Source organism: Rhineura floridana, chromosome 2 (genome assembly GCF_030035675.1).
Source record: "Rhineura floridana isolate rRhiFlo1 chromosome 2, rRhiFlo1.hap2, whole genome shotgun sequence".
NCBI classification, from domain to species: domain Eukaryota; kingdom Metazoa; phylum Chordata; class Lepidosauria; order Squamata; family Rhineuridae; genus Rhineura; species Rhineura floridana.
Genome location: NC_084481.1, coordinates 11,605,932 through 11,708,654, shown reverse-complemented (window position 1 = coordinate 11,708,654; position 102,723 = coordinate 11,605,932). Strand labels below are relative to the sequence as shown.

Sequence of the window (102,723 nt, the reverse complement as noted above, 5' to 3'; positions counted from 1 at the left end):
CAGAACTCCAGTGGCCAGAGTGGTTTAACAGTAAGCTGCTCTGATTGAAGCTCTGTGAGGGGAACAGGACGTCTCCTAGCAGCTATTAGCACCCTTCACTAACTACACTTCCAAGGATTCTTTGGGAGAAGCCATGACTGTCCAAAGTGAAATAGCGGTCTGGTGTGGATGTGGCCAGGGACAGCTTTGGTTTAAATTTAAATACATGTGCCTGCTGTAGAATGCAAAGGTGGGGGAAATGCTGACAAACAATGATACTGTTCACAATGTTTTCCTTTTGGAAAGGAAAGGGGCTTTCCCTCTGCCCAGTGCCCACCCACCCAATCTCCTCCCTTCCGCTCCTCCTCCCTCCTATCCCTTCCCTTTTGCCCCTCTCTCCCCATTCCCTTCCAGTCCCTTCCCCCTCCTTCCCCTCCCTTCCTCCTTCCCTCTCCTGTCTGCTCCCCCTCCTCCTCCTCCATGGTCAGTTTTACCTCTTCTAAGCATGATTGCACAGGAATAAATCCATTTGAACTCAATAAACATACAAATGATCAGACCTACCTTTCCCCTCCCCCTCTCTCCTCTCCTTCCCCTCTCCTCTCCCTTCCTCCTCTCTTCTTCCTCCCCTCCCTCTTTTTTCTTCCTCCCCGCCCACTCCAGCCCTCCCCCCCCTCCTCCTCTCTCCCCCATGGTACGTTTCACATATCCTAAGCATAATCGCACAGGATTAAATCCCACTGAAGTCAATAAGCATGCAAATAATCAAAACTGCTCTCCCCTCCCCCTCCCCCTCCCGCCTGCTCCCATCTCCCTCCTCCCCTCTGCCCTTCTTCCTCCTCTCCCTCTTCATCCCATGCCCTTCTTCCTCCTCCCCTCCCCATTCCCCCGTGGTCAGTTTCACCTATCCTAAGCTTGATTGCAGGGGAGTAAATCCCATTGATCTCAATAAGCATGCAAATGACCAATCCATTCTCAACAAACATGCACAGGATCCCATTTCTTACCTCCCAGATTAAAAAGTGGAGAAATTCACTAATAGGCAAAAGACCCTTGCGGTTTAAGAACATACCTATAGCCCACAGATATTTCTATCAAACTTTAAAAAGCAGAGAAATTGGGCAGCTATAGTGAATGCACCAGGGGAGCAGGAGACCTGACCTCCTCTCTGAGATATTGCACTACCCTACAAATTTGTAAAAATGCAAACACAATTTGGTTTGGTCTTTCACAGTCCAATCCACTTCCTGTATAGATTGGAAGAATTTGGTAACATGAGTTTGTTGCCTATTCATGAATAAGTCTTATATTTGAAGTGTGAAACCAGATATTTCATCCACTTGGGACTCATAATTCAAAAAGACATAATAACAATGGATACAGTTACCTTTGCTGATTAAAAATATTTTTACAGTGTAAAACTGTTGTGTCATCTGATGATGTGTGGCATCTTTTCAAATCTGCTTTAGTTTCTGGCTTCCATTAACAATAACAGAATAACAGTAAAATGTTTGCTTCAGTCAAAATATAAATTGCCTGACTCGTTAAGTGTTTCAGGTAAAGGCCAAGAAAAATAGATTCTATAGGATTGTATAACAGAATGCCTGGAACATCAGTCATTCCCTGAAATGATGCAAATGTAATTTTATAAAGTGTAAAGTAAAAGAATCATTTTGTGAAAGGATAAAAATTGTTTGTCATTTCACAAAATAAGTTCACAAAAGTTTCACCTGAACATCACCACATGGTAATAATACCAGGTCTAAAGTGATCAAGTTTGTAATTATTTTTAGTCATGACTAGCTTTAATTTTAAAGGTTATGTTTCCAGATACAAACAGCCATGTTGTTAGTGAATGGCATATAATCAGTATCAATCAAATATGGTGGCCTGCATTTTCCAGAAGCATCATAACCATGCAATTTCCTGGTTAAAATCAGTCCTGCACCTGAGACAGTACTCCTTTTGTCCCCAGCTCAGTCTCAGTCCTAGAACTTGCATCCTCCATTGAAACCTACAATAACATTCATCAATCTCTTCTCTTGTCCCTTGCGCCTCCGGCCTCTCACAATGAACCCTTTTGACCCTCCCGTTTTGAGCCCCTGCCTCAGCTTCCTTCATCCCTCAATGCTGTTCTAATCAGAGCCATGTTGTAGTTTGGACAATATAGGCTCCCCTCTTCTGGGTTTGAAACCAACTTTGTGCCATTTCCAAATTTTGGAGACATCAAATTTGCCATAGCTACACTGTCACTTGCTCTGGTGAGCATAAAGTGTCCAAAGGAGACTCACATCTCCAGTTACTTGGGAACACACTGTGGGAAACCGTGATTAGCTGCAGCTCCCAGAGTCCAGTGAACTAAGTATTCTCCATTACTATTCTAGACTGTAGTATTTGGGGGGGGGGAAATGCAGATGGGAACTAAAATATTTTATTATATTTATTTTCGTTCTGCAGCTCCTGAACTTACAGCTGATGATTTGTCTTAAGCAGATGCTAACTAAAACAATAGAGAATTAAGTTCAGAATCCATTGCTGCTTACCCAGCAATAGATTTGGTGGAGTGAAATGTCAATTTTTCTTTCTGTATGTATTAAAGTATGCAACTATGTAAAAACTGAAACAAGTTTGTCTTCTCTTTGTACTAAACACATGTGGTACAGGCACGGCCAACCTAACTCATTTTTGCTGGAATATTTGGATTTAGCTCCATTTCAGTAAAGTGACTCCATCTTAAAGGCCATTTTGCGGACTCAGAAACATGACACTTGAAATTTGTAGAGTGTAAAATTTTAAAAAACTGATTTTGGCAATACTGTCCTCTGCCTTTTCACTACACCTGGTAGAGGAGCAAGTTGAACCCTTTGGTGCAACCTGAAATCTGTTTTGTGCCCAGAACTGTCTCATCTGTTTAAGTCTGCATAACATCTATATTCTATCTTTAGGCTGCAGACTTTGGGGCTTTTCCATCACCCCTAGCTTTCCTCCCCCAATCCCCCCTTCTCCTTGGGTTTTGCTTAACAACCAGACTGAAGAAGATGTTGTTCTGGAGAACTCAAAATGTTGCTCCTTGCTTTTGTGAAATTTTAGTTGGTCCTAATAAAGACACAATATCACTATGGCTGTTTGATTTTGTAAAAAATAATATAATAACCCAGCTACCTACCATTTTTGAAATGAGGAAATGTTTCAGCAATGTTGTAATCAAAAGAAAACAGAGTGTTGCAAGTTAAGTTTTCTTGGAATGGAGTTGTTTTGGAGATGATTTGAATGGGGGGTATGAATGGGAATGAGAATGGGGTCTCTCTCTCTCTGAGATTGTTAACACCATGCCATCAATCTGGGATCAGTCTCCTATCACTTGAGAATAATTGTGTATGAAGTTCCATTGAAATAGTCACAAAAGTGCTGTCCTGAATCACGAGCTTATATATCTACAAGAGTAGCACAATTTATTGCTGTAATATACAAATGTTTTGGTATCTTTGGCTTGATCCTCCTGAGACATAGACTGCAACAGCTAAAGGAATTAGCTTGGTGAACATCATTGAACCCCCTGAACTCCTATGGACGTCATTCAGCAGCACTTAGTGATATTTCTTTCGTAAGTATAGCTTTGAGGTATAAATTGTGGCCTGCCATTTAGTGTTCTTTTGGTGGTCTTTGGATCCTGCACAAAAGATGCCTCCCCTTTTGCTCCCATAATTCCATTTTGAGAAGACTCTCAGACACAGGCTTGAAGAAAGTATCTCCTCAGCACCAGTGCTTCAGGTCAGAGTTCAAATGAGGAAGTCGTTCCATTGAATTATACGCATACATCAGATACTATGCAGTGCTGCCTAAGGACCACTTTGGTATTGTGTGCTAGTACCAGTTTTAAAACAATTATGCATTTATTGGCCATGGCTCCCAAGTGCTTAGATAATCCGTGTACATGTAGTGATGTATGAAGCATCTTCAAATGTAACTGTATATACCACATATTAGGGACTTAGTAAGGATTCCGAATGAATTTGACAGTGCGCTCCCTTTTTGGGCCAGCACTGATTTCATGCGGTGGGCTGCAGTTGTAATCGGCATGGATTTTTTGCAGCAGGCCACAGCTGTAATCACAGATTTAAAAAAAAAAAAATCCTGGTTTTATGTAATTATCTTTGTAATTAGTTAATGCATTTGTAACAGTGTGTAGGTGTGATAAAAAGGAAAAAATAAACCACATGGAACACTGAACATTTACATTAAAAATTATGCAATTTTTTCCACAACCAAAAAAAACAACAACCAGCGGATCAAATTGGCAAGTGCCAACAGAAGCAGGAACAAAAAAGGGCAGATTGGGATCGAACGATGGACTAGCGGATCGGAACAGTGCAGTGAACCCCATATCATGTTTCTCATGATATATATATGGGGGGGGTTGAGTTTTTTTAAGATGAAGGTCAATTTCCATGTGATTTGTTTCAGTCATTGACTCCTGATTCCTATATCTGCATATAATTAATTGATAGTACTTGATTTTTATTTCATTTTATTTGCTTCGAGTGGAAAGCAACTGAATACTAGGCCAATATATTTGCCTCCATTGGACTCCTGGAATATTGCTAGGCTGTGGAATTATCCAATACCTAGTCCAACCCCTTAAATAATTTTACCATTTCGTCTTCTACTTCACCGCTGGTCTATTCACCTCATCCTTATGAACTGTTTTCTCAGCAGAATGTAAAAAGAAAGGGGGGGTTGTCACTGGAAGAGGCTATGTGTTTCTCTTTACAACCATGGCAGTTGTTCCCCTGGGCTGGAATGCAGGAAGAGACTGAATCCTAGGGGATTAATTCGGTAACTCTAATTAATTTCTTTGCAGAAAACTGGCCATCAGACTTGGCAGGTTTTTGATTCTGCCTCAGGGTTCATCCAGACGACTGTATAATGTGTGACATGATCACTTTGTGTATTCATTAATTTTTGGTCGTCCATATGACGTCACGCGCTTTCGTGCATTTTTGCGAGGTTAAATCTGCTTTTACATTACCGCAAAAAATGTGATTTGCTTTTTAAAATCGGGAATCATTCGCTGTGCCTTCAGGCGCTCGGATGCAATACTGCAGACTTTAGAGCTGTGGGTGTTTGATGGGCGGTTCTTGGGCGTTTCCCCATACCCCTTCCCTCATTCCCAGCCAATCATGTATTTCCACTTTTGCGCATGTGCGCGACTGTCCGGGGAAAGCCCGGGAAAACTGAATCAATCAGAGCAATGGTGTGGTGGGGGGGCTCTGCAACGTCTACTGTGCAGATGCAAAAAAGTGCATTTGCGCAGAAACCGCTCGGGGTGAGATCTGCAATTGTGGTTGTTTGTAAACCCCTCTTTTCCTGGCTGGTCTCACTCAAGTGCAGCTGGTTGGTGCAGGGAGCTCGCTTTGCTCTTTCCTCCTCGCTCGGAGACAGACAGACATGCACAGGCACACACGGGGGAAAAGCGAGAGCCTGGTGCTTTGCAAAGGGCCACAGGAAGGAAAGGGAGAAGGAGGAGGGGTGAAGGCAACAGAGCATCAAGTTTTGCCCGAAGTGTTTGGGAAGCTACTGGGAAGCCTCTCTCGCTGGCTCTTCTCTGACGCTGCCGCCGCCGCCTATGCGGAGAGCGAGAGGCAGGCAGAGCAAGCGAGAGAATGGGGAGGAGCTGGGAGCCGCCACCGAGTGCTGCACTCTAGAAAACCTCAGCATTTACCCTCTGCCGTTGATGGCAAGTGGGAGAGCGGCAACCAGCCTTCCTAGACATGACACGTTGTTACTTGCTGTTCTGGACAAATAAGTGGATTTGCCAGCTGTGTGTATATCCAGAAACGTTAATGTGCGTAAAGGCAGAAAAGCATACAGTTGGTTTTGCATAATATTGCAAATATAAGCAAAAAATCCACAGGAATTATTGGCATATAAGTGGTTTGCATGTTTCTTTTATCTGAGGGAACACTGCAAAGCCTGTGCTGGTCGCTTCAGCGCAAATTGACACAGCAGCGCGCAGGGCTGTTTGCCCACATTCCCTGCCCGAGCCAAGAGCGGCCACCTGCCGGGGGAGGGGGCTATTTGCTTCCCTTGGGGGCAGCATTCCTGCTGCTGAGCTGCATAACGGTCCAGGGCTGAACCCTGCAGTGAATGAGTCCAGGGGTAACGGGAGGATTCGCTGGGCGATTACAAGCGCTGATCCCTTGCACTGCCCACAATCCCCCTGGACGGTCAGGGGCACCTGGAGACACCCCCCGCCAGCCCTGCTCCAGAGTGGCGAGCAGCAAGGAACTCCATTACAGCCACTACCACCAAACCATCAGGAAACCCAAACTTTTGCGCTCTTATGTTCAAGCTGTCATATGTGAAAAGGCAAAACCACATGCATTCGGTTTTACAATATATCGCAAATACAGCAATACAGCAATATTGTACTGGAGCTTAGTTGAGGGGTGGTGGGGATGGGGAGTAAATATAGAGAGAGACACACAGAGTGCTCAAAGGAGGCTCTTGAAGGACAGCCTGCAAAAGGCTCAAATCAACTATCAGTTGAAATGCAGTAGCCCGCGTGCCCCCTTCCTTCCTTCCAGCCTCGCTCGCTCGCTCGCTCTCTTTTTCGCTTGCACAAGAGCCATAAACTCTGAGAACTCACAGCCACTACTACCAAACCATCAGTAAATTCAAACTTTCGCGTTCTTACGTTCAAGCGCGTTAGTGTGCTTCGGTGCAAAGGGGGAGAGGAGCATACGTCATATTTGACGGACCAATTGGCTGATAGGGGGTGGTTTTACAGGCGGGGCTAGGAAAAAGCAAAAAGGATGTACGGATCTTCCTGCTGCATGTGCAGGCGTGAAAAAAGCGGGTTTTTTACATCGGGAAAGAGCGAACAAACAGGTGAGTGGGGACTGTCAGATGACACAGCGAATATGGAAAACATGGATTATCCGGGTCAGTTTGGACAAGCCCTCACTGTTGGCTGCATACATCTCAAACCATCATTACAAAGTTTGTACCTGGTATGTTGTGATGCACAGTAATATATAATATTCTGTTTAATTTTTAATATGATGAAATGCCTAAAGCTGTGTTAACGGTCCATCAGACTCCAAAGACACCAAAAGTTGTTTTATAGATCTTTTCTAAGACTACCTAATTGTTCTGAAGCTTGATTTGGTTTTGCTTATTTGAAACTCTTGAGATCACTAATCTTGGAGAGTTGTGAAAGTGTGTTTTAAGTCCCTACGATAATCTCTCTTATGTTTAAAAGGGGGAGTTCATGAATTTGAAGCAAGCACAGTAGCTCATTGCCATCTAATGTTTTTCTTCCTGTGTTGATAACAATTGCTTCCCTCTTGCTTGTCTGTCTCCCTCTCCATAGTAGCATCAGGTTTCTCAGCAACCCGGAGATGCTTGAATCTCACATTCTAGAGGCAGAGGGCAAACCTGTATGAAATGGCCTTCGGAGACAAAGATCAAAGAAGTTGTTTGTTTTTAATTATTCAGAATATTTATTATTAATTGATTGCACTTGGGTTTGTTGCTGGTAGGCGAGGGGAGAACAGCCGAGAACGGCATTTCTCTGTAAAGCAGTGAAAACCCTCAATTATTTCAAGGACGTACACTTTTTCCTTGGGATGTCGGTTGACAATGAAGGTAGACTGTTCTGATGGCCTCAAGGCTCCTGCAGACCTTCGGTGGCTAGAGAGGTAAGGCCTTCCCTTAAGGGAGAAGTAGTGTATGCAGTTGCAGCAGAATGCCAGTGAAAGAACACAGACGCACACACAGAGAGAGAGAATTTCCTGGGTGCAGCCACCGCAGAACTGCCTCCTTCCTTGATTCTCCACTTGAATAATAACTTGAGACACCTGTAAACTGTGCTGCAATTGAGAGAGATCTGGAAAAGGGGAGGTGGGTTAAAATGCACGAGAAGCAATGCTGAAGAACTTCACTTTAAACTCAAGTCTCTAATATAAAGTTGTATGTTGTAAGCCATCTTGCAAATACTTTACTGACACATCAGATATAAATATTGTATGTAAACAAAATGAAATAAAGGATACTGTTGTATCCTTATCACAAGGTGTGCACATTTTGCTTCATTAAGAACTATTGATTATAAGGCTGACCGGTATATACATTGTTTGTCTATATAGTTGTTTTGATTACCATTTTTTCTTTTTGTCGGCATTGATATTTTAAAGGCCCATCTGCAAGCATTTTGAACATGAATCAGTTTACTAGTATGGCTGACTATATAGTTCCATGTATTTTTCAATTCTGTGTATGCTTAAAATTAAATTACTTCTAATTTTGCCATGTAGACATTACATCTTAGCTATATCTTAGTATCATTAGACCTATCTTAACTAAGGATGGAAAGATCTATCAGTTTCCGTTTTCTCAGCTGCTCCTTTTTCCAGTCAGACATTCAGTTCTCTGCATTTCTGCAGCAATTTGCAATTAAAAAACAATCCTCATGAAAACATTTTAAGCATTTTGGTGTTAATACCTCCTAATAAACACATTTTTGTATGAAGTTTGGATTAACGTACACATTTTTGCAAGCAATTTCTTCTAATGTAATGCATTTTTGTACGTTATGTTCACAAAAACCTTCATTTGAATGCACACTTTCCCCTAATGTGTGCATTTGTCTGCCCATTGGTTGGATAGAGAACTGCATCACAAAATTCGGGTAAGTGCACATTTTGAAGGATGGCTGGGTTTGATAGATTCAGCTTTAAATTTCTCTCCCATCCCTAAATTTTTATTTCAAGGACGTACACTTTTTCCTTGGGATGTCGGTTGACAATGAAGGTAGACTGTTCTGATGGTCTCAAGGCTCCTGCAGACCTTCGGTGGCTAGAGAGGTAAGGCCTTCCCTTAAGGGAGAAGTAGTGTATGCAGTTGCAGCAGAATGCCAGTGAAAGAACACAGACGCACACACACAGAGAGAGAATTTCCTGGGTGCAGCCACCGCAGAACTGCCTCCTTCCTTGATTCTCCACTTGAATAATAACTTGAGACACCTGTAAACTGTGCTGCAATTGAGAGAGATCTGGAAAAGGGGAGGTGGGTTAAAATGCACGAGAAGCAATGCTGAAGAACTTCACTTTAAACTCAAGTCTCTAATATAAAGTTGTATGTTGTAAGCCATCTTGCAAATACTTTACTGACACATCAGATATAAATATTGTATGTAAACAAAATGAAATAAAGGATACTGTTGTATCCTTATCACAAGGTGTGCACATTTTGCTTCATTAAGAACTATTGATTATAAGGCTGACCGGTATATACATTGTTTGTCTATATAGTTGTTTTGATTACCATTTTTTCTTTTTGTCGGCATTGATATTTTAAAGGCCCATCTGCAAGCATTTTGAACATGAATCAGTTTACTAGTATGGCTGACTATATAGTTCCATGTATTTTTGTTGCGACAGTTCTCTGTTTTGCTGCTCTGTCTTTCAGGACATGAATTCAAGATCCTGTTCCAGCTAGGGGACTCTGCTCCTACCCTAGGCTGAGTTTATTTTATTTATTTATTTAAAATATTTCTATCCCGCCCTTCTGCCTTACAATAGGGCACTCTGGGCGGCTACAATAAAATCGCACACATATATAATAAACTACACAATAAAACATTAAAAATTACAATAAATTAAAATGTGTAAAATACTATTAAAATACATAAAATGCATTATGCACATAAATACATAAAATGCATATTTATTTATTTATATATTTATTTGATTTACATCCCTTGCTGCTGCTTGAAAGCTACAACTTTATATATCGTAGTTTGTTTATTTACAGGGAATCCACAGTTGTTTTCCTGCCTCCAATTTGAATAAGATGGATTTAGATCAACAAGGTAAATATTAGATGGTGCCAAGTGATCCTCAAAAAAATTCTTGGTTATTTCATCCATTGGCCTCTTACTGAAAATGAAATTGGGTCTTTGTCTGTGTTAAGAGTTTTTGGTAGATATATATATTACAGTGGAGTGCAGAAATAATTGGCCTGTTAAGACTGATAACTGAAAGAATCAATCAATCAATCAATCACTTTATTACAGTCAAAAACCAGATACAATAAAATATTAACAACAATTTCAAAAGATTAATTCGCGAAGAGGTATAAAAGTTTTTTAAAAATTTAAAAATTAAAAGGCACACATTTAACAATCAGGGATACATATTTTTCTCCAACGGATTGCAGCAACTGTGTATTTGGCAACTACAAGAGTAACTTGGGGAGAACAATCCCCAAGTAAATAATCCACATAAAATCTTTCTGATCTACCGGGTAATGACTTTAAAATGGGCACGATTAGTTGTTGTCTTAAGTCTTGATAAAAGGAGCAACGAAGAAGCACATGCTCGCTAGTTTCTATCTCGTCGTATCCACAAGGACATAGCCTTTTTAAGTAAGGTATTTTATTATACCTGCCCTCAAGGAGAGCAGAGGGGAGTATATTTAGTCTAATTAATGTAAAAGCTCTCCTATAATTGGGTAAGTCCAAAGCCGATAAATAAGACATTAAAGTGCAAAATTTAGGGTTATGTCTTTGATTCCTAATTTGCATTAAATGCTCTTGAAAATCAATATCACTAAGACGCTTTTTAATCGTTGCGCTAGCCAAATTAAAACCCATCTGTAAAATATTGGGAAGGGAAAATCTCAAATTAGATATTTTAGCGAGGACAGTTTTAACCCAAGGGGAACCAAAAGAATCCAATAAGACTTGCGGGGCCAGACCAATTGGATTGAATAGCAATTTGAGCCAGAACAATAGTTTCATTTTCCAAACAAGGGATTCAATGGATTGTAAACCAACTTCCAACCTCAGTATAAAACTAGGCACATATGTAGGTACACCAAGAATAGCTCTGAGAAATGAGTTTTGGATAGATTCTAAAACTACAATGTTCTCACTTGTAGTTATTTGTGAGCCATAAAGTAATTGAGGGACAACTTTTGCTACAAATATTTTTATAATGGGTGGAACAAGTTGTCCACCCTTATTATAAAAGAATGATAATAGAGCCTTAGTTGTACGCTTGGCATTTAGCATAGAGTATTTAAGATGCAATTGCAATGAGCCTGTTGATTGAAGAACAATTCCTAAATATCTGAAGTATTTAACTTGGTCTATACAATAGTTATTAATTCTCCATACGTGATTTATTTTTCTCCTTGTGAAAATTAGGACTTTCGTTTTCTCATAGTTTATAATAAGTTCTTCTTTCAAGCAAAAAGAAGCAAAAGCCCTCAAAAGTCTTTTCAAACCAATCGGAGATTGGGATAACAATACTATGTCATCTGCATATAAGAGGCAGAATCTCGGTGAGCCCACTAAATTCGGAGGATGAGAGGCAATAAAAGCAAGGTTTTCCACCACTGCATTAATATAAATATTAAACAGTAGGGGTGCCAATATACATCCCTGCTTTACCCTTTAAAGGTAGGAATTGGATTTGTTAGGTGCTCCTTGTTATTACAACAAATTTGTAGGTACGTATCATCATAAAGACCCTGTATTAATATCAATAGGTGCCTATCTATGTCCAGGTCTAATAGTTTGGACCATAATCTTGTTCTCGATATCAGGTCAAATGCCGATTTAAGGTCGATAAAAGCAGCAAACAAGGCTCCTCTTTTTTTACAAGCATACTTAATTACCAAATGTTGCAAAACGAGGGCGTGATCAAGAGTTGAACGCCTGTTCCGGGGCTAAAATTTCATTTTGATTTATCCAATATGATAATTTTTTATACAGATAACTTGAGTATAATTTACTTGTTATATTAAGTAAGCTTATAGGCCTATAATTTGCCAGATCTAAAGTAGAGCCTTTCTTATAAATGGGTACAATAATTGCAGTTCCCCAACCCTCAGGAATTTGTAATGTAGAGTTTATTGTGCTAAACAATACTGCTAGGATTGGGGCCCACCACTCAGCGTTGGCCTTAAAGACTTCCGGAGGTATACTGTCCGGACCAGGGGCCTTATTTGGCTTCAGATCTTCTATAAGTTCCATCACTTCGACAATTGTAACAGGCGGCCAAAGAGGAATTTCAGATGGTAATTGCAATGGTTGTGAGAATCCAGAACTAGTCGCTTGGAACAGATTACCATAGTAATCTTCCCATACAGTTGGGGCGATAGTACACTCAAACTTGAAAGATGATTTAGGCCATTGAAGGGCTAATTGCCACCAAAAAATAGCCGAATTTTTTAATTTGGAAGCTTGCAAGAGGCTTTGCCAGGATTGTTTTAAGGCTAGGCGTTTTTTCTTTTTTATTAAAGATTTAAATTGCCTTCTAGTTTCACAAAAATTGACCAAATTTTGCTGAGTTCTAGAATTCTTATAAATTAGATGTTTGGCATTTAGTTGTCTTTTATATGTCAGGCATTGTTGATCAAACCAGGGCTTCGACTTAGGGAATCTGCCGCTCATTTTGAACGTGGATTTAACAACAAGCAATTCACGAACTTTGGTCAACAAAAGGTTAAAGCAGTTATAAACCTCCAAAGTTTGAGGTGTAGACATTAATTGAGTTTTTATGGTTAGTAATTCTGTAGAAGTTAGTCTATTCAAAAACTTTTCCTCCAATTCAGGTAGCCACTTTATCCGTGCTGGGTGTATTATTACATCATCTATATCAAAGGCTTGTTGATCTAAGAGTAAAGGCCCCTGATTCAAAGCAAGCGTTAGAATAAGTGGGTAATGGTCACTTTCGGGTTGAGGCATGACCTTAAAACTATCAACCAGAGGGAACAGTTCTTGAGAGACAAATATCATATCTATTAGAGATGCTCCTCTAGTTGATAGATAGGTCGTTTCACCTACTGAGTCGCCTCGCGCACGTCCATTTAGAAGCACTAAGTTCTGTTTTGATGTTAATTGCATTAAACAAAGTCCAGCATAATTTATACCCTTATCTATAGATTGTCTGGAAGGAATAGACATAGGGCCATCAAATATTGGAACCTCCGATTTAAATTTAGCAAACAATGCATGGTCGGATATACCCATCCTAGCATTAAAATCACCAGCTAAAATTAGCATGGCTTGAGGATGGGATTTTATTAAATCATTTAAATAGGCTTCTAATTTTTTGAGTTTTTTATCGACAGAGCTTTTATCTTGACTAGGTGGAATATAGGCATTAATAAGAAGCAAAGAAATATGTGGAAACTTTAATATTACGGCCAATGCTAAATCAGGCAGGGGTTTTAAATGAATAAACTTGGCCTTGATTTTGGTTGTAACAAATACACAAATACCCCCTTTATGTCTCCCCCCTTTTTTACTTGGGGCAGCATCCAATATGGCTGTTGAGTAACCATCGAGGTGCAAGAGATCAGCCATCCATGTTTCTTGGACTAAAATAACATCATGTTGTGAAATAGTACTCAAGAACGTCGGGAGTTGGACTTTATTAATCCACCCAGCAATGTTCCAAGATATAATTTTTAAATTGTGGGTGGACTTCCCCTCACTTAGTCAATTTAACATTCTAGGAGCGGGGTCCTTTTCTCCATTGTTAACAGTAGTTAATTGAGCATTATTTGGAGAAACATGGCACTCGGTGGGACTTAATCTTTTTAGTGCCAGCATAAGATTTTCAAGGCTATTCATAATATCAAGTTTAGCCTCTAGTGGTAAGGTAGAATAGGATTCCAGAAGTATTAATTCTTCTGAGGTAAAATTTTCATATACAATTGGCGGATCATTTGCGTCCCTCTGTATCTGGGCACCGCTCAAGACCAAGACAGATTGTCTAGATGGTGATGTAGAAGGACCATATGTTTCCAACGTCTGGTTTGGCTCCATATACAGTGTAACAGGGGGATGTGTTAATATACCTTCCTCAGGTCTATTTGGCTGTAGCACTACTGGGGATCCTTCCTTTTCATTATTAACAGTACATAGATTTTGCATTACAGATAAGTTTTGCATTACAAGCGACACATTTGAATTACTATGGTTAAATGCAATAATGCTCTGAGGTTTAACCAAATTATCATAAACCCGAGAAATGCCTAGATTATTTTTTAAAAATAAATCTTTCTTATCATAGAAACGTTTAGCCTTATCTACCCCATGGAAAGTTATCATGGCTCTGGCATTAGAATAATTATAAAAAAGATATTCAATATTTACAACTTCTTTCTTACATATAACACCGGGGGATATTTCGTTGACGATCTTTATAAGATGATGTGTCCTTTCTTCCTGTGTTAAATATCCTTTCATTTTGGGGTAGTTTATTAGAGCCAACTTTTTGGTGTTTAATACTAGTTTCCAATTTCTGACATTTAGCATGGGAGGTGAAGAGTTTATATTGTTTATATTCTTGGTAGATTTTTCCAGTTGTAATACAGCCACGTCACACAACGGAGATTTTAGCTCTTCAATTTGAGCTTCTGGAGTTAATGGAATTATTGGATCTTGAATGGTCTCAGCTGAATTTGGATGGTTAAGTTCTTGTCCAATAAGAAGTTTACACTTTGTCTTCTTTTTCTTTTTCTTTTTCTTCTTGGTCTTTTTCTTAATAGACGTCTTAGGATTATCTAATAACTTGAATAACTTTTTAAAGTTCATATGGCATCTACGGTGGGATCCACTCACTTTGATGTTTTTGCTCTTTTTAATGCATTGAGCTGATGGTTTACTAGGCTTCTTATTATTAATCGTTGAAGGGCGAATTATCAGCAGTGAGGTTTGGCAAGCCTTTGAGGTTGTCTCTGTTGTCACAGACTCAGCAACAGGATGAAATTCTTTGGTTGCAATGAGTTTAGTCAGTGTTGTGAGCAGCATATTCGATTCAGCCACAAATGAAGAAATTTGAATTAATGAATTGGACATTTCCTGACACCAGCTTTCGTTCATCATTGCTGTTCATGTATTAGATGACACAGCGGCTTTTGCCACATTTTGGTGCAAGAGGAATAACGGTGAACTATATCGGGTTGCCTCAGATGAGTCAAAAGATTCAAGTGGTGGCATAGAACTGGCTGTGCTTATTGCTGAGATATTAAACTCTAGCATAGATTGTAGTAGATCTCTTCCCTCCGTAGCCTCTTCGGCTTCTTGGGCTAAACTTAATGAATCAAATTCTTCATTGATTAGCAACCAGGAAGGATAGTTATTTCGCGTCCCATTGTTAGTTAGTTTATCACATTGCTGGCTACCTTTTATCTCTGATTTGTTGTTAGACTCATTGCCAAACTCATTTGGATGGTAATACTGTGTTATTTTAGCTTGCTTTCCTCTTTTGGTAAGCGGCAGTTCTTCCATTTTCAGTGGGATACCTAAGTCTTTGTAGCTTTGTCTTGTTAGAACCATATTAATAGCCGTTTCCTTTTCCTTTTGATACACAGAAATCTAAAGCAGCTTAATAGCTTAATTTTTAAGTTTATCTGTATGTTACAAGCTACAAGAGAATAAGCTGCATATCATCTCTTAGTTTACATTCCAGGCTGATTTCTGGGCAGCTGTATAACAAACAATCCGCTCTCAATTTGCAACAAGTTCGTGGGATTTACATTCCAGCTCTGGTAATGCTCTACTGTATTTTCATCAAAGATAGCAGAATGAGAAAGCTGTTGGACTTACTTGTCTTCTGAAAAGAGTTATTAGGGCTTCTATTAATAGCAACAGAGTGCCAATTACAGCGTCCTTATTGTCTCACGGCCATTTTCCTCGAGGGGAGGCCTGAAAGAATAAAGAAACTTAAAGTTTATTACTATCAAGAGGTAAAGTCATATATGCTGAAGCTGCCATGTGGCATGTACTCAGGGAGCCATTACTAACTAACTGAGAACAAGAACAAGAAGAGAAGGGAGGAAAAGGAAGAGCAAAGCCTGGAAAAACAAAAAAAACCACTTATGAGGAGGAATCAGCAGAGGGAAAAATAGATTGCCTTTCTGTCTATTGCCCCACACTGATTCAGGTCACTTGTAACGCACATTGGTGCTTTACTTGCAACAGTCTGCATGACTGGTTTTAGATTAAGGCAGAGGGGCTATCATGCTTTAGGTCACACCTAAAAAGTGCCATCATGTACATACTGCCTCCAGCCTTAGGATATGCATTCCCTGTGGCATACATACATGCTTCCCAAATAAGTATGCATATTCTCTATAATATGTACACAATCATGCATTCTCTTCTGTCTCTCACAGAGTTTACACACACACACACACTTCCATGCATATACGTTTCTATGCAGTTGTGAATACAACTTGACACATAAAGATGCGCACATGCAACATGCACCACACCAACATCCGCACAGTCATTCACAAAGGGCATAACCTTTCGGATATCATGCAACTAAATTATACGACAACAACTACAACAACAACAATAATCCCACTTCAACAGGAGCACTTTTCATCTGTGGCCAGCTCAGAAGTTCAACCCACTAAGTGGTTGTTATTGTAAGTTAGTTATTAATTTGTTTAAAACATTTTTATACCACTTCATTATATTTCAGGGTAGTCAGTGTGGTGTAGTGGTTAAGGTGTTGGACTATGACCTGGGAGACCAGGGTTTGAATCCCCACACAGCCACGAAGCTCACTGGGTGATCTTGGGCCAGTCACTGCCTCTCAGTCTCAGAGGAAGGCAATGGTAAACTCCCTCTGAATACCGCTTACCATGAAAACCCTGTTCATAGGGTCGCCATAAGTCGGGATCGACTTGAAGGCAGTCCATTTTTTCATTTTTTACTGCATAAAACATACTGATCCTCCTCCAGGATATCAAAATTCAAAGCTTGCAGAATTAAATCAGTAAAATTGATTAAAATGTGTAAATAAATAAAATGAGTAAATAAAACAAAAATGTTTTGCCTGGCACCTAAATGATAGGAGTGTTGGTGGTGGGCGAACCCCGTTGAGGAGGGCATTCCACAGTCAGGGTGCTGCTATGGAGAAAGCCCTTTTCCTTGTAGATGCCGTGGAGGAGGAGGGCCACGAAGAAGGGACTCAACAGAACGTTTAAGGAGGGGGCTGGTTCAGGCTGATAATGGACTCTTGTGCTAGTAAATATGGATGCCAAAAGCACAATACCTTGCGTGTCTCGTGTGTTGAACCATGTTAAGCACTCCTTTTTCTACTTGGCTCTGTTCATATGCAGTTATCAAAGTCACTGTCAAATGTTTGCATCATCCAGAGAGAATTCTGAGTGTTCATGTGTCCTTGCAGGGGAATGGCAACATATGTAGTTTTAGGGGACTTGTCTGCACACATTCTTGTGTTCCTACTTCAGTTTTTATTATGAGAAGCAGGAATGTGAGAACTAATACCAGTAATGGGCACTAAAATGTGTCACCAGGGAGCTTGGTGTCAATGTGGATGAATACAGTGCACACAGGAGGAAGATGAAGAAAGGTGCACTTGGTATCTGGGGCCCATCAGATATGCATTTCCAGTTCTAAAGAAGCATTAATGAAGACAGACTGTATCTGAATTGTACCCAATTTAGGGACATAGGAAGCTGTTTTATATTGAGTCAGGCCATCAATCTCTAGCTCTGTATTGTCTCCACTGGCCAGCAGCAGCTCTCTAGGGATTCAGGCAAGAGTCTTTCTCAATCCTATCTGGAGATGCCGGGGGTTGAACCTGGGACTTTTTGTATGTAAAGCATGTGGTCTATCCCTGAGCTACTACCCTGCTCTATGAAAAGTTTAGAATCCTCCTTTCACATTCCTACCTGTTGCTTCCTTCCAACAATTACTGGAAGCTGACTTTAAAAAAAAAATCAGATGGAAGAACAAATAATTTGATTGTGGCAACATTTATTTTCTCTTTTAAAAAAAAATAATTCGTAGAGTTTAGGGAGCAACAATAAGATGAGAGCATGTATGAAAAAGAACAGAAACAGACATGAAACATTTCAAGTCAGCATCAACGCATGCATAGGAATGCATACACAAGTCATGGCAATTGTATGCAGTATACAATGGATCACAGCTGGTATAGCACAGTGGGGAGGAGCGCCTGGCTGGGAGTCCAGAGTCTGTGAGTTCAAATCCCCACTAGTGTCTCCTGGGTGTCAAGGGCCAGCTAAAGATCACCCCCACAGGGAGTGGCTCAGGGGTTACGTGCCCTGCCACCTGGGCAGCCGTGGGCAAGTTGCATAGTCCCAAGGAGCCCAGTTGCCCCCCAGCTGGCAGTTGCGGACAAGGAAGGGGCTGGCTGGTGTGGCTGTGGCAGGTGTACCTGTAGCCAGGTGGTGAGGACTAGCCTCAGAGGGAGGCAGTGGGAAACCCCCTCTGAATACCGCTTATCATGAAAACCCTATTCATAGGGTCGCCATAAGTCGGGATTGACTTGAAGGCAGTCCTTTTTTTCATACAATGGATCAACAGACAAGTTCAAGTTGGCAAGTCCCTCCACAAGGAGTTCTGATGGCTTAGAGGGCGAATACCTTCCACAGAGGAGATAACAAAAGAGCCAAAGGGGAACCATGCATTTTCAAGTACATCCGGTTGAGCCTGGAGTTTTGATAAGTTGATGCTGTGTTTTTTCTTCACAGAGGCTTTGAATACCATTGAGAATTCTGTCTACAGAACAGCCCTGAAGCTCCGCGCTGTGCAACGCCTGTGCCAGAGTGAGTTGTGTAATGGGCAGGCCTCCTTCAGAGCAACTTGGAAGGAGCTGAGGCAGACCCAGCGTTGACCCAGCACTGGGATGGCTCAAAGAGTTTAGCACATTATGTTCTTTGCATCTGAATGAATAGATTCCTTTTGAAAGTACCCCAAAAGACTTGTAGCACCACTGAACCCACCGACTCCTTCAGAAATCACCATGCTTAAATTTATTCAATGGCAATAATGATTTAAAATGCAAGGAGCTACTGAGATATTTATTAGCAGCAGCATGACTCACACTGGCCAGATTTTGGAGAGATCTTAATGGAGTCACAACTGAATACCAGCACAAGAAGATTTGGCAATTAGCAGTGGCGGAAAAAGTAACACACAAATTAAAAGTTTTAAGAGGTCAATCAAAACATGATTACTTTATAGGGGAATGGTACACAGCTAATAATATGATTCCAGCACCTCAATATTTACACATTTGGAATGCTTAAGACATAACATTTTTATTCTCTAAAATATATGACACTCTCAAAAGTTTAGCTGATCCCGTCCAAGAAATCACATTTAGTTGCCCGACTTCACATAACAATTCATGGTACCAGTACATTGTAACACAGACAGTTTTAATCTTATTCAGATATAGCATTCACCACTTCGCTATATCATCTACCTGACTGGCTTCCTATGTTTAATCTTTTTCTTTTTTCTTGTTTGTTCAGTTTTTAGATCATAAGGTTCTCCCCCTCTTTCCAGATATTGTTTAGTAATAAATAATAAGGGAAGGAAATAGGGACTTCCTATTTCCAGGGTTTGGGAAGCAATGTGATAGTGAAATACTTGGAATGAAATGGGTAACTACGTACACCCAAATCCTATGTTCTGCAGATGTAGATGTAAATTTTGTTTTGGAAAATAGAAAATGTTAATAATTTTTTTTTAAATCACCATGCTAAGAAATAAATGTGAAACTTGTTCATCTTCTGAGTAGGTCTTGAGTGAAAATAGCACTGGGAATACATGAGTTGTTGGCACCATAGGCCATAGGATTTTAGAGACGAACAAGTGTCAGAAGATTAAGACTGGACCAAAATTCCTTCTCCAGTATCCCAAGTTCCCCCCCCCCACAAAAACAGGGGCCAATTCTGCTGCTTTCTCAGAGATGGGAGAGAGACATTTCTCCAATTTTGGTGGGAGTGGGGAAGGAATAAGGCTATCAATGGCTACTAGCCACAGTAGCTATGTTCTACCTCCCCTGTCAGAGGCAGTGTGTCTTTGTATGCCAGGTGCTGGGAATCACTAGTGGGGAGAGTGCAGTTGCACTCAGGTCCTGCTTGTGGGCTTCCTATGTGCTTCTGGTTGGCTGCTGTGAGAACAGGTTGCTGGACTAGATGTGCCATTGGCCTGATCCAGCAGCCTCTTATGTTCTTAACAGAGAGGATGCTTAAAACTCGGAAGTCTAGAGAATTGTAAGGGACAATGGGAAGCAATGAGAAGAGCTCTTTTGAAGACAATCCAGAGACCTAGAGGCAGGAAACTTAAGTAGTGAGGATCAATGTCAACAGATTTGCCACATACGTGACCTTTGAGGGCAAGACCCCTTTATGGGGATCATCTATAGTGCCTAGTTTGTTTTTTTAATGCTTCAGGTGTCCTTATATTGTCAGGGATATATGGGTTGTATTCAACTAAGGCCTAAGTTGATAAAACATGGTTTATCATGATGTCTGAACACAGGCAATAAGAGTTACAAGATCTGGCTTAATATGGGGAAGTTCTTTGAATCACGGAGCATGAGAAGCTGAAATAATAAAGGGCAATGTCTTCATTTCGAGGGGAGCTGGTGGGACCTTGCAATTCATTTGTTGCTTTATTTTTCATAGTCGACTTGACTGATGCCTCCTTGATTCAGCAAATCCTGCCAAACCACCAGTGTTGGGCTGAGAAGTCTCTCCCAGCGGAGCAGATCTTGCAGCTGCTGAAGAAGATTTTTAAGAGAGCCCGATCAGAGAAGCCAGGCCAGGTGGAGCCAAAGGCCCCTGAACTAACAATGAGCCTCCTGACCGCTGCATATGACAGGTAAGAACAGAAAGAAAATTAGTATCTCACACTTTATAGATTTATAACAGTTTTGCTGATCACCATTTGATATGACAATATCTCCAATGCCTGATATATTTTTAAAATTCATGATTGGATATATCTGGCGATTTCAAATTCTGCTGTAAGCACAGAATTTAGCATCCTGAAATCACTGTTTCAATTATTAAGAAATCAAGTTACTAGTCCTAATGAATCCAAGGATAGGCTTGGACATGTGTGAGCAATAGTGAGTGAACTTTCAGAAGCCAGGAGACAGAAGGATGGGCTGAGCATGATTTAGCTAGCAATCAGGTCTGGGGATGCAAAGGCCCTGCTTAGATCTTCCACAGAATTTGCAGAAATAAAAAAGGTTTTGTACAATAGGCAACTTTAGGCAACTGTGCCTAATTTATGCAGACATCAGAATGGAGCTTTTTTGGTGCAGAATTTGGATTGCCTTGGTGTTTACGTTAAAGTACAACCATACGTCTCTCAGACTGATGACACCAGCTCTGAACATAGGTTTGAACAATTAAAGTTCAAAGAGGTTTTATCTGTGCTGCTTGAATTCAATTTTGATATCAGCTTTGCATGTTTATTGTTTTACTTACCATAATTTGCTTTAAGTGTAAGCTTCCTTTTGCAAAATTTTGTTTATCTAGTATCCTTTCAGATAATATTTAAATCTGATTTAAATTATATTTCTTCAGACTGACCTCCAATGGCTTTGCCTTCCTGGTCCTTTTTTGTATTGGTAGCTTTTGTGTAATTTGTTAATACCTGTCTTAAAACACAATGCCTAAGGAGTCCATGTTCTTCTTCATATTGTCTAGACCAGGGGTTCTCAAACTTTTTATCCCTAGGGCCCCCGTGATGGCTGACAAATTACTGAGGCCCACCAGTCACAAAATTATGGTGCAAGGGCAGAGTTAGTCACACAATGGTGTCAGATGGAGGCAGTTTGGCATCATCAGCTGGCAGTTTTCTACTGATAGCTAATGTTTTGGAAATTGCTAAATTCTTTGTCTTAGTGTTTTCCTTGTGGCAAGGAGTTTGATATCAGCAAGGCCAGCCCCCTTGCCAGTGAATGCACAGGGTCAAGGGTTCTTGCTTTGTCCCTTCCTCCATGTCTACATAGAGTCCTTGTATGTCAAACGTTAGTTCACCTGAGCTCACAAGTTATCAACACCAGGTGGAGAATAGAGGAGACCCCACTCAAGAATTCTTGAATCTTGGGAGGTGCCAGAAATTTTCTGTTTGAGAGTCAGACTTCAGACAGCAGAATCCTTATAATAGTCTTTATAATATATGCTATTTATTCATATCTTGCACACAACAACTAATAAGAGATGGTGAGAATGATCAGTGTAAACTACTAGTCGAATGAGGTGGTTTGGACATGTGGTTTGGATATCAGGAACTTCCTCTTACTTCATTTTGACATTTTGCCAGACATTGGCTGTCTTGCCCAGACATTATCTTCCAGCTGCTTTCATAGGAAAATTATAGCTTTAGTCAGGAGGCGGAGAGGAATAAAGTTTTTAAACTACTCCTTTTCATACTATTTGGCTCTTAGGCATGAAGCAGACTTTATAAGCTATTTCAAAAGTCTTAAGTATATTCTAAGCAATATAAGCAGATGTAAATGATTTCAGCACATTTTATGCATATTTCAAACCAATATCTTGGCTGGCCCATTACAAGTTCAGTAGGTCAGTTTTCCTCAAGCTAAGTACAGGCATTTGTTCTGAACATATTATGACTCAGCCTCCCCATGTTAGGCAGAATCTGCTGGTCCCTAGGCTCTAAGTGGAGAAGGCTTTTTCTTTTTCCCTTTCCCCTTCCTATACATCTTTCAAACTATTTTATTCATCTCCTGTAATTTCTTCTCCCTCCTTTCACACTCAGCTTGTACCTTATCCTCCCACTCTCAACTAATATTTTCTTTCATCCCTCCCTAAGTTTACGCCTTGCTTTTATAACAGCTTTCTTCTCTTATCCCCTTCCGTTCTATTCCTTGCTTGATTATTAATTATTAAATATTAGCCTTTTATCTTACATTCTAATTTCCTTCAATACTTCCCCTGCCCCATTCCCCTCAGCAGAGGAAGACCTTCCTCCTCTTCCCCCCAACTTCTCTGTCTCCTGAGCGTCAGCCAACTTTATTCATCATGTAAGGAGATGCTGGAGCTGATGTTGGGCCAGCCAAAGGGCTCTGGTATGGCTAGGGAGTGGGCAGGCAAGTGAGAAAGCACTGGGTAGGCTGTGGCACAGAGGCCTACCTGAAAGTGTCCCATGGCCCACTGGTGGGACTTGGCCCACTGTTTGAGAAACAGTGGTCTAGAACCAATAGAGCATTATCATTGTTTAACAATGATATTGAAAAATGCCCCTTTATTTTAAAAGGCTAGAAATTTGTTTTTAAAAATAAAAGAGCAAACAATTCCTATTTTTGATGTTCAGCTATGAGTATTGTTGCTTATGTAGCCAAAATGGCACCATGCATGCACGAGAGGGAGGTATTAGCAAACCTGGGTTTACAGAAATATAAAAACATTTAGGGAAAAATGGGGGGGCAGAGAGACTCAAAACAGCTTAACAATGATTGAGTGTGCTGCTTGGACATGGAATACTGACTGACCTCTAAGAATGTAAGAGCGTAAGAACAGCCTGCTGGGTCAGGCCAGTGTCCCATCCAGTCTGGCATCCTGTCCTCATAGTGGCAAACCAGACGCCTCTGGGAAGCCTGTAAGCACATAGAAAACATGAATGACATGGGAAAGGGTAAGCTAGAACACTTCTTTGTGACGTCTAGTCTTCTATGTATAAGTTTATTTATTTATTTATTTATTTATTTATTTATTTATATATTGAGGGGGTGGAGGAAGAACATTCAGTCTTGTGAGCCCACACCTAAAGTCTGAAGTGGTAGAACCTGGACACCTCAGTGAAAACCAGTTTTTCAGATACAAACAGGAAGAAAATATTCCTGTATCTCTAACTCAAAGCTTGGTTTGCTTTAATGTTGCAGGTTATGATATCACAACCTCAGTGATGACCCTAGACCAGCTTTTCCCAACCAGTGTGCCTCCAGATGTTGTTGGACCACAACTCCCATCAGCCTCAGCCAGCATTGCCAATGGCTGAGTCTGATGGGAGTTGTGGTCCAACAACATCTGGAGGTACACGGGTTGGGAAAGGCTGCCCTAGACCAAGGGTGGGCAAGCTGTGGCCTTCTGGATAATGTTGGACTCCAACTCCCATCAGCCCCAGCCGGCATGGCCAATGGTCAGGGTTGATGGCAGTGGTAGTTCAGCAACATTTAGAGGGCCACAGGTTCCGCACCCTCATGTAGAACCTATCTTTCTTTGTCAGATAAAGAAACATCTAATGCCCATGTCTTAATATAAGTAACATCACAGCTGTTGACTTTCCTCTTGCATCTGGGACATCACGTCACGTATTATTGCATTGCAGAAACGGAGTGGGTTGTTTCCAGCCCCGATCTGCTGCAGCTGCTCTGATTGCTCTCTCAGGGGACAGCCTTCTCACCAAATATAGAGGTAAGGGGCATTGCTCTTCTACAGTCTACTGAACAGGTTAGGCTCAGAACGCTGACAAATAGACAAGGAGTTTTGCACGGTAAGCAAGTCAAGTCTTGCTAAGCACAGATGAAAGTGTGAAAAATGAATTGCTTGCCCTGTGAGAATAACAGGTGCAAATAAATAAATGCATCTTCTCTTTCCCTCCCCCCTTTCTTTCTTTCTTTCTTTCTTTCTTTCTTTCTTTCTTTCTTTCTTTCTTTCTTTCTTTCTTTCTTTCTTTCTTTCTTTCTTTCTTTCTTTCTTTCTTTCTTTCTTTCTTTCTTTCTTTCTTTCTTTCTAGAATTTATTAGTCGCCCATCTGGTTGGCTGTCCAGCCACTCTGGGCGACGTACAACATAGGCATATAATACCTGGACATTGAAAATCTAAAAACAATGAAGATAAAATCTAGCCCACCCCAAAAGCCTGCCTGAAGAGCCAGGTCTTCGAGGCCCGGCGGAAACTCATCATAGAAGGGGCATGGCAGAGATCATTTGGGAGGGCCACAATTGAAAAAGCCCTCTCTCTAGTCCTCACCAGTTTGGCTGTTTTGACTGATGGGATAGAAAGAAGGTCTTTTGAGGCTGATCTTGTTGGGTGGCATAGCTGATGATGCTGGAGGCGCTCCTTTAGATAGACTGGGCCGAAACCGTATAGGGTTTTAAAGGTCAAAACCAACACCTTGAATTGGGCCTGGTAAGCAACTGGTAACCAGTGCAGCTCTTTTAGCACTGGAGTGATATGATCTCGCCGGCAGCTGCCTTTAATCAGGCGTGCCGCCGCGTTCTGTACCAGTTGCAGCTTCCGGACCGTTTTCAAGGGTAGCCCCATGTAGAGCGCATTACAGTAGTCTAGGCGAGAGGAGACCAGGGCATGTACCACCAATGGGAGCAGATGATTGGGAAGGTAGGGGCATAGCCTCCGTATCAGATGGAGTTGATACAGCGCTGCCCGGCTCACAGCCGAAACTTGAGCTTCCATGGACAGTTGGGAGTCAAGAATGACCCCGAGGCTACAGACCTGGTCTTTTAGGGGCAATTGTACCCCATTGAGCAACAGGTCTAAATCCCCTAACGTTCCCTTGTCTCCCACGAACAGTACCTCGGTTTTGTCAGGGTTCAGCTTCAGCTTATTCCTTCCCATCCAGCCACTCACCGATTCCAGGCACTTGGATAGGGTTTCTACAGCCAACCTCGGTGAAGATTTAAATGACAGATAGAGCTGCCCCTCCCTCAATTTCCCTTTTTTTTCATCCGTAGGTGAAAGGGCTGGGTGTTGTGAGCTGACAGAGAGACAAAACCCACAGTCCAGTGCACAGTTAAATGTACTCTAGAAAACTGAATTTCACAGGCTTAAATGCATTGAACTCCATGTTAGATTGTGTGTAATAATCCCGTCTCACCATACGTGTAATATAGTGGTTGGAGTGTTGGATTATTTAGGACTGAGGAGACCTAGATTCAAATTCTCAGTGAAGCTCGCTGGGTTATCATGGGCCAGTCCCTATGCCTCTACCTCACCGAGTCATTTTCAGTGCTTACAATGCAGATTAATTAGTTCACCAAATGAATCCAAAAATCTCTGAATTACACCTAAAAGTACTTCCTGTAATTTCCAGGTGAACTGAATGTGAACTAAGTTCCTTTTGCGGTAGAACTTTGGGCAGTTTATAATTCAATTTAATTTTAATTTCAATTCAATAATTTACGTAAATAGGGTTTTTTCATTGCGTTTGTCTCTGTGTTTGGTTGTGGCCATTGCTTCGACCATTTTTCCCTATCTGAAAAGTGATGCTGCTGTGTAAGCTTAAAGATCATTGTTGAGGGAAATACATAAAACGACGATTCACATTACACTGAGTGTGTGTTTTGATGTCTTCTTAAGTATATCTTATACTTTAGCAGAGCAGCTTGTAAAATTCTGAAGTAGAGGAGGAGAGCCAAGGACCACATGAATGAAATGTGAATGGAACTGAGAAGTGAACTGGAATGGAATGGAATTAATTCCAGGGCAGGGGGGAAATTTGAACAGGAACGAACTCTTTTTTGGAGGGGGTGAAGTGGAACTGGAATGAATCTCTTTTTTAAATGAAATTTCCAGGCACTGGTTGTTGTGAGGGGAACAAGGAGGCGGGGGGAAAGAACCATGCTTGACACCTTGAGCTCTTTGGGGAAAGGTGGGATATAAATGTAATAAATAAATAATACTTGTATTATTTATTGCTTCAAGAAGCTCAGGACTGTGTACATGGGGGTTAATCTATTTTATTGACACAACAATCCTATGAGGTAGGCTAGGCTGAGAATGATTGATCAAAGATCAGCCACTACTGATGGACGCAAGGGCTTTCATGGCTAAGTGGGGATTTGAACCTGGGCCCAGTTCTAGCAATATATTCTCCCTGCTACATAATTTTAACTTGGGTCTCTCCAGCCTAAGTCCAACATAATCAGGCCAAGATCATATCCAAGTTTTACTGACTGTATCTTGTTTATTAGGTTCTACATATCTAACCTGAGGAATACAGGTTGGAAAATAACTCCCTTGGCTCTGATTCTGGGATGCTGATTGGTATTCTCTGGTGTTGGCAGCTCTCTTTCAGCTTTATGCAACCTGTGTAGGAAGGAGTCCCAGCCGCACTCATATCACTCGAAATGGTGTGAGAAATCTGCTCGCAGACTTACTTCAGGTAACCCAGCTACCGTGCAATGTGGAACTGGACAGATGGTGCATCTCCTGAAGATTACAGGCCAGTTGCTTGTTTTGAGACAAACTATAGAACCCTAACAATAGACCTGTAAAGGAGATATCTGACAGATGGATAGCCCCAGAGCATCCTGTTCATTCTGCTCAGAGGCTGCTAGGATGCTGAGAAATTGAAGTGAGGCAGAAAAATGGGATGTGCAGATGAGAGAGGGTAAGGCATGAGGAGGAATGAATGGTTAAGGTAAGACAAACATCAGGTTCCATGGGACCGAGGATGGGAGGGGCTTCACTGGGAGTCTTGACACCACCACTTCCTGCTCCTCTGGTCAACACACACACATGTGCATATTCATGTGTAGGCTGGTCACTTTGTCAGGTCAGGTGAAGGCAAAAGACTCATATGTTGAAGATAATAATAATAATAATAAAATTTTATTTTTAGGCCGCCTATCTGGCTGAGTGAACAGCCACTCTAGGCGGCGTACAGAATTAATTTTAAAATACAGTTATAAAATACACAAATAAATACAATTATCACATATTCAGTTTACCCCCATCTGTACACTATAAAACTAAAATTAACTAGGGGTTCTATATGCCCGCTGAAATAGCCATGTTTTTAGTCCTTTACGGAAACCTACCAAGGAAGGGACATGGCGTAGATCATATGGCAGAGAGTTCCAGAGGGTGGGGGCCACAACCGAGAATGCCCTCTCTCTGGTCCGCACCAGTCTAGCTGTTTTAACTGGTGGGACCGAGAGAAGGTCTTGGGAGGCTGATCTCGTCAGGCGGCATACGTGGTGATGCTGGAGGCACTCCTTTAGATACACTGGACCGAAACCGTGTAGGGCTTTAAAGGTTAGTACCAACACCTTGAATTGGGTTCGGTAAACTGGTAACCAGTGTAGATCTTCAAGTACCGGGGTGATGTGATCCCGCCGGCGGCTATTCGTAATCAACTGTGCCGCCGCGTTCTGTACCAGCTGTAATTTCCGGACCGTCTTCAAGGGTAGCCCCACGTAGAGCGCATTACAGTAGTCTAAGTGAGAGGAGACTAGTGCATTCACTACCCGCGGGAGCAGATGAGCCGGAAGATAGGGTCGCAACCTCTGTATCAGATGCAATTGATACCAAGCTGCCCGGCTCACTGCTGATACCTGAGCCTCCATGGACAGCTGGGAGTCAAGAATGACCCCAAGGCTGTGAACCTGGCCCTTCAGGGGCAAACTAACCCCATTCAGCACCAGGTCAATATCTCCTAATCTTCTCTTGTCTCCCACAAGCAGTACCTCAGTCTTGTCAGGGTTCAGTTTCAGCCTGTTGCCTCCCATCCATTCACTTACGGACTTCAGGCACTTGGAAATGGTCTCCACAGCCAACTCCGGTGAGGACTTAAATGAGAGATAGAGCTGAGTGTCATCCCCATATTGGTGGCACTGCAACCCAAATCTCCTGATGATGGCCCCCAGCGGCTTTACATAGATATTAAATAGCATGGGAGAGAGGATAGAGCCCTGTGGCACACCACAATTAAGAGGTCTGAAACCTCCTCCCCCACTGCTACTCGTTGGTGCCTATCAGAGAGAAAGGATCGGAACCACTGTAGCACAGTGCCCCCAATTCCCAATCTCTCCAGGCGATCCAAAAGGATACCGTGGTCGACGGTATCAAAAGCCGCAGAGAGATCCAGGAGGACGAGGAATGAGTATTCACCCCTATCCAACGCCCTCCTCAAATCATCCACCAGGGCGACCAAGGCTGTTTCAGTTCCATGTCCAGTCCTGAAGCCCGATTGGAATGGATCTAAATAATCCGCTTCCTCCAAGTGTGTCTGTAACTGTTTGGCCACCACTCGCTCAATCACCTTGCCCAGAAATGGTAAACTGGAGACTCGGCAGAAGTTATTCAAATCTTGGGGATCCAAGGAGGACTTCTTTAAGATGGGTTTTATTACCGCCTCCTTGAGGGCAGATGGCAGTGCCCCCTCTTCCAAGGAGGCATTTACCACCGTCTTGATCCCTTCGCTCAGTCTCTCTTTACAGCTCATAATGAGCCATGTGGGGCAAGGATCAAACAAACAGGTGGTCGGTCTCACAGTAGAGAGCACCTTGTCCACTTCCTCAGAGGCAAGAGGCTGAAACCGATCCCACCGGACCGGATTGCAGCTGGCCAACTCTGACCCGCTTCCTGTGTCCACGGCGTACGGAATCGAACTCTTCAGACGATCGATTTTATCAGCAAAATGTTTTGCAAATGCGTCACAGGAGGCTTTAGAGTGCTCCAAGGGTTCCTGCGCAACTGGACCGACCAGGCTTCAGACCACTTGGAACAACCTCCTGGGACAACATTCTGCAGATGCAATAGAAGCAGCAAAGAAACCCCTCTTTGCTGCCTCTGTTGCCACTTGGTAGGCCGCTATTGCTACTCTAACCCGTGTCCGATCATCTTCAGAGCGAGATTTCCGCCACCGGCGTTCTAGTCGTCTCACCTCCTGCTTCAAACCCTGCAACCGTGGTGTATACCATGGCGCGATTTGAGCTCTATTCAGGGGGAGAGGACGTTTTGGGGCCACCCGGTCTATTGCCCCGGTGATCTCTCTATTCCACTCTGTCACCAGGGTTTCGACCGGGCGGTCTTCAGTCAGCTCCAAATCTCCCAGTGCATTCAGGAATCCTATTGGTTCCATCAGACATCTGGGGCGGACCATCCTAATAGGTCCCTGTCCCCTGCGAAGGGTGTGCGGCAATAAGAGGTCCATTTTTACCAGATAGTGATCTGACCATGACACGGGGTCTGAAGAAATAACCCCCATTTTCAGAGCACTACCTCCCCCTCCCGAGGCAAATACAAGGTCAAGAGCATGACCAGCTACATGGGTGGGCCCAGAATTACTAAGGTGCAGTTCCCAGGAAGTCATGGTTTCCTATGAGAGCCGCCTCAGCATGCAGGTTAAAATCCCCCAAAACCAAAAGATGAAGAGTATCAGCCTGATGGTGATGATCGGTGCATGTTCTGCTGCAGGGGGACAGGGTTTTAGTCCGAGTGGGAGGGAAGTGAAGGACCACAACTCAGTGTGGTAGACCACCTGCTTAGCATGCAGAAGGTTCCAGTTTCAATCCTAGGCGCCTCCAGGTACCACTGGGAAAGACTCTGGCCTGAAAAAATGGAGAGCTGTTCCCTGCCAGCATAGATAATGATGTGTTAGATAGACGAATGGTTTGACTTGCTATAAAGCAGCTGGCTATGGTCCTAGAGCCTAGGGACACTGAATCACATGCCACTGATACCAATATAACACTGAGGAGAAAGTGTCGGGTCAAGCAAAGGTCAGGTTCCAGCAAGGCAAGGACAGACAAGGATAGGTTCAGAGGGGCAAGGCAGAAGTCAGGGTCTAAAAGACAAATAGGCAAGGTTAGTAGCACCCTGGATAGCTCCGAGTAGAACCTAGGTTAGAAGTCAGACAAGGCAGACTTGAATGTCGTTCCAACAACCAGCAAACTCTGAGTCTTTAACAGGACTGCAGCCTCCTCTGAGCAACTAGCCCCTCCCCTAATGAATGAGGACCTTTATTCTGGGGGTTCTTGCCTTTTGGTGCATATACCCCTAGAGCAGCCTTTCCCAACTAGTGGGCCACCAGATGTTGTTGAACCACAACTCCCATCAGCCTCAGCCAGCATTGCCAATGGTCAGGAAAGATGGGAATTGTGGTCCAACAACATCTGGTGGCCCACTAGTTGGGAAAGGCTGCCCTAGAGGGTCCATGGATGAGCCTCAGGGGGTCCATGAATTGGATGCAAAAAAAAAAAAATTCAAATGCAATAAAATAAATTGTATTTATTCGTGGGGGTCCAAAGCTTTCATCAGATTCTGAAAGGGGTCTGTGACCCCAAAAAAGGTTAAGAACCACTGCTGTGTTCTTAAAGGAGCACAGCCTGTTGTAGAAATCATTCACTCTAGTGATGCAGAGGAGGCAGGAGTTCTACTAAGGCACCTGAGCTGGAGTTCTCGAGAATCTGAGGAAGGCCAATGTGACATCTTCAGGTTCCTTTAGTGGTGGAACTCCTAAGAGGCAGGGATGTCAAAGGCTGGTTTTGAGGTTACATTCTCCTCCCAGTCCAATATGTCCTCTGTATCCATGGCCTCTTCCCTTCAGGGATAGAAAGTCAGAGCTCTAGGTCATGACAGTGATCTGACATTTCAGCATACATCCTTTGAGTTAACATTTCAGATGTGAGACCTGAAATAAAACTGTCTTTCTAGTCAGGACAGAAATGGTTTTTCACTTTTATTTACTCATATTTAGCCTCTCCTTGTTGCCTTTAGTTAAGAATTGTGATTGCAAAGGACTTTTCTTGAGGGCTTCTAGTAATAGTGCATTTTGCAGGTCCTGGCAGTGGTAGGAGAATGCCGTAACCTGTCTAATGTGGACATTGCAGTACAGAGTTGTTTCAGTGGGGTAAGTCAGAATGCAATATTGAATCCAGCTGGAATTATATATAGCTATCTACATTGGCAGAAAATGCACTTCTAAGATAAGATGGGCACCCGTATGCTTTAATTGCACAGTGCCTTTGTTTTTCTTGGTCACCAAGCAACATCTCCTGTAAGGGACCATTTTGCAGATCCAATTAATTTCTCAGCTTATGGACCTTGGAGACTATCAACACCACAAGAGGCTTTCTGTTCAGTTTTGGGCAACAGCCTCAGAAGAGGCGAGGCTTCAGTGGTACCCTGGATAGCTCAGTGGAGGAGTCAGGCTGAAGACTCCATAAGAGCAGACCACAGATGCTGCTTAAATATGATGTTGCTTAAATAAGTTCCTCAGCTTTATGTCAGGCAGCATCCCCAACATACATTTAAAGCACATGGCTTCTCCCAAAGAATCTTGGGAACTGTAGTTTACCCCTCACAGAGCTATAATTCCCAGCACCCTTAACAAACAACAGTCCCCAGGATTGTTTGGGGAAGTCATATGCTTTAAATGTATGGTGTTGTTAGCTCCACCTTTGGTAAGAGGAGTCGACGCCAACAGAGTGGGGAAGACTGTGGCTGCACCTAGGGACTTCTGAGCTGGAGTCTTCCCAGATAGAGGAGGGCAGCACAATGTCCTTGGGCTGGAGAGGCAGTGACAGAATGGGCACTTCCTGTGCAAGTGCTTCTCGTTGGTTATGTATATCTGGGCCCTGATGGCAAATTGCTTTCTCCAATCTGAATCCCTGAGGAAGGAGAGTATGTCTCCAGGATCATGACACATTCTTTGCAACTGAATATTTTAGTAGCCTTCCAAAGACCTTTAGGGTCTGGTACTTTCTCCTGCACAAGGGCGTTGTTACAAGCCCCCTTCTTCTGTGGTAGACTCCAGATCTGCTCCACTTTTGAAAAAAACTTTATTTTTAACTTTGCTGATAAGGTGGCTGGGTGCACTGAAAAGCGCAGTGCTGGTGAGACTCCTAGCCACCCACCATCTTAATTTCTAAATACCCACATAAGTTAGCAACTTTTATGGAAATTTGTGTCATAGGCCTATGCAGGAAGGCCTTTAAATACCTAGTATGCCCCTGCTTCCAGATTCTTTCTACTCCGTTGTTACCTTTCACAAGTATCAAGCCATTGAGACACTCTTTCTTGAAAACCTGGTAGAGTAGGCACATCCATTGCCACCCCAGCAGAGTAGCACAATCAAGAAGAGGGGAAATACCCACAGCAATCACAACTGACACTGTTTTAGGAATATTCACATTGTAAACTCACAGGTTCTGGATGATATAGCTCCAAAAATGTGAAAGGATTGAATGTACTTGATGATCTCATGCTGTCTTTAAAATAGAATCTGATAGGGTGACCACGTTACGGAGGCTGCCAGCCTCCTAAAGGCCACATCGAATAGACTTTCTCAAGAATAGCAGCAAAATCTGCTTTATTGCTTTCTAAGTCCCATCTTACAACAGCTTTGAATGTTTTCTCATACACTTTCCACAAAACACATCGATAATTGGGTTCTTAAAGATCAGTATAAGAATGAAAAGGTATTGATTAGTGCAACTTGGATATTTCCCCTTTCAAGAAGGGCCTTTTTGCCAGCCAGCCAACCAGCCAGATAGATATAGTTGAACATTAAGAAGACAGACCTCCCTTCTTCCATTGTTGACAGAGAAACAAAAAGGACCCAATCCAGTTGCACGGCACTAGTAGCCCCAAAGGGGAAGTGTGCCTGGATCAACATCACATGCATCCAGTTTGATTGCAAACCTAAGTCCATCGATTGTGAAGGGTCTCTTCTGAGTATGACTTATTTGGATTATTTTGCAATTAGAGATTAGATCTCAACACAGGCTCATGGAAATCTGTGGGTTACTCCTTGCAATATTTGGTCCCAATGAAGAGCCAGACTTTGTGTTACGTGTTAAGTGAAAGGACTGGTATTCTCTTCTAGGTTCTGAGTTCCACAATTGATGAAGAGAGATTCTTGGCTTGGCTCCAGTCTGAACCTGCCATCCTCCTCTGGCTCCCTACCTGCCACAGATTGTCAGCAACAGAAATGGTCATGCACCAGGTCAAATGTAACATCTGTAAGAGCTTTCCCATCACCGGACTAAGGTGGGTTGCATTGTAATCAGAGCTTTAATGTAGTGTGTTTATGTGTATTTCAGCAATGTATGGCCATTATAATCAATATCACAGCCCAGGTATGCTTGTTAAGTTGGAACCACTGTGTCGAAATCCTTATGGTCCAAGAACCTTATGGTCAAGCTGGTGTAACAGCCAGTTCCTCTCTGTAAGTAAGCCTGAGAACTGGAGTAATGTAAAGGGAGACTAGAGATCTCTAACAGAGTTCTTAGCACCCTTTGGGAAAATCTATCATAGTTAAAGAAAACCAATGTGTGTAGATGGGCTCCATATTTGGGGAATAGCCTATTCAAAGGCTAAAGCAACATGGGCAGAGGAATCCAACTTAGGGGAAACTGCCTTTAAGTCGTGCTGGAGCACAAGAAGATGGTATAAAGTTCCGCCGCATCCAGTTGCCATTCAGGAGCCTCTGGATTGGCTGAACGCCAGCTCAGCTGGGAGCTGTGCGCAGGGAACAGAAAGTAACTCCCTGTTGGGGAGTAAGCCCTCTTCACTGACTTCTATTGCAATTATTTTCTTAGACTGACCTTTTTCCCAGCATAACGTTTGCCTGGATTAGGACCTGCAGGAACTCTCTGAATGTGAATTGGATGTGACCTCTGTGAGGCGTCCTTCCCTGGCTCTTCCTGTCAGGTTCCTACCTGCTCGTGGTTACTGCCTGTCTCTAGGCACCACCAGGGACTCCACCAGTCCGGACTGTCCTTTTTTATTGTTTCTCTCCCCGCTCTAGCACAGATCTCAACAGATCCCCCTTCTAGGCAACCACCAGTCACGTCCTAATACTAGTATTCCCAGAGACTTTGAATACTGATATTGTTATTCTCTTCACCGTTGCCACCATTTGTTACAGTTCCCCTGTACTCATATCACTCGAAATGGTGTGAGAAATCTGCTCGCAGACTTACTTCAGGTAACCCAGCTACCGTGCAATGTGGAACTGGACAGATGGTGCATCTCCTGAAGATTACAGGCCAGTTGCTTGTTTTGAGACAAACTATAGAACCCTAACAATAGACCTGTAAAGGAGATATCTGACAGATGGATAGCCCCAGAGCATCCTGTTCATTCTGCTCAGAGGCTGCTAGGATGCTGAGAAATTGAAGTGAGGCAGAAAAATGGGATGTGCAGATGAGAGAGGGTAAGGCATGAGGAGGAATGAATGGTTAAGGTAAGACAAACATCAGGTTCCATGGGACCGAGGATGGGAGGGGCTTCACTGGGAGTCTTGACACCACCACTTCCTGCTCCTCTGGTAAACTAAATTAAGTATTTATTAAAGATAACAAAGCTAACAAGATTAACAAGATTTCTTCTTAAAGCACATAAGCATATGGTTTTACTCAATACTAATCCGAACTCCACCTCCCTCCTTCTCCACTCTCTCCTGTCAAACAACTCTCTAAACCCCACCAAGCAACCCACTCAGTTCTCTTCTCCCCCCTGATTCCACTCTCACTCTTCCTTTTATACGTTCAGCCATTTTAAACACTCAGCCAATCATCTAGCATTCTACTGCCCATTCACTCCCCCTCCTCTTTCACTACTTACCATATATCTTCTAAACAACCAACACTTACCATATATACATTAATATAGGAACATCACATTTCCCCCCCCCTTAAAACAATGGCAGAGTATTATTCCTGTTCCAGGATTTATACGTCACGTTAACAAATAAAAGTCTCTATGGGGAAAATGTGTTTCTTTGTTCCTCCGTCTGGTCACGTCACTGCAGTCCCAGCCACTTGCCTGGAAAGTCCATCGGCCAGTACATTGTCCTTGCCTTTGATGAACTGGAAGTCCACTTGATAGTCCTGTAGGGCCCAGGACCACCTCTGCAGCATAGTGTTATGGTTTTTCATAGTCTGCAACCATAACAAGGCCCGATGATCCGTAGTCACTGTGAATCTTCGTCCCCACACGTATGGGCGCAACTTGTTCAGTCCCCACACGACCGCTAGGCACTCCTTCTGGACCGACGAATAGTTTTTCTCCCTCGGTGTCAGCTTGCGACTCAGGTACGCCACTGGATGTCTGGTGCCTTCTCTCTCCTGCAGCAAGACGACTCCCAGCGCCAGGTCCGACGCATCTGTAGCCACGATGAATGGTTTCTCATAGTCTGGTGCTATTAATATGGGTCCTTGGCACAAGGCTTGCTTCAGTAGATCAAAAGCCTTCTGACATTCATCCGTCCATACCACACGCTCAGAACACTTCTTCTTTGTTAATTCATGCAAGGGGGTTGCTATTTCCCCAAAATTTCTCACAAACTTCCTATAAAATCCAGCCACACCCAGAAATGCCCTTACTTGTTTTTTGGTTAAGGGGATCGGCCACGCTTGTATTGCCTCCACCTTGCTCCATAAGGGGGTGATTTTCCCACTCCCCACCTTATGTCCTAAATAGATTACTTCCTTTAGTCCAAACTGGCATTTCTTAGCTTTTATTGTGAGGCCTGCTTTTCTTAAGGCCTCCAATACTGTTGTCAGGTGTTGGACATGCTCAGGCACCGACTTGCTAAAAATGGCCACGTCATCGATATAGGCCACTGCAAAATCTGACATGCCTCGCAACACAGTATTGATTAGCCTCTGAAATGAACTTGGTGAGTTCCTTAGTCCCATGGGTAAGGTCACAAACTCATATAACCCATCTGGTGTACTGAAGGCAGTTTTGGCTCTGGATTGCTCGTCTAGTTCCATTTGCCAAAATCCTTTACAGAGATCTAGTGTAGAGATAATGGTTGCTGCCCCCAATAACTCTAACATTGCGTCTACCCTAGGCATAGGATACGCATCTGGGACAGTAATTTTATTGATTAGCCAATAATCAATGTAAAACCTTGTCGTTCCATCTTTTTTCGGAACCAGGACAATACCTGAGGCCCAGGGACTGATGGATTCCCTGATCACTCCTAATTCCAGCATATCTTCCACCTCCTTTATGATCTCATTCAAAACTTTCCCATTCACACGGTACGGAACAGATCTGATTGGGGCATGATCTCCAGTATCAATGGAATGTATAACTATACTGGTTCGGCCAGGTTTGTTGCTAAAGAGATTCCTATAGGTTTTCAAAACTCTCAGAATCTCTTCTCTTACTTCCTCCTTCACCTCCTCTGACCATTCCACTTGATCTACCCCTCCTTTGTCTTTGCTTTCCTGTACCAAATCTGGAAGTTCAGGCCCACTTCCCTCAGGGAATAAGGTAACTTGCAACACCTGTGCATCCCTGGTATGGTAAGGCTTCAACATATTTACATGAACCACTTTGCTTTTGTTTAATTGGTCTGTGGTGATTACATACGTCACTGTGTCAAGCCTTTCTCTGATGGTATATGGTCCTTCCCAGTTAGCCTGTAATTTGTCATGTTTCCTGGGTATGAACGCCATAACCATATCTCCCACATCATACACACGTTCCCTGGCTGTTCTGTCATACCAGTAACTTTGCTTCTGCTGAGCTTGACTGAGATTCTCTTTCACCACTTCCATCACTGATGTTAATTTATTGCGGAATTCCAATACAAAATCTACTACAGAAGTTTTGTACTCTCCCAGGGTTCCTTCCCATGAATTTTTTAATAGTTCCAAAGGTCCCCTCACTTTTCTAGTGAACATGAGTTCAAAGGGTGAGAAGCCTGTTGACTCTTGAGGGGCTTCTCTATATGCAAATAAGAAGCATCCCAACCGTTCATCCCAGTCTTGTGGGTGATCTTGAACATAGCTTCTGATCATGCCCTTCAAAACGCCATTGAATCTCTCTGTTAACCCATTAGTGGCGGGATAGTAAGTAGTGGTCTTTAGATGTTTTAGACCACAACATTTCCACATACATTGCATCACTTCTCCCATGAATACACTGCCTTGATCCGTCAGCACTTCATGAGGGAAACCCAGCCTCATAAAGATTTTTAATAAAGCCTCTGCCACTACAGGGGCTTCCACGGATCTTAGTGCTTCTGCGTTTGGGTACCTGGTGGCAAAATCCACCACCACCACTAGATATTTCTTGCCATGCCTTGTGGGTTTGGAAAAAGGGCCCACCAAATCTATTCCCACTCTATAAAAGGGTTGTCCAATTATAGGAAGGGGCTTTAAGGGTGCCTTCGTCTTTACTCCACTTTTTCCCACCTTTTGGCATATACCACAAGATAGACAATGTTGTTTTACATCTTTGGAGATGTTTGGCCAATAATAGTGTGCTGCCAATCTCCTCTTGGTCTTTTTTATTCCCAGATGTCCTGCACATGGGACATCGTGGGCTACCTCTAGCAATCTGGTTCTGTATTTGCTAGGTACTATCAGTTGCTTCACTGGTTCACATTCATCCTTTCTCTCAGCAGGCATCCACAGTCTATATAAAATCCCATTCTCACACACAACTTGATTCCTCAGTTTGTCAGTGAAAGGAATCTGTTGGGTCAGAGCTTGTTCCTTTATCTGCTTCAAACTTATATCTTTATGCAGCTCTTCCCTGAATTGATCTGCCTCATCATTATCAGAGACCACTTGATACAGTTTGTCTCCTTCAGCAGGCCTGCTAGTGGTTGCTATGGTGACCTGAGGCTGGCTAACAGATTCCACCCTGTTTGTTTCAGCCCCCCTTAATATGGCTTCTTTTTCTCTGCCAATTTGCTGTCTGGTCACTACATAGATCTTTCCTTGGGTGCCCATTACATCTCTTCCCAGTATTACTGGTTCTTGTTGCTGGGCATTAATGCCTACTTTATATCAGCCCTCTCGGCCTCTCCAAGTCATTTCCACCAGGGCCACAGGCCAACTTTCTGGTTGACCCCTCACTCCTTGGATAGTCACAGTTTCCTGAGGTAATATTACCTCAGATTTTATTAAATCTGGCCTCAGTAATGTCTGAGTGGCACCAGTATCAAGCAATGCCCAATAATTTGCCCCTTGTACACTCACTTCCTCTCTCAGACTTGAATCAAGGTCTGTTACTTCTGTCCAGTTTATCTGGCAGAACTGAACCTTTTTCGCTGTTTCTAAAGCCTTGGGCTCTGTTTTCACTGCCCTTGTCTGAGCAGGATTACTAATGGGGTTGGCAACCTCACATTGAAAACGTAGGTGCCCCGGTCTACCACATTTGTAGCATAATTTCTCCTCACTTTTAGGGTACACAGATCCACTCTGGGGTGTCCTGTGCCCTTCAGATTTTACTGGAGGACTCACTCTCTGTGGTACCACATCCCTTCTGCCAGCGTTATATGGTCTGGGTTTAAAATCTCTTGATGTTTTCCCCACCCAGCCAGTTCTGTTGGAGGTGAAGTGATCCGCCAGCTCTGCGGCCTCCTGCACCGATGTAGGGGAACGGTCCTTGACCAGGAGCCTTATTTCTGGTGGTAACTGATGGTATAATTGATCCAATATCATGAGGTTTTTCACCTCCTCCACAGACTGAGCTTTTGCACTTGTCAGCCATTTCCCAAATATGTCCATCAGTTTTGCCCCCAGCTCCACAAAAGACCTCCCTGTCTGTATCTGGCAATTTCTGAAAAGCTTTCTAAAATAATCAGGCCCCAGTCTGAATCTTTTAAACACTGCTTCTTTGAATTCAGCATAGGTGACGGGCCTGTCTGAGGGGAAATATGGGTATACCTCAGCCAATTCCCCTTTAATCAGGTTTGATAAATACTGCATGTATTTATCTTCAGGTAGCCCCCACAACTGAGCTGCTTTTTCAAAGGTGCTGAGGTAAATTTGAGGATCTTGACCAGGCTCATAGACAGCAAAGTCCTTTGGAGTAATTTTTATTCTTGCTCCATCTCTGTCCTTTCTTGTTTCATCAGAATGAAACTTCTCTCTTTCAAATTTTAACTTTTCTACTTGTAATTCGGCATCTACTGCTCGTTGCTTCTCCCTCTCCTCAAACCCCATTCTCAACTTCTCAGTTTCCAACTCCCTCTGTTTGTCTTTTTCCTCAGCCTCAAAGACCCGCTGTTTGTCTTTTTCCTCAGCCTCCATCCTCATTCTCTCAGTTTCCATCCTCAACTTCTCTCTCAAGTACTCTATATAAGCGGGATTGCTTAAATATCCTTCTGGGGTCTCTTCTCTGACAGGTTGTTTTTGCTGGGCAGTTGCAAATCCTATAAGTGCTACCCTCAATTCATCTACCCCTTTACCCTCGTGAGGTAAATTGAATGTTATGCACTTTTCCACCAGCTCCTCTCTTTTCATTTTTATATATTCAGCCATGGTGTTTGAGTTCACTCACTCTTTGCCACACACTCTTTGCCAGTCACTCTCACAAGTAATCTTGTTTTGTTATTTCTGTTTGCCACACCACTGGTAGGGATTCTCTAGTATTCGTATCTCACTGCTACAGCCAACACCTGTGACGTAGTCTCCTTTGTTCGGATCTGGATTCTCTGTTGTTCGTATCTGGATTCTCTGTTGTTCGTATCCCACCGCTACCACCATGTGTGAGGCATCCTTCCCTGGCTCTCCCTGTCAGGTTCCTACCTGCTCGTGGTTACTGCCTGTCTCTAGGCACCACCAGGGACTCCACCAGTCCGGACTGTCCTTTTTTATTGTTTCTCTCCCCGCTCTAGCACAGATCTCAACAGATCCCCCTGCTAGGCAACCACCAGTCACGTCCTAATACTAGTATTCCCAGAGACTCTGAATACTGGTATTGTTATTCTCTTCACCGCTGCCAACATTTGTTACAGTTCCCCTTCAGCCTTGGTCATTACCTTACCCTCCCTTCTGGTCTGTGAAACCCCAGTCAAGGATCAGGCCTTTGGTAAACTAAATTAAGTATTTATTAAAGATAACAAAGCTAACAAGATTAACAAGATTTCTTCTTAAAGCACATAAGCATATGGTTTTACTCAATACTAATCCGAACTCCACCTCCCTCCTTCTCCACTCTCTCCTGTCAAACAACTCTCTAAACCCCACCAAGCAACCCACTCAGTTCTCTTCTCCCCCCTGATTCCACTCTCACTCTTCCTTTTATACGTTCAGCCATTTTAAACACTCAGCCAATCATCTAGCATTCTACTGCCCATTCACTCCCCCTCCTCTTTCACTACTTACCATATATCTTCTAAACAACCAACACTTACCATATATACATTAATATAGGAACATCACAACCTCCACTCAGCCCCTCCCCTTACACCCCCCCAACACACCCCTTTTTCAGGTCTTACACCAGCTTATGCCGGCTCCGCTCAGCTGGAGATCCTCTGCATCCAACTCCCATCAGCCCAAGCTAAATGCAAGTTGGATTGTGCCCTAAGTGGTTAGTTTTATAGTTTTTAGGAAATCTGAATGTCATTCTTGTTTTTGGATTCCCCTCTCCCCTGATGATTCCCCTGAGATGTCCTAGGGCACAATCCAACTGCTATTTATGCTGGGCTGAGGGGAGTTGGATATGGCGGACCCCCAGCTAAGCTGGTTGGGTCCTGACACAGCTGGGCTCTGCTGGGCTATGCCAGCAGAAGCCCCTCATTCCAGCTTAGCCATGGCAGAGGCCAGGACTCAGCTGGGTCAGCTGGGGGTCCACCGAGGAAACCCAGCCAGGCGGAAGGGGAGCCAGCGGAAGCTGGCAGAAGCCCCCCAAAAGGAGTGTTCCAGGGGCATGTCGTAAGAGGGGCTGGGGGGAGGACTTAGGCCACATCCAACTCATGTTTGGAGCACTCCTGCAGGTCTCAATCCAGGCAAAAGTTGCACCAGGAAAAAGGTCAGTCTAAGAAAATAACTGCCGTGAAAGTCAGTTGAGAGTGCTTACTCTCAATTTAGGGGTATTGGTGAGAGCTGGCTTTTACTTTCTAATCCCTGCATGCATCTTCAGTCTGAGGTGACACTCCAGCTGACCCGGTGGCTTCCAAACAGCGATTGGATGTCATGGACCTTCCTGCTGACTCTTCTGGAGCCAGCTCCCCTTCTGCCGGCTTCCCCTGAGTTGGATTGTCCTGTTAGTGCATCCTTGGTCTCTTGAACCCCATTTTAGGTAATCTTCCCATTAAACTGTGTGTCCCCAACACACACAGAGAGAAAAGTGTCCAGTATGTGTTCCTCATTTTTGAAAGGATTTCCCAAAGTAGGCATCAGACTACTTTTTGTTATGGAAAAGTTATGAGAGGTCAGGTGGTCAGAAACTACAGGTTTCTGGTCTTCTTAAATCTTTATGAATATAGATCAAAGAATTTTGTATAGCAGCCTAGGGCAAGATGAGTGTGTAAGGTAGAGATTAACTTCAGCCAGAGCTCGGTATTGTTGGTGATGTCAGAGGTGTCACCACCATCAGCTTTCCCCCACTCAAACTGATCCATTCCAAAAGCTTGTAGAACTATCTCCCCCCCTTCCCAGTTTGCCCAAGGAGAGAAAAATGTGTGTTAAGAGATCAGCGTTCTCCACACTACTCTCCAAAGATAACATCTATTTTCAAAAAGAGAGAGCTCAGACCCTGCTTTTTGCCTTCCCACAGGCATCTGGTTGGTCACTGTGAGGACAGGATGCTGGACTAGATGGGCCGCTGGCCTGATCCAGCAGGGCTCGTCTTACGTTCTTAAAACGTTGCGTCACAATGTCCCTGGGTGAGCTGGGATTTCAGCTGAAGTACTATTTGGCAAAATACAGTTTTTCAATTACATGTCTGCAAAATAATAGTTTGGCCAATGCCATTCACCAGTCCAGCAGCTTAATTGTCCAAGGACTCTAGCTTCAGAAGTGATGGACTGGGGAAGGATGCCTTTACCTCCTTGGAGCTATAGGAAAGCCTCCACTGGTGTTTATTGTTTCATTTACTCATGGATATTCCTTTTGAGTGAGTTGAACCATTTTTAAGCTACTGCTAGTGAATGTGATACCTACTGGGTTTTCTTTTCTTTTCTTTTCTGGCCAGGTATCGTTGTCTGAAGTGCCTGAACTTTGACCTTTGCCAAGTCTGTTTCTTTACCGGACAACAAAGCAAGCCCCACAAGAAGTCTCATCCTGTGGTGGAGCACTGTGTGCCAGTAAGTACTGGATTCATTCCCTTGTTTGCCTAGTCTATTGATCACGAACGGAGTTTCCTTTTAAACTAGGGGGTGGGGGCCATTTTTGCATTCTAGCATATCAGATTGATTCATGTTAAGGGAGGGGTTTTTTTTCCTTAGAAATGTAAGGATGATATTTTAAACATAATATACTAAAAGTGAACTTGCTTCTCTAACTGCCAATCCTTAAGTAGCCAAAATGGTGTCATTCATACATACAGAGAGGGATATGAGCAGGCTTCTCTCTCTCTCTCTCTCTCTCTCTCTCTCTCTCTCTGTGTGTGTGTGTGTGTGTGTGTGTGTGTGTGTGTGTGTGTGTGAGAGAGAGAGAGAGAGAGAGAGAGAGAGAGAGAGAGAGAGAGAAACCCTGGAAAACAGCCCAGTGAGAATTGAGCATGCACAGTGGAGGCAGAACAGTGACTAACCTTGGGGATAAAATGTAAAACCAGGAGGGAGGGGAATAGAATGGAATATCAAATGGAATAGCAGGTCCCTCTTGTATACTGTATTATTTTATTTTGTGTCTAACATCTGATTAAGAAAATGCCCTTAGAAGCTCTTCTGCAAGCAGCATCCCAATTAACAAGCTAGATGCACCACTTTTGATGCTGATGGAGATGCATATGGAGATGTTCCTACACATTTAAAAGCTGGATTGGAACCTGTGTACTAGAATCAGTACATTTCTAGGCCCAGTTCAAAGTGCTGGGTTGTTTTTACCTTTAAATCCCTTTACTTATAGGCCCATCTGGCTCCATATATACCTACTTTAACATTAAGATCTTTGACTGGGGGCCTCCTTCAGGTGCCCTCACCATTTGAGGTGAGGTGGGTGACTACCAGACAGGACCTTTCAGTGGTGGCGCTCCGTATGTGGAGTTCTCTCCCCAGAGAAAACTACTTTGTCCCTTTGGCACCAGGCAAACACATTTTTACTTTCCCAAGCTTAGATCCAGTTTTAATCCTTCTGACTATTTTAGGTTCCTTTTCTAATTTTCTGGCTAATTTCAGTTTTAGTTTCTGTATTTACATTCTAATTGGTTTCTGATTTGTTTTTGTAAACTACCCTGGGAGTATATTGAAGGGTGTTATGAAAATACTTATGATATAAAAATAGGTAATATTTAGGTTTCTCAAGTGATTTATTATGGTGACGTTTAATAGTGGCATTCATTTATGGCAATTGAATAAATGTTTACTTTTTCTTGATAGGCATTTAATGTTTGGTAACATGCAGATTGTAATTTTTGTGTTGAAATCACTGCCAAATAATAACAGTCACCTTTATTGCACTCTCCACTCTGCACAGGTGTGAATCCCTAATTCCTAAGGTACAAGGTGAAGAAAAAAATATGTTTAATTCCTTTAACCTTTAAGTATTCTAGAGGCAAAGAAAATAATTTTCTATCTAGAAGCTTTTCTGTGATTACCGTGGAGCAGGGAGACTTTATATGGGTTCTCTGTCTTGCAGGGTACCTACGTTTATATGACCTTGAGGTATGCAGACCCAAGCTGTCATCATCTTACAATGGAACTAGTTTAAAATTTGTTCTTAATGCTGCCTCATGGAGACTGCCCTTGCTCAAAATGCATCAGGACTCAATATGTTTTATTAAAAGAAGCTTGATACCCACTTGCTGAACTTTTGTCATGTCACCAACCTCTCCCAAACTCCTAGGATCTGCCAAATATTAGCACCTCAATCTTGTCTGGATTCAATTTCTGTTATCATGCACTTTACTGGTCTGTTTTCTTTTGGGAAGAAAAGGAGATAAGAGGTCAGTTTCATCATCCACTGATTCCTTAACAGAGGGATGGGGAATCTGTCGGGCTCCCATTTTTCAGGCCCACCAAACAGCATGACCAACGGTAAGGGATGATGGGAATGAGTCCAGCAGCATCTGGAGGGCACAGCGTTGGCTATCCCTAATGTAACATTTTTCATCAGGCTTTCTGTATATACATCTCCTTTCTCTGTCATCATGTCATTTGGGCAGGTGTCAGCAAAGGAGAGCACCAAGCTATTTTTCCGCATTATCCGAAACAACTTGCTGCAAAGGCGCTGCAAGAGGAAGGAAGCGCTGAGAAGAAATGCCTTGATAGTGATGGGAGATGGTGACTTTTCTACCCGCAGCTACGCACAGTGAGTGTATCATTTTATATATTGTGTTTGTAGCTCTTAGGGTGCCTTTTACCAAATATGTGTGCGCATGCTTTTTAGATAGAACAGACTGTGATGTTCTTGCTTGTAGGGTAAATATGGTAAGTGCTGTTTATATAGAAGACATATGGTAAGTGGAGTGAAAGAGGAGGGGGGAGTACATGAGCAGTAGAATGCTGGGTGATTGGCTGAGCATTTGAATGGCTGGGAGTATAAATGGAAGAATGACAGTTGAATCTGGGTGGATGTTGGGAGTGTGGAGAAAGAGGTGTTTGAGGGGGGAGGTCGGGAGTTGGAGTTCTGATTAATAATAAGGCAAGTACAAAACAGGAATAGATGAAACCATACGCTTGTGAAACATTCTAAAACTAATCTCGTTATTTCTGATATTTAATAAATACTTATTTGGTTTACCAAAGGCCTGATCCTTGGCTGGGGGATATACATACCAGAAGGGAGGGCAAGGTAATTACCAAGGCTGAACAGAAACAGTATCTAATGGTGGCAGCAGTGAAGGGAGGAATAATAACATTACAAGTATCCAGAGCAACCCAGAGTTGTATGCATTATCTATAAAGATACAAGGGGGTTGGGAACAGCATAAGCACGCAGTCACAAAAGTAACCACCTAGAGAGAGACTCAGGCAAAGTCTCTGGGAATATTGGTTATAGGATGTGACTGGTGGTGCTGCCTAGCAGGGGGATCTAGTGAGATCTGTGCTAGAGCAGAGTGAGAAACCATATAAAGGACGGTCTGGACTGGTGGTATCCCTGGTGGTGCCTAGTGAAAGGCAGTAGCCACAAGCAGGTGGGAACCTGACAGGGAGAACCAGGGGAGGGCGTCACACAGACCATCACCGAGATGTTGGACAGTTATTCAGATATGTTCAGATGCAGAGGATGCACATTTCTGCAAAGGCCTTTCTTTGACCTGTAAAATACAGCTGCTGGCAGTAACTTTTTTTTTATTAAAGATCATGTTTAAAATCATATGTAACCAATGCATAATATAAAGTTTAAGAAATTACTAAAAATATATAAACACTATCAAACAAAATAAAGCAAAAGAGAAAAGGAAATAAATGTATGTTACGGTCTTGTTTTGCATTTCAATATTGTATAAAACAACTGCATTCCTTTTTAAAAAATGATTTTCCTTACGTTCTCCCTGTTCCGCTCACACTGTCCATGTTAGTTAACTTGGAACAACTATGTCCCACAGGGTTATGTCATTTTGCACAAATTAGTCAGAAGCACTATGCCATTCTGCAAGTATAGTAAACAGCCTGATCTGCAGCCTCCATTAGTCTGAACCAGAGAGAGCAGAGTCTTGGTGCATTACTTTAAAGGAAACTGAATTTGTAAGTGTAGAGAGCTTTGAAGTAGGCCCTAGAAAGTTGAAACATGGGCCAGGCCCAGCAGCTGATGTTGTTGGACATCTGCTAGGTGCTGTGCATCATCAGAAGGGTGAAAACCAGTGGCTGAAGCCCCTGAAGCAATCTGCTGATTCCAGACCTGGAGAAGAGCTACCTCTACACATGTGCCTACACTCCAGGGCAAATCATCACTAACCAGTTGCTTCTTTGCATGCCTTCTAGCTTCCCAAGCATGGCTCATGAGACGACCTTCTGCCACACAGACAACACATGCCCATTGGCCTGGCATCAGTACCAACTTCTCCATGTTGCCTGGTCCTTCAGCCACACTGGAGCACCTATCTCTTGCTCCGGCCACAGGACAAAAAACTGCCCTATTCCAATCTGAGCAGTGTCTGGACAGCAGCTACTCATAACTAGGGATTGGGGAGAATTTCGATTCAGTCTGCATTTCAAGCCGAATCTGTCCAATTTGCACTTTCTGAAACAATATCAGAACCAGAACATAGTCATCCACTGAAACTCACACTTATTTGAATTTTGCAGTGCAGTTCCCCAACCCAACCCAGGTTTACAAAGACGCATACGTTAGGGGAAAGTGTGCATCAAGATGAATATATGAGTGAAAATAACATTAAAATTCATTATATGATGAGAAATGGCTTGCAAAAATGTGTACGTTAGTCAAAACTGCCTACAAAAACATGTTTATTAGGAAAAAATGGCACTAAAATGCTGGAGAATTTTCATGAGGATTTAAATTGTTTTTGCTGCAGAAATGTGGAGAACTGAAGATTAGAAAAACCAACCACCCCTACTCATAACTCATATAATACGATCACTGCCCCCTCTTCTCACCCTGAAGTGGCCACTGTACCTCTTCCTCCTTCATTCTGGATAGTTGTGCTAGCTCACAGGATTCTCCCTGCTCCTCTGCAGGAGTGGCCTCTATTCCCCCACAGGCCTAGGCAGATTGTGGGAGGGCTTGTCTGTTGGAACTTCTGGCAATCAAACTTGGATGTACCTTTTTCTGCCTACCAGGTATACTGCCTCCACAGGGATCTTGCAGATTTGTTACAAGGGAGAGGATGACTACCAGGGAGGACACCTTTATCAAAAACAGAACAAAAGCAAATGTTCTAGAATATTAGATAGGCACCATAGATTCTTTGCCCACTCAAGGCAGGGTATGTTGGCACCAACTTCTTTTTCTTCTTCTTCTTCTTCTTAATAATAATAATATAATTTATATTCCTCCCAGAAGGAGCCCAGGGCGGCAAACAAAAAACCTAAAAACGCTCTAAAACAGCTTTTTAAAAGGCTTTAAAGCATACTAAAGCAAAACATCTTTAAACATCTTTTTTTTAAAGAGCTTTAAGACATCTTAAAAAACAATTCAACACAGACGCAGTCTGTGATCTGCTTGTGCTAATTCTTATATTGAGGGAGCGCAGTGAGCACTGTGCTTTGATCATCTCCTTTTAAGGAAGAATTTATGACAGAAATGGCTTTGAGATGAAAAATCTGAGACCATGTGAAAAGTTAAAAGTGGCTTATAAAAATGAATTTACATCAGGTTACTATGTTACAGGCAGAAATGAAGATTAGCCCTAACTAGGGGCAATATTTGTTTGCACAGTCATTCACAGATGGCTACTCTTGCTGTACAAGGTGCTACTATTAGGAAATTATTTGCAGGTTTCAATCAGTTAAGGTGATGAACTGGCTTGATTTGATGTAGGCCTGGGCCAGACAATCTCAATTACTGTTTTCTTGACTTTGCCTGATGCTTTTGCCTGATTGTGTTTGTAATATTGCAAAATCTGTTGGCATACAACAAGTTCCCCAACAATTAGATACTCTGTGAACAATGTTAGTATGTGGCCAACTTTCATTTATGGTCCCAGTTAGAAGAGATAGGTCTTTCCATCTGTCTATGAACTATAGAAGTCTGATCATGAGAGAAATGTAAGTTAAGAATCATAAAGTTTGCAGGATCTACAATGCTGGATGCACCTACAGCATCTCTGTCAGATACATCTAGAGAAGGAGAGCCTGCCACCATCCACTTCCACTGCCAGACAGCTTTTGCTGGTAGGAAGTTTCTCCTAATGCGGGGGCAAGGAAGCTCAGACAAGGGGCCAAATGTCACCCTTCCAGCTTCTCTGTATGGCTCTTGGGACTCTCTCCAGGCTACACTCCTCACCAGTCCTGCTTCTGCCCTCCTTGACTGTTTTTGCCTGTTTTGTCCTTGAATCCTGATCATGGCTTTTGCTTGCCTGGATGGAAGATGGAGAGATGTACACGAGCGTGTAGCGCATGCCTGGAATGCAGCCTACTGTGCAAAGTCACTCCCACTGTTCTGCCACTTTTGTCCCTGGCCCCACCCAGCACAGGCAAGCAGCCTCTGGAAAGATGTCCACAAGGGAGGGTGGGCTGAAAAAGATTCTCCACCCTTGGCCCAATATTAGCCGAAACCTGCTTCCCCATAGTTTTGTCAAGAGTGGGAAGAACTTTGATGGGAGAGGGTCCTAAACTGAAAATTTGGAAAGAGGTATGTGTGTGTGTAGGTGGGAGAGACCTTTAAGTTTGGTTTCAGCAGTAACAAGGGAAGGTACCTTTAAATTTATACATTGTTGGTATCTCATTCTGAGAAAAGTAAGCTTAATGTATGCATCAGTGAGTCCAGTAATGCTCAGAACTGGGCAAATATGTACATATATGATGGGGATGTGACATTATAAAAATGTTTTTTGGGTGAGGGGGAATTTTGGAATGTAGTAATATAGCAAGCCACCATACAGATCTTTCCCCAATGTTGGTGTTGTTTACTGTCTTTGATTATCAAAATTCAGATGTGCCATATAAAAATATGTTATCGGTGCTATTAGCTGCAGCTAAACAGTTTAGCGAAAAATTGGAAAAATGAAGATGGAGGGACATTTATTCATGGAAAAATTTTAAATGGCACTATGCCTCAATGGAAAGATTGACAAAGCAAATACAAGCAATGAGACAAACAAATGTGGAAGGTGATTTCGTAAGACAGCGGTACAGATTCGTTCTATGGTCAAGAGCTAGTGAAATTGGGACTTCAACATTGGTTTCACAAGAGGTTATGGAACATGGAACGTGAGAAGCATGAACCAGGGAAAGTTAGAAATTGTCAAACAAGAAATGGAACGTATCAACATTACAATACTTGTTGTGAGTGAACTAAAATGGACAGGAATGGGACATTTTCAATCAGGCAACTACAAAATATTTTATGCAGGAAATGAGAAATTAAGAAGAAATGGGGTTGCTTTAATAGTGAGAAGTGATGTAGCAAGAGCAATTAGGAGCTACAACGCAAGGTCTGAGCAAGTTATATCAATGAGATTAAACGGGAAACCTATCAACATAACCATCATCCAAGTCTATGCTGCAAACGCAGAAGAAGAGGAATTGGAGAGATTTTATCCAGAAGTACAGGAAGAAATTGATCACACACCAAAACAAGATGTGCTGATAATTATGGGGGATTGGAATGCAAAAGTAGGAAACAGAGAAGAACCAGGAATTGTGGGGAAATGGGGCCTTGTCCTGCCCAGAGTAAGAATCATGAAACGGAGGCGAGACTGGAATCAATTCTTGTTTTATTAAAGTAACATCAAAGGCAAGGCGTCTCATAGAGGTCACTAACTAGCTCACTGTAATCCCTAAGTAATTACTCAGGCTTACTCTGCAGCATGTAAGGGAAGTTGACTCAGCACCCACAACAGGGACGCGCGGGCTTATATAGGAAAGGTTTTCACTCGCAACCTCTCGGCATCGCGCACAGGGTGACAGAGGGCACACACATGTCTGTTCATCGGACTGTCTAGACTCCTCAGGTGCCAGCTCCATTGAAGGGGGAGGAGATGTTTCTGGTGGGGAGGCGTTTGAAGGGCCAGCCAAGGACTCCTGGGCGGGTGGAGTTGCCGTGCGTGAGAGGTCTTGCTCCAACAGCTCTCCTGGGACGCTTGGCAAAGGACGAGTCTCCACATGAGTGGGTGACATTCCCGTGGGAATTGGAGAGCGGTTGGGCATGCCTCCACCCCCAGATCTTCAGGAGCATCCTCCCCATCTGACATCTCTCCCATCTGCGGAGCTGGGGGTGTGCACACACCCCCAGAGTCACTTTGCACTGGAAAGGGATCCTGGGGCTCCCCCAGCCCTGGATCCAGGCCCCCTTGGGCCCCCTGGGTCTCGACAGGCCTAGGAGACAGAAATGAAGCAGGAGAAAGACTTATTGAATTCTGTGAAGCCAATAATTTGTTTCTTGCCAACACATTTTTTGAGCAACCAAAAAGATGACTGTACACATGGACATCACCAAATGGTCAATATAGGAATCAAATTGATTATATAATTGGAAGCAGAAGATGGAGAAGTTCCATACTTTCTGCGAAAACAAGACCAGGAGCAGACCGCAGTACAGATCATGAACTGGTCGTATCAAAAATCAGAGTAAAGCTAAAGAAGAACAACAAAGCAATCATAATGCCAAAATACAATTTAAATAACATCCCAGAATCATATAAAGATCAAATAAGGAACAGGTTTGAGGCTTTAAACTTAGTTGACAGAGAACCAGAAGAACTATGGAATGAAGTCAGAGACGTTATCAGGGAAGAATGCAAAAAGACAATACCTCTAGTTAAAAAGAGAGAAAGACCTCAATGGATGATTGAAGAAACTCTTAAAATGCTTAAAGAGAAAAGGAAAGCAAAACCAAAGGAGATAGAAACACGGTCAGAACCCTAAATGCAACAATACAGTGACTAGTACGTAGTGACAAAGAGAACTATTACAATAGTTACTGCATAGAAATAGAAGAGGACAACAAAAAGCGTAGAACAAGAGCCCTGTTCCAAAAGATTAGAGAAATGAAAGGGAAATTTAAATCAAGAGCAGGGATGTTGAATAATCAACAGGAGAACACACTGACTAACTGAGATGAAATAAAAGGAAGATGGAAGCAATACACTGAAGAATTCTATAAAAGAGATGCCAGGATGACAGATTCATTCATGGAGGAACCGTATGATGAAGAACCAGAAATTTTAGAATGTGAGGTGAAAGCTGCTCTTTAAATACTTGGAAAAACAATTCACCAGGAATAGATGGCATACCAATAGAATTGCTACAAGCTACTGAGACTGAATCTGTCCAAATTTTGACAAAAATTTGTCAAGAAATATGGAAAAGTAAACAATGGCCCATAGACTGGAAGCGTTCCGTATACATCCCAATTCCAAAGAAAGGGGATCCCAGGGAATGCAGTAATTATCGAACTATTGCCTTAATATCCCTTGCAAGTAAAGTAATGCTCAAGATTCTACAACAAAAGCGTGGAGCGAGAAATGCCAGATGTCCAAGCTGGACGTTGGATAATGAGACGGAGACGGACCAAGGAATTTCAGAAGAAAATCACCCTGTGCTTTATAGATTACAGCAAAACCTTTGACTGTGTAGATCATGAAAAACTATGGAATGCTTTAAAAGAAATGAGGGTGCCACAGCATCTGATTGTCCTAATGCACAACCTATACTCTGGACAAGAGGCTACTGTAAGGACAGAATATGGAGAAACCAACTGGTTCCCCATCAAAAAGGGTGTGAGACAGGGGTGTATTTTATCACCCTATTTGTTTAATCTATATGCAGAACATATCATACGGAAAGCGGGATTAGACCAATAGGAAGTAGTTGTGAAAATTGGAGGGAGAAATATCAATAATTTAAGATATGCAGATGATACCATACTACTAGCAGAAACAAGTAATGATTTGAAACAAATGCTGATGAGAACTAAAGAGGAAAGCACAAAAGCAAGACTACAGCTGAACGGCAAAAAAACTAAAGTAATGACAACAGAAGATTTATATAACTTTACAGTTGACAATGAGGACATTGAACTTGTCAAGGATTATCAATACCTCGGCACAGTCATTAACCAAAATGGGGACAATAGTCAAGAAATCAGAAGAAGGCTAGGACTGGGTAGGGCAGCTGTGAGAGAACTAGAAAAGGTCCTCAAATGCAAAGATGTATCACTGAACACTAAAGTCAGGATCATTCAGACCATGATATTTCCAATCTTTATGTATGGATGTGAAAGTTGGACAGTGAAAAAAACTGATAAGAGAAAAATCATTTGAAATGTGGTGTTGGAGGAGAGCTTTAAGGATACCATGGCCTGCGAAAAAGACAAATAATTGGGTGTTAGAACAAATTAAACCAGAACTATCACTAGAAGCTAAAATGATGAAACTGAGGTTATCATTCTTTGGACACATAATGAGAAGACATGATTCATTAGAAAAGATGATAATGTTGGGAAAAACAGAAGGGAGTAGAAAAAGGGGAAGGCCAAATGAGAGATGGATTGATTCCATAAAGGAATCCACAGACCTGAATTTACAAGATCTGAACAGGGTGGTTCATGACAGATGCTCTTGGAGGTCACTGATTCATAGGGTTGCCATAAGTTGTAGTTGACTTGGAGGCACATAACAACAACAATGAGAGTTTATGGAGAGGCTTGATAGGCTGAGATGGAATTCTGTTCTGTTCTGTAGGCTGTTCTCATTCTCCCTATGTAATATGAAAATAAGAATAATGATGCAAATGATAGTATTGTATACCAGGAAAAGTAAACCAAACATGATTTCTATGTATTGTAATTTTTATATGTTGTTATAGATGAAAAATGAAAAGTTAAAAACTGGGAAGAAGGCTCCCTTCAATTAGCCTTCAGCTTGGCTTCAATATTATACTTCTAATCTAATAATCTATATTTTCATAATGAGTTGTGTTAGCATCTTGAAATGCTTGCTCTTATTTGATCCTCTGCTGTGCTCTGCTTTATGAACTGAACAGGCCATTAAGAAAACAACTATTTTATAAAGGGTGAAATTCTCTCATCTGCAGAGGGTCAGCACAATCGTAATGTTCCTCTTTGCTTGCATTTTAGTCTTCATTTGAAATGTCATTTTAATGATGCTTTTTCTGAAAGAGTATATCAGCACATGCAAGTTGGAAGGGTATAAAATGCTTTGTAGCGTGCTGCAGAGTAGGATCATACAGGCACTGTCAAATCAACATGCACAGTTCAGACCCCCATCATAGTGCCAGCAGAACTGTTAGCCCTGGAAAATTGAACTTAAAGGTTGTAACACACAATCCAATGCATGTTTTCTTGGAAGTAAGTCCCATTACATTCAGTGGGACTAACTTCTTTTTTTTTTTTTCAATAATTTTTATTCAGATTTTCATAAAACATACAAGACAAAATCATAAAACATTCAAAGACAAAAAACAAAATCAAAAATAGTTAAACAAAAAGAAAAAAAGAAAAAAAAAACAAAAATAAAAAATAAAGAGTAAAATATTGACTTCCCATTTGTCAAAGATCAAATCAGTTATAAGTCTATAATATATAACAATCCTGTCTCTTAAGTCATATTATAAAATCACTTTCCTCCAGTAGTTATCTTACTTAATCATCAAATCTCATAAACATTACTTTATTCTTTCCACAAAAAGTCAAAGAGAGGTTTCAATTCTTTAAGAAATATATCTATCAATTTTTTTTTTCCAGATAAGCATATCGATTAATCCATCTCATTACTAATTATGATAATCTTGTTGTCATAACCATAGTCAAAATAAACATTTCAATTAATCCATCACATCAGAATCTGTTAGGTTCAGTAAATTCAGTAGCCATTGTTCTATTATCCCTATTAGTTCCATTTTCCATCTTCCATCTTCAGTAGTCTTGTTAAGTCCAGTAATTTCAGTATCCAATCTTCCATTATCAGTATTCCATAATAATCTTGCTGTCAAAGCCATAGTCATATAGTAAGAGTCTGATGGGAATTACCTCTATCCCAAATATTTTCTTGCCATCCATTCTGAATAGGTTGCTGAAATACTGCTGTAAAATCATATCTCTGTTCTTTTTTTCAAAATACACTGGGTCATCTCTTAAAAGTTTTTCCATTGTCACATGAAGACTAACTTCTAAGTAAGTATGTGTAAGTCTAATTCAGGAGTGGGAAACCTTTGGCCCTTCAGATGTTGCTGAACTACAATTCCCATCGGCCCAGCATGCATAGCCATCTCACAATCAAACTTGAATTTGAAAAGAGGATTGCTGTGCAGCAGACAGAAAGTGGGGGGAGCTTGTGATCAAACATCCAAACATATCTTGGGCATGCGGAACTAGCGGCACAAATATTTGGATCCAGAGTGTGTGTGTATGTGTGTTTGAAAAACATTGTCTATAGCTTAGCTCTCAGAATCAAACCTATTTGCAGCAACAAAAAGAAATACCAAAGAAGGATTAGTGAACTTAAAGAACACCTTCTGAGAGTATATCTTCCACATGTAATCCATGCCTCCATTCTATCCAGAGAAAACCTCCTCCATCATAATGAGGTTTCAAAAAACAAAGACCAACGTATTCCATTTGTGGAAGATTTCTATCCAACATTTCCTATCACCTAGCAATTAGGGAGAGCTATCCATTGCTAGCAAACTCAGAACATCTTGCTGGAGCCATCAACAAGCCTCCTGTTGTAGCATTTCACCAGCCTCCTAATTTATGCAAACTATTAGTGAGAGCTGTGCTTAAGCCACCTATCAGTAATCCTGGATCTCATCCTTGTCACTCCAAGTGCTGTGTCACCTGTGTGTACCTTATGGAGACAATTACTTTCAAAAGCACGAGGATGGGCAGAACATATTCCATCAAACAGAACATCACCTGCAGGTCCTGCAATATAATTTAGGTCAGTGAATGCAAAAAACCAAGATGCCATATCTAGTACATAGGAAAAACTACAACTGACCTACACACACACTTCAGAAACCACAAATTGGCAATCTTGACCAAAAAAGGGGAGCAACCAGTTGCAAAACATTTCAACATTGAGGGCCACACCCCGTTGGACTTATATATAACAGCTAGAGAGATGCCAGCAGAGCCAACAGCACTAAGAGGGAGAACTTGTGGATATACTCTCTGGACACATTGGCACCACATGGCCTGAACCTGGAGGACAGTACCAGCATTACTTAGCTTGTGCAAAGAAAGCCCCTCGGAGCATTCCATCTTCAAAGCTCTATAACTGCCACCTTGGTAATAGCATTTGTATGTAGGTTCTAGCTATCAGACTGATGTATAAGGAGTAAGTTTGTTCAGTGTCTCATTTTAATCCTGTCTACCTTCTTCTTGCAGCCCTGGTTCACTCCAGCCCACCTCTTCAGGGCAACCTGTGCCACTTAATCTGTCTTCCTCAGTGCCAACTTTAGACCTACAGCTGAGCAGTCCTTTAGATGTCAAAGTATCCCAAGCACAGCTGGTGCAAAACGACAAGAGACCATTAGGTCAAGATACAACATCCAATCAGGTAATTAATACTGCGCAAGGAACCCCACTAAACCCTAGCAGACCGAGAGCTGATAGGAGATTCTGTAGCTTTGTAAGCTGAAAATGGTGTAAATTTGATATAATTCCTGCATGTATTTTGGGTAAATGTCATCTAATATAATACAGGTATTGGATCTCTGCTGAGACCTGTTGGGTGCTGTCAGTGTATCATGCCAGGGTGGGTGTTATGCAACATGCTGGGCTGAACAAGTTGCCTCTGGTGGACTCAGTATGATGAGATGAGGCCAGGAATTTATAAAGGGACCCAGGACTGGCAAAGGACCCACCATTTCAGCAACGTCTCTGTTCTCTCTTTGCACGGAGCACTCGAGTAGGTTGGTGGCAATATGACAGACTTCATCATTTGCATGCCCACCCTCTTCCAGGTTAAGGGCGTCTACTGAGGCTGCCTTGCGCAAGAGTAGCCCACATCCCAGAGCCTGCGCTGGGACTGAACCACATGTTTACTGTCAGATGTGCATTCTGCAAATCCACTGCTACGCCACCAAAATAACTACTGTGGATATGTGTAAAGTCAGTTCAGCCAGAAACCCCATTGAAGATATTAATTACAACTGTAAATACCCTTATAGGATTATTGTCAAATTATGCAGTTTTGAACTGTACATGGAATACCACCAGTCCAGATGAGATAAAATAGATTTTAAAGACAATCCTATAGCAGATAGCAATACAAAGAGGCAAATTTAGCATCTTTATTCCTGTGTACAGATCTTGCAAAAATCAATATATGACCTGAGGGTTGTTATTAGAAATATTATAACCATGACACACATGGTTGACCTATAATTATATGTATAATTATGTGTTTTGAATTAAGGCTATGACAGTATCTGTAGTGCATTTATGAATATACGTCCGGGATGTTTTTCAAGGAATTGTCAAAATAAAAGAGAAATGGTAGATAATCTTGTGGCTGATGCTAAAATTCATATTGCTGGATGTAGGAGTGATAGAAACAATGTACTAAGTATTTTAAAATATGAGTTATTATACTGTAGTTATGCTGAAGTTAAGATATTTTAATCAGTGCACAACTTCTTTATAATTGCTTCAAGATAAATGGTAAAACAATTATTTTTATTACAAGAATTTTCAATGCCATTCTATCTGGATTACAAAAATAATACCAGATCTGAATGTTTGAATCAGAGTTAAGGATACAGAAAATTAATAAAATGATGCAAAAATGCTAAATTTGCATCATAAAATCTGAGTACAGATTACGGTTCTTCTTTGAGTGGTCACATACATGTTCAGTTTTCAGAGGGGCAACTCTGTTAGTCCATTGCACCAAAAACATCACAGAGTTTTGTACCTTGAAGACTAACAAATGGCATAGGCTGTCAAGGACTAGAGTCCACTCCATCAGATGCATGAAGTAGTAATCTCAGTAGTAATATATGTGCATAGGTATGCGGAGGTGGAGATCCTGTTCTCATACAGAGGAATTTGAAAGGGAGTCTCCAACATGAAATAACTGCATTAGCATAAATAAATAACAGAGCAAACCTAACAACGTCTACTAAGAAGCTACTCCTATTGTAGTCAAAGGGGCTTCCTTCCAGGAAAGGGAGGTTAGGACTGCAGCCTCAGTTTGTTTCTGTTAGTTTGGGCATGAAAAAGGACAATGGTTTCCTTTCTTACAGTTTGCTATAGGTAAAAATGAATGTAGCAATGCTTAGATGTTTTATGGTATCCCTAATTACTGCTGTTGTGAATGGTCACTGTTGATTATTTTGCACACTTTTTGTATTTCATTGCCTTGGCGTGGTTCAGAAGCTCCAGCTGGGGCAAAATTCAGCAGCCAGACTGCTGATGGGAGCACTTGGCCAACAACATGTGACATCACTCTTAATACATCTGCACTGGCTGCCCATTCACTACCGAGCCAGGTTTAAGGTCCTCGAGCCTCCGCACGGGGGGCTAATTGTGGGGTGGAGCACGCCCCAGGCAGCGACGGGAGGGAGGAGTTAGAATCCTCCCATCTATGACCCGGCTCTCACGAGATCACCCACAATCCTGGGCAGTCTCGCGAGAGCAGCCAAGGGGTGGAGCCAGACCTGGGCCTTTAAAGCCCCCCAGTAAGGTCTTTGTATTAGTTACAAAGCCCTGAACAACTTAGGTCCTGGATATCTTAGGGACCACCTGAACCCTTATATCCCAGCTGGATCACTGAGATCATCTGCAGGAGTGGCTTTGGTTGTCCCCGGAGTTGGCAAGGCTCATTTATCATCAACCCGAAATGGAGCCTTCAGTGTCATCGCCCAGTTCTCTGGGATGCTCTGCCAACAGCGTTTCTATTTTAACTTTTAAGCACATGCTGAAAACCTTTCTGTTGCACCAGGCTTAGGCAGGCAATTAAGATGATTTTTTGTAATAGTTGACCTTTGATTTAATTGTATTTTTAAGGTTTTTATTGTGTGGTTGCTGTTTTTTTAACTTGTTGTAAACCCCTTTGGTGTTTTTAACAAAATGGCAGTATACAAATATATTTATAAATAAATAAATAAATATTCAGTTCACTGTTTCTCTCTACACTCATGCATATATATATTCCTGCCCCTTGAGACAAACACATTTTGTGCAACTGATGAACTAGAAGTTCCATAAATTATATTGGTTTTCATGGAGCCACAAGACACTCTGTTGTTTTTTATTCCCTGATATGGGTGATTAGCCCCCGAGACAGCATGTAGCGGAATCTTCTAAAAATCCACTGTTAGCTATGGATATAAGGAGCCACCTACTAAGACTTGTGGGCCATGTCCACCTACTTCTGTTCTTCCCATTCTGATCAACAGTGCATAGTGAGTATAGTAGATGGATGTCCTTGTGCAGCTGCATTTTGTTTCATTTGTGCACCTGCTGTGGTCATCACCTTGCTGGCACTCCCTGCCCCCTCTCCTGTTTTTCTACAGGCACTTGCTTCTCTTGAGGCAGAATTGGCTAAAACACAGGAATCCATCAAGACCTTTCGCAGTGAGAGGAGGTGGGTATGAGTACATCTGTAGCCTTGATTAAGATCTCTGAGCTGTGCAGCGTAAAACGTATGGAAACCATATAGTCAGATGAGAGCATAGATCTACAGTGCAGGAAAAAAACCCCACAGTGCACTCAGTCAGTGGCTTATTTCTCTAGCGTTCAGGAGTGTTTATCTCTGCATCCCTATCTCAGCAGCATGTGCGGCAAAGTGGCTTTGCTGGCTTGAAGAGAACTGTATTTATCAATCAGATCTGGCTGCTAAATTAGAGAAGTGGGCGATACATACATCTGCTCCATCTTGAATAGCGAGTACGTAGATAATGTCTCATTCTTCCACTCAGGTGTGGGGGTGGGACATTGATTGCAATCACAAGAGACACAACAAGAGTTGCAATACCGGAGAAAACTGCACAAAATTCCCTAGGAAAGCTACTGGAGCGTGAGCACATTCATCCTGTCTAGGTACAAGTGACTGAGGGATCAGAGAAAGGAAAGCCAGCAGGGGTATGATCTGTGCAGCCGCCCCAAGGTCAACAGGACAGGGTATATCCACTGGCTGCTCTCCAGTTTTGTCATCTCTATAGCTGAACCCCATTACAGTAATGCAAAGCAACACTCCCCATGCTTCCTTCTTATCATTTGTCCATATCCTCCAGGCAACTTAATTAATTAATGCTGTGCCACTCTGTTGCCCTGCAGGTACTTGAAGAAGCAGCTAAGCAAGTGGAAGGGCCAAGTGCAGCTCCTTCACTCCGCTCAGGAAGATAGAAACTGTGCACTAGAAACAAAGATCCATGAGTTAATAGCAAGCCAGGAGAACCTCAGGATGGAACTTCAGGAAATGAGACATGAAATTACGGTACAGAATGGGGTCAGCAGGCCCTTTGCCTTGGGAAGATTCACCCAAAATTACTTGAAGTCTCCATCTTCCTCTCTTGAATGGAGCTTTCTAACACAACTAGGAGTGACTAAGGTCAAGCTCTCCCTGAGGTGGTAAGCCTACTGTATCACTCCAGACTGCAATACTCATTCATAACTAATAAACAAATAAATAAATCCCTCCACACAGAAAACTAGATGTCGGAGAGAGAAAAAGAGATTTTAGCCTAGCCTTATCCCTGACATGTTTGTTTTCTGTGTCTAGCAATCGTTTTATGGAGGAACGTTCCATCATGTGAGTCGCCCAAGCAGCTAGATGCTGCTAAATCCAAAATTCCTAAACCATTAGATGAGCATAGTTAGAAAAATAGTCACATAGGGAATTTTAGCTCCCTTCTCATTTGGAGTCCATACATCATGCTTTCTAGATTAAGCCCTTGCAGTCACAAGATAAAGAACCAACATGAATTAAATGGGGCTTCCTATATAAGACCCTCCGTGGCGCAGAGTGGTAAGCGGTGGTAACACAGCCAAAGCTCTGCTGACGGCCGGAGTTCGATTCCAACGGAAGGAGGAAGTCGAATCTCTGGTAAAAGGGGTCGAGGTCCACTCAGCCTTCCATCCATCCGTGGTCGGTAAAATGAGTACCCACGCTGGGGGGTAAAGAAAGGCCAGGGAAGGAACTGGCAAACCCACCCCATATATACGGTCTGCCTAGTAAACGTTGCAAGACGTCACCCTAAGAGTCGGAAACAACTTGCACTATAAGTGCGGGGACACCTTTACCTTTACCTTTTCCTATACTGAGGGAGTGCTGTCATCACTCCTTATAAGCTTACCTCCATGATTTTCCAGGTTTGTTCCTTGGCTTTTGCACATCTCACATCTGATCTCCCATTTCCAGGGTGGTGTTATTTCAATGGTATGGTACATATTTTGCACACAGACACTTCCAGATTTACTCCCTGACTTCTCCAAGTAAAAGAGCCACTGGCCTGACGGAAGCATTCCTACACTCTCCACCCCTGCAAGATAGTGCAAGCAGAAGGCAAACTGCACCAGAACAGGAACAGTGCTACATGCAACAGATCTAGAAAATGATGCCTTCTTGCATCCTTACCTCCAGTCCAATTAGGTGCATTTATTTTAAGAACCCAGACAGAAATTTAGAAATTTAAAAAGCAAAAACAGCAACATGTTCTATTATGAAAATCCCTTTAATGGCAAGGGGAACGGAGGCTGACCTGGGTTTTCTGTAATTGCAAACTTTGTCTTGACTCTCTTCCGATCACACAAAGAGAATTGGGCAATCCCAGGTGTTTCTGTGCAGGAGGGGAGACACTCTAAAAGAGGAGAAGGGAATTCAAATGATCTAGTCCTATAGCCTGAGATGGCCATGCTTTTAAGTTGATCCTGCACATACCTTCATTAGCAATCTGCTGTGTCATTGGGGTGTGTGTGGAGGGTCCACCTTTGGATGTAGCATGATGCAAATCTTGGTGTCCATAGAGGTATGGGAATGTCTGAGCATGCTTATTTTGTCATGGGTTTTGCTATTGAAAGGGGAGCGGGTTAGTTTTTCATTACACTCAGCTCCCTGCACATTGCCACTGAGGGACTGAAAGCTTAGGGACAAAGCAGATCTTTATATGTGGGGAACTATATAGATTCTGAGGGTGCTGGGAATTGTAGTAGTCCTGTGAGGGGTAAATTACAATTCCCAGGATTCTTTGAGGGGTGGGAGGGAATGGTCTTTAAATGTATGGTGTGTACACATTCTAAGTCACTGGCAACTCTGATGAAGGATTTCAGTATGGACAGACCTCCACCTGAAATCTTGGAGATCTCTAGTCTTCCTCAGGTTGTGATGAAACGATTTAAATAAGAACTTCCAAATCCCTACTTCCCAACCAATATGTGAACATCAATTTGTGTTAGTTAGTTAAATATATGCTAATTGACAGATTTGCATAATATGTTCCTTTTTGAAATTTTCCGGTCCCCTGCTTCTGTTCTTCTGCTTTTTAAATTATATCTTTAGTGGTAATATTCTTTCCCATCCACACAGACAAATGGATAAGTTGGATTTCTCTTTGGCAGGATGATCTATGCAGTTTGATTGCATGAGTCATCCATTCTGGGCATTGCACAGTTTTTTAAGTCTACAATATGATTTCCTTTGTTAAATACTTTGAGAAGCATTTCCAGGCCAATTACACCTTGGGCTGTTATCATCTACATCTTTTATGGACATAGTAGGAGTTGTTTATTGAGGCTCAAATTGCAGTAACTAATTAAATGACTGAAAATTCAGAGAGGTGATGGTGTATTATATAGAACTGGACTTTCTACTCTGAAGTTGAGACAGAGGCAAAGTAGCAAGAAGAAGAACTAAGCAAGCTTGTCTTTGAATCTGGACACAAAAGATTTGTAAAGTATATGGGACTGATTCAAAACTCAGTGAAATTTACAGTAACACTTCTGTTGCTTGCAGACGTTTCCATTAATAGTAGCTCTGAAAATCAATTCAACCATTATAGCCTAATTAGACAATAAGGGATAAGGTGGAGAAACATAGGGTAGGATCCCAAGAACTGACCAGGAAGTCTAGGAAGGCACTGGATAGGTTCTTCTCAAACAGTAGTACGTATGTGTTTGCTCACCCCCGCCGTGCTTTTGAAACTAAAGCGGATTTCCAAAACAGTCAACTATCCAAAATCAAAAGTCTAAAGCTCCACTGGGCTAGCTTTGAGTAAGCCTAAGGTGCTCTTTGGATTACATCTTTCTTTTTTCAGTTTTGGCAACCAGGTTAGTCTGGTTACTGGTTAAGATCTTATTTTGCTCAGCAGTGAAAAACTCAGCTCAAATGATTTTATTCTTGTTTCACAGGTGAAAAACTAATGTCCAGGAAAATTTGGGAAAAAAACAAAAACAATCTCAGCATCACTCAGGAACTCAGTGGGAAAGTTAACAGTGAGCCCTCAATCACATCCCTAACAAGCGTCTTTGCGTTGGACTTCCAGGGCCATTGATTGTGTGGTGGTGGTGGTGGTGGTGGTGATGGTAAAGATGAACCTATTGAGGGAAAGACCTTGAACTCGAGGATCTGTTACATGGTCCTATATGAACAGGGTCTGAATACAAGTGGCATGGTGGGCTCAAAATATCCAGTCATCTTGCGGTCTTTTATCATTCCATCATTTCTATTCAGATTCTGTATTTCATTATTATATAGTCATTATTCACAATGTTAAATATTTGACTGCTGTACTCATTTTTTTATGCTTGCTAGCCTACCATGATTCTAACATTACTAATTCCTGATGAAAGGGACTCTGGTCTTTGGTCTGTTTTCTTATGATAAGGGACAGCCACCATTTGATAGCCTTCAGAGCATTTTAAAGGAGGAGCCCATGTAAGAACCATTCTTTACCTCAGTATTCCCCAACCTGGTGCCCTTCAGATGTTTTGGGCATCAACTCCCATCAGTCCCAATCAGCTTTGCCAGTGGTCAGTGATGATGGGTGTTGTAGTCCAACAACATGTAGAGGACATTAGATAGAGGAAGCCTGCTCCACCACATGGAAATTTCCAGATTTCTTATAGCACAGCAAAACTACCAATTTGGTGCAACCATTCTCTGTACCTTATTAAGTGTAATGAATGATCCCCCCCTCTGTGTGTGTGTGTGTGTTCACATGCATTAAAGTTTTAAGTAACATTTTAATCAACATCTCACATTTCCTTTGCAAACTGTTAGAACATCACTATAAAGAGCAAGGAGTCCTTGAAGCAAAGGAACTTTCAGACTGGATCTGGTTGCCCTCCATTAAAGCCCAACCATGTGAAATACAAGTCTCCGGATCTCCCTTCCTCTTGTGTTAAAAGGAAGTGGCTTTTAGAACCACAGGCTGGTCTTCTTGCCAGAAATTCAGGAGGATCAGCCGAGATCACATTAGGAACAACAGTCTTCCAAAATGATATCCCTGAAGTTGTTCATCCTAAAAACCCCAGGGAGAGAACTGTTCCTCTGACAGATTGCTCTGGCGAGCTAAAGTCTGAAACAAGCAGGGACCATCTCAGTGGTGGGATTAAGATCCCAAGCCCTAAATGTTCCACTGCAACAGAGACTCTTCATAGTGAGAAACAGATGGAAGAGGAGGAGGAACTGCAGCAGCTAATGATGAAGTTGAAGGATGCACTCCATGTGCAGCCAGGTAAGAATTTCCAATGCCACCTGGAACATCAAAGGACTTGAGCTGATATGAGACTCAGCCTTGGAATCTAGCTTCCATGTCACTGCTACTCAGTTGTGGGATACGTTGAAGAGATAATGAAGGAGAGGATCTCTGCCTTCCCCTGCGTGATCACAGCCAGGCCTTGACACTTTTGGAATGAGGAGCAAGAATGTAGGGAGGGGCTGTAGCTCAGTGGTAGAGCAGATGCTTTGCATGCAGAAGGTCCCACGTTCACTCATCAGCATTTCCAGGCCTGAAACCCTGGAAAGCCACTGCCAGTTAGTATAGACGGTACTAAGATGGACCAATGGTCTGACTTAGTATAAGGCAGCTTCCTAAGAAAGAGCAAGTCAGAGAGACTAGCTTTTAGCTTTAGCATGTCTGTAAAGAAATAAATCACCACTGTACACTGGCATATTTGTGCCGCAGCAGGGTAATGTAAATGTTGTCTGTTAGCTGGTGTTTTCCTTTGGTTTAAATTGATATCCTAAATATCTGATCCCCTGGACTTCAGCCCATTTAGTAGTATTCAAATCAAGTCTAGATCTTGTGTCCTAAATCTTGGCACTTTGATTAACTAGATTATGGAAACGTTAGTTAGGGCTGTGTCACCTTGCACAAAATATATTTGGCTCATCATATCTGATTATTTCACAGCAGAAGTTTTCAGATGTTGTTATAGAGAACAATGGTGAAGAAGCTGACATTTGTCTATGGAAGTTCATGCCACAATATATGCAACCTTCACCAACCCGGTGCCCTCCAGATGATTTGGACTACAATTCCCATCAGTCCCAGCTGGAGGTCACCAGCTTGAGGGAGGCTGCTTTAAGGTGTTCCAGGTCTCTTTATACTATGTAGTGAGTAATGTTTTTTAAAGTTCCCCAAGGTAAACTAATCTGAAAAATGTAGGGATTATAATATTTATTTATTACACTTACACCATGTCTAAACTGTCCTTCAGTGCTTGGAGTAGCAAACATATGGAGTCCAGGCAAGTATCCCATCCAGATGGCAGAGGAGACAGACATGCTTAGGTTTGACAGGTCATGTGACTTCAGACCAGGGATGCTTGTGGAATTTGTTCTTTGTAGTTCTGACTTGAACTGCTCTAATCTGTACCTCTAAGATTAATGTGTGGATCAGAATGCAGTTATTCTTCAGATTTTGCACAGCACTGAATTCTGTGATATAGTACCAAAGTGTATATTAAACGTGTGTATTTTAGGATAGAATGTGTTTAAAAGTGTGAACTTAGAGAGAAAACTAGGTTTAGAAATGTGTGAGAAAATACTTATTTAAATATAAATATCCATGCAGATTTTGTTCAAAACATTCATAGGTTAATGTGGGAATGGGATAGAACAGACTCATGAATGAACACATGCAAAACTGACCCAAACAGAAATAGGCTGATCTGTCCACCCCTACATCAGACCATTCTCTAGATGACACATAGGCCATTTATATCAACCAAAGGGAAGCATTCACAGGCATTGCTGTTGTGGTCACTGCCAAATAAGTGGAGGGAGTGACACCTGGCCATGTCAATGTGCTCTCAAAAGCTAGATTAGAAAGGTATCAAAGAGGACCCAGTAGTCCCCCAAAGGCCATTCTGCACAAGAATGTTCACTTGGGAATTGCTGTAAAGCCTGTTTCCAAGTAGGCACAGTCCACTGATCTTCTCCTGGGGACGACCCATTTAATTGCAAGAGCCTGTGCAATCCCATTCATTCCAAAGGGGTTTCTATGGGAGAACTTCCTGGTGGATTGAGGCCTGTTTGCTTGGGGTATAGCACAGTGGGGAGGAGAGCCTGGCTGGGAGTCCAGAGTCTGTGAGTTCCAATCCCCACTCGTGTCTCCTGGGTGTCAAGGGCCAGCTAAAGATCAACTCCACAGTGAGTGGCTCAGGGGTTATGTGCCCTGCCACCTGGGCAGCCGTGGGCAAGCTGCAGAGTCCCAAGGAGCCCAGTTGCCCCCCAGCCGGCAGTTGCAGACAAGGAAGGGGGTGGCTTGTGCAGCTGTGGCAAGTTGAGCAGGCCCTAGCCAGGTGGTGAGGACTAGCCTCAGAGGGAGGCAGTGGGAAACCCCCTCTGAATACCGCTTACCATGAACACCCTATTCATAGGGTCGCCATAAGTCAGGATCGACTTGAAGGCAGTTCATTTCCATTTCCATTTAACTCCAGAGAAGTTAACAGGAATAAGCAATCTGAGGAATATAGCCTTCATGTCAGATGCTGCCCACATTTGCATTTTTGGATGTTCCTAGAGAATATTCCATTTTTTCAACTTGTGGCTTTTGTTTTAGTTCCTGAAACATTTATTGAATGCCATTCATGCCTGTGTTCCAAGAACAGGATTAAGTCTTTTGGTATCATTATTACTCACCTTTTAGGTATGCTTCAAGAGCTCTGTGTATGCTTTCCCATCCAAGAGGTTCCCATTTACTTGTGCTCCTCAATCAATTTAAAAGATGCAAATTTCATTCGTTTCCCAGGTGGCCAAATTATTTTTCAAAAGGTATCTAGGGGTTTCACATTTTTTCTGATGACACAGGAAGCCGTAATACTCATAATCTTTCATGTAAGTCCATTTTTAAGAGTGTGACTGCTGATTTTAAATGCTCGTTATCATATATTTGAATGTATTTGGCTTATCAAGTGTGTTGTTAAATAGATAGCTTGTGTCATTTTAGAGATGCAGCAGTTTTGCACATTACATTGAACTGATAGCTCTAAGATGGACATTTTATAGATAAGGGCAAAAAATAGTATCTTTGTCTCATGACTATTCTTTCAAATTCTCAAACTTGCTAAGACTGCTATTGTTATGCAGAGCACCAGTGCAGTAATAAATTTAGATGAACTTTCTTAATTACTCTCAGTGACCCTTCTATTAATAAGAATAAATCAAGATGGGAAGGGAAGTGGGAAGATCAGGCAAAGCAGTTACCACAAGCTTCTAGATATATGATCACACTTACTTTTACTCCTTTGAGTAATTAAATTGTCTTATCTATGTAAACAACTGTTTGGTTTCTTTTAGTTGCAGGTGAATTGATTCTGATGCAATAGGTTGTATTCAACTAAGTCCTACTCCAAGTAGACCCACTGAAATTTATGAACCTAAGTTAGGTTGCAATCCAATACACATCTACTCAGACGTAAGCTCCATTGGGTTCAATGGGACTTACTCCTAGGTAAGTCTGTATTGGATTACAGCCTTAGTAATGTCTATTAACTTCACTGGGTCTATTCTGAGTAGGGATGAAGGAGAAATTCAATAAGTTCACATTTAAAGCCTAATTTATTAAATTTGTACTTTTCAAAACAATATGAGAATCAAAACACAGCCATCCTTTGAAATTTGCACTTCTGATGCAGTTTTCTAACCGAACAATGTTTACAAAAATGCATTATATTAGAAGAAACTTCTTGCAAAACTGTGTACATTAGTTAAAACTGCCTACAAAAATGTTATTAGGAGAAATTCAATCTGGAATGCTGAAGAATTTTCATATGATTTTTTTTAAAAAAAAAATCGCAAATTGCTGCAGAAATGTGGAGAACCGAATTTAGGATTTGAAAAATGAGAAACTGAGAGAAGTGAAACTGACAGATCCTTTCTTCTCTAACGCTAAATAGGACTAGCTAAAAACACTGAACAGTGACAGCAGCCAGACTGGCTTATCTCACAGAAATTGCAGGGGCTGGGGGGAGCTCACATTGTACTTCATGACTTCCTTTCTAAGAGGGCTAGAGACTAATTTTTTCCCAATGAAAGCTGGTGGTCTGGGACCCCTGTTGGATATGGGGCCTGGTACCCCTGTTGGATATGGGGCCTGGTACATCTGTAACCCCAGTCCCCAACTTTCGGCAGCCCTGCTTTGCTTCCACAGTCCCAGCACAATGGACTGTTGGAGTCAAGTGTTCTTGGCCAAACCATGGCTTAGCACAAACGAGCAGGCTCCCGAAAAGATCACGCCTGCTTTCCTTCTCCCTGGTCATTTTACTGCTGCATTGTGCTATACTGAGCTGTGGCGTGGCTTATCATGTTGTCTAATCCTGAGCTCACAGTTTAGCTTTCCCAAATTACCATGAGCTGTAAACTACAGGATAAACCTTGGTTACAACTCATGATTTTGTTGGAAAGAGTTAAACCATGAGCCTAGGCCTGGTTGATACACTGTGTCAAACTATGGCTTAGGGCGGGAGGGTAGCACTCCCATTCAGTGATTCGCAGCAGCGTCAATTCCTGACCCTGCCACAGATCACAGAGTGTTAGCTCCCCAGAAGCCCCTTCCTACAGACCATGCTGGCTTCAATAAGACTGCCCGCACACTCCACTTACCTCTCCCGTTGCTGTGCACACTGCACATGCATGCCTACCAGCAACTAAGATGGCGGCAGGGGCTTCCCTAAGGGACTGATGTTCCTGCTGCCATCTTGGTTAATGGCAGGCATCTGCATGCACATAGCATAGCACACATGGGTGTCATCAACCAAGGTGGTGGCAGGGGCATCAGCCCCCTGGGGAAGCCCCCCCATCTAGGTTGATGGTAGGCACATGCACACAGCACTCATGGCATTCACGTGAGGCGATGGGAGAGGCAGACAGGCCATACGGATGTGTGCCATGGGCACAAGGCAGGCTGGTGCCCAAGGGCCCATTCATGCCTGGCACCAGCCCTATCACCATGATCTCTCCAGGAGCCCACGTTTGCTTATTTGTGCTAAGCCATGATTTCTAATTGTTGTTATATATGCAATTGTTTTAACTGTTTTCAGAAATATTAATTGTATTGAAATGATTAATAAATGAAATAAATAAATAACAACGAAGCCAATAATGATGAAATCTCAGTCTTACATGAAAAGTGAAAATGCTTCGCTTATTGGTTTTGTTTGTTCAAATCTACATTGGAGCCACATATTCTTTCCTCTCTCTCTCTTTTTTTTATTCCAGGTCAGCCCTCTGTTTGTAAGGCGGGATTGCTCTCAACAGCCAAGATTGTTCACAAGTCTTTCTCTGATCTCATCAGCCAAGTAACCTTGCCAACTAGGAAATGTGACAATGGTGATATTGGTTCTCTTTCCTCCATCACTGCCTGATTGTCCAAGGGGAAAAGACCACCACATAATATTGATTCTCAGAAATGTCCAGATATTCCTTTAGAATTAGCTGTCATAGTTATATATTTTGACAGAGGATTTCTGTACAATGCTACAGACAAATCCTTCCATACAGTAGTTTTTCTGGTTTTGTGTTCTAATTTTTATACTGCAGTGACATTAATCCATCACATACTTATGTTAACAAATTTTCAGTGGTCCTGTCACATGGTTGTTCAACATCTTTAGGTTCCATCCGGTCCGTTGAGCACTTTTCCAAGGGCAAAAAGGGGTGTTCTAGAGCGAGTTCAGTGTGGATTGGGAGAAGCTTTAGATTTGTCATATCCAAGGCATGTCCCCAGAATTTGTGTGGGTGGGACTATGCTAGCCTTGGAGCTGTTGCAGTTAGTTTCCTTCCCGTTGGAGCCAATGGTGGCAAATAGGAAACAGATCCTTGTGAGGAAAAAGATAAAAGGCTACCCTGCCCACCTTTCACCCTGTTCAGCAAAAGCCCACCAGGGCTCAAGAAGTATTGGTTCTTCTACCACAGACTCGCCCCTGATCTCCATAAGATTGCTCTGGCCAATACCATCTAGCTGGCTAATCAATGCATTTAAGATTGATTAACTCCATCTGTGTTTGCTTTTTGTCTTGGATTTTCTAATATTTTAAACATTTGTCCAAGGCATATTATATACGTTTAGAATATCTGGTTAATCAATTAATTGAAAACCCCCCATACATTTCTTTGTTTATTTAAATAATGTATTCAAGTAATTTTAAATACATAATTTAGATTGTTTTGAATATATTTAATTAACTGTGTGTCCCATTTCCTTTCTAGTGAATTTGCTCACAATCATAACTTAATATGTTTATTTAAAAATCTGATCTAACAGCCCTACTTTTTGTGCAAAGGAGATAGATATTAGCAAATTTCATTAGCGTGTTTTGGTCACAAGCAGGTATTCTCAGCTCCTTGTGGTCTAGTGGTTGAGGACAATGTGAGACTGTGTGCTCAGAAGAGCATGCTGATCAGACCAATGGTTAGGCTATGAGTCTTATCAGAAAGTTGCAAATTACTTTGATTTGACAGGACTTCCCTGTAGGAGACCTTCATGCAGCAGCTAAAGTCTCTTTCTGATGTGTCTTTGGTATCTTGGTCTACCTTTAGATAGGTTCCATATACACTGCAGTAGGACTCCTAGTACTACAGGCTCAAGTACTGGACTGTCCAGCCTTCAGTTAGCTGTACTGCAAACTTCAAAGAATAAATGAATATTTGTTATTTGTTAATTAACATATCTATTATTAAATTTGTATCCCACACTCCCTACCAAAGAGAGCTCCTTTGATTTTGAACATCAAAGAGTTTTTCGACACCTTAAAGATTAGGAAAGATATTGTGGCACATTTTGTGGGCTAGAGACCATTATATTGTGGCAAACAATTATCATCCCTAGGCCTTTCAAGCTGACATTACTATGGATGTGGCACTCCAAAAGGTTTTGTTTGAATCAATACATTCAGTGTAAAACCACACCGTGTGACACAAGGAACATCGTTGTTGTTTTTTAATAAAGCACATATACACATTCAGGTAAGGTCACTGTTCAATGAAATAGAACCTGATCCCAGCTATAAGATGGACATGATATATCTATAAGATGGACATGATATATCTAATAGTGGCCTCTCCAAGAGAGAAGAGCCTCAGCCTTATGCGTGCTAACATACAAGTAAATATTTTGACGTCTGTGGGGTTGACACATTGCTGTCAGTGTGAGTTTAGGAGACGAGTCCAATGGCATGACTTCAGTTGTATCAGCTAGCACCTGAAGATGAGGAGCAGCACATTATCTTCTTTTCCAGAGCTATATTGGGAAGCCAGTGCAACCTACTTTTTCCATTTCCTCCCATCTCGTGGAAGTTACACATGCAGAACCAATAAGTTGACGATCTGCTTATAAATCATGCGGTTTATTAAAGAAACAGAATCCGTGGGCTTCAGAATTAAAAATAAAAAACAAGCAAAGCTCAGTCATCTTTGACCAATGACCTCCAGTTAAAGATTAACAAAAGGGATAATCCAGGAAAAGTTAGTTTCAGCTAATTACAGTTTGAAAAGAAGGGAATGAGAGTTAGTTGCAAAAAACTCCCACTCATTTTAATAGGATATAAACTAACAATGAGTTTTTGCTAGATTGCACTCATAGTGTACAGGCATGCTTTTCCCATGAGAAACAATTTTAAATGCAATTAAAGGCAAAAACCAAAAGGTATTTGTTAAAAAAGGGTGGGGGGTGAAGAAAATAAACCAGCTGTACAGCTCTAGAGTTGTTTCTTCTTCATTCTTAAATGTCCAGCCATTCTTCTGAGTAAAACAGGCACACTCTTGTGAACATGCATTCTTATTAAGTCTTCATTCAGTTTTTTCTTCTTCCATACAGGAGTCATCTGAATTTGTGAAAATATGCCTAGATGTTGGGAGGGAAAGCAACATGGAAATATATTTCTAGTACATCTGGAAAATTTTAGTTCCCTGACATTATCACGTTGCTTCCTGTTTCATTCATATGGTTTTGAAATATTCTTCATATGATATGATAGCTAATTAACTAGACCATGGGCATACTTCAGATCAGCCTGGCCATGTATTTAGACGGTGCTCGTGGTAAAAGCTTTGAGTGCATAGCTGCTCCTCCTCACATGCAAGCTTATGCTTTATGCAAGAGCTTCACATTGTGTTAGAAAATATAAAGGAGTGATTAACATTAATTGTTCACAGTTTATAGCAGGAATAAGTGATGGAGTACAGTACTTAAATTTAATTCAGATATATACCTTTTACTTGTGGGTAGAGCAGCCAGGTTATTTAACAGGTGTTAAGAGGCAGTTATTCCGTTAAGTGACTTGTATATTAAATGTATATGGAATGAAATATCCCACATATGTACACTTCTTTGGACATTGTACTATCTCGACATATACAACATTCAAATCACCACTAAAGCCACAATGAATTATTCAACTAACAGATTAACAGATTATTCAAGGAAAGAACCAGCCCAAAAGATAAAATCTAACTAAGCATGAGATTAAAAAATAGGCAGAAATGTGCAGCATATGCACATCTACTCAAAAGAAAGCCCCATTAAGTTCAATGGGACTTGCTCCCAGGAAAATCTGTTCCTTTCAATTAAATTGACACTGACAGGCCTAGGTTGGATTCTCGTTGCTTCCAAAGTTTCCGTAGTTGGCCCTGAAAGTTTTTAATAACCTTCTCTCTCAGTTACCTATCTATTGAAATGAACATTTTGCACATTGTGCAGCTCAGATGAAGTAAAGAAGTTCCCGCTGTAATGGTCATTACGTTTAAGAATGCTCCCTTTTTATAAGGTGCTATAAAAGGTTCTTCTGTGTGATGATGCCCCATTGATTTTTCTCTTTCATCAATCAAGCATGGACGAGAATGAACACGTAAGATTAACACAGACTGATTATGCAATAAAACAAAAGCCTAGCTAAAATATGGATAGTCTGATCTCTCTCCTTTTTATTGAGAAAATTGCAGAACTACGACTGCTGCTGCATTTGTGGCTTTTTTCTTTTAAAGGTGGAATTAAAGTTCACCAAGACTATGACTGACACTCAGGCTGATTAACACCATTTCCTTACAGTTCTTATTTGCTCAAATGGCTGTGTGTGCCTGGCTGACATTCTTCCCATTTTACGGATGGAGATCTGAGGCTGAGGGATAGTACAGATATGATTTCCTCCCTGCTAACTATGATTAATACATTGGGAACCAGTTTTGGAAACATCACTCTTTTACTTCCTGGGGCTAATTCCACCCTTGTATCTTTATTGTAGTTAGGTATATTGTTGGTTAATAACAACTATGGTTTCCTCCAGTCCAGAATCTGAACCCACAAACTGAAGTCTAATCCATCTAATCAAGCATTCTATATGGGCTAAAAGCTTGCAGATCATTTTGAAAAAAATACTACCCAGTCCAGTAAAATATGAACACAATAACACTGGATCTATGTTTACACATCCTCTGTTCAAGCAACTGAAAGAAAAGCAATGGCACAGTTCCCATTCACTTTGAAGGTGCTCCAAGTAAGAGTTCCAGTGGTATTATGCCTATTTGGTGTATCTTTTGGGCAGTCCAACACCAATAATTCATCCATCTTTACTTATATCCCTTTGATGCCTGCTTTAGTTGTATTTTGCATATCTTCCAGCATGTTTTACTCTGACAAAAATAATGCCTGGATTGCTAGAACTGTGTCACGCAAAGGACCCATTCAGTAACAGTCACAGCTAAGCTCCACTGATAGCAGTGGAAAGGACTTAACAATGAATTTAAATCATGTTGATCTTAGTGGGATTTGCAGCCAATTTCTAACCATGTTTACCTGGATTTAACTCACATGTATCTCCAGTGAATTTACTACAAAATCAAGAGAAAAGAAAAAGAAAAGAACTGCACCCTTAGGCAGGGACCTAGGCAGGGATTCCTTCTGACATTAATACTAGTGGGGTGGGGAGGTGCTACAGTTTGTGCTCCTTCAATAGCATTAGAAGATCTTGGACTAGGGTCCCCTATGTAGCACTCACAGACATCCTTGGACATCTCCCATAGCATCAGCGAAGCACCTCTGCCCCTCCCAATTTTTTGTTTTAGATTGAGGGTTTGGAGATCTGGGGGAGGTTGCTTAGTTGGGGGAGTTACCTGGTTTTTTTTTCCTGGGTGTTACCTGCTTCTTTGGGGCTGGGTTATATTTGTTTTGGAGTGTGTGTAGGTGCTTTACCTGGTTTTTTTTGGGGGGGGATTCTAAGCATCACCAGGTTTTCTTCTATGAAGAGGGTATTTTGTGGTGCCCACCCCAGTTTCTTAGATTTCCAGATATTTTCCCCAGTACAAACAGGATGGGGACTCCTGGTCTAGGCCATGAGGAGCAGCCCATGACATATCTCTTTCCCACACCAGTGTTATCCCTCTAGACAAAACTGAAGCAATGCTGTGGTATGGACTGCTACCACTGCCACTATGCAGCGTGGGAAAGAGGACTGCTAAAGCAGCCCCCATGCTGCAAAGGCAATGTCAGAAAGGCCCCTTAGTCACAACTAAATTTTGCTGCATTGTGATCTGATTATTTTATAAGTGTCATATGCATTGATGCTACCTTTCTGCATGCTGGATACAAGGTAATAGCTTGGCTTACTCATTGTGAGCCAAGATGGAAGAGCTGCAGTTTGCTGCGAGGTTTCAGCCAATTGCCTTTTCCCTAGGCCGTGGCTTCTGGAAAGTACACAATCTACATAGATATCCCAGAAGAGTTGTGCCAGGTCCCAAAACAGAGCCCCATGCTTCAAGTTCTCCGATGACTTCAGGAAGATCATAAAGTCCCAAAAGCCGCTGACAGAGTCAGAAACATGTAGCTTCCGCATCTCTAGCAAGATGGCCGATGAGGATTCCCAACACTGGGGATCAGCTCGGCCAAGAGCCATGGGGTCGATCTGGCTGTAGCAGAAGAAAGGTGTCACATAAAATAAGCCCATGATGAAAAGAGAGCAGGTGAATTTCATGTTGCAGAAAATCTTTTTTGAGATGCTAGAATCCATAGACTTCTGGAACCTGCCAAGAGCAAAGATAGCATAACAATCCCCTACCCATCATAAGAAAGGGCTATAGCTCAGTAATAGAGCGCATGTTTTGCATGCAGAAACTCCTAGGATCAGTGCTTGGCATCTCCAGGTGGGGCTGGGAAAAACTCCTGTGTGAAATTCTGGAGAGCTGCTGCCAATCACTACAGACAACACTGAGCTAGATGGACTCTAGATAAGGCAACTTCCTATATTATTTGGGCTCAGGACGCAAATAGGATGCTCATGTGATCCCTAGTTCTGTCTGTAGTCTTGCCAACATAAACTCCCCAGTGCTCTATTCACATTTTTACAATAGGCATTATCATTTTCAGCTGACATCCAAAGAACCTCCCCATTAGTTTCATGCACCATGGGGTACTTTGGGATTTGTCTTTCTCCAGCAGCCCACATGGCAAAAAGGCTTTTGAAGCTGAAGAAAACTACAAAAGCAATTTGTAGTGTGGCATAGGGGTCTGCCATTCAGTGAGGGGTGGCAAGACCAAAATCCCATGAGGCATGTCTAACGTAGCTCCTTGGATCATGACAATTGTCTTATTTTTCTTTTATCCTGGCTGATTAACCAATTCTGTGTTTGAATGTGGTACCTAAGAGCAGCTCAGCAGTGAAGCAAAACGAAAGCTGTATCTCCATCCATGAAAAATTGGGACAAGTTCCTCTGTCATGAAAAACTGGGGTAGATTCCTCTGGTTTTGCTATCAGAGCTATTCTGTTGAGATGAAGCTGGGAATTGTTTAGACCAGGGATGGGAAACCTGTGGCCTTCCAGATGTTGGACTCCAACTCTAATCAATCCCAGACAGCATAGGCAATGTTCAGAGATGATGTGAATTGTAGTACAACAACATCTGGATGGTCACATTTCCCATCCCTGGTTTAGAGATACCTGGTATCACTGTAAGTGGTCACATTAGATGGTTCACTGGGTCCTTCCAAATTTTGTCTGTCTTTTGCACAAACTCACCTATTAGCTCCTCTATTCATTACCACTTCTATGCCTGTTGTGATGCTGCTGTCTGTGACTGGAATGTTATTTCTGAAGCCACTTTCCAGGTTTTCATTGCTATGTTCTGCACAGAGCCAAATAAATTGTTCTTTTTCTATCTGTAGTACTATCAGTATATGATTTCATTATGGGGTGTCTGAGCATAAGATAAACCCCTTATTATTTTGTTTTATTGTTTTTGGTTTGCCTTTATTTTTGTAATGTTATTGGAAATCAATTTCTTATAAGTCCTGCAGAAGAAAATTATTATTAGTTTTCGCACGTTCACCATTAGAATAAAATAAAAATATATTTAATTACTAATTTTGAAACTCAGGCATGTTAACTGTAGCTATTTCCACATATTTTCCAAAGATTCTTTAAACACTGATTTTTTGCCATAATAATAGTTGAGAAATATGGAATCTGTAACTGACACACTCTGTATCATGGACATATCTATAATCTTTCATTGATATATTTAGAATGCAGAATAAGTGAATTTATGGATTTGCAAGTTGCCTTATTTCTAAATTTTAATATGAGCATGACTGGGGGAAAAGGGGTGGAATAAAACAATTAATGTTCATATTACCAGATACATTTATTTGAATTCTTCTTCTGGAATCGTAAGAAGCCTCAATTCATTTTCATAAAGACAATGATATACCAGCTTCTAAATGCAAGATAGATACTTCAGGTTTGGGGCACGCTCCTTGCTTCTCTATACATGCTAGTTTTTGAGGGACTTCATGCATATTCTCTGTATGATCAGCCAGTATTATATGACTTATGAGCTATACTTTTGGTATAGCAAAACCCTTCTTTACCATCCCTTTTCCCCCATTGCTTCCCTTGTTTTGCTATTTCAGCTATTAAGGTGATGTTTATATGTATATTTTGTACTTTCTAAAGTGCTGGCTGAAGAATTCCCTCTACCTCTCCTTCAAATAGCAAACTCAGGAAGTGGGTGCCACCAGGGTTGTATCCAAAACTTAGAAACAAGAAAGAAGTATCGGCATGACTGGGAGAATCCTAAGGTTTGCAAAAGTGCAATAAATCTTGAAAAAGAAGTAAGGGGCACCCCCCCAATGATGGCTGAGCATGCTCAGTAGCCATGGAATGAAGAGTGACCATTGGAAAAGAAAAATGGATGGTGTGTGTAGGGCTGACTATAATCATGAAGAGGAGAATTCCTTTTAGGAGGCAGGAGACGCTGCAAAATTGTGTTGCAGATCTTGCTTGTAACATCTCTATCTCCAAAAGAGAAAGTTTATTTTGTAAAGCTCAGCAAGTGGTGGGGAGATCTGTACAGTCTACCTTCTTGCATTTCTTGTTGCCTGTTATCTGTGTCCCCCCCCCTCTCTCAGTTGCTTCTTAGCAGTAGTTCTACCCCCTGGGAAGGGTGCTAGAAGCACCAGTAGCCCAGGCTCAGTTGCTTCCAGAGGGGTAGTCAAAGTTGTTCAAGTCAAAGAATCCTGTAGCACCTCTCCGCTGCCCATCAGCTCCTTGCCTGTCTTGCACACATATAAACTAGAAACTACACAGAGACTCTACAACTGTCCAAAGAGCAGCAAACTCTGACAATGTAAATGCCACACTACTCAGCACCTCTGTTGCATTTTACCTGTGTGCTTGGCTCCTAGGCGCTCTCCTTGGTGCTGAAGTTGGCACAAGCTCTTGTGTTTTTCCTTCAGTCTCTGCTCTGGAGAAATAATGACAAGAGATGCACTTACCTTCCTGAATCTGGTGAGGGTCCCTTCTGGAGACTAAAATTGCACCTGGATGACGCCTCTGTTCCAACTTTGTCTCTCCTGAGAATCTGAAGGCTGCATTAGACTTATTTTTTTTCTTCCCCTTTCCCCCTTTATAAAGACGTGGGAGTGGATAGATTTTCTTTGTCTTGCGTCAAAGCTCTGTGCAGAAACCCCCACCCCTTTCAGATTCAGTCCCTGAAGCAGATTATTTCCTGGCCCTCCTACGGTTTATAGTTTATTTTGCAAGCACTTCACAAGAAACTTGTCATAGATTTCACTCAGAGATAATACAAAGACTTGGCTGAAACCTTGCAGCCACCTGATATTTCTCCAGTCTCAGCTGCTGTTAGTGGGTAGGCTGTAAGATCATCTGTGGAGTGGGGAAGGAAACCTCCACCTGGATTGCACAAGTTCAGTATCAGTCAATTCAGACAGCGCTTCTTTTAAAGTTACTACTCAGGACACCTTTAAATCCCACTGGTTTCAATAAAGAAGATTTAAACAGGCACTTAACTCTCCCTTTGTAACCAATGGAACTGTAACATGCTTAATTTTGGCTGGATCATCCCCCTATTTACTTTTCTTGTGTGTAAAAACTCTGAAACAGTAACTTGGCACCACAAAAAAACTCTCTGCAAGAACAACATTTTGTGCTCTCCTGAAGCAACTGCATGAGGATCTCTGCTGTGCTCTCACTTACAACGCAACCTGGTACCTGTTGTTATTTTTTCGTAATGCCATACCAAGGCAAAGCACAGTGGAAATCTGCTTTGGTTCTCTGTATTCCATAATACCCTGCCCAACCCCTGCAAACAAGAGCAACAACAACTGGGATGAAAATTGCCAAAAAGGTCTACTCTCTTATCTCTCTCTTTTTTTTTATCATTAATTTTTATTCAAATTTTCAAAGACAAAAAACAAAACAAAACAAAAACAATTAAACAATAAAATAAAATGTCGACTTCCGATTTGTCGCAGATCAATTATAGGTCTAGAATATATAACAATCCTATCTCTAAAATTATATTATAAAATCACTTTCTTCCAGTAATCTTAATTAATCATCAAATCTCATAAACATTATTTTATTCTTTCCACAAAAAGTCAAAGAGAGATTTCAATTCCTTGAGAGATATATCTTTCAATTTTTCTCCAAATAAACATATTGCTTAATCCATCTAATTCAAATCTGTTAGGCCCAATAATTTCAATAGCCATTCTTCCATTATCTATATTAACTCCATCTTCCATCTTCAATAATCCTGTTAAGTCCAGTAATTTCAGTAGCCATTCTTCCGTTATCAATATCCCATAATAATCTTGTTGTCATAGCCATAGTTAAAGTAAACATATCAATTAATCCATCTCGTCAAATCTGTTAAGTCCAATAATTTCCATAACCATTCTTCCATTATCAATATTAATTCCATCTTCCATCTTCAATAGTCCTGTTAAATCCAGTGGTTTCAGTATCCATTCATCCATTATCAGTATCCCATGATGATCTTGCTGTAGTAGCCATAGTCATATAACAAGAGTCTGATGGGAATTTCCCCCATCACAAATATGTCTTTGCCATCAATTCTGAATATGTTGTTGAAATATTGTTGTAAAGTCACATCTCTGCTCTGGGTGCATCTCTGCTCTGTCACATATTTGTAGTTAATTCCATAAATTTTTTCCATGTCAAGCCCCATCACATCATTCCAGTCAAGAATTCTGAATATGTTGCTGAAGTATTGCTCAAAAGTCATATCTCTGTTCTTCTTTTTTACAAAATGCACTGGCTCATCTCTTAAGAGTTTCTCCACTGTCACATATCTGTAGCCAACTCCATAGATTTTTTCTATGTCTCTCTTATCTCTCAAAAAGACTTTAAATACATATCTTCCAATTGCCAAGGGCTCAGGGTTCTTAATTTATTTTTAATGGCCAAAAAGAAAAAAAATATGGAAGCCCCACCATGCAAACAATAGGAGGAAATGATAGAAGAGTTTGGGGACCAGCAATCTTCTGAGAGCATTAGGAGCAAAAGGAAGATTGATCAAATATCACAAAAAGGTCCACAACTGTCAAAATGATCTCTGCAGGGGGTGGGGGAGGTGTCTTCTTAATGGCTTACAAGAGGAATGGAAGATAACTGTGGAGCTGAGGGCCAGTACAAATTTTGCAATCTTATTGTGTATAACACATGCCTATAATAATGTGTACATAATATGACTATAACATATACCAGTATTTCTTGATTGCATATACATTGTACATTCCATAGTTACACTGGTGTTGTGTACCCAGCAGCATAATTTTCCAGTGTACATTAGTTCAAAGAACCTGGGTATGGTTCTCATATCTGACCAGTAATACAGCAAGTATACACAGTATGCAGAAGTACATGCCTACTGTGTGCTACTGTATGAAGTGACCCTAACGCAAGGGCTTGAAGCCTTTATTATATCTCCAGATGTTGCTGGAATCCAGCTCCCATCAGTCCTAGCTAGCATCATTAATGGAAAGGCTTATGGGAGTTGCAGTCCAACAGCTGGAGGACCACATATTCCCCATCCTCGTCTTAAGGGATAGGGATCATGAAGACAATTGGCTGCCTATATGATAGTGTGGTTGATGATGGTTTCTACTTATAGTAAGAAACAACGGAATAAATTATCCATTCACAAAGTTCTTATTGTCACCAAAATAGTGCACCATATCAGGCACTAACAAGACAAGGTTCTATGATGAGTACACGATCTGATGTGAAAGTACAACAGTGAAAGAAATGTTCCCTAATGTTCTACCAGGGAGAAAACTTTCAGATATCAGAAGAATAAAGCTATTTTCAGCTGCTTCATTCCAATCTTTGAGTCCTGCACCTTGAATTTTAGAGTCTGAGTATGTCTGTGGGGAAATAGCATTACTTCTGGTTCTATGCAACATATAATGATGGCTTCCTCTGCCCTCTCTGCCAGAATTGTTACTTTAACCACGGAGCACCCACTGTGACTGTGAGTCTGCATGCTTGCACAGCTGAATCAATCCACAACACATGCCCTGTACAATTGGCATAAATCCATGTGCGACATTTACCGTAGAATATGATGTAATAAAAGTCTTATGGGAACTAACGCTCTGTGAGCTACGCATGGGTGTTTTTCATGTGACATATAAATTAGATGATCCTTCTAATTTTTGAAACCCGAGGGGAGATACGATGGAATATGTTTGTGGTAGCTGGAGTCCCAGAAGATTAAATCAATTTTGCTTTCCATGTCAGGAATTAAACATATAAATGAACCACGATGCTTGCCTCAACATAGAATTTTTGGGGAAAGCATAGTGCACATTCCATCATGTCCCTCCTGGAGGAAGAACAGAATGTTCAATAGTTACATAACTTTTGTGCCTGACACCTCCCCGGCCACATCTTCAGAAGGACCCTAAAAATAACGTAGTAATGAAGGTGCCAGCAGTTAACTGCCTGTGTCCAGAAGACCAATTTCCTCATTTTGGTCATTCAGAGGAATTCTACAAGAGACTTTACAATTAATTTTAATGACATCCAGCAGCCTTTAAGTGTATAATTCTGAAGCACATTCTGAAGAGATTACTATTTTGCAAATGGAGGGCCTGGCCCTTATTGCTGGGGCACTTGTTAAGAATTTCTGACAAGGCAATAAAGCCAATAGGTCCTTTGTTTCTTTCCTGTTTTCAATCATTAGCCTTCTTTGTAGATAATAAAAAGAGCCAATTTCCTTGTACATCTCCATGAAGAATGTGATTCACCCTATTTCAATGGATTCTCAAGAAAATCCTTGGAAGGGAGGTGGGGGAAATGAAAGTAAATGGGATCAAGGTGAAATCCATCATAGGAGGTGAAGAACATAAAATGGTATTTTACCCGCATGCTGGCCACTCTGATAATTTTAACAAGAAGGGGACGGCAATCCTCATTTTCTAAAGAAAACATAAGCCCTCCCCTCTGCTTTATTTTTTCAAATGCTCATTCCAATTTAACTGGCTGTAATCCTATATATGCTGCACTTAAGTTCCATTGAACTCAATAGGGCTTACTTCTGAGCAGACATACAGAGGTTTGTGGTCACAGCTATCAAGGTTTGCTATGGATACTTCCAACATTGTGATTGCATTTTAAGCATGTGTCTACAAAAGTGCTGAAAACATCCCTTTATAACATCAGAACTGTTAAATGTGACATCTCTGACAATGTGCATTGCATCCACACATCTGACTCTGCCAAAGAAACAAAATGGCATCACTTTTGGACTAGTTCCGCTGTACCACGATGCTGCCAAGTGTCCACCTTGCACCTGAATTGGACTTGCTCACGCCCCTAATGAATCTGTGGAGTAAGTATAGATTTAATATATGTGGAACGGAAGGGGAAAATGGCTGCAGCCTTTCCATCAGCCTCTGGTCAACACTGAGCCTTTAATCTCAAATGATGAGCTCTGCCTTTGATATAGCCAGCTAAACTTGACTATTATATCTCTGATAGTGTCTATATCCTACTGGAGCAGTGGCGGGGGTAGTTTGACTGAAGTTTGAAACCGACAGTAGCTAAGACGTCAAGCGTGATGATAAGGTTTCCCTCCCCCCTCTCCACCGAGAAAAAGACAAGGCTAAGAAAACAAGTTAGAATGTGAATGTGAAGACAGCATTCGTTTTATTATCCATTTGACAACTAGGGCTCTTCTCAGCTGCAATAGAAACAGCAATACTATTCTGCATCCTGGAAAAACCTCAGCCTCAGTGTAAACTATTTAACAAAGCAGCAGCTATGGTCCTTACATGACAAGCAAGTAAGGCGTTAGGGGTATCTATACTCCCAGCCCCAAACCCTCTGAAGAAGGTAAAGAAAAGCAAGAAACAAGCTAAAATTCCTCGTACTTTCTCACGAAAGGGGTATACTTGGGAGAGGGAGAGGGAGGAAGCCCCCTGAAAGTGGGTTGTAAAGAAGCAGTAGTGACAACCCAGGATCCCTCTTGCCTCAACTGGTTGGTGGACTATACTAAATGTGGCTTATATCTAACAGAAAGGCCCCCTCAGGGACCTGACCTGGCAATGGAAATCGCCCAAGTGGAACAATCCAGTCCTTCCCTTGGGGTGCTGCGTAGCTCCCATATTTCTCTGCCTGCATCTCTATCTTCCCGCAGGCCGTACAATTTCTTCTCCCAACCTGGGGGATGTTTATCTCCTGAATTAACCCAGAAACACCCTGGAGATACTTCATTGCCGGACTCCCCCCCGGCTTAGCAAGGACATGAATTCTCTGCCTCATTCTTCACCACCAAAACAATCTGAGCCGACGTGCCCTGACAAACCTGATTCTCCCAAATTGGAGATGAACTAGAGCTAATCAAAAAATTCTTACCAGAATGCGATGGTTTGCTGGTTGTTATAGCTGAAGTCTAACGGGAATAGCATAAAAAACTCAAATCGACGTAAGGGAATGAACTTTAAAAAGCTTCTCAATTTATTAGAAGATATACAACAACCCCCAGCTCATAAAACCAAGGAAAAGAAAGCACTGCTTCAGACTCACAAGGCACATTCTACCGGTGATGATCCAGATTCCTGTCTTAACCTATTCCAACCTTCTGCTCAGAAAACAGATACATCCCTGCTTCACTCGCCACTCCCAAGAGTTGCATCTGAATCTAGGCCCATCATTGCCGGAATACCCCTGGGTTGAGGCTGGACACCCTGAACAAGCTGATGTGCGATATACACTGTTTCCCATAACCCAGCAAAAGTGGGAACTGACCTTTAGCAGCTGAAAGCTAGTTTTTTCTAATTTTCCTAAGCCCAAAGGCTTGCTGCCCCTTTACCAACGCAAAGCCCACTTCTTGGACCTGGTGGGCAAAATTGCTCCTCAATGTGGAATGATTGAAGATATTATTGACATCGAGTATTTATTTTATGACTATCAAAATGCTCGAGCTGTAGTAACTCTTGGGAGTTGGGCATCCATGAATCTGTTATACAAGCAGAAAGATTCATTTTACAATGCAGATATGCTACTATCCAGACTTTTTGAGAATCAGAACCCTTTAATATTATTCCAGAAAGAGCTAAGCTGTACTATAAAGGCTAATACATGTAACTTATTCATTTGGACGAGCCTAAATTTATTGTGCATTCTAAGCCTTCTGAATATCTTTCGAAATGCTCTCCCCCTCACCACTCCATCATCTCTAAATTTGCTCCTGTTCCAGAAGAAATAGAACTACTAAAATAGTTCCAATCCTTGCCATTACAACCTCAGAAGGAGATTATTGCCAGGCTTACGCTTCTAAGTGACACTCTCACCCAAGCTTTGTCTCAAAACAAAGACAAGTCGCTCCAGTTCCAGGACATGGGGGAAAACTGTGTAAGACCTAATTCTAAGATTTTTGAGGTGGAAGTGGAGGTCTGTCAACATAATTTGAACAGTACTTTGGAAAAGACCTTCTCTCCCTCTAAAAATCTTAGCTCCTCTGCCCCTGATATTTGTCAACAAAAATTATCTAATAGCCCCAGAGGTGCCCCTGCGTTTACTAAGGAACTCCAGGCCCCGAGGAGGGCCTTAACATCTGGTCCACAGTGGCTACGATCTAGGTATCTCGACCCAGAGGAACTGGGCTATGCTCCTGCTAAGACTCCATCAACTATATCTACCAAATTGCTCTCAGGTAGGCCCCTGGTAAGGGCCAGCTCTGTATTTATGGACAACGATGGAGAGTTAAACCAGATTATGGAGCTAAATTGACAAACTCCCCTCCATGCCGATTCTCCTGGTAGATCTACAGCCCCATGCTGTTTCCCCATGGGATAACCGAAGAAGGGTAGATAGGACAACTGACCAGATCAAATTTCTCACGTGGAACATAGCCGGATGGTACTCCAAACAATATTGCCCCGGGTTCCTGGACTTCTTAAGAAACTATGACCTGATCTGCCTCCAGGAAACATGGTCTACCAAAAATATCTATTTGAATGGTTTCTCTGTAATTGACCTACTTGCCGAACCTCCTAAAGGCAAAGGCAGACCTAAAGCTGGCCTGGCGATACTGATATCTACCTCTCTTCAGGTAAACTTTAAGGATTTGGGTTCATGTGACAACATTGCCATAGTGGGCTTATTGAAATTCAGAACCATGGCCTTCTTGCTGATTAACGTCTATATCCCTCCCATCCCTTCAAAGAGTGGTATAGAATCGGCTTGGGAAAAACTGAAATTTATAGTAGATCTTGTATCCCAGGGCATACCCTATTATCTTGGGGGATTTTAATGCAAGAATTGGTCCTAACAACAATGTTCTTTTCTCATCATCCTTATGGGGAGGTGCGGATACTGTAAATTATATCCCCAGGTATGATAGGCTCTCTAAAGATTCAAAGGTAAATTATGCGGGAACATGCCTGATCCAACTGGTCGCCCGTCTTAACCTGGTGATCTCGGTGCTGAGCTTTAATTCTAAAGATGAATCAGTTTTATAATCTTTCCTGAGATCAGTTTTTGGTATACCACACTGTGCTTCAGCCGCTGGCCTCCGTCTTGAGGCCAGACTCACCTCCACTGAATGCACTGCCTGGCTCTTATCCTTCAGATTTTGGATTAAAGCAGCTTATGGTGGACCCTCCATGGGATACTTAAATCTACTCTGGAAAGATCCTTACATCAGTTCATGGCAGTGGCGTCACTAGGGTTGGTGTCACCCGGTGCGGCCTGCAGTGCCTTCTCTCCGAGACTGTCAGTGATTGTGTGCGTGCAGTGCGCACGCAGCCTCTATAAGCGCGCAGCTGAACGACAGGGCCCGGGAGCACGCCACCGCCTCGCTGCCACCTTCTAACAGCCGAGGAAGGCAGCCGGCGCGGCACGCGAAGGCTCTCGGTGGTGCCTAGGCGGTGCCTGGGGGGGCAGCCATGGGTGTCACCCCCGTCTGGTGGTGTCACCTGGTGCGGCCCGCACCTGCTGCACCACCCTAGTGATGCCCCTGGTTCATGGTCCAAGAACTTTCAAGATAAACTAAAGATGCTTGGCCTCCCACTGGACTTATTGTCTACTCAGGACCTTGATTCAGCCAAATATATTATTGGGCAACGAATCAAAGACATAGATCTGCAATACTCTAGATCCAGTGCTTGCAAAACATGCTCGCCTATGTACCTAGGCCTGCAATTCTCATTTCCCACTCATGCCGCTTACCTGGTAAATTTGACCATCCCGAAATATCGGTACCTTTTTTCCAGAGCTAGATTTAACTGTTTCCCTTCTGCGATACTCGAGGTTCGCTTTCAAGGTATCCCCTATGAGAAATGAGTTTGCCCCTGTACGTCTGTCGATGTCGAATCATTGGCCCATATTCTTGTCTCTTGCAATTTCTATAACACTGAACGCTCCAGACTTATTTCTCCTATCATTAAGCGTTTCCCAGGAAGATCTACTGACTGGTATTTGCAATACCTAATGTCAGATTCTGACAAACTCATCTCAGAGACAGTTGCAAAGTTTCTTAATCTAGCCCTGTCTTTACATAAGAAGGACGTAAAATTTTATTTTATTTTATATATATGATCATGATTCTGATTCTGCTGCAATGTAAAGGAAATTCCACAGCAGAGATCACATATTTTTATTATTCCTATGTCACATAATCTCCCTATACATGGAAAACCAGCACACTGGTGTTGATGGCCTAGAAAGTTGGACAGTGAAAAAAGCAACTCATTTGAAATGTGGTGTTGGAGGAGAGCTTTGCGCATAACGTGGACTGCAAAAAAGACAAATAATTGGGTGTTAGAACAAATTAAACCAGAACTGTCACTAGAAGCTAAAATGATGAAACTGAGGTTATCACACTTTGGACACATCATGAGAAGACATGATTCACTAGAAAAGACAATAATGCTGGGAAAAACAGAAGGGAGTAGAAAAAGAGGAAGGCCAAACAAGAGATGGATTGATTCCATAAAGGAAGCCACAGACCTGAACTTACAAGATCTGAACAGGGTGGTTCATGACAGATGCTCTTGGAGGTCACTGATTCATAGGGTTGCCAGAAGTCGTAATCGACTTGAAGGCACATAACAACAACAACAATCTTATCTCATTGTTTGAACTGGTAATCTACCTGGTAGACTGTGAGGATACTGTGGACATAATATATCTTGACTTCAGCAAAGTGTTTGACAAAGTGCCCCATGATATTCTGATTGTCAAGCTAGCTAAATGTGGGCTGGATGGGACAACTATCAGGTGGATCCACAGCTGACTACAGAATTGTACTCAAAGAATGCTTATGAATGGTTTCTCCTCAAACTGGGGGGAGGTGATGAGTGGGGTACTGCAGGGCAGGTTCTGGGCCCAGTGCTCTTCAACATTTTTACTAATGACTTGGATGATGAGGTGTAGGGAATGCTTATCAAATTTGCAGATGATGCAGAATTGGGAAGGATAGCTAATACCCTGGAGACAGAAACAAAATTCAAAGGGATCTTGATAGGTTGGAACATTGGGCTGAAAACAACAGAATGAAATGTAACAGAGATAAGTGCAAAGTTATAGTCCTAGGAAAAAGAAACCAAATGCTCAGTTACAAGATGTGGGATACTTGGCTCAGCAATACTACATGCAAGGAGGATTTTGGAATTGTTGTTGATCGTAAACTGAATATGAGCCAACAGTGTGATGTGGCTGCAATAAAGGCAAATGCTATTTTAGGTTGCATTAACAGAACTATAGTTTCCAAATCACAGGAAGTACTAGTTCCTCTCCATTGGGCCCTGGTTAGGCCTCAACTTGAGTACTGCATTCATTGCTGGACACTGAACTTTAAGAAGGATTCAGACAAACTGAAACAGGTTCAGAGAAGGGCAACAAGGATGATCAGAGGACTGGAAACAAAGCCCTATTAGGAGAGATTGAAAGAACTGGGCATGCTTAGATATGATTGCACTCTTCAAGTATTTGAAAGTTGTCACACAGAGGAGGGCCAGGATCTCTTCTCGATCATCCCAGAGTGCAGGACAAAGAACAATGGGCTCAAGTTACAGGAAGCCAGATTTCAACTGAACATCAGAAAAAACTTCCTAACTGTTAGAGTGGTACAACTATGGAACCAATTACCTAGGGAGGTGGTGGGCTCTCAATACTGGAAGAATTCAAGAGGCAGCTGGGTATGCTTTAAGTTAGATTCCTACATTGAGCAGGGGTTTGGACTCAATGGCGTTATAGGCACCTTCCAACTCTACTGTTCTATGATTCTGTTATTCTACTTCAGCAGACTTAAGTTCAACATTACTGTGTTGGAAAATTCAAAGTTCTCTTCTGCATTCCACCCAAAAGAAATATGATCAGAAAAGAACTGGTGACCAGGTTTGTGGGAGTGTAGGTTTGACCAGCAGCAATGCTGATCATCAGAGGACTTGTAAAAGGCTTGCAAGGTTTGGAGAAGAGTAGACTGTGAGGGCAGACAGGGCTTAATAGGCCTTCCAAAGCTGACAATTACAAGCAAATAGTGTAATTTGGCTTCTCTCGCCCTTGCTCATATGGGTCAGGGCATAACATTTTGGGCCAATTAAAATCCCATGTGAATGGTATCCAAGCTTGACTCCTGATCAAAAGTGGTGCCACTGCGTGCCTACCACTAAAATGTGTTAAGTGTTATTGTTGCAGCAGTGGCAGAAGAAGAAAAAAAGTGCAACCGCATTGTGGTGTGTGTTTTGGGGGCAGGGGCCCATCAGTGGCACTTTGCCAAGGGCTCTCTGAAGTATGGCATTGCCCTGTACCTTGCTGCCCATCTAAACTAAGGCTGTAATTGCCAGCACAGGTTGCATGAGCAGAGCAATGCATGTGTACATGGTTTGCTTGCCAGAGTGTCTGGCTGGCTGCCTCTCCACCAACTCGCTCGGTCAGGGGCCTTTCTGTCTGTGAAAACAAGCAAGCCTTGCCACTGCTGGGGCATTGGCTCAAGATGGCGGGATTGGGGAATGGTCACCAAGGAACGCAGGGTTCTTGGAACTGTCAATTAATGAGTGTCAGGGTATAGACCTGTTTGAATTAGGGTGGGAGGGGGACTTTGGCTTTGCACACACCAGAGTTCTATAGCCCATTTAGAATTAGGACATTCTTTTTTCCATGTCTATAGAGCAGCCTTTCCCAACCAGTGTGCCTCCAGATGTTGCTGGACTACAATTCCCATCTTTCCTGACCATTGGCAATGCTGGCTGAGGCTGATGGGAGTTGTGGTCCAACAACATCTGGAGGCACACTGGTTGGGTGGCCAGTCTGCATTGCTGCCCTGGGCTTCTTTGGGATGGGAGTGGAATATAAATTCAATCAATCAGAGTCCTTGTCCTGGGCCACCAGACAGGCGGTTATAGAGAAAATAGAGACTAGGAGACTATGGCTTAGTTTGTGTGTGGGTTTCAATAAACCAATGAATCTGAGTAAGTTGGAGTTGTTGTGGGTGGGGGTTCCCTTTGTCAAGGAATTAGGTGGACAACCTGTTTTGGGAGGAGTTGCACTCCCCCTGAAGGAACAGGTTCATAGACTTGGAGTACTCCTAGATTTTAACCTGACAACTGGAGTCCCAAGTGGTGTCTGTGGCTCGGAGTGCTTATGCCCAGCTTAGGCTGGTTTGCCAGCTGTAGCCATTCCTGGACTAGGATAGCCTGACCTCAGTTGAACGTCCTAGTGACCTCTTGCCTGAACTACTGCATTACACTCTATGTGGAGCTGCCCTTGAAGGCAGCCTGGATGCTGCAGCTAGTGCAGAATGTGGCTGCTGTGTTGGTGAGTGAGGCAGCCAGATGGGACCACGTGTCACTGGTCCTGAAAGCATTGCACTGGTTGTGAGTGAACTGCCAGGCCCAGTTCAAGGTGTTAGTAGTAGCATACAAAGCCCTAAATCGTTTGAGACCAAAGTATCTAAAAGAGTGCCTCCCCTTATATCAACAATTGGCAGGGAAGGTCCTCTTAATGCAGCCTTTCCCAACTAGTGGGCCACCAGATGTTGTTGGACCACAACTCCGATCAACCTCAGCCAGCATTGCCAATGGTTAGGAAAGATGGGAATTGTGATCCAACAACATCTTGTGGCCCACTAGTTGGGAAAGGCTGTCTTAGTGGTTTTGTCGCCAGATCCTGCCTGGTAGCACCTTCTTGGTAGCTGTGTATGGAAAGCCCTCCCTGGTGAGGTATTTCTGTCTCTCTTATTATTAGCATTCAGGAAGAATGTAAAAGCATATCCATTCACCCAGGCATTTGATGGCTGAACATGGCAACTGTGACATGATTAGCTGTGAGGATATGTGGAAGTGTTTTTAATTTTTTCAAGTTTTTATTTATTTTTTCTTAAAAAATTGTATTGTTTTGCTGTTTGCCACTCTGGATCCCATCAGTGGAATCAAAATTTATTAATAAATAAAATAAAAAAGGTGTTGGAACAGGTTCATAGATGAAAAAGCGTTCAGACAAAACCAGCTGCATATTGAGATTGGGATGAAAGTGTTGCAAAAATGCTGTTCGTTTCCCTGGTAGGCTGTCTCTGAATTACCACCAAGAACGAGAGGTTAGCCAGTCGAGCGTTCAACTAAGTTTTATTCTCGAGAATAGAGACACTCTTACTATGCTCATGCATCAAAGTAAGTTGTCTGCCATATTACTGAACAGGCCTTGTTTTATACTTTATCTCAATACTGCTATGTGGCAATAAAAGTTACAATCAAGCAGTTTAATAAAATGGAACTTAAAGATATGTCATCACCTTTTGGGTATCTGCCAATTACATCTGCATAAACAAGATAAACCCGAACGTCCAACTAGTTTCTTTATTCTTATCTTAGTGCATTGCAATCTGTCCCCTTAGACCATCAAAGTAGCTGTACTGTAGTTCCGTTATGCACACAATCTGGATTTTCTCAACACTCCCCCCTCAAAAGGCTTTTCTCTTATAACCCATAATTTGTCTTGGTCCAGCAGGAAATGGACCATTGGTCTCACCTGAAGGGTGATTTTCATAGGAGGAATCCCATCATGCTGGATTATAGCTCGTCCTATCGTCCAAAGGCAAGAATGTTTCTGAAGTCAAGACCAGGGCGTCAGGCCCCTCCCACTCTCCAGTTCATTCGCAGCGAGTCGAAAGAGATATATCTAAACATGCAGGAAAAAAGGCCAACAGGCCAACCAGCAAGAACATAACATAATAGTAACACTCATAATATCTGACTCTAACCTAGCGAGAACAGTAATAGAAGTCTTGACTTCACTAGAAAATTAAAATGTAATATAATATAATATAATATAATGACGAAATTGTAATATATAAACCATCCCAAAAATTATGTAGTTATCCTCCAACTGGGAGGGTCATGATGGGATTCCTTCTATGAAAATCACCCTTCAGGTGAGACCAATGGTCCATTTTCCATAGGAGGAATGCCATCATGCTGGATGTACCAAAGCAGCCCATAACAGGGAGGGACCACCCACATACTAATCGTCATTAAGAACCTGTTGCAAAACTTGTCTGAAAAATGAGGCATCGGCAGAGGCATAACGATCTATTTTATAATGCCTTATAAACGAGTGTGGAGTAGACCAAACAGCAGCTCTACAAATATCGGCAACAGGAGCGTTAGTAGCAAAAGCAGCCGAAGTGGCTGCTGATCTAGTGGAATGAGATGTTATACTAGGTGGAACAGGAAGCTTAAGGGACTCATAAGCTAAGGTAATACATGCTCTCAACCAACGGGATAAGGTAGAATTAGCAACTTTATGTCCCATAGAACGTGCATTAAAGGATACAAACAAAGACTCGGTCTGTCGTATATCCTGGGTCCTGGAGAGGTAGGTCTTGAGAGCCCTCCGAACATCCAACGAATGCCAAGCCTTCTCGAGAGGATGAGTAGGATTCGGACAAAATGAAGGTAGAACAATGTCCTGGTTGCAGTGGAAAACTGAATTGACCTTGGGACGGAAGGAAGGATCAGTTTTCAGCACAACAGAATCCTTGTGAAAGACACAGAGGTGGCGAGCAGAAGACAATGCGCCCAGTTCCGAGACTCTTCTCGCCAATGTAATTGCAATCAGGAACAGGACCTTGAAAGACAACAGACGTAAAGGCACAGTCCTGATTGGCTCAAACGGAGGATGTAGTAAGGCCTGCAGAACCTTTGACAAACTCCATGATGGAAAACGGCGAGCGTAGAGCAGTGCCTCTAAGGAAGCGTTTGATAAACGGATGTGAGGCAATAGGGGCGTCAGTGGAAGATACTGAAAGAATGGACGACAGAGTGGATGCATGTCGATGCAATATGTTGGGTCTAAGTCCCAGCATGAGGCCCCTATGAAGATGTTGCAGCACTTGTTGTACTGTAGCCTTGGAAGGATCGATGTGTTGGGACTGACACCACCTGGAGAACGTTACCCAAGTATGTTGGTATATACGAGTGGTGGATGGTCTTTTCGAGGCCAAAATAATGTCAATAACAGCGTCTGACAGGCCAGCCAATCTCAAATGTCCCCGTTCAAAAGCCACGCTGTTAGGTTGAGCCACTTGGGGTCCTGATGTCATACTGGACCTTGTGATAAGAGATCTGGCCTGACTGGAAGTGGCCAGGGATCCGTCACCGACAGTGCAAGGAGATCCGAGAACCACGGTCGACGGGGTCAAAATGGTGCTATCAGAACCAGCTGCGCCTTCTCGTGACATGCCTTCCACAAGGTTTTGGCTAATAGTGGTATTGGAGGGAAGGCGTATAATAGTCCCTCCGGCCACGGTAGTGACAGAGCATCCACCGCTTCCGCTGTCGTGTCCAGGTATCGAGCGAAGTACCTGGGTAGCTGGCAATTGCGACTGGAAGCAAACATGTCGACTGAGAAGGGGCCGAATCGACGCTGGAGAAGATGGAACACAGTCGGATGAAGTTTCCATTCTCCCGGCAAGACTTGTTGTCTGCTGAGCCAGTCTGCTGTGACATTTGAAATTCCTCTGAGATGTTCTGCTTTGAGGGATTGCAGATGTTGTTCTGCCCAGTCGAATATGAGGGAAGCTAGGTTCTGTAGAGGCCTGGACCTGGTGCTTCCCTGTCTGTTTCAATGAGATTTGGTACACCTGTTGTCCGTTCGAATGAGGACATGGTCCAAGTGGAAGAGAGACTGAAAATGAAGTAGAGCTAAGTGGACAGCCTTTAGTTCCAGCCAATTGATGCTTCGAGTTTGCTCTGCTGTGTTTCAAACTCCCTGAACTAACTGGGAGTTGCAGTGGGCTCCCCAGCCAAGGAGACTGGCATCTGTGGTAATGACAGTCCTGTGGGGTTCTCTGAATGGAGTGCCCTGGGTGAGATGTTGTACCCTTGTCCACCAGCGGAATGACAAGCGCCGTGTGGGACTCAAGGGGATTGCTCGATGATTTGAGCTGGTAATGCCGTGTCGGAACGGTAGTAAGGCCCAATGTAGCTGGCGAGTATGAGCTCGAGAGCATGGCACAATATGGATGGTGGACACCAACATTCCGAGAGCCCTGGCGAGAAGCATGACGTCTGCAGAAGTTTTGTGCAACAGAGATCTTGTGATGTTTGTGATAGCCGTTATGCGATCTGGTGACAGGAGCACAGTCGCTTGCAGGGTGTCCAACATTGCACCTAGATGCTGTAGGCGTTGGGTCAGTTGTAGATGGCTTTTGTCAAAGTTAACTAGCCAACCGTGGGCCTCTACCCTGGAAATGTCTATTCCAGCCTCCTCTGGAGGAGCAGAAATCATATGTTGGGAACTCGCGGCCTCGTCCCCTGGGCCGCGTTCCTCGAAGGGGCTGAGACGTGCGGTACGAAGCGAAACGTCTAAAAGGTCTGCGCTTGATGTTTCTGACGGTGACCAAGACAGGCTTTCGAGTGTCCTTAGGGTCAACAAGCACTGCCTTTAGTGCCTCCTCGCCGAAAAGTAATGACCCGGCATAAGGTGCCCGTGATAGTTTAACTCTGGCGGTAGAGTCAGCCTGCCAGTGACGAAGCCAGGAGGTCCATCAGGCAACAACTTGAGCCGCCATGGCGTGTGCTCCTAGCTGATTTGTGTCCAAGGTGGTGTCGGCCACGAAAGCAGCTGTTTTGCACAATTTTATAAGCGATCTGCACAGAAAAACAGGATCTGGATTGGGATCCTCGATGAGGTCATCCAACCACATCATCGCTGCCCTGGCGAAAATAGAGGCTGATGTAGATGCACGTGTAGGAAAGGCGGTGGCCTATGAGTCTTGCGTAAGGCAAAGTCCAGTCTCCGCTCAGTGGCATCCTTTAAATGAGATTCTCCTTCCCTTGGCAAGAGGGATCTGGAAACTAAGCTGGAAATTGGCTCGTCTATGCCAGGGACGGCCCGTTTGGTAGTAAAGTCCGGGGCCAAAGGATAAAGTCTGTCCGCAATGTTATTAAATCGGTGTGCTTGTAGAGGGTGAGACCATTCGTCCTTGGCCAGTTTAGTGATGGGATCTGGCACGGGAATGTAGTTTTCTGCTGGAGTGGATTTCAAGACCCTGGACCCCTTTAAAGTGGGAATGGCAGCTGCAGTTGGAGTGGATCAAAGGCCGAGGGTGTTCAGCACTCTGCGCGCAAGAGGTTGGTAATCTGAGGCATCGAAGAGGCGATAGGATGTATCCTGCTCATGTTCCGAATGGTCACTCCAGTCTTCTCCTTCGTCTTGCAGCGCAAATGCGGACTCCTCTGCACAAGAGACGTCATCAACAAACCTGCCCCTGGCAATGTCAAACGGATTTGGAGAACATGAAGGATTCGTCTCACTGTGTACAAATTGGTCCCCACTGTGTTGAGGGTTAGCGGGAACTTGTGATGGAGACTGTCTCTGAGCGAGAAACGATAGCATGCCCTAGAAGGTGTGAAATGAACTCATGGGACAGCTGCAGTCCCGGAGATGTAGACAGTTGCTCTTGGATAGGCGGAAGTGCGGACGGCCCTACAGGTAGTGAAGAAGAGTAAGTCCCGGGTTGGGTGACTGTTGGCTGTTCAGGAAAACCCGGAAAGTCCTCCTCATCAAAGGAAGCGGCAGGAGAATGAAAGAGGGTAGTTAGCTGTGCGCGGGTTGACCCCTCTGGAACTGGAACAGAGACATAGCGAGGCTGCTTAGTTGTGCTGTGGCTGGAAAGATGTTTAGTTTTGGCAAGCGCTTTAGCATGCTTATGTTTGACCGCCTTAGGTGGTTTAGGGTTGGTCATCTGGTTTGTCTCTGGCTGTTGTTTCAGCATGGTTGCCTGGGTTGTCTCTGGCTGTTCTGCCATCATATATATATTAAGGGTAGCAGTACACTGCCACGATGGGGCAGAATGCACTGTTCTGCCATCTTATATTTTCTATGGGTATCAGTACACTGCCACGATGGGGCAGAATGTACAGACCCAAACAGGCTCAGTACACAGCACACGACTGGGGCAGAATGCACTGGCTGATGGCTAAGTACACTGCCATGATGGGGCAGAATGTACACTATGAACAGTCTTAGTACATGACCAGAATGCACGTCCAGATATCTTGGCACAGTATCTGCAGGTGTGGTACGGTATGGAGCAGAATGTAATATTTGCACAGCTTTGCACAGTATCAACAGCTCTGGTACACGGCCACGGAAGGGGCAGAATGTACAGTTCAAACAGCTTTGTGTGGTATCAATAGCATTGGTACACGGCCACGGGTGGGGCAGAACGTACAGTTCAAACAGCTTTATATAGTATCAACAGCCTGGTACACGGCCACGGATGGGGCAGAATGTACAGTTCAAACGGCTTTGTATATTATCAACAGCCTTGGTACACGGCCATGGATGGGGCAGAATGTACAGTTCAAACAGCCTGGTATAGTATCAACAGCCTTGGTACATGGCCATGGATGGGGCAGAATGTACAGTTCAAACAGCTTTGCATAATATCAACAGCCTTGGTACACAGCCACGGATGGGGCAGAATGTACAGATCAAACAGCCTGGTATAGTATCAACCTTACAGATATTAAGGGTAGCTGTACACGGCACACGACTGGGGCAGAATGCACAGACCTGGGCAGGCGCAGTACACGGCACACGACTGGGGCAGAATGTACTGGCAGATGGCAAAGTACACTGCCACGATGGGGCAGAATGTACACTATGAACAGTCTTAGAACAGGCGCAGTACACGGCACACGACTGGGGCAGAATGCACTGGCTGATGGTAGGTACACTGTCACGATGGGGCAGAATGTACAGGATTGCACAGTATCAAAAGCTTTGGAGGATATATAGCCAAATAGCTTTGTATGGAGTCAACAGTCTGACACACTATCAGCTGACCTGGTGTACAGTCAGTGAAGTATCAGCAGTGTTGCAGCAAAAAGAGTCTTTATACTGGTGCAGAGAAGCGCAGTAACTCAATAGTTGCCAGGGTCAGTCGCAGAGATTGGGTTAGTGAAGTACTTCCTATCTGCAGCACATACACAGGGAGCTGATTACACACAGGGAGCTTGACAAAAAACTGGATCCCGCTAACCCCAGCCCGTGAGAGAGAAAAACCCCTCCCTTTTGCAATGCTAATGGGCTCTCAGAGAGGACGGGAAGAAACGGCCATTAAAATGGCGCCCGTAGAAAAAAGCGGGAAAATCGAACAAGAATGACGTTTATTTTGCCTAGCAACAACTGTGAGCAATGGCGGGCCTGAAATTTTAAGTGTAAAAATAGAGAGAACCGCCACGGTAGAATATGGCCGCGGGACTAAACAACGTAATCGCGGCTGGTGGAAAAATGCTAGAAAAAACTCCGTAAAGGAGGCAGTACAGCCTGTGAACCCCCGTAGCCGAAAAAAATCGACCAACAGGCAAAGCACAGCCGCGGGCTGAGAGGGCTGTCTAGGGCACAAACAAAGCGCTGCGGACGAGGAGCAAGGCAGCCCAAGCAAGAGGAGCTGCCAAAAGGGGAAGGCAAAGAGAAAAAACGGCAAAAAAGGGCTGGAGAAAATCAAAGACGAAAGGAGCCGCAACCGCAGGCTCCCAATCGTCAGGGCACAAAGGGAGGATCGGTAGAGAAAAAAGGGGGTCAGAGGCTGCAGCCGCAGCTCCTGGCCAAGCCGCGTCCACCGCTGAGGCGAGAGACTGCAGCCGCGGTCTCTGTTGCTGGGGATAAAACACACACACCCAGCAAGGAGGAGAAATTAACAAGGAAATTGACACACAAACAGTGATAAGGACAGGACAGAGAGAAGGAACGAGATGGCAAACGCACACAAAACTCCACCCTCTATCACACGAAACGAAAGACTTATCTAGCTATAGATCTTGCACAGACGAAGGCAAGAATGAACTGGAGAGTGGGAGGGGCCTGACGCCCTGGTCTTGACTTCAGAAACATTCTTGCCTTCGGACGATAGGACGAGCTATAATCCAGCATGATGGCATTCCTCCTATGGAAAATTAAGCATTTAAACATGCAAGTAATAAGCAAAAGCACAACGATAAGAATTATAAGTCCCGGATGAGTTGTTTGAGCCACCCCCCTCAGGTAACCAAGAGAGAGAAGCCAAGACAAATCCAATCCATCACTCTGTCTCAGATGTGTCTGCAACTCTTTGAGGCTTGCTACCTTGGACTCTATGAGTCTTGAATGATCTGAAAGGTTAATACAACAGAGCCTTTTAAACTCTTCACACCCATGGTTATGTCTCAACAATAAGTAATCAATGGCAGCCCTATTTTGGAGAGTTGCCTCCCTTAGACTTATCACATCCATATTCAGGGCTGTTAGTGCTTGTGATGTGAAGTTTATACTTTTAGCCAAGGCATACGCTACCTTTGTAAGTTGACCATGATTCACTACAGTTAGGGCTGGTACCCTAACCAGAGATACAGCCAATGCCACTACTTCAGCTTTACTTAATAATTTCACATTATCATCACAGGTGGCGTCCAAGGTATTCAGGTCCCTTCTCCTCCTGGGCCTTATCAGGTGTGGGTAAGGGGGAAGCCAAGCTGTTAATCTTCCCACCGCACAGGGACCACCTGTTATGTTCGCTGGAACATAGGAATATGCAATTCTTCCACATAAAAAAACCATCCTGGAGGCAATACTACATGGGCATACATGTAAGAGGCATTAACTATTACATTACAGTTAAAGGCATTCATAGGACTTATATCCACACATTCTCGAGAGCAATTAATGAAATTCACACATTGGGTATTATTTGGAGAGGCTACCATCTGAACCTTGAGGGCAAAGCACCTCCTATCCTTATGGGTGACGATTTGGCCCCACGCATGATAATTTCTCAAAATTCCCTAAAAAGGATGCATTTGTGAGGACTTCTGGTGGGGTTGAGATCCCTACCAAACACAATGTGAACACTTCATTAACGGAGACTCCCCCTGCCAGGCAAAAGGAGTCTGTGTTTACAATTTGGCTGGCTATATAAATCCAAACATTTGTCTGGCCATCAAATTTTTGTGTGAGTATTCCATGTATATTACCAGCTATATAGCTAAGGATGACTGCCCATATCTAAAGGCCTGCCATCTTTCTACTCCCAGGTATTTCCTGGTGAGAGATAAACTGGCCCTTTGCTAGTATACACTATTTGAGGTTTCCTCTTGTTTGCCCACCTGTGGTAAGAGTAACTATTCAGATTATCCTGTCTGTGGCCAACCCTTGCTCCTGTTACCAGAAGTTTCTGACAGATGCAAACAGTCCAGTTGGTTCTACAATAAGCAATTCCCACTATTACCGGTTCAGGCTGTGGCACCCGCTCATGTGGAGAAAGACCTAACCTGACTCTTTCTATTCACTCTCTTAAAGAGGGGAACAAATGATATTCAGTGCTTAATACTGGCTTGATTCCCCCTCCCATGTAAAGTCTCTAATTCTTTTCAGCTTTAACTTCAGGTTGAGACCCGGTACTGTCTCCGATAACCACTTTTCTTCAGGTGCTTGTTTTTTCTCCCCTCCAGCTGTGAGACCTTGGCTGTCTCGTCCTCTGGCTCCGGCACCTCTTTCAGCCTGGAATGGTGTGCCCACTTCTCCGTCCCCTCGAGCTTTGCAGCTGCGTGGGTAGTCAATAGCACTTGCTTCGGTCCGGTCCACTTTTCTTTCAGCGGGTCTTCTTTCCACGTCTTTAGGAATACCCAGTCACCTGGTTTTAGCGAATGCAATGGCCCTGCAAGTGGCAACCTCGGAACTGGGGCTGCAAATCTGTGGAGAGAAAACAAGACAGACTGCACGGCAGTAACGTATTCTTTCAACTGAACATCTTCTATTTCTAAATTTACACTCCTTTTCCTTAGCCAATGGTGAGAACCTGGGGGGGGTGTCAGCCACATAACAGTTCAAATGGTGTCAATTTCAAACTTCCCCTTGGCTGGCCCCTTAATCTTGTTAGGGCAATAGGGAGAGCCTCTGGCTACAAGCTTTGCTTCAATACACAATTTGGTTAGGGCCCCCTTCAAAGTTCTGTTCATCCTCTCAACTTAAAGGCGATAGGGTTTTTTCTTCCCTCCGGGATGGCTAACGCTGGAGCAGAGAGCAATGCCTGTTTTAGACTGAGAAAAGCCTTTTCCATTTCCCTTTTGCTCTCTCGGACTCGGGAGAAGCTGATATGTCGTACTTAGTCTGGGCTTAAGTCCCCATCAATCTGCATCTTCGCCCTGTAACATAGTCAAATCTGCCCCCCTCTTTTTCCTCTTTAACTTTGGGCTGTCTCGGCGCCAGCAGCTTTTTCTCTGCAATACGCACTCTCATCTGTCTCTAGCTGTCTGCGACCTTCTTTTCTCCATCTGTTCCTCCCGGTCTCCCAGCCGGCTAGTAATGGCTGCTACCAATAAAGCCGCTTCTTGCTTAGCTTTCTGCTCTTGTTCCCTCTTTTCCACCTGATCTCTGTTCACATACACTTTAAAGGCAATTTCCACCAACTGCGACAACAGCACCCCTGTGGCTCCATCCGTTTTTGGAAGCTTCCTCCGAATATCAGGGGCGGATTGGGCAATAAACATAGTGTTCACCAACTTAGCATTCTCTTGTGCACTTGGGTCTATATTGCTAAGACTCTCTAAGAACACACTGGGGTCTTCGGTGGGGCTTTATCTGACTTCATAGAGCCGAGATAGGTTGGTTACCTTTGGGATGGCCGTTCGAAGGCCTTCCAGGATAAGCCTCCTATACCTCAATAGGGCTTCCCTTTGTCCATCTTCCCCCACATCCCGTTCTGGGTCTTCAAGTGGCAATGCAGCGGCAACCGCTGGCCCTCCTTCTGTCTGTTCCACACCAGCCCTCCTTCTCGCCTGGGCTTCCCCTAATTGTCATTCTTCTGGGCTCAACAGCTCGTTTACATCTCCCCATGTGGGGTTATGGCTCCAGAAGATAGATGTAAATAATCTGTACATCTTCTCCGAATCCTCTTTTAAAGAGGGGTTTTGGTTTCTCCAATTAAACAAATCAGAAGTTGTGAAGGCACGTATATAAAGACCCTGCCCCCTTGAGGTCCAACTGTCTCATGTAAGGGAAAGTGTTCCTGGGGCAGTCTGCTCAGACATTCAAAGGAGCCTTTATTCGTCTTTGCCCGGGTATGGGGGGGGTGAATATACATCTTCCCGTCCTTCCAAAGCCTTGTTCATAACTGGGTCCACCCTCCATGCAGCATTTTCCACTTCTTTTAACAGCTCTCCATAACGCGGTGGGAGCATTAACACCTCCGCTTGTCCTGGGCGGATTTGGGACTACTGGCCTCCCTACTACCAGTCGCATTACACCCGGTATTCCTTGAGCATCTCTCCCAGGATCCCCACACCCCCACTGGCCTTCGGGTGGTCCAGAATCGGGTATTACGGGAGGGCGCTGCTTCCCCTGTTCAGTTTTCACCATCATAGCTTTACAAGTTTTTCCTTTACACTTCTTTACCCACAGTGGGTTTCTATTTTCCCAGAACTGCCATGCATCAATGTATGGGAACTAATCCCCGTGGCCGTCTCGAATCACCTTCTGATGCACAGCAGAAATTACTTCTCGGTCCCAAGTACCCCCGGTCGGCCAGCCGACTTCAAATGTTACCCATTCCCTGTTACAAAATGTGATAAGTTTATCTTTGGTCATTTCTTCCTGCTTTTAAATAGCAGTCAGGAAAGGGATGCTGAATCTGAGGTCTTTTCTACCCCATAATCCCTTTTAAACACTGTAAAATTCTGAAGCATGCATGCCAAAGGATCTGTTCCCTCTCCAAATGAGACCCAGCCGCCCCCATAGTTCACTCAGATATACGGCGCCGCTACTCTAACGTCAATCGGCCCATGTTGCAAACGGAATTCCCAAATGAGTGTAAAACAAAGGTGAAAAGGGTGTGCTTACCCATCTGACAGCAGTCCCCAAACTGATTGACAGCATCCCGTCCCCAAATGAACCCTCGCTGCTTCCTCTCAATTTTACAGGAGCCCCATTGGAAGTCAGGCTACCGAAGGCGCAGATCCTACTCAAGTGGCGAGTCTCAACTGGACACGGGACGTCCTCCACCTGGCGTCGTCTGTGCCACCGGCTCCCAAGTCACGCAGGGGACTCCTGGCTGGCTCGCCAGTTTTTGTTGCAAAAATGCTGTTCGTTTCCCTGGTAGGCTGTCTCTGAATTACCACCAAGAACGAGAAGTTAGCCAGTCAAGGGTTCAACTAAGTTTTATTCTCGAGAATAGAGACACTCTTACTATGCTCATGCATCAAAGTAAGTTGTCTGCCATATTACTGAACAGGCCTTGTTTTATACTTTATCTCAATACTGCTATGTGGCAATAAAAGTTACCATCAAGCAGTTTAATAAAACGAAACTTAAAGATGTGCCGTCACCTCTTGGGTATCTGCCAATTACATCTGCATAAACAAGATAAACCAGAACGTCCAACTAGTTTCTTTATTCTTATCTTAGTACATTGTAATCTGTCCCCTTAGACCTTCAAAGTAGCTGTACTGTAGTTCCGTTATGCACACTATCTGGATTTTCTCAACAAAAGTAGATGAAGGGGCTGGAGCAGCCCTAACGAAATCTGTGGGAATTGATCTTCACTGGCCCTGTTCTGGCCTGTGTCTGTCCCAGCGCCAAATGGAGAAGCTCACTCTGCATTCTGTACCCATATCTGTTCTATCATGCCCCAGTGTAGCTAGCAATCTCCCATTTGAGGTGTATCTTTTTAGAGTCGGGGGGAAGGGACATCTGCCAATTGTATCCCCAGTTTCCCTGTGGGAAGGGACTTGAAACAAGAGAAAAAGAGAATCTTCAAGGACAACCAATCAGAGAGAAGGGAAAAGAATGTTTGGTTCTGCCTTGACAGTTAGAGAAGACAGAATGATAGTTGGGGGAACGACATTGATATTGAAAGAGTAATAGTCCAGTCCCCAGAGACTAGGCCCCACTGGGACGATCCTCAGGCTCCAGTTAAACTGGTCACTCCAAGAAATCACCACACTGACAAATGCCCAGAAAATTGTACTGAACTCAGTGCAAAGTGAACAAATTGATCCAGCTAAGGGATTTCTCTCAGAAGGGATCCAATCTGAAGAAAACAGTAGTGCTATTACAGGAGTTTTGGACCAGATTGCTGCACTGAGGAAAAGTAAAAATCATTGGCAGGTTGATCCTGAGGAGGGAAGTATGACAGCTCTCAGTTCTTCTGTCCAAGTATTAGACCCTCAGCAAGTAGCTGCTGAAATTAATCCTGATAGTGACAGTCATCCCTGCAGGGTCCCATGAACAGGGCCACAGTCACTCAGATGAGCCTCAAGTAAAGGAGTTTTGTGTTTTTTAAAAGGCAAATTGTCCGTTTTTCTAAAATCGGAAGGGGAAACTATGACGCATGCACAGCATAGCAGCTTCCACAACACCTTCATCCACTGTATACTGCCATCATTTTAACGTTGGGCAGAACCCTTTTGAAACCATGTAAGGAAGTTACCTCTTACAAGTGGCTAAAAAAAGCTCAGATGGCTCAAGATTTGGCAGAAGAGAAGTGAAAAAGAAAGAGGTTTCCTATATTACACATTTTTGGAGCTTTTAAGGCAAGCAATCAACAAGCCATACCAGAAGACCTTAGATAGCATGTCTGGATCTGCAGACAATGAGAAGGATCTCTATTTTCCATTTCAGAGGAATGAGCAGGAAGGTATAAAACTTCCTGGCTTTTTTTTTTTTAGGAGGTTGGAATCTTCCTTATAGTTGGGGGTGAAAAAAAGGGAGTCACTGATAGCACAAATGGATTTTGCCAGGATAGAGTAATTGATCAGAAGACCACCAAAGGCTGACAGGATGGTGGTACATTTAAGGCTAAAAGAAAGAAGAAACTGCCCCCCTTCATTTCTGAAATTGTTGACCGAAGCCAGTGATGAAGAGAAGTAGGGGGCAGCTAGTCAAGCACTGTGTCCAGCCCAAGAAGTTTCAGACAATAAGTGGACAGTTTGCATAAAAGGGCTCAGATTAT

General features: G+C 42.8%; 1 protein-coding gene across 1 annotated transcript; it reads left to right on the top strand.

Annotated features, from left to right (window-relative positions):
* Positions 1–9,834: 9,834 nt before the first annotated feature.
* Positions 9,835–69,571, top strand: DYTN (dystrotelin). The gene is made up of 14 exons (XM_061607505.1): positions 9,835–9,853; positions 18,535–18,609; positions 20,482–20,677; positions 24,158–24,243; positions 26,856–26,953; positions 31,355–31,426; positions 33,404–33,567; positions 42,472–42,583; positions 44,602–44,747; positions 55,413–55,584; positions 58,547–58,617; positions 59,310–59,469; positions 63,250–63,706; positions 68,695–69,571. Exons 1-14 carry the CDS (start codon positions 9,835–9,837, stop codon positions 68,838–68,840), a joined length of 1,974 nt encoding a protein of 657 aa, XP_061463489.1. The 3' UTR covers positions 68,841–69,571.
* The last annotated feature ends 33,152 nt before the right edge of the window (positions 69,572–102,723 follow it).

Bases quoted from the DNA above. Each gene is read 5' to 3' on its own strand.
- DYTN (XM_061607505.1), top strand. The intron at 24,244-26,855 runs GTAAGGGGCATT...TGGTGTTGGCAG, and splicing joins CCTTCTCACCAAATATAGAG to CTCTCTTTCAGCTTTATGCA. The intron at 63,707-68,694 runs GTAAGAATTTCC...TTTTTATTCCAG, and splicing joins TGCACTCCATGTGCAGCCAG to GTCAGCCCTCTGTTTGTAAG.